Here is a 144,179-nt window from a genome sequence, read left to right on the forward strand (position 1 = left end):
ATTCCATTGTGTGAATGCACCACAATATCTTTACTCATTCCTCTGTCAGTGGGCATTTAGATTGCTTCATGTCCTGGTTACTGTAAATAGTGCTGAACTGAACGCTGGGATGCATGTGTTGTTTCAAATTATGTTTACTCTGGGTATATGTCCAGGAATGGAACTGTGGGGTCATCTGTCAGTTCAGTTCAGTTCAGTCGCTCAGTCATGTCCGACTCTTTGCGACCCCATGAATCGCAGCACGCCAGGCCTCCCTGTCCATCACCAACTCCTGGAGTTCACTCAGACTCACGTCCATTGAGTCAGTGATGCCATCCAGCCATCTCATCCTCTGTCGTCCCCTTCTCCTCCTGCCCTCAATCCCTCCCAGCATCAGAGTCTTTTCCAGTGAGTCAACCCTTCACATGAGGTGGCCAAAGGACTGGAGTTTCAGCTTTAGCATCATTCCTTCCAAAGAAATCCCAGGGCTATTCTCCTTCAGAATGGACTAGTTGGATCTCCTTGCAGTCCAAGGGACTCTCAAGAGTCTTCTCCAACACCACAGTTCAAAAGCATCAAAGGTCTATTTTTAGTTTTTTAAAGAAACTTCATACTGTGTTCTCCATAGTGGCTCTGTGTCAATATATGTTCCCACCAACATTGTAAGAGGGTTCCCTTTTCTTCACACCCTCTCTAGTATTTTTTGCTTGTAGATATTTTGATAATGGCTGTTCTGATCAGTGTGAGGTGATACCACATTGTAGTTTTTTATTTCATTTCTCTAATAATTAGTAATATCAAGCATCTTTTCATGTGCTTTTGACTATCTGTATGTCTTCTTTGGAGAAATGTCTATTTAGATCTTCCACCCACTTTTTATTGTTTTATGTTGAGCTGCATGAGATTTTGTATATTTTAGAGATTAATCCCTTGTCAGTTGCTTTGATTGCAGATATTTTCTCCCATTCTGTGGGTTATCAGGGCAATTTTTAATAATGATTTTTACTTTACTATTTATCCATCATTAACAATAATGGTAACTTAAGTTTGCATGGCGCTTCAAAGTGCTTTCATCTGCTTTGCTCCACTTGATCACTCAGACAAGCCTTTGAGGACACATTATTCTCTTCTTAGAGAAGGGTAACTGAGAGAGAGCTCAGGAGAGTTGCTCAGAACCATTTAGGTGAAAGTAGGAGAAGGAAATGGCAACCCACTCCAGTGTTCTTGCCTGGAGAATCCCAGGGACAAGGGAGCCTGGTGGGCTCCTGTCTATTGGGTCACACAGAGTCGGACACGACTGAAGTGACTTAGCAGCAGTAGCAGCAGGACTCAAATTAAGGTCTTCTGAGCAAAATAATCTTCTGGAAAGATCTTGTTTATACATGTGATGCTTAGTGATATTTGTCGAATTGGATTAAATGAGACTGAGTTGAATTGGCTGGAACTAAATTAAAAGGAGAAGATGTGTTGGGGTACCCTTTGAAAGGACCATGCCAGCAGAATCATCAGATTTTCATCCAGCTTCTCCTCCTCCCAGCCTTCCTCTGTCCCTCCTCTTATGTCTCTCCTAGCATTGTTAAGTGAGCCAAGCTGAAGGCAGGAGTGATCAACCCAGGGGATGGTAGTTGGCATGGTTGGCATGGTTTGGGAACTACAGACGAGTAGTTGTGAACAAATTCATTTGGTTCCATCATTTTCCCCACCAAAAAGTGTTGATTCCAACTCAAGAGATGATGTCCACCTTAGTCACAAGTTATGGCTCTCTCTCTGCTTGTTTTTCTCCCTGGGTCCACACCAGGCTGCCTGAATGTTCTTCAGCTGACAAGCACCCCATCGGCACCTGTGTCAGATCTCACAGAGCCTGAAGCCACTTGACTAAAAACAAATAAGAGCTGGAGAACCTAGAGTGGGGAAATCAGACATGAAAGAGTCATATAAGAAAGGTTGAAATGAAACGCTGCATTAACTAGACAAAATCAGAAGCCAGATTCCTTGGCCATCACCACCCCGGGTGACCCTTCCTGCCATTTCCCACCTTGAGAATTAGCACCTCATAGCTGCTGAAGAAATGACATAGTAACACCTGCTGTGAGCCTGGACCCTCTAAACCAGGGGTCCCCAACCTCTGGGATCTAATCCTGATGATCTGTGGTGGCACTGACGTGATAATAGAAATTAAAGTGCACAGTAGGTGTAATGCACCTGAATCATTCCAAAACCATCTCCTCCACTCCAGTCTGTGGAAAAATTGTCTTCTATGAAACCGGTTCCTGAGGCCAAAAAGGTTGGGGACTGCTGCTCTAGCCTCCTGGCAGTCTGCTGGAGGACCACTTGTTTACAATGTCAAGAGGGTATCACAGGGTTATGGAATGGTTCAGACTTGAGGGTGGATCCCTTTCTCCTCAGACCTGGGACTAAACAGTGACCATTCCTTCTAGTTACTCAAAGTACCCCCCGGCCCCCTTCAAAGAGCTACAGCTTGTCATGCTTTCTATACTGCCTTACAATGAGGTGAGCCTACGTTATCAGATAAAAGCCTTCATTTTGATAATGTCAGTACTTCTGTGATTTCTAATTTTTTGTTGCATTGATCTGGCATTGGTGGTAGGACTGAATTTTTTTTTTTTTTTTTTTACTTTCAGAACTTGGTTTTGATATTGTTAAATTATTTGGATGTAGATAAAGAAATGTATCAGTGGGATTCATCAAATGAATAACATAATTGACTTACCTGGAATCTCTCTGGGCTTTTCCAACTCTAACATTCAGTGTCTTCACGATTCTTTCAGTGTCTCCGTGACTCTACGTCCAGCAGTATTGCTCTGGGTTGAGGGCGGAGAGCAATGGAAATGTAAGAACGGAGGCAGAATCCTAAATTAAATCACATTATTGAATTTGCAAGGGACTGTTAGGAAATTCCACATGTCAATGTTAATGTATTTTACATCATAGTTAGGTATAAAAGACTCACTGCAATGGTCTTTGTAAAACTAGCAAATCAAACAGACAGACAAACAAAAAAGCAAACCTAAAAACATTCAAAATGCCCCAATCAGGAGAATTCATTTAGTTGGCAGGCTATACAACCATTAAAACTGATGGTTATGAATATGATATATTCTCATGTTATAAAAACATGAGGAAAAGTGAGATATACAAAGCTATATATACTGGTTATAATTATGGAAAGTATTGAGAAGAGAAACTGGTTATTTTAATATATGAATAGGAACATATAGAAAAAACACTTCTATTACAGAGTTGTAATATTTTTACAGTAAAGTCTAAATTTCTAAATAAAATAGGACAAAAGCAAATATACATTGAGAAATCAATATAAATCTCTTCATAAGCACCAGCATTTCTCAGTGCAGTGAGATTCCAAGTAATGATTTTGTGTGATTTATTCAGCATCTGTCATTTTAAGAATTGGATAATGTTTGGCTCCAAAGCAAAGAATAATTAGCAATATAATTAATCAAATTGGTGTTTATATTTCTATGTCAAAGTTAATCATTTTCATTTTCTTGTTTTATGGGAGGAGTTTGCCTTTTATTAAAGCTAATAGCATCCAAAGTATTGCAAATGCATTCCAAAGGTTTAAATTGTACAGACTTAGTATCACAGCTGAAATGTACAGTCAGTGCTCTCACTACTGACACCTGGAACAAAGGCAAAGCATTTTTACTTATACTAAGGAGACTGCACTCGGAACTCCCATTCATTCAGCCAGTTATTCCTCTGTGTTAGGGACAGGAATCACGGCATATATACCATCTGGACTAATGAGATAGTCATTAGATTTCATCCTTGTCTGTTGTTCCTTACTCTCCCCTGCTGTCTCCCTCCCACCAACACACACACAAGGATGAGAACTCTTAACATCCTCCAGGAAGTCACAGAAATACAAGATGCAGACTGACTCATCCATTGAACACGGAGTGTTGGATAGTCATTTGTCAGTTTTTTTCACCCAATGTGAAATCACATCAGGAATCTTGAGACAGACCATTATTTTAGGTTATTGTTGTGGCTGTTTTGTAGCTGACATAAAATATCACAGCAACCAGGGTGATAGGGAACTTTTCAATGATAAGTTTATTGAAACAGTTATAGATAGACCTTTCATCTGTCTATCAAACATATGTAAATAAATAATATATATGTTGACATTTCCGAGTGAGCAGACCCTCGCCAGCTCTGTCTTTTGCTATGGCAAATCTTGCGGGGGAGTTGAAATACTCAGTGTTTCCCTGTTGTGTGAAACCATTCTTGGCTGTAATGTCTCTCCAAGGAGCTGCTCTAATTAATGTAAAACACTCTAGATACTACTTCATAAATACTAAGCTTCCTCTAAGTGGCACAAAATTAAGATCCTCTATTGAACAGTTTCTCTATATGCTCCTGTGTGCTGGAATCATGGACCAATGCATTGCATTTCAGAAAGGAGGGGAGAGAAATCAGTAGTAAAAGCAGAGTTTGGAAACACTTATTTCTGCAAACCAACAGTTCTTTCTGCACTTACAGTGTACCTTAGTAAGCCCAGTCAACAGGGAATACTCTGGGGAAGAAATTATTTGAGTAAATAAAAATATACAGGCTGCAAAACATGAATCAGAATCACAGTGTCTCCAAACAACAGATATTTAAAGAATGCTTTTTATCTGTGAGCTTCAGCTGCTCTAATTAATGCTCTGAGTTCGTTCCTTCAAAAGCTTGCAACTGATTTGACATCGGTTATTTGCAGACACAGGAAAAAGGAGGCTGCCTCCAAAGAACCTTTTGTCCGTATATTCTTGAAAATTTCTGAGAGGAAAGTCTTCTAAGGAAGGCTTTATTTAACCAATTATAATTTTTTCATGGATGTTTCCTGATACCTTTCTTATTTTACCATTCTGATCAGCTTATTGCTTATTATCACTTATGGTGAGTTTGATAGCTTATGGTTATGAAATAGCCAGCTATTTCTTCAGTGTCTTTTATGTAGCTGTAGGTCTGGGCTACCTCCTGTCCCCTGCTCCAGACAGCAGTCCCACAAATTAAATGAAAAATAGTGTTGAATATGATCTAACAAATGTCTAAGCTAAAATGAAAAGCATTCAAGGTTTGGATGTATCTGGAAAAAGTGCCAGACACATTTTAAAAATCCAATAAAAACCCCTCCCTATACTTCCTCCTTCAAATCAGATCTCATTTAGGCTACAAATTTTAGGAAAACTGGTTCATTCCTCTGCAGTCACATCTCAAAAGCTGAGAAACCTGCTGCTTTATTTTTCCCTGCTCTGTCTCTGGAAGCAGCTCAAACAGCCACTGTAAGCTTTCTAAGGTGTTGACAACATAAAAATCTATAAAGTTCGTCAAAACAAAACTATCAGCCATTGAAGAAGCAGGACAGAAGTATCTCTACAAGAGTATCTCAGTTAACACAGACACATGTGGCTTTTTCCCACCCCACTCCACCTGGGAATGGGATATGAAAATGTAAGAAGATCTAACTTGAAAAATCTAACCAAAGACTATCTCATCTCTTGATTTTTACTTAACAAATTTACAGTCACTGTGCTCAGATAGGGTAGCTATCAGAAAGTGTGTATGTATGCACGTGCATATATGGGAGAGACAGAGAAAGAACAGTGCTGAGTGGGTGAGGTTGAAAGCTGGGCTTTCAAGTCTGTTGTGACACCATTGACCAGATATTAGTTGAAAGAAGAAAACTGGATGACCCAGATGTGATTCTGGTCTTTGAAAACAAGCTATTTATATAATTCGTGCCAAGCAGGGAGGTAAGAGGCTAGGAGATGTGTGTGATATACTGATGTTTATAACAGTGTAGATAAAGATTTGTTTAAATCAAAGTTATTATCTTAGACCCAAGTGTCAGTTGACCACCAGGAGCTCCTTGAGACTCCTGAGGCCCACATAGTGACCCCCCACTCACGGTCTTCCCCTCCCCCAGTTTTCAGAAGCCAGAGGATGCCTACTGCATCTTGCACTGTAGTGCAAACAGATCCCCGCAAAGAGAGAGGAAGATAAAATGAATTTAAATTCCAAAGGGGTTCCAGTGCTGGTTTCCTAGTCCCCGAGTCAGCAATGTGTTTGTGAAAATTCAGCCTTTTTGTCTCCCAGTAAAAAGGAGCTAAATCTACATCGGTGGCCCAGTCTCGGGTTGCTATTCTTTGCATTTTCTATTCGAGTGAATGAGAGTGAATGAAGTGGCCGGGACCCTTCATTTGATCTACTCAATTGCATAAAGTGACAGAATTCTAATATATTTGTTTAATGCTCTTCAATGGGCTTTCACTTTTTTGCTTGCAAATGAAGCAAAGTTTCATCCCCCTTTAACACCGGGACATATTTCATAACTCAGGCCGTGGTTTGAAGTGATCTTGAGAGGAGTTTTAGATTCAAAAAGTGGGAAATAAAGAAACAGATGTGAAGTTATTGTAAATTCCTAGAGTGGGCTCTGGGGCTATTGTGCCCCCACGGCGGGCGGTCCAAGGGCTGTGCCTTTCATGCTGTAATTGAAACATATTAATTAGATAATTTGTTGTTAGTTTAAACGAAACAAATGCATCCCTTTTGAGGCTTCACAGCTGGTGGGTTGGATTGTTTTTGTTTTGTTTTTGTTTGGGTGTCTCTGTGTATATGTGGCTTTAAGCGGAAAAAAATTAATTGACATTTATATTAAGAATTGGAGAACACATTCTGATCCTGTTGTTACTTAAATGGATACCTTTTTACAAAGGGAGTTTCTATTTGCAAAAGTATAAACCCTCCCTGAACCACCCCCTCAATCTGGCATAAACTAATGTAAAACCTTCTGTTAGAAGCACTCCCCTTGGATTCTTTCTCCCTCCCACCTACCACTTGAGCACCTGGCCAGATTTATGCTTCCAAGACACTCAATGTTCTCATCTATTTTAAAGGAATTAAGCTTGCTGCTGTAATATTTAAGCCATTCCAAGGATCATTTACTAGCACCGCTCCTGCTAGTCTTCAGGCTTCTCAAAATCCCTAGCCCAGGCAATAGAAACAGTGAGAACTTCAACAGCTTCTCTCTTTCATTCATTCTCTCTCTCTCTCTCTCTGTCTCTCTCGCACAAAACTCATGCATTGTGTAAGCATTTCCCTAAATCACAGAGAAAGCCACTGAAAAACACAGTTGAGCACAGAAGCATGCTAAACACCAAAAGTAACAGAAGAGTCCAATTTTCAAATCAAAAACCTAAATTTTAAAAAATCAATATTGTCCAAATTTACAAAATAGAAAATAATATAGCTTAACTCCATTCTCTGGGTGAGATCCCTAACATATACACCTTACTGCACGGGGTTGTCTCTTCCAGTTTTATTTTAAAGCTATGTGTATTGACTTTGGACTTGAGCCAGGTGAAAAGATTTAACATGACAAAGAGAGCCATTGAAGGTATGGAAGTTATAAACTTCCTTATTTGTGGGGTACTTCAGCTGGACTGGGTGCAAGTCTCAAAGCTAGAGTTGGAGTGGGATGGAGGCCTGTGTGTTTGGGCTGCCTTTGGATTCCTGATGAAGGTCAAAATATCATCAATGGATTTTTTACTTTACTCATTCAACTTCGTCTGAGAAAAGATGCCTGCAGTGGTGAAAGGAGGACTCACAATGCCGAAGTTATTTCATTCTTTGCAATACACCATGACGAACTTAACAGCTGAAAAGCACATTTTCAAATGCTGACTTGAAATCAGTCCTTTGCTAAAAATCAGAAATAGGACCTGCATCTTATTTGCCTCTGTTTATTAAATGTGTGTATGTACACATCACTTGCCTCTAAATTCTATTGCTGCTACTAGGAAAAGCATTTTACCTATGTAAGCTGAAAATATATAAAACGTTTGAGGCCCTTGTTAGCCCTTTATGCTCCCTTCATTCTCAGTTCAAATGCAGTGTTAGTGAATTCCAGGAGATTAGAATATTCCATAGATGGCTTTTAATTTTATTTTGCAGGAAGTAGTACAAATGGTGTTTCATTTTTTTTAACTGTAGATGATTTCTGCTTGGGAACAAAGTTTCAAGAGTTTCCTGGCCCAGGGTGGATAAGTTTTCCAGGCTTTCTTTAGCTGATCGTGTTGATATAATTGTGAATTGGGCTTGATGAATGAGTTTAGTTGTCCCCTGTCTGACGAGCTTTAGTGGCTTCATGCATTTTAATCAGTCCAATGATTCATTTATTTTCCACCTTTTTTTTTTTTGGCTGTGTGTGGGATCCTTCCTTTAAAAAAAAAAAAGTCACAACAGGATTTTTTTTTTTTTTTTTTCAGATAACCCTCTGAAGATATAAAGGTCGCAAGTGCTAAGGGTTCTCCTAGTGGAGTATAGACATGATGATTTCTGGGTGGGTTTCTCTGTTGCACAAGGTCTCTTGTTTAATCATTTTACACAGTGAAGTGTTAATCACCATTTAAGTTTGTCTTTGTCTTGTAACTTCATTAGTTGAATACACACCTCACTCTGGAAATATGGTGACCCCTTCAATAAAGTTTTAATTGGCCTTGAGCCATACATTCTTGGCAAACTTTAATTCTCTGCAAAAATCTGAAGAAAAGCAAATACTTACAGGCAGGTATTTAACTTCATTCATTTCTTTAAAATAAATGCACCAAGCATTATTTTCCCAGATGAAGGATTAAAGAGAAATCTATTCAGTTAAAAGTGAACAGGTTTCTTGACAAGCTATGTGGACTTTTAAGTAACTTCTGAAAAAGAAAATTTCAATGACTGCAATAATTTAAAGGACCAAGGAAATGAAGGGTCACTGCAAATAGGTGTATCAGAATATAAATATTGAGTAAGCAAGTTTGCTTTCAAATTCTTTATCTCCATATCGCCTCTACCTGGTTTCGATAGAAGCCTTATATTCATACAACTACTATTTTGTAAAATGTATGTTTTAAGATAGACAAAATAAATATAAAGTACTATTTTTTTTTTCATGAACAGTTTCTCTTTCAGCACTGCACATGTGCACCTGATCTATACTAGAGAATAGATTATTTCATCTCTCTCTCTGGGCAAATGTCTTCAAGAGTTCGTCTGAATAATTTCTCCCCTAGTCTGCAAGTGCGTAAGAGGAGGTTTGTTTTAAAAATAAGTTATGAAAATGACAAAGTACTCAGACAATGAATTGCAGAAAGCATGCTTAGAGAAGCACTACATCTATCTTTCATAGAGTTGTTTGTAGCAACTTTTCAAAAACACACACAACTAAAATTTGAATTTACATATTTTAATGAGAAAATATTATTTGGACTAGGTTCATAATTTAATGTAGACACCTTTTTAAAATTCTTTGTCTTAAAACAGGCATGCTGGGAACAAGAACATCAATATTTAAAACGCCATGCTAATTCTGTACAGGGAGGGAGAGAAAATGAAAGGTAAAAATGGTACAGCTCTGATAACACTACAATTTTTTTTTTTTAACTTAAGCAGGTCACACCAGAACAACAGTTTGTTTTCCAGCAAATTACCTAAGATTCTAAAGGAATATAGCAAACAAAAGTGCATTTTACACAGTGTATAATCATTCCTATTCACAATCATTTACATCTCTTTGCAGCCCTTGAGCTTCTTGAAAAAGTTCCTGTAGCAAACAGAAAGACTTGTCCATGGGAGACCTATCTGGTGACACCTCCTTCATGTTACCAGTCAGCTTATCTAAGTTCTTCTAGGGTTGCCCTTGATGGTTTCTTAGTTTGGACTTATTTCATTTTCTTTTTTCCTTCCAACAATAAAATAAATAGTTAAAAAGGTCTCTAAGTAATCGGAAAGTTAACATCCTAATTAACTTTCCCATACCCACCCCTTCCCTCCCCTAAACCTGGCCAGAAATGCAGAGTAAACATTCACATTACAACAGGTACTTGTAAAGTGGGCTTTGCCCGCTCGCCCGCCAAAGCAATACGGATTCAAGTTCACTGTTTACGTTTTACCGGGCGCTTTGTAAACATACAAGGTTACTTTTACTTTTATTTTGTTTGTGTTGAGGACAAACGTCTCCTTCCCAGCTTAGTAGCCTCTCCCCTAAACTCCCAGCGCGAGGAGCCTCTGGCAGAAAACAAAACCCAAAACAAAAAAACTCCGCAGAAGCCGTGGAGGCAGGGCCGCTTCTCAGGGAAGCTGTGGTCCGCCCAGCCCCTGCCGGATGGGCGGAGGCGAGTAGGGTAGGAAGTTAGTGGTCCCTTTTCGCGGCAGATTTCCAAGACGTAAACAGAGATCTGGCTCTCCGCTGGGTGGCTGCAGCCCACATGGGAGATGTGTTCCAGGAAACCTCGGAGACGGTTTCTCTGGGCTTGGAGCAACGGCGCCGTGTCCAGAGCCTCGCGGATCCGGGCCGAACGAAGACGCGCTCCTCTCCGAGGCGGCAGGAGGCAGGAACTCCCCTGCCTCTTCAGTGGGAGAGGGTTTCGGGGCCCCGGGCATGGGAAGACTTGGCTCAGGCGTTCCTTGCCTTTCCCTCTTGGGGGCGAGGACAACTCTCACGCGCGCCTCCTGGCCCATCTGCAAGTTTGTGTTTCGTTTCCTGGGTCCAAAACAAAAGTTCTCACGGGGAAGAGAGGGTTGGCCGAAGGTGAAATGGACAAATTAGGGTGTCCCAGGTCGAGGAGGGCAGGACTGGGAGCCGGGGGAGGCGAGTGAGCTGGCGGGGAGGGGAACAAGAGGGGGCGCCGGCCTCTGCGGGTCAGTGCACCGCCACTGAGTGCAAGGCGGAGGCCGGGCTGGTGAGCGTTTCGCTGGGAGTAGCGGGGCTGCTTTGGCTGGTGGCTGTTTGAGAGGACGTGGGGCTAAGCGAGGGCGGCGAGTTCGAGAGCAAGGTGGGGATGGGCGCAGGCAGCGCGGGTAGGGCAGGCACTGCGGCCGGTGTGGGCTTGATGGGCACCGGGATGGCGGGCAGTGTCTGGCCCGCTGCGTGACACAGAGGCTTCAGTGGCACGCCATAGGCGCTGTAATCGCCACTTGCCATGGAGATGGGGGTGGCTGAATCGATCATGCCCGCGGAACCGTACACGTGTGGCCAGCCGGTGCCCAGCGAGCTGCCCATCGTAGTCAACTGGTTGGGGAGCGGGTAGGCGGCGGGCACGGGCTGCATGGCGGAGAACGCCAGCCCCCCGGGCATCTTGTACTCGCGTGCGATGATATTCTCGATGGCAAAGGGATGCTTGAAGCCTGAGGGCTGCGCCACGCCGCCCAGGTTGTAGGCGGCCGTGGGCATCTGCGGCAGGTGCGTGCCCGAGGCGGCCAGCGCGCTCAGGCGCAGCTTGGCCTGCTGCTGCAGGTACTGCGCGGCGTCAGCGGGCTTGCTGGGCGCCAGGTGGTCCGACTTGAGCACCTTGAAGCGCTTGCGGCGCCTCAGGAAGCTGCCGTTCTCGAACATGTCCCCGCAGCTGGGGTGCAGCGCCCAGAAGCTGCCCTTGCCAGGCTGGTCTGGCCGCCGCGGGATCTTAATGAAGCAGTCGTTGAAGGAAAGGTTGTGGCGCAGGCTGTTCTGCCAGCGCTGCGTGTTCTCCCGATAGTAGGGGAAGCGGTCCATGATGAACTTGTAGATTTCGCTCAACGGCAGCATCTTCTCTGGCGAGCTCTGGATGGCCATGGCTGTTAGCGATATGTATGAGTAGGGCGGCTTCTGGTCGCTATACGTGTTGCGGCCCGGCCGAGGCATCTTCTTCTTTGCCCCCTCCTAGCTCTGGGTCCGCGCGGGCCTGCTCGGATCTGGGAAGGGGGAAAGATAAGCGGGGGAGGGAGGAGGACGTGGATGCACAGACGAGGTCAACCAGGCCAAGAACAGACTTCGGGGGTGGCGCAAGTAGGGGGCTTTGGCGCTGGATCAGCCAGCGTCTAAGCTCTTTAGCCACCAACTTTGTGTGTCGAGTGGGACGCAGCCAGGGGGCGCGGGAAGGGAAGCCGGCGAGCGGCGTGAGAGTAGCCTGGAAGTAAGCCCGGACCTGGAGCGGGAACTGGGGGTAGAGATGCAACCGTGAGCCGCTCACCTTAAAGTTGCCCCAAGTTGCGCGTCCGCATCCGGGATGGCGCTGCTGCTCGCCTTGTTCCTCCCGGCGCGCAGCCAGGGCGCAGTGTCCAGGTTCGGCTGGGCTCCGTACGTCTCTGAGCTCAGCAGCTCAGTCCCGCAGCGCCCCGCGCCGCCCGGTCCCTGGCGCTTCTGGCCGTGCGCTCCGCGGGTGGCCGAGCTCGGCTGTGGAGTTCCGGCGCGGACGCTGGCAGCAGCGGCCTCGGGGCTTCGGAGGGCGCTGCTCTGGGCTCCGTAGCTCCGCTGAGCTAGGTGGCTGCCTCCATGTCCTCCCTCGAACCATCTGATAGTTTTAAGCGGTGACAGGAGCAGAAAAGACCCCTGTAGCGGTGCTTCATTAATGTGCCACTTCTTAGCTATCATATGACAATCGCCTTGGGAGGAGGAGGAAGAGGAGGGGGAGCGGGGGATGCAGAGGGAGGGGACTGAGCGAGAGGGAAAGAGCCTGGCCAGCTCTGGTTTCTTTCACACCTATTTACATGGACACCTTGGCCAATAGGAATCACTTCCAGCTCAAGACTGGGCGAGGGGGAAGAGCCTCTGCCACCGGTGGGAGCAGGACGCGCCGGCCAGGGTGCGCGGTGTGAAGGTATGGGGTGGTAGCGGCGGGAGCAGGGATACAGGCTACAGGCGACCACTCACATTCAGAGACCGAGCTGCTGCGCAGATGGTATTTGACATGGAAATTGCTTGGCTATTGGGGTATTTTGTTTCCTTTGCAGTGTATCGGGTTTGTATTGTTGGCTAACTTAAGGCACAGCTTTCCCCTGAAGGAGACTCTTTCCTTGCGCGTGGCATTACCCGGGAATGGTTACACGGGTTAATTGTAATGAAAATACACCCTTCCCCTAGTCCTCCGAGAGGCAGGTCAAAGTTTGATTTGACCTTCCTAGGCTGCTTCCTTAACGCGGCACAGTGGGTGTGTAGCTTTAAGCGAGGGTTTTAAAAGACAAAAAAAAAAAAAAAACTATCGGACAGCCCCGTGTAAGAGCCTATTTTGAATCTAAGTGTATTGGCCAAATTAAAAGAATTAAAACAGTGTATCTGTGCAAATAAGCAAGGTCTTCACTTTAAAATTCCTCCAGGAATCTGGTTAGATACAGGATGGAGGCTCTGGGGCTGTTGGGGAAGACGGTGTGGGGACCTGGGGAGGGCCTGAGTTTGGTTTACACAGTTGTCTCTTGCTTTCCGCAGGTGGTTTAAAACAGGAGTAAGGGGTGGGCTGAAAGTTTGCATTTTACAGCTGAAACTTTCTCCCCATCCCCCCTTTATTACATAGAAAAAAGTTATGTAGGGTTTAGAGGGCCCAGCAAAAGCTGCCTGCGGCCCCACTAAAATTGCACTACCTTCTAGATTTGCCAAGAACCAGAGGATTTTCCTTTTTTGGAGAGAAGAGAGGATGGGGATGTGCTTAGGATCACCCTGCCTACTGTGGGTAACTGGTTTCCTTCAGTTTGGATTCATCTCTGGAGATTCAGTGAATTATTATTATCATTATCATCGTTGTCACCATCATCATCAAACTGCTATGAAATAGTGAGTTAACCCTGCCCGCTTGCACACCATCTACAAATGTAGATGCTAGGCATTCCCACTGGTTTCTGCACATTCTCTAACCTTTATGGTTTTCAAAAGAAATTTGTACTATCTCGTTTTTAAAAACTCAGTACCTGTAGCCCACAATAAATCATCTTCAGTCTGGAAATATGAGAACTTTTTTTTGGCAGGAGGAGGATGAAGTGGTGGTGGGAGATTTCTGGGTGTGATGTTTTGACACTTATTGATATTAGAGCATTATTAGTGTAGCTGTTTGGGGTTAGCATAAAAAAGGATCTTTAAACATGCATGCACGTGTGTGCACTGTACATGCGGACACACATACACACGCACACACCCTCCATTAACCATAGTTTCAGAGGTGGTCAATAACTCACCAAAACGTAACTTAAACACGGTGAATTTAGGAGATTAAACAATTTCATTAATATTGAAATGGCCCTCGCGTCTGGGCTGCCTTGCTTGAGATGCAAGCGCACGTTTTTCAATATTAACAGAAGTGCTTGAAGAAAAGAATAATGTCACCTTCTTAATTCAGAAAAAATAACCAAGAGGAGGAGGTGGGTGCTCAGGGGTGGGGGAGGGATGCTGACCTGTCTCTGGGGCACTACTGGAGAAAGGCTGACAAACCCTCTACAGGTAAACCAGTTGGACCCAAGAGGAACCTCTCGGAGCTTGGGCTGAAGGCAGTGGTACTTGCCGGAAAGGCAGTGGTACTTGCCGGAATTGCAGCACGCTTCAGCTCCTAAGGGGGTGCAGTGTTTGGGGGGTTTCTTGGCGCGGCCAGGATAGACTCCAGGGTCCTGAGATAGGAGCCTAGGAAGCTTAGGAGCTTGAGGGACCCGCTGATTACTAGTAGTGGGGGCTTATGTTTTCCAGACTGAAAGGCTTTGGTCCAGTTTTACTGCTTTAGAAGGCAACTGGAATCCGAGGTACAAGGAGGGCAAGGCAGAAGCCCTTCTGGGAGGGAGAGGTACTAGCATGGAAGCCCCCAAGAATTTTTAGGATCCTCTAAGAAAATACGTATACACACACACACACACACACTCCTAGTGTTTTAAGAAGGGTTGGATTCGGGATGTGAAAGATCTCTGTTCACCCTGCGACAGCCAGGAAGATTCTTTTTGATTCTTTTCTACCATTTGTGTGTGTGTGTGTGTGTGCGCACACACACACACACACACACACACACCCCCCCCAGTAGTTCCCGCGTATTAAGGGTGGGGGATGGGGAGAGGGAATGTTTTTGTTTTAACAATTGGCATTTTGTTGCCTTGCAAAGGGTCTTTGTATGGCTGTCGAAATCATTGCTCCAAGTAAACAGAAGATTAACTAAATTCTAAGAGTAAAAACGTTTGGGTGAAAAAAAAAATCCAAGTTGGAATAAATCTAGGTCTGTCTCCCTGGGAAAGTTGTCACCACCAAGCTGGGGACATGGGAGGATATAAGTAAGGACCCTCAAAGTTTGGCTCTGGTGAAAATGGGAAGTGAGGCACATTGCCCATGCTCAGGACTAATTAAAGAAATTGCACCTAATGGCACAAGTTTGTCTTCTGTGAGGAGTGTGGAGTTGTGAGATGCACATTTAAAAAGTATACTTTGCTGTAAAATTGTACCTTAATTTCCTCCTGAAGATCTACAAAGCCCAGGGGAAGGGACAGATTTGCATGCTCTTTAAAGAGCGTTTTAAGACTGGTATTATGAAGAAGAGGAGGGAAGGAGCACTTTCCAGAAATCTTGAAAAGTGCATCAGTCTATTGTATAGAACCCAAAGCAAACAGAAGCTTTGGGGAGGGAGTACATCCGACCTGGAGGCTTAGGGAGTTGTTGGGAAAACTGTATAAAATACACATAAGTCAATTATACCCATGTGCAAACCAACTGGAAATCTCTTTCGTGCAATAGCCATTCATCACCTCCGCAGAGCCCACCACCGACCACCTTTCTGCTTGGAGAGTTTGCAATAGCCTCTTTTCTCACAAGCTGGACCACACACGGCTACAGATTTTGTAATAATTTATGCTAATTTCCCTCCATAAATCCACAATTCGCTTCAGTGGCACCGGGGCTGCTGAGGGAGTAAAAAGGAGACAGAGGGGTGACAAATACAATATTGATTTTGATTCCTTCTGTTGTCAAGCAGGTGTGTGTGCGTGAACGGTGGGGCTGGGGTTTGGGGGCGGGGGTTCGAGGAGAGGAAAACTATCCAGAGCCCATGCCAGCCGCTCCATCCACACTCCAGAAAGTAACGCGCCCTGGTTTGTTAATATTTACCAAACACCAATGGGAGGTGGAGGAGAGTACCCGGCAGCTTCTGAGGGTTTCCTAGGCGCCAAAAACAATACCCGCCTTCCCAACTTGGAAAGTGAACTCCGTGCTGCCTGGAGCGCTTTGGCTAAGCCTTCCTGGGCCCCCTTCTCCTCCTCCTCCTTTCACTCTGGGAGTGCTCCCCTCCCTCTCCTCCATCCCCCCTCCTTCTTTCCTCTTTCTAATGCACTCTTGTCCTTCAGTTCTCTTCACTTTACTTTTTCTCCCTCTCTCCACTTTTCCCAGCATCTCTGTAAAATGGGCAGTAAAAGTGCTAGGAAGTGGGGGTGAAGGTCGAGGGCTTGTGCCTCCTCTGACCCGCCCCAACTTTTCAGGCTGCCTCCTGCAGGTGCCCAAGTCCTCTGGTCTCTCTGAGAACCCACGCTAAAGGCACTGTGCCTCTTTGTCAGTCTTCATCAGATCTGGACTTTGGTGGCATGAAATGACTTAGCTTTCCTTTAAAAAGGATTTTGTTCCTGGGGTATTCAGCACTAAAACAAACTCCCTCAGCTGGTCAGTGGTCGATTTTTGTAAAAAAAAAAAAAAAAAAAAGCATCCTCCTGAGTGTCCGGGAGACTGTCCTCAGAATATGTGCACCTGCAGCTCCAGCAGCCCGCATGGCACAGCCTGGCTCCAACCTTGGGGATCTGGGCACCGGAGGGACCCTGCTCAGGAAGTTCTCTCAGCCTGGCGCCACTGGACAGCAGGGTCTTGCAGGTCCTTGGGCCCCACCAGAGACCCACACCCAGGTGGGCGCTGCATCAGGGAAGCCTTTTGGCCATGGCTGCCCCATGCTCCTAGGAGTCTAGGCTCATACTGCCAGGCCAGTTGGATGACGTCTGGTGGGAAATCAGAGTATTAAAGGAAAGGGGTGGGGGAGGGGACACATGGTTGGCCAAGGGCCAACCGGCAGCAGAAGGACTTGGCACCCTCTTCACCAGGGCTCCCCAATGCCACCCCAAGCACCAGGCAGCCCGAGTAGCACAGTTATTTTTCAAACCAGAAGGAAGGAACATCTCACAGGGAACTTTGGATCCATGTATTTAATTGGTTGGTGATTGGGCTATATAGGGTTTGGAGAGATCCAGGAGAAACTTTGGATGAGGAGCATACTGCCTAAAATCAATACCCCCGCCCCCTCCAAATCTTGCTGGATTCTGAGGGAGGCAAGAGCCTCTACCTCCTGATCACGCTTTACTCCCATCCAAACCAGGAGGGTGTGGGTGAGTGTGTGTGGGGCGGGTGCGGGGGGCAGATGTTGATATTCAGAGGTGTCTCCTCCCCAGTCTCTGCTGCCTGGCTGTGGATATGGCCTCTGGCTATGGCTGGGGCACCTGAAGTTAAAATCTGTTTTCCTTGGGGTTGTGTGAAAGGGAATGGCAGCACCTCACACATTATAGATGTATTTCCCAAGCAGCTGCTCCAGCTTGGAGAGTGTGGAAGGCTCAGTTTTCCCTCCATCTCAAGCAGGAAAAAAAACAGCCAGAGATAGAGGCTGGTCTGCTTGACATCCATCCCCAAGAAGTGCCAACCCCACCCATAGTAAACAGGCAGTTTCAATGCCCCTGAAAACAACTCTTGCTGGCTCCCCATAATGCCCTCTCTTTGGATTCTGTTTGCTAAATACCATTTGGTCTTTGCTGGCAGTGGTTTGCTCTGAGATTTCAAGGCTTTAAAGCCTGACTTTCCAAATCCAGTCCCTCTTTGTACTAATAATTGCATCGCTTTAAATTGGGCATTACCAAACCTACATATGTACTTGTCCCAAAGTTATTTGCCAACGGTTGGTGGAAGGATTTTTGTTGTTACTAAACCCTCCCCAGAAGTTTTGCCCTGCACTGTGTGAAATAGAAGCAGCAATTCAAATCTATTATTATTATTATTGGAGGAAATATTGCTAAAACCACCTTGGTATTGAAGGGATTAACTTGCTTTTCTCCCAGCCCCTAACTCTGGGGTTAAGACAGCAGTAGATCAACTGTATAATGTGTGCACTGTTCGCTCATTTGTACAAGCAGAACAAAGGTTGGACTAAGCCAAATTGCATTGCACTTGTGAACCGAGGCCCGATGTGAAGTATCTTTTACAGCGGGGGGAATGAGAACAATTTCGTGTATGTCTAAAAGGGAATAACAAAGCCACTTTCTCGAGCATCTCAAAGTGAAGTAGCGAGGCGTGACATTCCCAGGGTGAGGAGGGACAAAAGCAGGGTCAGGGGGATGAAAAAGAGAATCAAACAGCCACTTTCACATGTCTGCCCTCAACTGCTGCACCTCTCCATAATAGGAAACAAATGTTGTAAAAGGGGGGATTGCTCCCATTCATTCAAAATAGCAAATGATAGCTAAACAACATTGTCAAAACTGAATCAACTTCTGTGCAGTACCACCCAGAAAAAGGTATTGTGTTTTGTTTAATAGCGGGGTGGAGCAAAGGGTCTTTTTTTTTAAGGGGGGAGGGGGGGGGAAATCACCCTATACTTTTCATATTAATTTTCTTTGTCAAGAATTACTTGTTTGCTCAGATTTGGGGGAGGAGGTCAGTATCTCTGGTTAGGCAGCCACTTTTTAAATGTTATTTTGGGAGAAGGATTTAGGGAACGCAGAATCGGGAAGGTTTTTAGCTTTATGAGGTGTTTCAAAGCTTCCAGTAAGTGAGAAGAGTGGTGCGTTTCCTTTGACTGCATTATCTGGAAAAATTAAGATAGTGATTGCAAGAGAATATTAAGTTAAATCCTGTACAGTAGGTTAAATGTCCTTTGCTCAGAAATTTGAATAAAATCAATTCTGTGGAGAGGGGTAACTGCAGAGCTCTGAAATGAAAAATATCTTGCATCCATAATAGTTGTTGGTGCATTCGCCCGTTTTAATTTGTTTTGAAACCGGATAACCTGTAGGTCTCCAGGCTTAAAACCCTGGGCTTCAGCTTTGTTTGTTCAGAGACGAGGAGGAGAGCTTAACCCGGTAGACATATGCAGTATGTGTTTTCTTAATGGCAGAAGCAGGTCTCGCTGAAGTCCACAACAGCCTTTAGATATAATAACTCACTGTGTTCCTGGGATGGTTAAAACTATTTGATTTCTTTCTCTCTCTCTTTCCCCACCCAAACCGCCACCCCCCCAACACACACACCTCGTTTGGGCTTTTTTTTCCTTTGGTCGCCATTCGTCCCCCGCTGAGCTGCCACCCACAAAGCGGGTTTGAAAAAGAAAGACACCAAAGAAAGAAAGCGGCTGATCCTTACTGGCCTCCCCCAACTAAGAATGGCTGGGAGGCGGGCCCTGGCGGGGCCAGCAGCGCGGCCAGGAGCTCGCCTCCGCTGGGCGGCGGGGTCCCTGGCAGCGGGGTCCTTCCGCTTAGGCGGGTCTCACCTGGGACCAAGACTTTGCTTCTCGAGTCCCGGCGCTGGGTGCCCACCCCCTACCGTGTGCCCTCCTCATCAGCACCGACTCTGCTCCGGGCTCGCACTTCGCTCACTCCTGATGGGTCGCTGTCAGACTAGCTGTAGGGGATACCCGGTTGCCTTGAGTTTACCAACGCCACAGAAACGGATGCACCGCCCTCGGCGTTCCTCTATCTCTTCATCTCTTTCCTTCCCTCTTCTCTCTCCCTCTCTACCCTCATCCCTTCTTTCTCAAACTCAGGTTTCAATTTTCACAGCAGTCGGGATATCAGATTGTAGGTTTGCAAAAAACCTAGCTGCCTTCCCAGCAATGCAGTGTCTGGGATCGGCAGCGCATTTCCTCCTGTACCCTGCCGGCACAACCAAAAGAAAGGAAGGAAGGGATAAGGGTTACAAAACATTCAAACACCCTCACCCTCACGCATGACCCGCACACTTCAGCGGTGAGTGGTGGGCCACCATAAGTGATGGACTGCGGAGAGGGGGATAAATCATTAACTTGACCGATCATAGCATCCGTGTAGCTTTTAGGAAACTTCCGCACTTACAACTGTGGTTGACAACATTCACCCGCCCCTCCCCAACCCATCCTCACAGCCAGCCTACTAAACAACCCCTCACTCCCCCTTATTCAATATTTTTATTAAGAAAAATATATTTAAAATAAGCAGTAAATCTGCACTACTATTTATCTCTTAAAGTACCTTCTCCTCTCCATCTTTTGGGTGAATCCTGAATCGGAAGGATTTAATTCCAAAAGGCTGATATGCAGGTGATTTTCTTTGGAGTGACAACCATTTGTTTATGGTGGCCATCGTGATTTGATTGGTGGAGTGGATGGATTCCTTTAACTAAAGTAGGCTGCCTTTTCTTCCCGTGCAGGCAGTTAAGAAAACCTCTCACTTCACCCACCCCCACCCCACCCCACCCCCAGCATTGGGGGTTCAAAGTCTTTAGTTCTCTCGAATACCCAAAGTTTGGGGAAGGTCGGTCTTTCAGTTCCGTCCGTTCATCCTCTTTTCATTTATTTTTCTTTAATTGCCAAAAAAAAAAAAAAAGCTGTACATAAATAGGGTAAAATAGAGAACCGTAGAGAGTGGATCAGATCTTTCTTTTTTCTCCACATTTGTTACCCTTTTCCAAAAGGACAGAGGGAGCCGCGGGCTTCCTAGGTTCCCCAGATCTTTAGTAACTATTAGCAACTTAGGTTTTCCTTCGCGTCCGGATCCCCGCGACCTGTTGATGACTGAGTCGCATAGCACAGAGCTCCGCGTCAAAGTTGGTTATGTAAACTGCTTGTGTATTTCACATTATCATCGCGCTGTCTGGAGGCAATGTAGATTTTCTAAAGATCTAATGAATAAACAACCAGCAACTGCTGGCGGTGTAATTTACATTGTTAATGCATACATGTGTATAATAAATATGCATTTGTATGTCTTCAAATAAACTCTTTTTAGTTTCTAACCTGTGGTGATTTTTTTTTCCCCCCAAGAAGACGGAGGGTGGAGGGACTCTCATCTTTCCAAGGAATTTCACTTGTGTGGCTCTGCCACACAAAAATGGCTCTGCCGTCCAGCTGAGAGTAGAGTCCCTCTTATCTGCCGAGGAAATCTTGGCTGTGTTGGGCCCTCGCACTGGACTCGACAAGGAAGGGACAATGTGCCCAGGAACTTAGCCGCAAGTTTGGGGACGGCGGCGCTTTCTGTGGGAATAGGAGCCGGGAGAAAGGACAGCATCCACAGGATTCGGTATTCTCCCCCGAGCTATCGCCCTCCCCCAAAGATAAGTGCCAAGGACTTCTCTTAGATCGCTATTTAGGTTGGGAGAGCTGTGTCTGCTGTGGTTTCGACAACCTCAAGGAAAAGTTTGCACCAGTTTCGCTACAGACAACCTTCCCCGACGCGCCTTTGTATACCGTTTTTCGGACAAGCCTGGGGACAGACAGTAAAGAGAAAAGAAAGGGCGCTGGTCCGGGTCGGGGTACTAGACTCTGCTGCATCAGCCTCTTCCTCTGGCAGGGCAGGAACACGGACGCTCCTGGGAGCCAGCGCCTCCGAGCCGCGGGGTTTGGACGCAGCATAGCTGCTGTTTTCAGAAGTCGAACTCCCTCCCAGCGCGTCCCACGCCGCTTATTTCAGGCTGGGCGCCGACGTTTGTTATCTCTCCCCTCCACCAACCAGGTGCCACTTTCTTAGCGCGCTCGAAGGCAAATGTCTCATCTTTTCCCGTCCTAGATCTGGAATACATTATTTTAATTAAGTCTATGGCGATTTACTTTCCTCTGAGATCTATTCCATGGTGCAATTAGGAACGTATTGGTGCTGGCTCGTATGAATATTCAGGAGCGTGTCAATTAATTAGCAGACAGAGGAATCTCATTATGGTGCTCAAAACCCTTTTAGTGTTAAGCAGAATTAAGGGGATATTTGGCAATGCGCTGGATTAGTGAATATTTTATTGTGCACTCATTTAACTTCATTATCATAGCACTTACACTACTCTCTGATTTTATTAATTAAATTGCTCGTTAATTTGTCCAAAAAGGATAAAAGTCTTAATGTGCCACCCAATAACTTGGACAGTAAACTTTCGCCCCGCTTAATCTTCGCTCCGGGCCAGAAGAGGACAGATAGCTGCTTGCACAGTCCGAGATGGAGGCGCGGTTCCTCTCTCCCTGCACCCGGCAGCTTCGGGGAGAGCAGGCTCTCCGGCTCCTCATACTCGGACAGCAGCCTGGATGTCTGGGAGGGATGGGCCGCCACCACAGAGCAACCTATTCGGTTTTTGCCTCCGGGACTGCCTTAGAAATAGGAGTCTTCCTTCCTTAAGCAAAAAAAAAAAAAAAAGCCTTTCACCGGCTCCGGGGAGTGCGGGTGACTGGCCACGGAGCCGATTGTCCAGGGACGCGGGAAGTGTCCTGGTGACCACTGTCAGCGCTCCCAGGCTTCTCAGCCTCCGGCCCCTAAGGCGCGCTGTTTCCCAAAGGCTTGAGCAAAATGCACATTGTGAGGTCAACACCCGCGACGCCCTCTAATGGCCTGCTGAGCACAACACCCACACCCGTGGCTGCCTGAGGCCTCTTCCTGAGCACCCTGCCCTCAACCCGGGCCACCCCTCAGGCTAGGCGTCATCTGGGCTCGCACCCACGTGCCGCTTATGCTCACCTGCACCTCCCCACCCATCTTGCCCCCAAAGGTTAGAAAGACAAATATTAAAATTACTTGCACAAAGGGAACTGCTAAAGAGATCTCAAATTAATATGCATGTAAAATTAATTAGTTGCATTTTATGACATCAAAATAAGTACCTGGGAAACAGAACACCTTCTGGGCATTGGGAACATATGCTAGAATTAGAGTTAATTGACTAATTACATAAATTAGGCATTAATTTTGCAACACATCAAGTATAAAAGATATCTCAATTAATTGTGCATAAATTACCAGGTGAAACCGGGCTGGGGTCCGGCCAGGATCCGGGTTCCCGACCTCTCTACTGTTTAGGGCAGTAAAGCTAGGCGGCGTGGCAGGCGCCCGGGTAGAGACTGGCCGGCCGTGGAGGAAAGACCGAGTCTGCGCCGGGAGACGCAGCCCGCGCAGGCTGATGACTCGGGGCAATCGTTAATGTGAAGGAAAATCCCCCACTCATTAAAATCAATTACATGCAGTTAGATTGATCAGCTTTTGTCAGAAAGGAGCGAGTCAAACCCTTTTACTAACTTCCCCTCCCCAGCAAGTCCCCATCCTGCCGCCGGTTTCTCCCCCATCAACCTTAGCTGGTTCTGTAGCAATCTCAGGCCCTCGCCCAGTGAGTCCCGCCATCCTGGTCCTGTTTCCCTCGCTGAGGAGGTCAATTTTTCTGGACTTAACTTCAGCTCTCGGCCACTTTCTATCGATCTGTTCTCTGGCTGGGCTGAACTGGACGCCAGGTTTCTCTTGGGGGTCCACATTCTCACAGGCTCACCACCACTCCTCACCCAGGAATACAACTTCAAGGAAAGATGCTAAGTGATTTGAATCTCTTCCACTTGGAGGTGAGTGCAAATTAATCTCCCAGTTGTAAAATGTAGGAAAATAACCCACTCATTCTCCCAGAGGACTGGTCTGTCGGAGTCCCTAGCTTCCTCCCTGTCCCTGCTGGCCCCCGACTCCAATGGTGTATGTGACTTCTCTCCTCTCTCATGGATGAAAGAACAGAATGGATACAGCATGAATGTTGACTTTAATTTTCCTGGGGCTCCTTTCTCCAAGGGGTGCTCCAGGGGACACACTATTAATTATCCCACAAAACCCACCAAATGGAATATTTGCCTTTAAAACAGGTTATTGTTGGAAAAATACTAATGATCTTGGCAGCAACTTTCCCCTATGTTCCCTACACATTTTAAGTAAACAAAAAAAGGTGTCCTAAGGTAAAAGAGTTATTTGCGAAGTGGATAAAGTCATGCCCCTTCCTAACCCCAGTGAAATTGCAGCAAAACTCATATGCCTTCTTTACGTAAATTACCACCAATTATAACACAGTTTGATTCTGTTGATCTAATGGGATATTACTAATGGAGGGACAGATTTTTCAGCAACTTCTGAGCTGTCGTCTTGTGCCTGGTGGTTCAGGACAGTATCCAAAGTCACAGACCCAGCTCTACGCCCGCCCCCCAAGATTCCCAAGTTGTAATCATTTTCTTCTTTTTGCCAAAGCAAACACAGTGAATGAAAGGAAATCCTGAGAAACCCTTTATTGCCTGATTATATATATCTTCATCAAGCTGCCTGTGTGACATTTGTTAGAATATAATCCTGACTGCTGACGGGCTAAAGAAACCAATGAATTCCTGAGTTTACAGAGACAAACATTCATCTTAATGTAGAGGTTTCCTGCGGTAGCCAGATGCTGAAGGTACTTGAGGGAGATGTTGACAAGTGGATAATTGTCAGCAGAACTAAAACAGACACTTTGTTTACAGTTGAGCATGATTAATTGAGAGTAAATAAAACAGCACTCTATAAAATCACTATCCAAGTTCAAAAAAAGCTGTATGTCTCTAGGAATAAAAGAAGTAGACTTATTGTACAAGAGCTAGTTTTGCCAGACCCTTGAAGCAGCAGCTGGCAGTGGTGTGGATCAGACATAGATATATGCTTTATTGCCTTCCAGCTGGTCTGTTTGCTTTTTTTTTTTTTTTTAATCTTTTTTTTTGCCAAATTTATAGAGCTGGATTAGAAACATTTTCTCCCTGATTAGCTGAGTTTTAATTTTCTCTTATTAGAAGATTATTCTTCCCTTTCCATTCTCACTTTAAAAGGCAGGTAATGCATTTAATGTGAAATAATTTTCAAAATGAGCCAGACATGATAAACTCTGATGCTGTCAAACAAGGCTGTTAAATGCCATTTTGATACTTCAGTTTGCAAGAGAGCATTTCTATTCCCCATGGCTCTAATAAATTGCAGAGGCCAGACTCTAGTAAACATCTTAGGATTGTCCAACATAATAAATTTTAATGAAACAGGAAATAGGTCTTTTTTTCAAGGCACAATGTGGCTTGTGTACACAAAGTATTTTGTTGACCTCTATCCTGCTAGACCACAGGATGACCAGGTCAACACCCTTCTAACAAACTTTCCTAATCATGTTTGTGCAGATTAGTGCTGCATACATACCTGTCATTGACCTTGGATAGATACCTTGGATGGATTGATTTATAATAATCTATAAGCAGACATTCTATACATTGTAATAAAATGCCCAATGAAGTTCAAAACAATAAGCCTAAGGCAGTTAGAAATTGTTTGGGATTACTGACAAGTCAGTGCTCTTGTCCTACTGTAAGGATGGATAAAGAAATACAAGACAGGTTAACAAGGTGCAAAACAGGACTCTGTTTGGACTGCTGGGAGAGAACTTTCTCTTGGGACTTCTTGCAGTTAGAAACTGTAGGAACTTCTGAGACAAAAACAGAAGCAGAATTTGTAGAATGAAAGGATAGACAAGAGAGAGATAGAGAGGGAGGGGAGAGGGAAAGAGAAGACAAGAAGGAGGAAGGGCTAGAGGAAAAGGAAAAGAAAAAGAGATGGAATCCTCTGTCTTCAAGTGAGCCTTCAACTTTTTGTGACTCAATACTTTTTCTTCTATCTTAGGCCTGTTTGAGCTAAGTTCGGAAGGGCTCATGACCAGTGTGTGTGTATGTGTGAGTCGCTCATTTGTGTTAGACTCTTTGGGACCCCATGGACTATAGGCAGCCAGGCTCCTCTGTTCATGGAATTTGCCAGGCAAGAATACTGGGATTCTCCAGGCAAGATCCCCTTCTCAAGAGATCTTCCCAACCCGGGGATCGAACTCAGGTCTCTTGCATTGCAGGCAGACTGACCAATATACTTTTTTTAAAAAGTCATATTAATTTGATTTTTTAAATTGAAGTATGTTCAATATCTTGTAATAACCTATAATGGAAAAGAATCTGAATGTACATTTCCTCTTGTCATGAGACCCACAGTAGCTTTCATGGTGAAAATCTTGCTTATTCCTTCTATTTCTCCTAAGAGTAGCAACTCACATTGGTCCTTTACTCATGAAGGGCCACTTGGGTAGCTCTTGGGCTTTGGGTCCTTAGGAATTTCAATTCTGTCCTTGGTGGACACTATAGCTTTGGTAGTTGCACACTTAGAATAGTTTTCAGGGCTTCTAGAGCCTACCAGTCTTAGGATGAGTACTTAAAGTAATGTTTCTATCAGCATATCCCTAAGCCTTTAAGAAATATTAGAGGTTCTTCCTTCCTTCCTTCTTTCCATCTTTCCATCCATTCATCCTTCTTTCCATGAGCATTTCTGAGGACTAATTCCATTGTAGGTCAGCTCTGATAAATTCACTTCACTAGAAATATTTCTTTTTTTTTTTTTTAATTTTTATTTATTTGGCTATACTGGGCCTTAGCTGTGGCACATGAGATCTGCCTTCATCAGGGCCATGGAGGGTCTTCAGTTGCAGCATGTGGGCTCTAGTTCCCTGACCAGGGCTCAAACATGGGCCCCCTGCATTGGGAGTGTGGAGTCTAAGCCACTGAACCAGCAGGGGAGTCCCTTCACTGTAAAAACTTCAGTTGATGAAAGAAGATATATACTTAAGATTAGGCACCAACTTCTGAGATTGGAATATTTTTCATGTTGTAAATTCTTCATGATTTTGAAGTCTTTTAAAAAACACAGCCTTTCATTTGTCCCTCACAATAACCTGTAGAGGAATGAAAACTATGAGAAAAACCATGAATGAAAACTGAATGCTTTGTATTAGGCCAGCAGTTCTGAAAGTGTAGTTCTGGGGCCCTAGAGTTCTCCGAGAGCCGTACATGGGTTTCATGAGGTTCAGACAATCTTCACAGTAAAGTGAGATGTTATTTACCTTTTCTACTCTTGTCTTTTCACTAGTGTACAGTGGAGTTTTTCAGAAGCACCATAACATGATTTTTGAAATGGATTGAATACAGAAACAGACATGAGAATCCTGTTGTCTTCTTTTAAGCTAGACATTAAGCAGATTTGCAAAACATGTAAAACACTAGCAATTTTTTCATTTGCGGGGGGGTGGGTTTAGAAAGAATGGCTATTTTAAAAATAAAATGCATTATTTATGCTGTCATGTAATGACTTTATTATTATTAAGTGAATTAATAAATAATGTAAAATTATTCCCAGTTTTAATTTTTTTAGTTTTTGCTAACATTTTTAAAATTTATTTTTATTAATAATTGGAGGATAAATGCTTTACAATATTGTGTTGGCTTCCCAAGTTTTAATTCTGTGTGTTTTCTTTAAAGATAATTTTATTTTTAAAAATTTTTGGCTATGCTGGATCTTCATTGCTGTGCGGGCTTTTCTCTAGTTGTGGAGGGCAGGGGCATTGCATTGTGAGAGCTTCTCACTGCAGTGACTTCTCTTGTGGAGCATGGACTCTAGGCACGTGGGCTTAAGTAGTTGTGGCACCTGGGCTCACCTAGTTGTGGCTCCCATGGTCTACAGCACAGGCTCAATAGTTATGGCACAGGGGCTTAGTTGCTCTGTGGCATGTGGGATCTTGCCTGATAAGGGGTTGAACCCATGTGTCCTGCATCGGAGGCGGATTCTTTACCACTGAGCTACCAGGAAAGCCCCTTTAATTTTGAATGAAGTCAATGTTGTTGTTGTTCACTTGCTAAGTCGTGTCTGACTCTTTGCAACCCCATGGACTGCTGGACTCCAGGGTTCCCTATCCCTCACTATCTCCTGGACTTTGCTCAAACTGAGGTCCATTGAGTCAGTGATGCTATCTAACATTTCATCCCGCGTTGCCCTCTTCTCCTCCTGCGCTCAATATCTCCTAGCATCAGGATCTTTTCCAATGAGTCGGCTGTTTGCATTAAATGGCCAAAGTATTGGAATTTCAGCTTTAGCATCAGTCCTTCTGATGAATATTCAGGGTTTATTTCTTATAAAATTGACTGGTTTGATCTCCTTGCTGTCCAAGGGACTCTCAAGAGTCTTATCCAACACCACAGTTCAAGAGCATCAATTCTTCAGTGCTCAGTCTTCTTTATGGTCCAACTCTCACATCCGTACATGACTAGCAGAAAGAAAACCCATAACTGTGACTAGATGGACCTTTGTCCACAAAGTGATATCTCTGCTTTTTAATGTGCTGCATAGGTTTGTCACAGCTTTTCTCCCAAGGAGCAAGCGTCTTTTAATTTTATAAAGTGAATATCTGTAGATAAGCTCTGACAGACAAATGCCTCAGGGGTAGGTTCTCCTTTCACCTTGTTGAAGAAATAAGGAAATAAAGGTTGGGAGAGACCTTAGGAAATCAAGAGGTTCCCCAAATGGTAGGTACAATGGGAGCTCAAGGCTCTCTGCTTCCAGAGTTTGAGATCTGACTTCTACTTTATAACTGAAATTGGAGTGTTCCTGTTCATTGTTGAAAATGCTAGGACCCAGAGAAGTTATATCATTTGCCTAAGCTCACCCAGTCAGAGACAGAGCTAGAGCTTTAACAGATTCTTGCCACTGTGGCCATTCAGTATACCTTTTATGGTCCATTCAGTGATGTGCTAAGAAGCTGACTCTTGGTGGGGAAAAATCTTCATTTGTAGTATTTGCCAATTTCTATAGTGCAAAGACTCCCACCATGACTGATATCAAGCCACGACTTGGTAATAGTTGGGAGGAGATGAGCATACCCAGCTTTGGTGAGCTGGTAAAAGCTGGCTCAGGTATACCACTACCTCCATCCTGTCTCCCATATCATTCTGCCCTTTTTCTTTGAAAGTATTTCCAGGTTACCTGGTGGCGACCATGATGTTGTAAGTAATTCCCTGATCTTGGGCTCAAAAGACTTGGATTAAAATCCCAATTCTGATACTTACCAGCAGAATAAGCTTCAGCAAGTGACTTCATCTCTCAGACTCAGTTTCTGCTTATAAAACAGGGACAATGATATTGGCCCCGTCTATTTCACTGTGTGTGTCTGTGTGAGTGAATGAGTGCACGTGCATGCATCCATGTGTCTTGTACAAGAAATGCATTCATGTGTATGAAATCACTTTGTGAACTGTAAAATGTTATATGCATGTAAGACATGGTGACTGACTTGACCTGTCCCTTGGTACCTGTGCCCAGTCTGCATTCCTCCTCTGGGACTTCATCACCAGCTTCTTTATCCCTGATCACAAACTGACGGTTTCATCTCGTACTCCTGTAATACTTTGTCCACACCTCTGTTTTGTCACCCATATATCAGCTTATTATTACTTTTAAGTCTGCCTGTCACTGAAAGAGTAGAATAGTTACATTTTCAGAATCTAGAGTAGTGCTGGTCAATAGAAATATAATGTAAACCACGTATGTAAGTTTGAATGTTCTAGTAGCCACATTTTAAAAAGCAAAAGGAAACAGGTAAACTCAATTCACTAATGTATTTTATTTTAACCTACTATAGCAAATGTAATTTCTGTGTGAAATTAATATGATGTAAAAATTATTAACGTAATATTCTACTTTTTTATACTAAGTCTTTGGAATCCAGGTTGTATTTTACACTTAACAACGTATCTCAGTTCAGACTAACCACATTCCTAGTGCTCAGGGACCACATGTGGCTAGTGGCTACTGTATTGGACAGCCCACCTTCGTGTTAGTCTCTTTGGGTTCAAATTCCAGTTTTGTGTTTACTAGCTGAGCAATTTACTTGACCTCTCTGTTCCTCAGTTTCCTTTTTGTGAAAAGGAATTAATAATGCAACCTACACCATAGGGTTGTTGAAAGAATTAAAAAGTTATTACGTACAAGTAGCATTTAGTGTAAAATATGTACACTATAAATGTTAAAAATGATAGCTTTATTTTAAGACTGCAAGATTCCTAAAGATAAAACTGCATTTTATTCGTATTCTCATTTTCCCAAACCTAAAATTGTAGCTGACATATGGTTGACTGTCTGTTTTGGGCAGCTGAATGATAACTGGATGTCATAACTGATATGACATCAAAACTTCAAATGAAATTCTCGACATTGTAAGCAATGGCAACAGAGCATTATCTGTTGATGGTGGTGGTATTTGGGGGGAATATCATTTGCAGAAGTATGTAATAATAATCAACTTCTATAGGATGTAATTATCATAAAATTCACCCATTTAAAAGTGTATAGTTCAGTGAACTTTGACAAATATGAGTCAATCAACATATAGAATATTTCCAGCACCCCAGAATTTCTTTGTGCTTCTTTGCAGCCAATTCTCTCTCCCAAGCCTTGGCAACCATTGATTTGCTTTCTGTTACTATAGCTTTGCCTTAAAAAAATTTTTTTTTTTTATTTTTGGCCGTGCTGGGTCTTCATTGCTGCACACAGTCTTTCTCTAGTTATGGAGAGCAGGGGCTACTCTCGAATTGCATTGCATGTTTGCGTGGGCTTTTCACTGCAGTGGTTTCTCTTGTTGCAGAGCACAGGCTCTATGGTGCCTGGGCTTCAGTAGTTGTAACACGCGGCCTCAGTATTTGTGGCTCCCAGGCTCTAGAGCATGGTCTCAGTAGTTGCGGTGCCAGGCTTAGTTGCCCCAAGGCATGAGGGATCTTCCAGGACCAGGGATCCAACCCATGTCTCCTGCATTGACAGGTGGATTCTTTACCACTGAGCCACCAGGGGAGCCACCCAGCTTTGCCTTTTTAGAATTTCATATAAATAAAATCAGAAAATGTGGGGTCTTTTGTGTCTGGCTTCATTTGCTTCATTTAATGGTTAAGGATCATCTGTGTTATTGCATGTATATGTAGTTCATTCATTTTTATTGCTGGGTCATATTTCATTGTATAGATATACTACAATTTTGTTATCCATTCTTCTGTTAGTGAATATTTGAGTTGGTTCCAGTTTTTTGCCTTTTTTAACAGGATCTTTCACAGAGCAGAAGTTTTTACTTTTAAAATCCATCTTACCAATTTTTCTTTCATGGATCATACTTTTGGTGTTGTATCTAAAAAAGTAATCTGCTAAACCTAAGCTCATCTAGATTTTCTCCTGTGTTATCTTCTGTAAGTTTTATAGCTTTTCATTTTACATAGGTTCATGATTCATTTTGAATTAATTTTTGTGAAAGATGTAGTGTCTGTATCTAGGCTGATTTTTTTTTTGCACGTGGATGTCCACTTGTTCTGGCATCGTGTGTTGTAGAGACTATCCTGTCTGCATTAAATTGCCTTTGGAGAAGGCTCCCTTGTCAGTGTTTATTTCTGGGCTTCCTTTTCCATTCCACATATCTAGGTCACAGACCTCCCACATTGTTTTGATTACTATAGTTTTACAATAATCTTGAGGTGTCAAGCCTTCAAATATTTTTCTTTTTAAAAATTGTTTTGGCTTTCCTCAATCCTTTATGTTTCCAAATAAATTTTTAGAATCAGTCTGTCAAAATCTACAAATAATCTGCTAGGATTTTGAATGAGATTTTCTTGAAATACCAGTTTGGGGGAGACTTAACATCTTAACAGTATTAAATTTTCCAATCCAGAAACATGGTATCTCACTGAATTTTTTACATCTTCTTTAATTTTACTCAACAATATTTGGTAGCTTTCATTGAACAGTGTCTTGCATATTTTAATAAATTTATTGCTAAGAAATTTTTGTTTTTTATTCTAAGTGATATTTAAATTTCCAATTGTTTGTTGATAGTATATAGATACACAATAATAGATCTATATTTACCATGTAATCTGCAATCTTGCTAAACTCATACATTATTTATGGTTGCTTTTATACAGATTTCTTAGATTTTTCTATGTATATCATCATGTCATCCATGAATTAAGGCAGTTTTATTTCCTCCTTTCCAATCACTATGATTTTTATTTCATTTTCTTTCCTTATTGCCCCAGATCACCTAGGACCTCCAATAAAATGTTGAAATGTGAGCGTGAACATCCTCATTTTGTTCCTAATCTTATGGGGAAAAGACTCAGTTTTTCACCATTAGGTATGATACTTGTTGTAGGTTTTTCAAAGATGCTTTTTATGAAATTAAAGAAGTTCACTTCTATTTCTAGTCTTCTGAGACTTTTAAAAAAATCATGAGTGGAGGGCTTCCCTGGTGGCTCAGTGGTAAAGAATCAGGCTGCCAATAAAGGCAACGTGGGTTTGATGCCTTCTCCGGGAGGATTCCATGTGCTTCAGAGCAAGTAAGCCTGTGTGGCTCAACTATCGAGCCTGTGCTCTCGAACCTGGGAGCTGCAGCTGCTGAGCCCATGTGCCCTAGAGCTGGTGCTCTGCAACAAGAGAAGCCACTGCAATGAGAAGACTGCACACTGCAACCAGAGAGTAGCCTCCACTTGCTGTAATTGGATAAAGCCCGTGTGCAGTAACAGACCCATTGCAACAAAATTAAATAAATAAATAAAAATTATTTTAAAAAATCATGAATGGATAACAAACTGTATCAAATTCTTTGCATCTATGAGATGATCATGCAGTTTTCCTATCAATATGGTGAATATACTCACTAGATTCAATTTGATGAAGGACTTTGTAGCTTTCTTACCTTTTTTTTTTTTTGGTTTGAGGATCAGAGTAATGATGGTCTCATAAGATGATCTGGAATACAGTCCCTTCTCTTATATTTTATGGAAGAGTCTGCATAGGATTAATATTATTTCTTCCTTAAATGCTTGGTAGAATTCACCAGTGAAGCCATCTGGGTCTGGAGGTTTTGTGTGTGTGTATGTGTGTGTGTGGAACAGTTGCTATCTAAAAGTGTCTTTATTGGGTACCATACTACTGAGGTTAATCTATAAGGGGGCTTTGATAGTTTGTGTCTTTAAAGAAATTTGTCATTTCACCTGAGTTGATTAATTTGTTACAATAAAGCTAGTCATACTATTTCTTCGAGCAAACTCCAGGAGATGGTGAAGGACAGGGAAGCCTGGCATGCTGCAGTCTATGGAGTCTCAAAGAATTGGACACAACTGAGTGACTGAATAACAGCAACAATATTTCCTTATTATTTTAGTCTTCTCTCACTTTTTTCTTGATCAGTCTGGTTAGAGGTTTATCAATTTTATTGATAGTTTCAAAGAATCAGCTTCTAGTTTCATTGATCTCTGTTGTTTCTCTGTTTTCTATTTCACTGATTTCTGCTCTGATTTCATTATTTCCTTCCTCCAGCGTCTAGTATATTTAATTCATTTAAAAATATTTTCTTTTTTTAATTGAAGGTGGAAACTTATATTATTGAATTAAGACCCTTTTTTCCCCTAATATAGGTGTTTAATGCTATCAATATACTTTAAAGATTGCTTTAGCTTCATCTGTAACCTTGGTATATTTTCATTTTCATTCAGTTCAAAATATTTTCACTTCCCTTGTGATTTCTTCTTTGATTCATGTGTTATTTAGAAGGGTGTTATTTAATTTTTAATTATTTGGGTATTTACAGGTTTAAAAACTGCTTTCTAGTTTAGTGGTCAGAAACAATACTTTATATGCTTTTAATCCTATTATATGTCTGAGACTTTTTTTTCTTTTTTTGTCCATGCCGCACTGCTTATGAGATCTTAGTTCCCTAATTAGGGATTGAATCTGAGCTCTCAGCAGAGGAAGCACCAAGTCCTAACTGCTGGACTGCCCCTGGAATTCCCCACATCTACTGAGACTTTTTAATAGCATGGTATATGATTTATTCTGGTGAATGTTCCAAGTACACTTGAAAAAAATGTTTATTTTGTTATTGAATGGAGTGTTCCATTAGTGTCCATTAGGTCAAACTGACAGAGAGTGTGCTTCAAGTCTTCTGTATTCTTACTGTGGTTTTCTGTTTATTCATTCTGTGAGCTATTGAGGGAGGAGTATTGAAGTCTCTAACTAAAATTGTGGATTTGTCTCTTTTTTCTTTTAGTATTTTTAGTCTTTGGTTTCATGTATTTTGAATTTCTGTTTTACTTGCAAATATTGATATATTAGTATCATTGTACCTTCTTAATCAGTTAATCCTTTCATCTATGAAATGTCCATTTTTATCCCTTGCTTATTCCTTGTTTGAAATCTATGTTATTTGATGTTAATATAGCCACATTAGCTTTATTCCGATTAGAATTTGTGTGGTATCTTTTCCCAAGCTTTTGTTTTTTAAGCTATTTGTGTCATTGATTTCTTGTAGACAATATATAATTGTCTTTCATTTTAATCTAATTTTACAATTGCTGCCTTTTAATTGGAGTACTTAGACCATTTATATTTATATTTATATGGCTGGGCGATGGCACCCCACTCCAGTACTCTTGCCTGGAAAACCCCATGGACGGAGGAGCCTGATTGGCTGCAGTCCATGGGGTCGCACAGAGTCGGACACGACTGAAGCGACTTAGCAGCAGCAGCAAGTTACTGTCTTGCTCTTTGCTTTTTTGTTTCTGTTTTGTTTTTCTTTGTTCCATGTGTTCATTATTCCCTTTCTCCCTCTTTACTGTCTGCTTTTTGAGTGTTTTTATGCCGTTCCCTTCTCCAGGGGATCTTCCCAAAGCAGGGCTTGAACCCAGGTCTCCCACGTTGCAGGCGGATTCTTTACCAGCGGAGCCACAAGAGAAGCCCAAGAATACTGGAGTGGGTAACCTGTTTCTTCGCCAGCAGAGCTTCCCAACCCAGGAATTGAACTGGGGTCTCCTGCATTGCAGGCAGATTCTTTACCAACTGAGCTATCAGGGAAGCCCTTTTATTATTTTCTTTTTGAATGCTTTTATGATTCCATCTTATCTATACTATTAGCTTACTGTCTATGCTGGTGCTGCTGTTAAGTCGCTTCAGTAGGGTCCGACTCTGTGGGACCCCATAGACGGCAACCCACCAGGCTCCCCTGTCCCTGGGATTCTCCAGGCAAGAACACTGGAGTGGGTTGCCATTTCCTTCTCCAATGCATGAAAGTGAAAAGTGAAAGTGAAGTGGCTCAGTCGTGTCCGACTCTTAGCGACCCCATGGACTGCAGCCTACCAGGCTCCTCCGTCTATGGGATTTTCCAGGCAAGAGTACTGGAGTGGGGTGCCGTTGCCTTCTCCGAGCTTACTGTCTATACTATTTCTTGATTTATATCTTTTTGTGTGTGTGTTTGGTTTTGAAATATAGGATTTCAATTTATCTAAGTATACTGGCAAGTATTATTTCACATGTAAAATGAACAATATACTTCTATTTTCCTCCTCTTGTATTTTGAACTAATGTTATAATACATTTTATTTCTGTATGTGCCCCGAATCCTGCAATCCATTGTTATTGTTTTTGCTTAAAACAGGCAATTATTGTTAAGGAGATTTAAAAATGGGAACAAACATCTTATGCTTACCTGAATATATACCTCATTACTTTTCATTACTTTGTGTCTATCTGGAATAATTTTCCTTCTTCTTGAAGAACTTCCTTTAACATTTGTTGTAGTGCAGGTCTGCTGGTGACAAATTCTCTCAATTCGTTTTTGCCCAAGAAAATACTTATTTTAACTTAAATTTTGAGTGATGTTTTCAGTAGGTATAGAATTCTAGAGTATCAAGTTTTTTTTCTTTCAGTGTATTAAAATTTTTGTTCCATTGTCTTCTAATTTGCATGATTTCTTATTAAAAATCTATGATAGTTCTTATTTTTGTTCCTCTACGGATTCTTTTGTTTTCTCTCTGGTTGCTTTTAAGATTTCATCACTGGTTTCAGTAATTGGATGTTTGTGTGCTGTTATGCTTTTGTATGTGTGTGTTTATTCTGATTGGACTTCACTGAGCTCGTTGAATTTATGAGCTTATATTTTAGTCACATTTAGAAAAATTTTCACCACTATTCAGTGAATGCTTTTTTTTCTGTTGTTCCTGCCCCTGCTTCCTTCTGGTACTCTAGTTTTATATTTGTTAAATTGTTTGATATTGTCTCACAGATCACTGATTTTTATCAGTCATTTTTCCCCCCTTAGCTTCATTTTGGATTAATATATTTAAGTTCCTGATTATTTTTTCTGTAGTGTCTTGTGTACCATTAATAATATATTAGTACCTTTTCATTTCTGATGTTATGTTTTTCATGTTTAGAAGTTTCATTTGAGGTGTTGTTTTTAGCTTTTATATTGTATACAAATATTGTAATTTGTATATTGTTTTTAGCTTTTATATTGTACTATAAAATTTACAATTTTATATTGTAATTGATTAAAATAATTAATCATTTATATCCTCCCTGGATCTGTTTTTATTGAATAATTTTTATTCTAATTATGGTTATTTTTTTAATGTAAGGTAATTTTTGATAGGATGCCAGTCATTGGAAATTTTAAGTTGTTGAGTGCTTAAAGACATTTGAAAGAGTATGGGACAGGATGAAGTTATTTGAATCAGTTTGGTCCTTCTCAGTCTTGATTTTAAACCTTATTATGACTGGTTCAGAGCAGCTTTCATTTACTCTAGGGCTCTTTTGAAGAAGGTAATGGCACCCCACTCCAGTACTCTTGCCTGGAAAATCCCATGGACCGAGGAGCCTGGTAGGCTGCAGTCCATGGGGTCGCTAAGAGTCGGACACGACTGAGCAACTTCACTTTCACTTTTCACTTTCATGCATTGGAGAAGGAAATGGCAACCCACTCCAGTGTTCTTGCCTGGAGAACCCCAGGGACGGGGGAGCATGGTGGGCTGCCGTCTATGGGGTCGCACAGAGTCGGACACGACTGAGAGACTTAGGAGCAGCAGCAGCAGCAGGGCTCTTTTAGTTCCACTACTAAGGTGTGACACTTCAGAGAGCTCAGCTTGATGCTCTCTATATTACAGGGTTTCTCCACTTTACTTAGTGAGAAAGGAAATAATTCCTAACTCTGAGTGAGCCCCAGTAATTGTTCTGCTTACTGTTTTCCAGTAATTCTTTTCCTGGCTTCCTAAATATACCTTTACTCAGCTAGAGTCTCCAGGAGACAGACTCCTTTGCAGATTTCCAGTAATCTAGCCTGTGAAATCTAGATATCTAAAATAACCTAGATGTTTTCCCAAACTCCCGTTTGTGTTACCCTAGTGCAGGAATGCTGCTGGACGTTGTTTAGATTCTTTCTCCTTGTGTCGTGGCCTAGAAACTGCTTCTAGACAGTAAGCTGGAAGGATACTCCTTATTTGTTTTCTGTTGCTCAAAGACTTCCTCTTCCTGAAACAATAATTTTTTGCAAGGATATCTAGTTGTTTACATTCGGAAGACAGTTCTCACAGCAGTAATTTTTTTCATGGGGATAATTGAAGTCTGTCTTTAGAATAAAGTTTACTGTGAAAGAGAGAATTTTGTTGAGTAGAATATCCCCTTTTCTACAGAGCTAATTAAAATATTTTGTTTTTCCATTTTGAAAAGTTACAAAGTCTCCTTAAGTTTGAGATCAACTGAGAGTCTCCAATTTTCAATATTCTTGGAGCAAGAAGAATATCAGTCTTTTATTTTTCTTATAGAATCTTATTTTTTGCAATACAAAATTGTTTTAAAAATCAAGATTTATAAAGTTATTGTAAGGAAATACATAGTATTGAGATGCTTAAAGAAAATGTCCTATCTTCCTACTCACTTAAACTTTCATTATATTTTTCTCTTTAGTTATCAGTTGGAGTTTAAGAATTACACATGTGACCATTTATAAGGCCATTGATAGTATTTGATCACTTAAAAATTTTTAAATGATAAACAGTGATTTCATAAAATGTTGATTAGTCTTTTATCAATATCAAATTTTAGCACACAATGAGAATAAGAAGATCTGTGTGTGACTGGTATCAGAATGTGTTCTTCCCACTTCAGTAGAGAACATTCAATACCTCTTAGGGGTAAAATTCTATTCTTGTAAACTCTCTCTAAATAGGCTGTAAACATTTGTGATTTTCTTTTCTTGAATTAGCCTAATCCTTTGTAATAAATTGAGGTTTTATGTTTTGCAGAGCTTTTGAAGACTAACTTTAGAGTCAAGAGTTTGAGGAATGAGAAACATATTAAATTAAATGTGTTCAGATATTTCCTTCCTTTTATGTGTTAAGTACTTGGCTGAAATAATTACTTTCATTCTCACTTAGCAGAGAGAAAAACTTTTCCATATATATTTCATTAGCCCTAAATAGGAGTAAGTTTTCCTAAAAGAGCTATTATATCTTATTGTCATATTATCTTTACCTTCAGACACATTTGTTGACATCATAACTTGGTAATTCCTCTATTGTATTATGTATTTCTCTATTATGTTGTATTCTTTTATATCCTGATAATTAATCATGGCATCATCAGCAGAGATAATGACCATGATTATGAAAGTGCAAAGCAGTTATAGCAAGGGCTGGTTAGATTCCTTATAATACTGTATTATTTAATAAGTACTCTTTATTCTTTTTTGAATTTTGCTGGTCACTACCGTGTTTTGGGCTGTTGAACGACCTATGCCTGCCTGGCCTGATTTTTGCTTCTAAACTGTCAAAATAATATAATTAAATATCTATACCAAGGGCTGAACTTTGAAAAATGTGTATATTTCTAGTTTCATTTTATTTACAGTGTATTTAGTTTATGCCATGTTATAAGTGCATATCAGGGTTTGTACATTACTTACAGGAATAACAGCAGAGTCTGCCCCTTTTATATAATTGTATACTTAACAATAAAAAGAAAATCATAATGTCATAATGCCTGTGATTCCTTTGGTGTTCTCCATTATCAATTAGAAAATAAACTAGATTTTCTAATTCCCCAGTTCCTTGGGGACTTATTTAAAAAGCAACCTGAATTTCTACCTTCATGCAAAAACATTGCATTGTTTACAAGAAGAATATTAAAATAATACAATTAGAATGAAAAGTGTTTTCCTTTGGGGTTCTCTCGAGAAAGAGAGTGACACAGACAGACACCTTGGGATATAGCAGGGAACATTAATATCTGCAAAGCTGATTGGTATTAATACATTCTGCTAATCAAGTTTATTTTCTTTACTGACTGAAATTAACATTGGTCCTTTAATTTGCAAATACTACAGTTCTAAAAATTATATTCCTGAGTTGATTGCTGGTGGTAATGCTACATGGTGTCATTGTAAACTCGCTGCAAAATAGATTATTTACACTCAGTCTAGAAGAGGAAATTATCCCCAGCATATCTTTCTTGCAAAATTAGTAGAAATGCTGGTTGTTATTAAACTTGATCAGCTGGTATCACAGCAGGGGTACTTGTGAAAAAATTACTTAATATCTCTTTGTTTACAGTCTTCACTGAGGTGAATATATTTAATGTAATTATTCAACTGCTAACCAGCTCCTGATGTTAACTATTGCTGTTTAAAGAAATTGCATTCTTAACAAAACCTGTACCACACCAAAGGTTTTATTTTCCTTTTCCTAAGAATTATATGTTGTGTATATATCTAGAAAAGAAGTCTTAATGAAGAGGTTTTGTGCTGATTAAGCCCAAAGGTGTTATCATACAGAGGAAATTTGATTTTTCTTGCATCTTCAGAAAGGGTAACATTGTGTAGAACTAAAAAAGGGGATTTCTTAATCAGCCATTGGTTTATAAGACAATATGGGAACAGTTCACTTTATGAGTGCCTCAATATCCCTTTTGAAGAAGCAATTAAACCCTAATAGGACCACTGTGGATTTAGTAAATAGATTGAAACAAACAGATAAAAATAGTGACTAATCTACAAAATTCTATTCTATTCTTGTTATAGAAAAAAATTACTCCAAATCAGAAATGGGCAAAATATGTAAATATAATGTGCTTAGATATTCATGTGGTGCCTGTTGATTTCAAGGGGGGTCATGCAAATGTATATGAGTGGACTTTCATTTTGAGTCTCTTCAGTTGGCTCAACAATTTGGTTTTTTAGTTATATTTATGTTTCACTGTATCCTTCAAACAGCTCCCAGAATGAATGTATTTCATGTCTTGAATCATTAGACCAGTCTTAAAACTGCATTCTTTTTCTCTACTTAAATATTCCTATGTAACTGGTTGGCTAACAAGATCACTTGGTCATCCAGGACACCTCTCATCCAAGGTCTGTTAATTTTTCTTAGCTCTGATATATGACTTCAAACTGGAAATGAATCTTTTAAAAAATACATTGCTCCCCAAGCATCACTCTAAGGAACAGAAAGTAGCTGGGTTGGCTATTATTTAGGGGTTTGGAAAAGCAGCTTAATGATATTCATATTAGAAATGATAAACCTGGAGAGTTAAAACTTCTTTCTCCAATATGTTATTAGGCTTAAGCTTCTTCAGCTCAACACTTTCTTTTTTTTTTTTTAATTTATTTAGCTGTGCTGGACCTTCATTGCAGCATGTGGGCTTCTTAGTTTCAGCACATGGGATCTAATTCCCTGACCAGGGATCAAATCTGGGCCGTCCTGCATTGGGAGCATGGAATCTTACCCACTGGACCACCAGGTAAGTCCCTCAACTCTTATTTCGATGGGAGAACATGTGCTGTTTTCAGTTGCCAGAATTCTTCAATTAAAAAAATATTAGAGCAACTCACTATTATATAATAATTTTTAAGTTACTCATATTATTATTCTTTGGGGATTGGAAGTGGTATATGTTTTTGTTCGCACCAAATTCCTATACCCAGCACAATTTCCAGCACACTGCGGGTGCTGACCAGGCAAATGTCAGCTTCCTCTACCTCCTGTTGTGGCCATCCCCTTGTTATACCTGTGTAATCACGTGAGCTCCAGGTGTCACACCTTTGTGCCCAACATTCTACCCTGAAAATATCATTTAAAGTCCAACTGGGAAATAGGAAGCACTCTATTTAAATCAGAGGGAATTTACTGCAGGAACCTTTTTCACAGGTGCCAGAAGAAGCTTAAAAGGAGGATGCAGAAGGTAACCAAAAGTTAGCAGCAGCAGGAATCCACGCACCTAGACTGAAGGGATGAAAGGAGGAAGCGGTAATGTCTCAGCTCAGGGCCTGATGGAACCAGAAACCACAAGAGATACTGACTGTAAGAGGGCAGAGCAACCATTGTTGGGGAGGCACCAGAGGCAGAGAAGGGAGAAATACTCTTGCTTCCCACTTCTTTGGGGCCTTTCATTTCTTAGTGGAAAACCCTGCAGAACACCAGCTGACCTGGGAGCAGAGGCTGCCTGTACTCCCTTCACCCCCATGACTCCAAAGCATAGCAGGGAAGGGTGAGGAATGAATATGAGAACAAAAAGGCCATGATGTGATCCACTCCCAAGGGGAGTTGCTGTAGGGATAATGCCAGTTTTGTGCATCCTATCTCCCACTTACATGTCCCTCTATGCTATGTACTCTTTCTAGTTAACTTCTACCCCAGAATAACTTCACAACACCTTTTCATCCTAAGAGACCCCTTTCTGGAGAAACTGACAACTCAAGATTGAGCAGCTAGCCTATGTTTTATACTCTGCTTGCCCAGCCCAGTAGAGATGAATCAAGTCCAGTTGACCTTGCCTCAGAGCACATCCACCCGCCTCCCAGATCATATTAAGAGCCAGAGGGAAATCTACCCAGGTTGAGGGTGGAGAGAGCAATATGACCTTGATGACACAGGCCAATGTCCAAGACTTTAGTGATGTGATTAGGGCAGCCTCTGCATCACCACAATTCTAGGCTTATACTTTTCACTGATGACTTTTTTCCTTTGGTCTCTCACAGTTATTTTATGATCCATAAGTGAGAATTTAACTTGTGTTGTAAAATAAGGACAAGATAAAATTAAGATATATTATTATTATTATCATCATTTATAACATCTGTCACTGAGCATCTGCTTCAATCTCTATGATAACTCCATGACACTAAAGCAGAATGTCTTGTCTTCAGCATTATTGACATTTTCACTTTAGTATTCTTGCCTTGAGAACCCCATGAACAGTATTAAAAGGCAAAAAGATATGAAACTGAAAGATGAACTCCCCAGGTCGGTAGGTGCCCAATAGGCTACTGGAGAAGAGTGGAGAAATAACTCCAGAAAGATTAAAGAGACAGAGCCAAAGCGAAAACAACACCCAGTTGTGGATGTGACTGGTGATGGAAGTAAAGTCCGATGCTGTGAAGATCAATATTGCATAGGAACCTGGAATGTTAGGTCCATGAATCAAGGTAAATAAGAAGTGATAAACAGGAGATGGCAAGAGTGAACATCAACATTTTAGGAATCAGTGAACTAAAATGGACTGAAATGGGTGTATTTAATTTAGATGACCATTATATCTACTACTGTGGGCCAGAATCCCTTAGAAGAAATGGAGTAGCCCTCATAGTCAACAAAAGAGTCCGAAATGCAGTATTTGCATGCAATCTCAGAAATGACACAATGATCTCTGTTCATTTCCAAGGCAAGCTATTCAATACCACAGTAATCCAAGTCTATGCCCCAACCAGTAATGCTGAAGAAGCTGAAGTTGAACAGTTCTATGAAGACCTACAAAACCTTCTAAGTGAAGTCACTCAGTCATGTCCGACTTTTTGCAACCCCATGGACAGTAGCCAACCAGGCTCCTCCATCCATGGAATTTTCCAGGCAAGAATACTGGAGTGGGTTGCCATTTCTTTCTCCTGGGGATCTTCCCAACCCAGGGATCGAACCCGGGTCTCCCGCATTGTAGGCAGACACTTTACCGTCTGAGCCACCAGGGAAGTTCAAACCTTCTAAAACTAACACCCCAAAAAGATGTCCTATTCATCACAGGGGACTGGAATGCAAAAGTAGGAAGTCAAGAGATACCTGGAGTAACAGGCAAGTTTCACCTTGGAGTACAAAATGAAGCAGGGCAAAGGTTAACAGAGTTTTGCCAAGAGAACACACTGGTCATAGCAAACACTCTCTTCCAACAACACAAGAGACAACTCTATACATTGACAACACCAGATGGTGAATACCGAAATCAAATTGATTATATTCTTTGCAGCCAAAGATGGAGAAGCTCTATACAGTCAGCAAAAACAAGACTGGGAGCTGACTGTGCTTGGATCATGAACTCCTTATTGCCAAATTCAGACTTCAATTAAAGAAAGTAGGGAAAACTACTAGACCATTTAGGTATGACCTGTATCAAATCCCTTACGATTGTACAGTGGAAGTGACAAATAGACTCAAGAGATTAGTTCTGACAGAGTGCCTGAAGAACTATGGACAGAGGTTCGTGACATTGTACAGGAGGCAGTGATCAAGACCATCCCTGAGAAAAAGAATGCAAAAAGGCAAAATGGTTATCTGAGGAGGCCTTACAAATATCTGGGAAAAGAAGATACAGGCAAAGGAGAAAAAGAAAAATATACCAATCTGAATGCGGAATTCCCAAGAATAGCAAGGAGAGATAAGAAAGCCTTCCTCAGTGATCAATGCAAAAAAACAGAGGAAAACAATAGAATGGAAAAGACTAGAAATCTCTCAAGAAAATTAGAGATACCAAGGGAACATTTCATGCGAAAATGGGCACAATAAAGGACAGAAATGGTATGGACCTAACAGAAGCAGAAGATATTAAGAAGAGGTGGCAAGAATACACAGAAGAACTATACAAAAAAGATCTTCACGACCCAGATAACCATGATGGTGTGATCACTCACCCAGAGCCAGACATCCTGGAATGTGAAGTCAAATGGGCCCCAGGAAGCATCACTACCAGCAAAGCTAGCAGAGATGATGGAATTTCAGCTGAGTTATTTCAAATCCTAAAAGATGATGCTGTTAAAGTGCTATACCCAATATGCCAACAAATTCGGAAAACTCAGCAGTGGCCACAGGACTGGAAAAGGTCAGTTTTCATTCCAATCCCAAAGAAAGGCAATGCCAAAGAATGCTCAAACTACCATACAATTACACTCATCTCACATGCTAGTAAAGTAATGCTCAAAATTCTCCAAGCCAGGCTTCAACAGTGCTTGAACTGTGAACTTCCACAAGTTCAAGAAAAGGATTTAGAAAAGGCAGAGGAACCAGAGATTAAATTGCTGACATCTGTTGGATCATTGAAAAAGCAAGAGAATACCAGAAAAACATCTACTTCTGCTCTATTTATTGTGCCAAAGCCTTTGACTGTGTACATCACAACAAGCTGTGGAAAATTCTTAAACAGATGGGAATACTAGACCATCTTACCTGCCTCTTGAGAAATCTGTATGTGGGTCAGGAAGCAACAGTTAGAACTGGACATGGAACAACAGACTTGTTCCAAATCAGAAAAGGAGTATGTCAAGGCTGTATATTGTCACCCTGCTTGTTAAACTTATATGCAGAGAACATCATGTGAAATGCCGGGCTGGATGAAGCACAAGCTGGAATCAAGATTACGAGAAGAAATATCAATAACCTCAGATATGCAGATGACACCACCCTTATGGCAGAAAGCAAAGAAGAACTAAAGAGCCTCTTGATGAAGTTGAAAGAGAAGAGTGAAAAAGCTGGCTTAAAACTCAACATTCAAAAAACAAAGATCATGGCATCTAGTCCCATCACTTCATGGCAAATAGATAGGGAAACAAAGGAAACAGTGACAGACTTTATTTTTTGGAGCTCCAAAATCACTGCAGATGGTGACTGCAGCCATGAAATTAAAAGACATTTGCTTCTAGGAAAAAAAGTTATGAAAGACCTAGACAGCATATTAAAAAGCAGAGACATAACTTTGCCAACAAAGGTCTGTCTAGTCAAAGCTATAATTTTTCCAGTAGTCACATATGGATGTAAGAGTTGGACTATAAAGAAAGCTGAGTGCCAAAGAATTGATGCTTTTGAACTGTGGTGTTGGAGAAGACTCTTGAGAGTCCCTTAGACTGCAAGGAGATCCAACCAGTCCATTCTGAAGGAGATCAGCCCTGGGATTTCTTTGGAGGGAATGATGCTGAAGCTGAAACTCCAGTACTTTGGCCACTTCATGCGAAGTGCTGACTCATTTGAAAAGACCCTGATGCTGGGAAAGATTGAAGGCAGGAGGAGAAGGGGACGACAAAGAATGAGATGGTTGGATGGCATCACCAGCTCGGTGGACAAGAGTTTGAGCAGGCTCTGGGAGCTGGACAAATGGACAGAGAAGCCTAGCGTGCTGCAGTCCATGGGGTTGCAAAGAGTGGAACACAACTGAGCAACTGAACCGACTGAATATTATCATCATTTATAACGTCTTTCACTTAGCATCTGCTTTGATCTCTATGATAACTCCATGACACTAAAGCAGAATGTCTTACCCTCAGCTTTATTGCCATTTTGGGCTGGACTCTTCTTTGTTGTGGGGGTTGCCTTGTACTTCATAAAATTCTTAAAATCCCTGCCTCTATCCACTAGAAACCATTAGCACTCCTTTCTCTCAAGTTGTGACAACTAAAAATGGCTCCTGATATTGCCACATGTCCCCTGGGATGTGGAAATCATTCCTGATTAAGAATCACTGTGTCAGGGTTGTACAATTGTTGTGATCCCATTTTACAGGTAAAGAAAATAAAAGTTAGAGATGTTAAGGGAGCATTCCAGGTTTTCTATCATCTTATATTTTAAATTAAAAAATATATTTGTTTTATTTATTTACTTATTTGCCTTACATGGGATCTTTAGTTGTGGCATGCAAACTCTTAGTTGCAGCACTTGGGATCTTGTTCCCTGTCCAGGGATGGAACCCAGGTGCCCAACATTGGGAGTGTGGAATCTTAGCCACTGGACCCCCATAGAAGTCCCTTAAATTTTTATATAAACTTTAAGTCAAATATTAGTGGGAACTCTGAGTGAGTGAGTGAGTGAGTGAAATCGCTTAGTTGTGTCCGACTCTTTGTGACCCCATGGACTGTAGCCCACCAGGCTCCTCCGTCCATGGGATTTTCCAGGCAAGAATACTGGAGTGAGTTGCCATTTCCTTCTCCAGGAGATCTTCCCGACCCAGAGATTGAACCCGGTCTCCCACATTGTAGGCAGACACTTTACCGTCTGAGCCACCAGGGAAGTTGCTGATCTGGGACAGAGTTAAACTGGGATTCAAAAAGAAAAGGCACTAAGTATATAATTTTGAAATCTACATCCAGGCCCTAGAAATTGAAGAGAGAATCTTGAATTTTGATAACTGAAAGGTTGTGGGATATTATCATAATAGTTATATGTTGTAACAAATTGAGAGTCAGGACTATTGGGGATAACCCTGGAATTTGCTTAGCAGGAAAAATAGCATGAGTGACTTTCCATCTGGCTTTGACTTAATGATTAAATTATTTAAATTTTTTCCTGCATTTAGAACCGTTGGTTTCTTCAAAATAAGAGCACCTTAATTTCCTTCGCCACATCTGTCTGCTCATTAATGTACATGTTTTCCTCTTAATCAGCATTTGGCTACCAGATGAAGTTTAGATAAATGGTTGTCAGCTTACCTTACAGTTGTTTTATGATAGGTTTTGGATGGAAGAGTTACAGCAGATACTCCTGATAAGAAGAGACTGCACTCCCTCTCTGTGGTTCATTGAACCCATATGGATCAGAACAGCTGGAAAGATGGATTTGCTACCTGAGGCCACCAGTTGTGTTGCCAACCATGACTCCCACTTGCTGACCCTTGTATAATGCATTGCAGTTGAAGGAATGTTGATCACTCCTTTCTAGTTTGTGATGGATGTGTTATTTAAAACTGATGGTCTTGTAAACCACTGGTGAGTTTCCATATCTCACAGATGTGAACAAGCCAGATAGTCAATAAATAATGCCATGTTCTAGAGGAACATGGCATGCAGGCTAAATTGTCCTGCAAACAAGCAGGTGGGAAGGTAACTTAGACCTGGTTTGGAAAGGCTTCTAGAAAAAAAAAATGGTTTCTGACTGTTATCGTTATAAACAGCATGCTTCCTTAGGGTCTGTGTTTTAAGATTACTTTATCTGAGTTGCTTGATCCCTAGGTCAGCTCCTGAGAGCACCTGCATTACCTAGAATGCTCACCTATGGCAAGCTGAGCTTGAGAGGACAAAGCTTTACTGATTTAGATATACCTACTCAGGCTGGGGTGGTGGGTCCAACTTCTTAAGAGGTGAATTTCTTTGATTGTGTAACATCCTTTGAGCCATCCATAGAGAGTTGTTTGGAAGCACTGTCATGGTTGACACCATTAAACTTTTATATATCATCCACATAATTCTTCTGCCACTGACTTTCTACTTCCCTAGCATCCTTCCTATTACAGCTTGACTTTCCAAGAAGCCCTGTCTCCAAGTAGAGTATAGGGCACACAAACCAATGGGAGTGCTTTAGTCATGTCCTAGTCAATATTTATGTCAGGCATATTTTGTATTATACAAATTCATAAATTGGCATCAAGCTGGAAAACTAATAAAATAAGGAGCTTCTATATCCAGAAAGAGGTTGGAGTTAGTCCTTGTATTCTAGCTATATTTATCTATGAAGTAAAATGACGCACCAGAGTGGTTTTAGCATTTCACCAGACATTCTTTATTTAAAATATTTATCTATTTATTTGGCTGTGTCGAGTCTTGGATGCAGGATCTTGGTTGCTTCACGCAGGATCTTTCGCTGCGGTGCATGAACTTCCTGGTTGTGGTGTGTGGGCTCCAGTGTATTTTTAGTGCTCAGGCTTAGTTGCTCCGTGGCATGTTGGAACTTAGTTCCCTGACCTGCCTTAGAAGGAGAATTCCTAAGCACTGAACCACTAGGGAAGTCCCATCAGACATCCTTTAACATATTTTTCTAATAGTTGTGTGGACTTTTTCTTTCCAAGCAGCTGCTGAATTTCCTCTGGGCAGTAACTTTTTTTTTTCTTTTTTACTATTTTTATATATACTGTAGTACATAGTACAGTGATGGAAACATGCTTAACCTTCACTTAAAACTTATTGCTTGTTTTCTGGCTCCCCTAACACTATTAATTCACCAAAGTAGAGAGATATTTGGTAAAGATGGGGAAGAGTCTGTTACAAGTACACTGAAGTGCCATGGAATGATGAGTTAGTTGATTGCCAGAATTATACAGTGGTGTCACCTGTGGTAAATCCATTACTATGTAAGTCATGATGCCTTTTTCTAAAGGAGCATTTATTGTGTGTTCTCTCTAGGTGTGTGCCTTAAAGAGCAAGGTAGACGCTACTAATATATTGGATTTATATAAAGAAAGGAAAATTCTAAATGTATCAGGAGGGATACATTGGAGGAATACACTGGAAATACATTTATGATCTGCACTTCTTTTGTGATACGTGACTACACTTCTTCACTAAACACAAAAACTAAAACAGTGAAGAGCTCTGCAAAAAGGATTTTTTGGAATAATTCTGACCTAGATGCTAGAGTGGATATCACATGGCTTTAAAATATGGGGGTAGAGAAGTTTGTTTTAAATAGGATATTCCCAATTAAAGAATAAATTACTGTTGGTTAAAATCTGTATCCATCCCCAGTTTTTCTGGTTATTAATATAGGTTAATGATATAATATTGAACTTGCTTTAAGTTGCTTTGAATCTGAGGGTGTTTATGTCCTTGCTTGACTTTGAAACACTGTTAGTCTTTCTGGTACCTCTGAGCTGTCTTAGACAAGGTGCTCACTTGTCTGTACTGCTGAAATTTCCAGGGTACTTCTTGGGTACACTCACTGTATCAGTCTCTTAGGGCTGCTCCAACAAGTTTTCACAAACTCTGTGGCTTAAAACAACAGAAATTGATTTCCTCACAGTTCTGGAGGCCAGAAGTCTGCAGTCTGCATCACTGGGCTGAAGTCACTGTCTCAGTGGGATAGCACTCCCTCCAGAGGCCCTAGAGGGGAATCTTTCCTTTGCCTGTCCCAGCTTCTTGTGGCTGCTGAATTTTTGGCTCATGAAACGTCTCCCTATTCTGCCTCCTTGGTCAAAGAGGCTCAAATCTCCCGCTGCTTCCCTCTTATAAGGATACATATAGCTGCATTTAGAGCCCACCTGTATCATCCAGGATAATCTCCTGGTGCCAAGATCTTTAATCACATCAACAAAGGTTTTGTTTTGTTTTTAATTTTTATTTTTGCCATATAAGGAAACATCCATAGGTTCCAGGGATTAGGATGTGGATATTGAGGGTGGGGGCATTATTCAGTCTACTTGAGTTATTTATTGATTAGTATATAGCGCTTTAGTTTAACAGTCATTTTCCCTTAGTATTTATAAGACGTTTTCCCCATTGTTGTCAAACATCCATGTTACATATAAGAAGTCCAATGCCAGTTTAACTACCATTCTTTAGTAAGTAATCTTGCCCCAAACACACTTGTATGTACTAGAAGCTTTAAGTGTTCTCCTTCTATTGTCAAATGTCACACATTTCTCCAGAATTTATTTATACTATGAGTCCTTCCCATATTTCTAGAAAATGTTTACCGTGTCCTTTCTATCTAAACACTTAAATCTTTCTTCACTTCAGGAAAATATTTTCTTTATTATTTGTTTCCCTTCATCTTTTCTATTATCTCTATTTAGGACTCTTATTAGATAGATTTTGGGTTGCTCAAACTATTATCTGAGACTCTTAATTTTTCTTTAAACTTTTTATCCCTTTATTTTTGCTTTGCATTTTGCAAAAAAAAAATCTTCAACTCAAGCTTCTAGCTTTGTATATTGAACTTTAGTCATGTCATTTCTGATATTCATCACTTCTATTTGGATTACATTTTATTTTGGTTCTTGTTTCGATTTCTAGGAACTTTGAATACTTAAAAAAAAATAGTAGCCTGTTACAGTTTTATGGCTGTCTTTTCTTGAATCTCGCTGAAGATTTTAACTATGCTTTTAAAAGTTCTCTACTTTTTCCTGCATGAGTCTGTTTCCTCCCACTGAAGTATTAACATAAGGATAGGTTGAGTTCATTCTGTATTGTTGTAAATTCATATGATGAGAACCTTTCTGTGTCTCCCATACTTAACTACATGAAGCTCAGCTCCTTTGGGAGGCGTGTTCAGCTTCAGGTGAACACAGTTGTTCAATTTCTGCAAAATACTATAAGTCTAAGATTACTCACAGATAGAGTGTATTGAAATGGGCAATTGCCAACTTACTGAGAGCTAATCTTTCCTGTTAGGTTGTTAGCCTTATGAAAAGTGATTGCATGTTATCCAATGCTGTATCTGCAGCACTTAGCCCTGTTCTGGCCATAACTGTTGCTTAATCAATATTTATTAAATAAAAGAATGAACAGATATATGATATTTCAAGTTTGGCATAGATTATCACTTGACTTGTATTGAAGGTAGAATCTAAAGAAAATGAGGTCTTTGGGGAAGAAGATTTTATTCCATATATCATCGTTTATTGCCTCGTATATAGTTGGATTGAAGTAAAAATATAGCCAGAACCCATCTTTTCTATTTTTTATTTTAAAAATGTTAAAAAGTTCATGTATAGTTGATTTATAATACTGTGTTAATTTCTGCTGTCCAGCAAAGTGATTCAGTTATATGTATATAGATTCTTTTTCATATTCTTTTCCATTATGATTTATCATAGGATATTGAATACAGTTTCCTGTTATAAAGTAGAACCTTGTTGTTTATCCATTCTATATATAATATTTTGCAGAACCTATCTATGAGACAGAACCCATCTTACAGAGGGTTTCCTGAACACTTGAGAATGGCCACAGTCAATAAAGAGTACTTTCCCTGACTATCCATTCTCCTCTCTGTAAGGAGGAGGACAGGTTACTTGAATGCCCCTCATGTTTCCATGACTTTGTTGGAGCAGTTCCTACTTCCACCAGGACCCTTTTCCTGCCCCATCCAGCCTTCCCTGACTACTTCAAACCACATTGCTGTCTCCATTTTGTGCTTCTATAGGACTTGTATATGTATCACACTATTTAGTACTTCAGTTTTATTAAACAAATATTTATTGTCTCTGAACTTGGCTTTGAGCTAGGTTCCAAAGATTATACAAAGATGAAAAAACTCATAGTTCTGTTTTCAAAGAACCTGCAGTCTGGTAGGGAATGTGGTGTATAATAAGAAGCTGTACGAAAACTCAGTAGGACCAGAAGCATGGGAGTAGTAAAACAATATACATACGAAGCTCAGGGTGAGGAGAAGTGATGCCTTCCTGGTGTGTGGCTTTGGCATTGGCCTTGGAAGTTGAATGGGTTTTTGTCAGAAGGTAATGAAGGAGGAAAAGAGAAGATAGAAAGAAGAGATATGTATAAAATGCTCAATTAAACCGACAGAAAAAGAGTGGAATACCAAAGTAAGAGCCAAGTGAAGGTGTCAGCCACTCAGTCACGTCCGACTCCTCTGTGACCCCATGGACTGTAGCCCACCTCTGTCCATGGGATTTTTCAGGCAAGAATACTGGAGTGGGTTGCATTCCCTTCTCCGGGGGATCTTCCCAACCCAGGGATCAAACCTGGGTCTCCTGCATTGCAGGCTAATTCTTTACCAGCTAATCCACCAGGGAAGCCAAGAGTGAGGATAACAAATATGATAGCTATTAATCCAAGCATACCAGTAATCACTTGGAACATCAGACATGTAAATGCACCAATTAAAACATAGGGAACATCAGAGTGAATCAAAAAGCAAGACCCAACTATATTTATCTATAAGAAACCCGCTTTCATCTAAGATTCTTAAAGACTTAAAAGTGAATGGATAGGGAAATATACATGCATAGGGAGACTCAATATGTCATTATGTCAGTTCTTCTGAACTTGATCTGTAGACTCAGTACAATCCAGATCAAAATCCCAACAAGTTATTTTGTGTATACTGACAAAGAGATTATAAAACTTATATGGATAGGCAAAAATACCCAGAATAGTTGACACTGCATTTAAAGGATAAGAGCAGTTAGAGAACCAATACACCTGACTTGTAGACTTAATATAAAGTTATAGTTATTAAGGCAGTGTGGTACTAGTGAAAGAAGGGACAAGGAGATCAACGGAATGGAATAAACAGCCCACAGAGAGACTCAGATGAATATAGTCAACTGTTCATTGACAAAGGAGCAAAGCCAATATAATGAAGAAAAGATAGGTTTTACAACAAATGGTGCTGAAACAATTAGACATCACGAGCAAAATAAAAAAAATCTAGACACAGACCTTACACCATTCAAAAGATTATATCAAAATTGATTATACATCTAAATGTGAAATTATAAAACACCTATAGGATAACATCCCTAGATGGGAGAAAATCTAGATGACCTTGAGGTTGGTGATGACTTTTTAGATTAAACACCAAAGGCATTATCCATGAAAGAAAAAAAAAATTATTAATAATCCTGAGACTTCCCATCCAGGAACATACTTTATCTCTCCTGTTATTTAGTTCTGTTTAAATTTCTGTCAGCAGTGTTTTGTGGTTTTTAACAAACAGGTCTCGTACATATTCGTTAAATTTACCTCTTAAGTATTTAATGAATGTTTTGGTACCAGAGTAAATGGCATATTTTTTAAAATGTCAATTTTCAATTGTTTATAGCTATTACATAGAATGCAAATAGTTTTTTTATATTGACCATGTATTCTGTGATCTTGATAAACTCAATTGTTAGTTCTACTAACATTTTGTACTTCTAGTATTAAGTGTGTAATGTTGCATAACAGCTACCCCTAAACTTAAATGGCTTGAAACAGCATTTATCGTCTTAAAAGTTTTTTGAGCCAGGAGTCTGGAGGTGGCTTAGCTGCATCCTCTGTCTCTGGGTCTCTCACAAGACTAAAACCAAGGTGTTGGCCAAGGTTGCCATCATCTCAAGGCTCAGATGGAGTAGAATCTGCCTGTACAATGTTGAACAGAAATGGTAAGAATAGACATCTTTGAGTTTTCACTGATCTTAAGGGTTAAGAATTCAGCTCATCACCATTAAGTGTAACATTAGCAGTAGAATTTTTTGAAGATCCCCTTTATCAGCTTAAGGTTTGATTAAACATGTTGGAAAGCTAAGTACTAAGAGTGAATTTTTTAAAAGTCATCTTTTATATGAAACTAAATAAAAGCTCAATCTTTTCTTCCTAAAACCTATGAGATCTGTTATGTTTAGGAACTGAAAAATTTCAGAGTTTAGAATGATAATTTAGTTCATGTACTATTTATTACTTAAAAACTCCTTGGGGACTGAGCAATACCTCATAATCAAAGGCATAATTATTTCCATAGAAAATCATGAATGCTCACTCTGTGTGGGATAAATAGAATCTTTAATAGTCTCCTGTTAGTTCAAGTCAGGTTTTCTCATTAAATGAGCTCCAATCACATCAAGTTTTGCTACCAAAGGAATACTGATAATACTGTTCATAGCTCTTTTTCTTGGATTTAGAATTTCAGAAAAGAGATTGAGTTCATATAATAGATGGCAATAATAAATAGACTTCCCTGGTGGCTCAGTGGCAAAAGAATCTGCCTGCCAATGCAGGAGATGCAGGTTCAATCCATGGGTCGAGAAGATTCCCCAGAGAAGGAAATGGCAACCCACTCTAGTATTCTTACCTGGAAATCCCATGGACAGAGGGGCCTGGTGGGCTACAGTCCATAGTGTTGCAAAGAGTTGGACATGACTTAACAACAACAACAATAATAAATAGAGATAAGAGGGAAAGTTTAAATGGAAGTCAAAGCATGCTAAAAGCCTTGCTTTAGGAGAAGACATTGGTAGAAAAGTATTTCTAAAGCACCCAACATGAGAGGCAGAGTGACAGAGAAGTCTCAGTTGAAATAGACATTTGTCTTAATTGACTGAAGTTGCATTACTTTAACTTTCTAAATTTTCAAAAGCATATGACTCTGTGAACACATTGCTAAGGCTCCTCCCTAAACCTTGGGAAAAGGTTTGTACAAGAGAGAGGCCCTGAAGCTTAGACTTCATGAACTTCTCATGGTAAATTTGACAAGGAAACAGCATTGCTAAAGTGACAGTTCGGAGTCTGATTCTGTCTCCTCCATCAACAATTACCTATATCTTTCAGTAAAAACTCCCCATGTGAACTTTATTTATTTATATAAAAATATGACCATACTGTACATTTGATTGTACACCTGCTTTTCTCCATTCAAACTGTATTGAGTGCAGTTTTCCCTCTATTTTATTTATAAGCTACCCAGAATTTCATCCTATGAAATATATTTGTAATTTAAACTAACTTGTTTATGATAGTTTATTCTTACTGCAGTGAACATTTTTATAAATATATCTGCACACATAATGTATTTCTGTAAGAGAAATACCTTCAAGAGATTGCTGTGTCAAAAAGAGCATGTGGTTAAAATTTTGATAGATTCCTCCAAATTGACTGTCCTAAAGGTTTGTATTCATACACTTTCTAGTAAGACTATGTGAATATGTCATTTGCCTTACTCCAAGCCCACACTGGGTACGATCATTCTACATCATCTTCAAATCTGATATGGTATCAGCTATCAGATACAATATCTATAATGCAGTATCATTGTTTTGATTTGCATTTATCATTGTCTAAAATTAATTTTTATTGGACCATAGTTGCTTTATAATGTTGTATTAGTTTCTGCTGTACAGCAAAGTGAATCAGTTGTATGTTTACATATATCCCTTTTTTGGATTTCTGTTCCCATTTAGGTTACCACAAAGCATTTAGTAGAGTTCCCTGTGCTTTACAGTAGATTCTCATTGGTTATCTGTTTTATTCATAGTGTCAATAGTGTATACACGTCAGTCCCAATCTCCCGATTCATCCCACCCACTTCCCTTCCCCCTTTGTATCCATGTTTGTTCTCTGTATCTGTGTCTGTTTCTGCTTTGCAAAATAAGATCATCTGTACCATTTTTCTAGATTCCACATATAAGCATTAATACATGATATTTGCTTTTCTCTTTCTGACTTACTTCACTTTGTATGACAGTCTCTAGGTCCAGCCACATCTCTGCAAATGGCACAATTCCATTGGTTTTTATAGTTGAATAGTATTCTGTTCGGAGAAGGCAATGGCACCCCACTCCAGTACTCTTGCCTGGAAAATCCCATGGATGGAGGAGCCTGGAAGGCTGCAGTCCATGGGGTCACTGAGGGTCGGACACGACTGAGCGACTTCACTTTCACTTTTCACTTTCATGCATTGGAGAAGGAAATGGCAACCCACTCCAGTGTTCTTGCCTGGAGAATCCCAGGGACGGGGGAGACTGGTGGGCTGCCATCTATGGGGTCGCACAGAGTCAGATACGACTGAAGTGACTTAGCATAGCATAGTATTCTGTTATATGTATGAACCACATCTTCTTTATTCACTCCTCTGTTCATGGCCATTTAGGTTGTTCCAATGTCCTGACGATCTTAAATAGTGCTACAGTGAACATTGGGGTGTGTGTATCTTTTTTAATTGAATTGTGGTTTTTCTCAGGGGTGGCATTTCTGGGTCATATGGTGCATTTAATCATTAGTGAGACTGAACATATATATTTGTATTAATAGTCTTTACTTCTGTCCTTGTCTGTTTTTTCTATATGTTTCATTTTGTTTGCCAAGCCTGATGTATTATTAGTTGATTTGTAAAATTAATTATTGTTAACTTATAAAAGACCTTGTTACTGCTCTTAGTATTTTTTCTTTGTCTTGTATTTTGCAGCATTTCCCTCAGTTTGTCAGTTCCCTTTTGGTTTCAGATAGAGCTGGTTACCATGTGTCTTTCAGGTGAAACAATTTAAGCCTTCATTTCCTCATGTGCTAAAAAGGAACAATATTGGTGTGACGTTCGTTTTGTGTGTCAACTTGACTGGTCATAGAGTCCAGGCATTTGGTCAAATATTATTCTGGGTGTGTTTGTGAGAGTGTTTTTAGACGAGGTTAACATTTGTACGGGTAAACCAAGTTAAGCAGACTGCCCTTCCTAATGTAGGTGAAAGTGAAAGTCGCTCAGTCGTGTCGGACTCTTTGTGACCCCATTGACTATACAGTATATGGAATTCTCCAGGCCAGAATACTGGAGTGGGTAGCAGTTCCTTTTCCAGAGGATCTTCCCAACCAAGGGATTCTCCTTCCCTCATAGCTCAGTTGGTAAAGAATCCACCTGCAATGCAGGAGACCCTGGTTTGATTCCTGGGTTGGGAAGATCCGGTGGAAAAGGGATAGGCTACCCACTCCAGTGTTCTTGAGCTTCCCTTGTGGCTCAGCTGGTAATGAATCTGCCTGCAATATGGGAGACCTGGGTTCGATCCCTGGGTTGGGAAGATCCCCTGAAGAAGGGAAAGGCTACCCACTCCAGTATTCTGGCCTGGAGAATTCCATGGACTAAGTTTATGGGGTTGCAAAGAGTCAACACGACTGAGCAACTTTCACCTTCACCTTCACTTCACCTCCCTCATCGCAGGCAGATTCTTTACCTGCTGAGCCACCAGGGAAGCCCAATGTAGTTGGGCCTCATCCAATTCATTGAAGACTTGTTTAGAACAAAAAGGCTGACAAAGAGGGAATCCTCCTACATGACTGATGTGCTGAAACATTGTTTTTTTTCCCCTGACCTTCAGACTTTGACTGACACATCAGCTTTTCTTGGATCTTAAACCTGCTAGCCTTTGGACTGGAACTTCCACCATTGGTGGTCTTGCTTCTCAGGCCTTTGGACTAGGACCAGAAAAGAAAAGTGAAAGTGAAATCACTCAGTCGTGTCTGACTCTTTGTGACCCTGTGGACTGTAGCCCACCAAGCTCCTCCGCCCATGGGATTCTCCAGGCAAGAATACTAGAACTCCCCATCAATTTTCCTGGGTCTGCAGCTTGCCTTCTGCAGATCTTGGAACTTCTTAGCCTCCATATTTACTTGAACCAGTTCCTTACAATAAATCCTTTTATTGTACATGCATATGTTCCTCCTCTCCAACCCTATTGGCTTAGTTTCTCTGGAGAACCCTAATACAGTCATCTACCTTACAGTGCTATTGGGAAGAGAGAAGGCAATATATGTGAAGAGTTAGCTTAATTTCTGTCACATAGTAAGTACTGAATAAATATTATGTGTAGTTAACTTTATTTGAATTATTTTTGCCATTCAGAAATTTTACAAAGTCACGTATATCAATCCTTTCCTTTATGACTTTATGAAATTTTTTTTCAAAAAAATTTTTTTTCCTCTGGTATTTGTCAAACACCTCTACTTTTTGTGTTTAAGAAATAATCCATTTGGAAATTTATTTTTATGTATGTTTAATTTGGAATTTAATATTTTCCTTCAAGTGGATAGCACACTATCTATTTATTATGATCTGTTCTTTCAGTGTTCTCTGAAAGCACCAATGTCAAAAAGTCCTTTAGGTTTTCAAGGGGAAAACATTTCTGTTATCAAGATTAGAGATTGTTTATTTTTATATAAACAAAAGCATACTCCAAATAAGCTCTTTCATGTTTCTTGTCCTGACAACCCACAGGGAAAGAAAACATATTTTTCTTGTTCACACAACTGCCTATGTAAAATGCAAGATGTTAAATCTGATTGGTGTCTTAAAAGCCATTTAGTAGTTAAACATAATCCAAGCAAACAAAGGCAGGGAAAAGATATTGATTTTGTGTCACACAAATGTAGGTGAAACATCTAAGCCTTGAATAATGCTCCCAGGGCACTTTTCGATGTGATCAGGCAAAGCTGGAGAACACGTCGTATTTAATGATGTGAGAACTCGTTTCTCTACAAGGTCAATGGTATGTGCTTAACCTTTAGGCGCTTGGATGGCCAGCTGCCCCACTGGTTTATGGAGCGGAGGCCGACATGATTGCGGATTTAGGGCAGTGATGACTTGATCTTGCCAGTGCTTGATACTCTTACTCAGACACGGTGAACAAATCCATCTCAGTGGCTGTAGCCTGTACTTTTCTGAGCTGTCCATGCCTATCTCTCATTTCTGACTTACCTCCTGAGATGAAAGGAACACAGCTGCCTTTGGAAAATAGAACTTCTCTCATCATCGTGAGAAAAAAAAAAAAAGCTTCGTTTTGATTCAGCCTCTAAGGTCTTAAACAGCCTCCAAAAGGCAAAAACAATATCCACATGACTCTAGATCAACACTGCTTTTTATTTCTCATTTTGGCATAAGTTTTCACTTTGTGCATTCGCTATTTTCCTAAGTTGTTCTGAAGAATGCCAGTCCTTTGAGACTCTGCTAGGAAGGAAGGAGGGAGGGAAATAAGGCAGGGAGATGTTAAGCTGGCCGAGGTTAGTCATGTTTGGGGCATAGGATACTCTCTTTTTGGAGACTCACAGTACACATCAGCAATTAAAGTTCAGCCCCATCAGTTAAGAAATGTGCTTGATTAAAAACCTAGGATTTTTTGATTCATATTTGAATCCACAACCTATGTTTTAAAAACATGTAACATCTCTTATTTGGTAAATGCTCCTATTTGGTATATCGCTTTAAAATTGTTTGTAAAACAGAACTTTATCACTGAACGTTCTTTTTTAAATATTTATTTATTTAGCTGTGCTGGTCTTAGCTGTGGCACTTGGGATCTTCAATCTTTGTTGTGGCAGGCGGGGTATTTAGTTGTGGCATGTGAACTCTTAGTTACGATGTATGGGATCTAGTTCCCTGACCATGAGTTAGACCCAGGCCCCCTTGCATTGGGAGCACAGAGTCTTAGCCACTGGACCATCAGAGAAGTCCCTGTTGAATATTATCATTAATTTCTATCATAAGCCAAGAGGTGACTTCTAATGGAAGGAACAAACCAACCATAAAACATCATAAAAATATCAAGGAGGATTTCTAGTCTTCATATTAAAGCTCAATGCCCACCTGTATCCTTATGCATTTAATGCTGTCCTGTGTATCTTTTGAAGAAGTTAGTCAGGCTAATGAAACATTCAACTCTGGAGCAGATGGGAACCCAGCCAAGGCATCTGAAGAGCTCTTTCCCAGACAAGCAGACTAAGATCTAGAAAAGCTCAGAAGATAGGCAAAAAAGAGGTTTGTGAGGACATCTGGACACTAAATCTGCTTTCCTTTAGTTCTCTCTGGTTTGTCCTTTTCTTTATGACAGCTTAATCCTCAAACTAGAGTCCTCTGCAGTTAGGGCCTATACCCATTCACAACAATGTTGGAGACATTTTTCCTGAAAATGTGGAAAAACCACTTCCCCACCTCCTGAGTGGTCTAGTCTGTCTGAGATGAGACCTTTAGATTTTCCCAGGCTGGTGTTCCCAACAGAGTGACTGATGCCCAGAGGAGAAATTCATGAGCCCAAATCATCCACCTCCGAGAAGTGCAACTGTTTCAGAGAACAAAAGTCTTTTTAGTATCTATTGATATGATCGTACTACTTTTCTTCTTTAATTTGTTGATGTCATGACTTGCACTGAAAGACTTCCTGATTCTAAATTATCCTTACATTTCCAGAGTAAACCCCATTTGGTCATAGAGCGTTGTTTTCATATACTGCCAATTTCCCTTTGCCAGTACTTAAGTCTTTGCATTTAAATTCCTGAGTGAGATCAGGCTATAGTTTCCTATTTTTATAACATTTCTGTCAGCTTTGGGAATTAAAGTTGTATTGGAATCAACATGAATTAGGGTACTTTCCAACTTTTTATTATGGTCTGAGTTATTTCGAATTATAAAGGAATTATCTGTGTTCCTTCAAAATGAGACAGAACTCAGCTGTGAAACTCTTTAGTTCTGGTTCTTTTAAAATAGATTCACAATCATTTTTACATCTTCTATAACTGGTGGCTTTCCAGGTTGCTCAAACAGTAAGAAAATCTGCCTGCCATGTAGAAAATCTGGGCTCAATCCCTGGCTGGGAAGAGCCCCTGGAGAAGGAAATGGCAACCCACTCCAGTATTCTTGCTTAGAGAATCCCATGGACAGAGGAGCCTAGTGGGCTACGGTCCATGGGGTTGCAAAGAGTTGGATACGACTGAACAACTAACATACACACACATGATGACTAGTCTATTCAAGTTTTGTCCTGTTTTGTAATTTCTTTTACAAACTTTAAAAAATAACTTTATTTACATGTCACAAAATTCAACTGCTTTTAGTAATGTGTAGTTTTAGAATGTACAATTCTGTAATGTTTAGTAATATAGATCAATTTAAATCACGTATATTTTTCTCAAAGATATCCATCTTCTCCAGGTTTTTACTTCCAGAGAATTGCTCATAATATTTTCTTATAATTATACACCTCCGGAAATGTTGGCTTTCAAATGAACATGCCCCTATGAGAGAAAAGAGAAGGAAATGGTGATGATGCCTGAGGGAGTCAATAAACTAGGGGGGACCATATTTACTGAAAGAGCTGAACAATTTTTAAGCCAGGACCTATAAAGTGCAATTTTTTAATATTCCTGATTGGAAGTGTTTTCTGGCTGGTAGGAGAGCTTAAGCACTCAAGTTTCTTGGATCAGAGCTGAGACAGAAGTTTCAGAACAGGAAGCCAAAGCCACAATATCTGGCACTTTCTGTTTCTTAGTGGTTTTTTTAATTGGCCACTTCCTTCAGTTTAAAATGTTTACAATAACACCAGTGTGTTTTACTACTTTATAGGGGAAAATTTCACTGTAGGTGTAACCATTTGTCAAACACTGTTTAACACCAAGGATCCACTAAATTGAAACTTCCACCTTAAAATCAAACTTGTATATAAAATGTGTAATACCACTAAATTGTAGAATAATTATTCATGTGGGTATGTTGCATACAATGTAGGATGAACCAAAGCAAATATGAATTTATGCTTTATTTTGAAAATCAATTTTATTGACATATAATGTACAGAGTAAAATTCATCCTTTCCAGTTATAGAGTTTAATGAGTTTTTGCAAATATGTTTAGTTTTGTTACCACCATCATAATCAAGATATAGAATATTTTTATCATCTCCAAATTTTTCCTCATACCTCTTTCTAGTCATTCCTCTTTCCCAACTCACAGTCCCTGGCAATCACTAATCTGATTTGTGTCTCTCGAGTTTGGCCTTTTCAAGATTGCTATATAAATAGAATCATATATTATTAAAATACAGATTTAAACACTTAATTTAGGTTTTCATTTGGAATTTGAAAACTTTATGTACACCTTAAACTTTGAGAGTCTAGAACTGGAGGCACTGAATCATAAATTTACTTTTTAAGATCACAATTGTTTTTTTTTTTTTGCTAAGTCGCTTCAGTCGTGTCCGACTCTGTGCGACCCTATAGACAGCAGCCCACCAGGCTCCCCCTGTCCCTGGGATTCTCTAGGCAAGAGTACCGGAGTGGGTTGCCATTTCCTTCTCCGTTTAAGATCATAATAGTACCTTCTAAATTATTGGTTATTAAAAGTATATTTTCTAAATTACTGGTTTTCAAAAATTTATTCTTAGAGTTGACTCATCTGTTATTCAGCCACATTATCTGAATTTAGAGAGATCGAATTTAGAGAGAATAATCTTAGAAAACCAGTGTGATTGATATCCTCAAGAAAAAAAAAAAAAACCTTGGAGGTCAGTCCTAAATAAAATCTTGATGGATTGCTTTATCTGATTTAGAAAAACAATTTTGGAAAGAAAATAAAAGATTTTGATGAAAAAACAAATAGAAGCATATAATATAATATCTTTTGTGCCCTGCATCAGCAGTATTTCTGAGATTCGTTTATGTCATTGCATGCATCAATTCTTTCCTTTTCATCACTGAATACTATGCTGTGGTTTGGAGGTACCACATTTTCTTATCCATTCACCGTTTAAAAGATATTTAAGGTGTTTCCAGCCTGTGGCAACTATGTATAAAGCTGCTTTAAACAGGGTTTTGTGTGCATATGTGTTTGCATTTCTCTTGGGCAAATACCTAGGAGTGGGATGCTGGGTTGTGTGCTAAATGTGTGTTTAACTTTATGAAAAACCACCAACCAATATTCCAAGTGATGACTTAGCATTTTGCATTTCCACCAGTTCTGTAAGAGAGTTGGAATTTCTCCATGTCTTCACCAACCCCTTATAGTTTCAGGCTTGTTAATGCTTGCCCATTCTGGCATGTATGTAGTAGTATCTCATTGTGTCTTAATTTGTATTTTCTAATGATTCATGTGTTTATTTGCCATCACATCTTATCTTTTGTGAAGTAACGGTTCAAATTTTTGCCCATTAAAAAACTGACTTGTTTTCTTATTATTGAGTTCTAAGTGTTCTTTATATAGTCTGGGTAAAATCTCTTATCAGACATTTGTTCTGCAAATATTTTTTCCCAGTCTGTAACTTGTCATTTTATCTTCATAACTGAGTCTTTAGAAGAACAAAGTTTTTAATTTTGATAAAGCATAATTTATCAATCTTTTACCCTATCTTTGGTTTGCCCTTCTTGTGTTCTAACTAAGAAATCTTTACCTAAACTAAGGCCATACTCTTCTTCTAGAAGTTTTATAGTTTTAGATTTTACGTACATGTGTATGAGTCACCTCAGGTTTATTTTATATACAGTAAGAAGAACAGATCAAGGTTCAGTTTATGTTATTCAGTTGCATTGTTTTAGCAGACCTTTGTTGGAAAACCTTTCACCATTGAATTACGGTGGCTTCTCTGTTGATTATCAATTACCATATTTCTTTTGGTCTCTTTCTAGAGTTTCTATTCTATTCCATTCATCTATGTGTCGATGCATGCATGCATGCTAAGTTGCTTCAGTTGTGTCCGGATTCATTGTGACCCTGTGGGCTGTAGACCTCCAGGCTCCGCTGTCCAAGGGATTCTATGGGCCAGAATACCAGAGTGGGTTGCCATTTCCTCCTCTCTGGGATCTTCTCGACCCAGGGATCGAACCTGCATCTCTTATGTCTCTTGCATTGGCAGGAGGGTTCTTTAACCACTAGTGCCACCTGGTAAGCCCCCCTTCGTATCTATACCTATGTCAATACTACATCACCTTCATCATTGTAGTTTTAGAGCAAGTTCTGAGATCAATTAATGCAAGTATTCCAATTTTGTTCTTTTCAAATTGTTTTTTCTCAATCCTCTATTTTTCCATATAAATTTTAGAATCAGCTTGTCAGTTTCTACCAAGAAGCCTGCTGATACTTTGACTTGCATTTTGTGGATTATAAAGATCAATCTGGAGAGAATTAAGAGCTTAGCAATATTGAGTCATCCAATTTATGAACACACTACAGCTGTATTTAGGCATTTTTTCATTTCTCTTATTGCTGTTTAGTAGTTTCCAACATGCAGCTCTTGCACTTATATTGTGAGATTTATCCCTGTTTATTTTTAATGCTACTATAAATAGCATTTAAAATTTTTTTTAAATGTCTAATTGTTCATTGTTAGTGTATAGAAATAGTTGATTTTTGAATGTTGACTTGTCTCCTCTGACCTTACTAAGCTTACTTATTCTAGTAGTTTTTTAAGTAGTATCCCAATGCTTTTTTGAACAAGCTTATATCAAAATACAATTGTGATCTTGGAAGTGGGGGCTATTTATTTTTTGTCTTATACATGTGGGCAACTGATTATAGAATGATAGAAGATTTTTGTAAGCCCTACAATGTGTGTATGGATTTTGAAGCTGACTATAAAATTCCTGGAGATCAAAAAGGGAGTGGACTTCAGTCAGTAGGCTGCAGAGAGGGATGGTGGGGGGAAGAATTTGGGGAACTTCCAGGAAAGATTTAAGACCCACTGGTATGTCCTGATTGTCAGTATGGGACCATATGCCTTATACTAGTGTTTTATAAATTGAGTTCTGGGATGGTCATGTTCTTTTCCTTCTCAGTAAAAATTCCACGATCAAATAAATTTGGGGAAAACTTCATACTGTATCCTCCTCTTGGAATTTTACAGTGTCTGTTAGCGTATTAAAGGCTGTGAGAAAACCTAGAATAAAGATCCATGTTTACACAGCTTTGTTTAATCCAGCATTCCCCAAACTCATTTGACCACGGTACCCTTGTTTAGTATAAACCCTCCTAATAATCCAAAAGCTCTTTAGCTCATGCTCTGCAATATACACTCAGGAAAATGCTGCCATGAATAATTCTATGATCTCTTTCTCACCTTCAGTATGAGAACAATATTCACGTAAGACTATTAAGGGAGAAGTAGCTGATTGCTACAAAATGCTCTGAGCAATAGAACGTACTTAGAATTCTGTAATGGAGAGAGGTTTATGTTTTTGATGTGTTCATTTCCTTCTGTTTTGACTTAGAAATGATGGGCAAATATTCTCCCAACATTTGGTATGGAATTAAGCCAAAAGAATGATTCTCCCCCGCGCTACAGTATTGTTTGGTCTTTTCTCATGTTCTCTCCTTTGCTTGTACTTCTGTCTTTCTTGTTTTGCTCTGATTTGTTGTAACACTGAGCCATCAAACTGTAAAAAAGGTTTTCTTCATGAAGCATTCTGCCACCTGCTTATGTGCTTTGTGTAGTGATCAGGGCAATAGGAGAAAAATAGATACTGTACATCTTTCAGAGAAAATTATTTTCTAATGATTGACAGCCTGCAATTAAACCAGCAATAAAATAAACAACATTTGAAGTTTTTAGTGTGAAGCAGCTTGTATTATAATTGATCATATTTGAGACAACAGCTGATATCAGGATTTACCTAGATCCTTGATGCGAAGTTGTAGTTTTTAAGGAAAGTGCAGCTGGAAACCTGCTCCAAATTGCCTGCTTCTGTAATTAAAAGTATAAATGTTTCAAGTCGAATTCATCCTATTAGTAAGATTTTAGGAAACAAAAAGTTAATTTATTCACATTCGATATGGTCTGTAAATGCCACCATTATATGCCTTCCACTGGCCTTTGATTAGCTATGGATTAATAAAACTTTTATACCTCCTTTGTCAGCCTCATTTTGAACTCTGTTTTTGCATACTGTTACTATTAAATAAATGAATTAGTGTCCAGAAATGTGTCATGCATATTACCTAGCAGCAGGAAGCATAATACAGTGGTCAGCTCCCCAGGAGCGTTATAAATCCTAATGCGCTCGGTAACCTGCTCACGAGGACCTATTAAAAGCATGGTGATTTAGTGGAGCTGTATTTGTGCTTAACAATGGAATTTTAGTTAATTCAAAACAATGTAAATCATCTCCAATTACAGTATTTGAATATTCACAGTTGCTTTACACGTACACCTACGGTTGCTATGTCAAAAAAAAACAAAACACAAAATCCCGTTTTTTAAAAAAGCATCGTTACTCCACTCTTGCCTGGAGTAACATTTAGGCAGGTTTTAGTAGCTTATGTTAGAAGTAGCCAACCCTGGAGAACAGTGTTTATCTGGCACAGCTTACTATCTCGCAGCCACAGCAGTTTAGGGCTTCCAAAAACGTGGCAAGCAAGGGAAGCAGCGGGAGCAGGGGGTGATGCTGTTGTACCTGAAAAGCTCAGGTGAGCGCTGTAATTGTGCTGGTGAGATGCTGTCGCTGCCTGTGTTCCCAGAGGCAGCTGAGGGCTTTTGTGTTGCTGCTGTTATCAAAGTCATTTCAGAGCCGTGTCAGTAGATTCTTGATACTAGAAGGGCTGCTGCGTCCCTGTGGGTACAGCACAGACCAGAGAGGATCCTCGGGTTTGAAACAGGCTCTTTTATGCTCAAGGTCTCAGAGAGCCTGTCTGTGAAATGATGATTAGCTGTCCAGCTGGCAGCAACCAGTTTCGGCGTTACAGGCCCTTGGCACTCTGTCAGAATCGGCTTGGACCTCTGCATCGGAGAGGGGACCAGCCCACTCGCCCTCCTTTCCACGGTCTTTCCCAAGAGGTGACAGGAGGGGAATTAATGAGGAACAGGGTGAACTTTATTGAAGGAGTTTATTCTGTGTCTTGTGGATCTAGCCATTTAGGGACAAAGCACAACTTTTCTGGACTTCCAAAGAAATCCGGGGTGAATGTAGCGCTTCTGTTTGGTGAAAAACAAAACCTGAAATGAATGCTGTTAGACACATTTGTTCATAGTTTGCCAGTGGGCACAGTCCATTTTGTATACTATTGTCATTGTTTGCAGTTTCACCATCAGTTGTAGTCAGTGATAGGGAGGATTAGTTTTGCCATCAGCAAGCCTGGATTCAAAACTTGGTTCTGTCTCATAAGCTGGATGCCCTTGGGTGAGTTGCATCCCCTCCCTGAACCTCAATTTATCCATCCCAGGATATAGGCTTCTGTGCAGGTATGTTGCTTCAGGTGTAGAGTGTAGATTAAAAGAAGAGATGTACATAAAATACTCACAGGATAGTTACTGCTGTTTTTATTGCTGATTCATAAGGTATATGATTGTGTTGTGGAAACATGGGCTGCATTAGAGGTATATGTCTGAGCAAGGTGTCTCTTGCCTTGATTTCATGTAACAATCATAATTTTCTCTTGACTTTGTTTATTCTCTCCCTCCATCCATTCAGCTGTCCATCTAGACATCCAAATATCCATCCCCCACCCATCCAATCAGCAATACATATGTAAGGCTAAAAAAACAAACAAAACTTGAAAGACTACCAAACAGGAAGTCTCTTCTTACCTCTGTTTCTCAGATCCTCTTCTCTTATCTGCAGAAATGACTACAGTTACTAACTTCCTCTTTGTCCTTCCAAAGGTATTGCCCATACAGGCACATAGAGCATACTCCAGAAGCTGCAACATTCAGAAAGTTAGCAATATATCTTGTGAGCTTTCCATATTAGTGCATCTCATCTGCCCCCATTTTCCATAATATTGGATGGTATTTTGTACTATGGGTGTATCTTTTATAAGCTTTTAAAATATATATATATTATTTATTTATTCATGGCTGCATTGGGTCTTTGTTGCTGTGCCCCAGCTTTCTCTAGTTGCTCCTCAGCATGTGGGATCTTCCTAGACCATGGATTGAACCCATGTCCCCTGCATTGGCAGGCGGATTCTTAACCACTGGACCACCAGAGAAGTCTTATAGATGTATCTTAATTTATTTAGACAGTCCTCTGTGATGGGTTCATCAGTTGCTTTTAATCCTTAGCATTTACATACAGTGCTGCAGAGAATTTCCTTCTGTGCACACCTCTGCAAACAGAAATGAATATGGCTGGATATCCTTACAGCAATAGGATCAATTCCTGGAGGTAGATTTTCTAAGTCTGATTTTTGTAGAAGTTGTGAAATTGCCCTAAAAAACTGTACAAATCTACCCACCCTCCAATAATATGAGAATACTAGTTTCCCCACACCCTTGCTGTTTTGTGTTGACTTTTAATGTAATTTAAAACCTCAATAATATTCTGAAGCTTTGTGCAATAGTCTGACCATGTTAATTTGCATCTTTATGAATTATTGACTCTGTCCAGAACCTATATATCTACACAATAAAGTGCAGGAGTCAAATGTTAAATTAGTAAAAACAAACAGAACCATATACTTTTAAAAATGGAGGAAGCTTTGAAGTGGTTTGATCCAGCAGAAGAAAACCGGGACTTTTGGTGCTCAAGTGACATCTTTAAAGTCACACATTAATGGCGTTTATGGCAGGTGGAGGTGGGGCTTGGTTCCCCTAATTCAGGCCCATTCCTCTTTTTTATCATGTCACACTGTTCCCAGTGTGTGAATATCCTTATGCTGCATGGACCAGACTGCTCCCCCACATGTGTAATACTAATCCTGGTCTCATTCAGAAGCAGTTGTGATGAAATGGGAAGAATGCTGAATTCAAAGTCCATGACCTATATTTTATGGCTGAGCAACATTCCCTTATATATATATATGTACCACATCTTTATCCATTCATCTGTTGATGGACATTTCCTTGCTTCCAAGTCCTGGCTATTGTAAATAGCCAATGAACATGTGCTGCAATGAACATTGGGGTACATGTGTCTTTTAGAATTGTGGTTTTCTCAGGGTATATGCCCAGTAGTGGGGTTGCTGGGTTATATGGCAGATGACCTCCTCATATAGAAGAGCAGAGGGAGGCTCAAGAGGGAGGGGATTTATGTATAATTATGCCTGATTTGGTCAAAGCTATGGTTTTTCCAGTAGTCATGTATGGATGTGAGAGCTGGACCATAAAGAAGGCTGAGTGTCAAAGAATTGATGCTTTCAAACTGTGGTGCTGGACAAGACTCTTAAGAGTCCCTTGGACAGCAAGGAGATCAAACCAGTCAATCCTAAAGGAAATTTACCCTGAATATTCATTGGAAGGTCTAATGCTGAAGCTGAAGTTCCATTTTTTGGCCACCTGATGTGAAGAGCTGACTCATTGGGAAAAGAACCTCATGCTAGGAAAGATTGAGGGCAAGGGGAGAAGGGGGTGACAGAGGATGGGATGGTTGGATGGCATCACTAACTCAATGACATGAGTTTGAGCAAACTCAGGGAGATAGTGAAGGACAGAAGCCTGGCATGCTGCAGTTCATAGTGTCTCAAAGAGTCGGACTCGACTAAGCGACTGGACAACAGATACGACAATGGCTGATTTGTGTTTCTGTACAGCAGAAACCAACACAGCATTGTAAAAATTAAGAAACAAAACAAAAAAGTCCATGACCTAGGTTCAGATCCAGCTTTGTCATGTATTGATTGTGTCTTTGGACAAGTTTCCTAACCTTTCAGGGTATCAGAATTCTCATCCATAGAACAGTGGCGGTGCTGTCTATTCCATGATACCTGTATGGAGTGTTTTGCTGAGTGTCCTGGCAAAAATAGATGTTCACTTTTTGTTTTCTAACTGTTCATTTGCATAAGTAATTAGTAACATTTTCATATTCCATTAGAATGATTGCCAAACTATTGCTTATACTTTTGGGTTTTTAAATTCTAAAATGATATTTCATTAGTTCAGTTCAGTTCAGTCGCTCAGTCGTGTCCAATTCTTTGCAACCCCATGAACTGCAGCACGCAAGGCCTCCCTGTCCCTCACCAACTCCCGGAATCCACCCAAACCCATGTCCATTGAGTCAATGATGCCATCCAACCATTTCACCTCTGTCGTCCCCTTCTCCACCTGCCCTCTATCTTTTCCAACATCAGGATCTTCTCAAATGAGTCAGCACTTCACATCAGGTGGCCAAAGTATTGGAGTTTCAGCTTCAACATCAGTCCTTCCAATGAACACCCAGGACTGATCTCCCTTAGGATGGACTGGTTGGATCTCCTTGCAGTCCAAGGAACTCTCAAGAGTCTTCTCCAACACCATGGTTCAAAAGCATCAATTCTTCGGTGCTCAGCTTTCTTTATAGTCCAACTCTCACATCCATACCTGACCACTGGAAAAACTATAGCCTTGACTAGACGGACCTTTGTTGGCAAAGTAATGTCTCTGGTTTTTAATATGCTGTCTAGGTTGGTCATAACTTTCCTTCCAAGGAGTAAGCAAGCGTCTTTTAATTTCATTGATGCAATCACCATCTGCAGTGATTTTGGAGTCCAAAAAAATAAAGTCTGACACTGTTTCCACTGTTTCCCCATCTATTTGCCATGAAGTGATGAGACCGGATCCTATGATCTTAGTTTTCTGAATCTTGAGCTTTAAGCCAACTTTTTCACTCTTCTTTCACTTTCATCAAGAGGCTCTTTAGTTCTTCTTCACTTTCTGCCATAAGGGTGGTGCCATCTGCATATCTGAGGTTATTCATATTTTTCCCGGCAGTCTTGATTCCAGCTTGGGCTTCTTCCAGTCCAGTGTTTCTCATGATGTACTCTGCACATGAGTTAAATAAGCAGGGTGACAGTATACAGCCTTTACATACTCCTTTTCCTATTTGGAACCAGTCTGTTGTTCCATGTCCAGTTCTAACTGTTGCTACCTGACCTGCATACAGGTTTCTCAAGAGACAGGTCAGGTGGTCTGGTGTTCCCATCTCTTTCAGAATTTTCCAGTTTATTGTGATCCACACAGTCAAAGGCTTTGGCCTAGTCAATAAAGCAGAAATAGATGTTTTTCTGGAACTCTCTTGCTTTTTCCATGATCCAGCAGATGTTGGCAATTTGATCTCTGGTTCTTCTGCCTTTTCTAAAACCAGCTTGAACATCTGGAAGTTCACGGTTCACGTACTGCTAAAGCCTGGCTTGGAGAATTTTGAGCATTACTTTCCTAGCATGTGAGATGAGTGCAATTGTGCGGTAGTTTGAGCATTCTTTGGCATTGCCTTTCTTTGGGACTAGAATGAAAACTGACCTTTTCCAGTCCTGTGGCCACTGCTGAGTTTTCCAAATTTGCTGGCATATTGAGTGCAGCACTTTCACAGCATCGTCCTTCAGGATTTGAAATAGCTCAACTGGAATTCAAGGCTATATCATATATTTAAAGCATATATTTTAAAAATTTTATTTCATTTTTAATTGGAGGATAATTACTGCACAATATTGCAATGGTTTCCTCCACACATCAACATGAATCAGCCATCTGTACACATATGTCCCCTCCCTCCCACCTCCCTCTCCATCCCACCCCTCTAGGTTGTCACAGAGGACCAGCTTTGGGTTCCCTGTGTCATACAGGAAATCTATTTTATATATGGTAGTGTATATGTTTCAGTGCTACTCATCCCACCTTCTCCCTCTCCTACTGTGTCCAAAAATCTGTTCTCTAATGCATGTGTATGGAATCTAAAGCATGTGCTTTTAATCAAACACTTGGAAATTTGGAAAATGAATCTAAAAATCATTCATAATCTGACCTTTCACTGATAACTGCTGTTTATGTTGGTTTATTTTTTCCAGTTTTTTTTCCAATGTATTGTGATCATCTCAACACTAGAAACTTGGTGAGGATTCAAAGAGAATGAATTGTATATCAAACGCCAAGTCTGGGGAAAATAAGGGATGGTCCTGGAAAGCGTTGACTGAGCCTTGCTGTTGTACATGAAATAGTAGGAAACCAAATGCATTAATAAAATCTACACACAGTCATTTTTCTGTAAGAATTTTTGGTTCTCGGAAACCTAGAACATTTCAGAATCCCCATGAAACCAGTAAATAATCAAGCATGACCTCTCTTCTGAGCTCCAAGATATCCCAACTTGTCATTTCACCTAACAATATGTCCACACTGAACCCTTGCTAACTGCCCCTACTCCTAACCCCAAGCAATCCCCCTAGTCTCCCATATCACTTACCGACACCTTCACCCTCCCACGTCTTAGACCAGAAATCTAGGAGTCGTCCTTTCATCCTTCCTCTTCTTCATTTCTACATCCAATCATTTTGTCATTTCTACACCCAGTTCCCTCTCAAATATGCCCACTAGCCACCATCTCCTTGGCCACAGCTCTAGTCCTAGCCAGGGTCATGTTTTGAGCCACAGAGACGCTCACTCACTGACCTCCCTGCTTCATCCTTAGCTCAACCTTCAAGCCATATACATTCTTTCTCAGATTCTTTTCCTAATATAATAGCTATTCCAAGACATTGAATATAGTTCCCTGTGCCATGCAGTAGGTCCTTGTTGTGTATCTGTTTTGTATATAGTGGTGTATATATGTTGATCCCAAACTCCTAATTTATCCTTCCCCCCCATTTCCCCTTTGGTAACCATGTGTTTGTTTTCTATGTCTGTGAGTCTGTTTCTGTTTTATAAATAAGTTCATTTATATCATTTTTTAAGATCCTACCTGTAAGTGATATCATATGATATTTGTCTTTTCTCTATCTGATTCACTTTGTATGATAATCTCTAGGTTCATCCATGTTGCTGCAAATGGCATTATTTCATCACTTTTTATGGCTGAGTAATATTCTATTATATATGTATATACCACATGTGCTTTATCCATTCATCTGTTGATGGACACTTAGGTTGCTTCCATGTCTTGGCTATTGTACATACTGATGCTATGAAGTGCATTGAGGTGCATGTATCTTTTCGAATTAGTTCTCATCTTTTCTGGATATAAGCCCCAGAGTGGGATTGCTGAATCCTGTGGTAACTCTATTTTTAGTGTCTTTAAACATTTTTTTATTGAAATATAGTTGATTTACAATATTGTGTTAATTTCTGCTGTATAGTACAATGACTCAGTTATACGTGTACTTTTTCATATTCTTTTCCATTATGGTTTATCACAGGATGTTGAATATAGTTCCCCATGATATACAGTAGGACTTTATTGTTTATCCATCCATAAATACTAGTTTGTATCTCCTGATCCAAATTCCGAATCCTTCCCTCCCCTCCCCTCTTCCCCCTTGGCAACAAGAAGTCTGTTCTCTATGTCTGTGAGTCTGTTTCTGTTTCATAGATATGTTAATTTGTGTCCTAGTTTAGATTCCACATATAAGTGATGTCATATGGTATTTCTCTTTCTCTTTCTAACTTGGTTCTCTTAGTATGATAATCTCTAGGTCCATCCATGTTGCTGCAAATGGCATTATTTCATTCTGTTTTATGACTGAGTAACATTCCTGTGTGTTTGTGTGTGTGTGTATACTACATCTTCTTTATCCACTCATCTGTTGATGTATACTAAGGTTGTTTCCTATATCTTGGCTTTTGTAAATAGTGCTGCTATGAACATTAGGGTGCATGTATCTTTTTGAATTCTCATCTTTTCTGGATACATGTCCTGAAGTGAGATTGCTGGATCATATGGTAACTCTATGTTTAGCTTTTGAAATAACTTCCATAATGTTTTCCATAGTGGCTCTACCTATTTTCTTTACCGGCAACAGTGTAAGAGGGTTTGTTCCCTCTTCTCTTCATGCTCTCCATTTATTTACAGAATTTTTGACAATGGCCATTCTGACAGGGGACTTCCCAAGTGGCACCAGTAGTAAAGAACCTGTCTGCTGATACAGGAGATGTAAGAAATGCAGGTTTGATCCCTGTGTTGGGAAGATCCCCTGGAGGAGAGCGTGACAGCTCTCTCCAGTATTCTTGCCTGGAGAATCTCATGGATAGAGGAGCCTGGTGGGCTACAGTCCATAGGGTCACAAAGAGTCAGACCTAACTGAAGCAACTTAGTATGTATTCTGACTGGGGTAAGGTGATACCTCATTGTAGTTTTGACTTTCATTTCTCTAGTAATTAGCAGTGTTGAGCATCTTTTCATGTGCCTATTGGTCATCTATATGTCTTCTTTGGAGAAATGTTTATTTATGCCTTCTGCTCATGTTGTGATGGGTTGTTTGCTTTTATGATACTGAGCTGTGTGAGCTGTCTATATATTTTGGAAATTAATCCCTTGTTGGTTGCATTGTTTGCAAATAGTTTCTCCCATTCTGCAGGCTGTTTTTTCATTTTATGGTTTCCTTTGCTGTGCAAAAGCTTTTAAGTTTAATTAGGTCCCATTTGTATATTTTTATTTTGTTTCCCATTACTCTAGATGTATCCAAAAACATATTGCTGTGATTTATGTCAGAGTGTTCTGCCTATGTTTTCCTTTGGGAACTTTATACTATTCTGTCTTACATTTAGGTCTTTAATGTATTTTGGGTTTATTTTTGTATATGATGTTATTAGAGAATGTTCTAATTTTTTCTACATCTCTAGTTCCCTCAGCACCACTTACTGAAGAAGCTATCTGTTCTCCATTGTGTATTCTTGCCTCCTTCACTGTAGGTTAATTAACCAAATGTATGGGTTCATTTCTGGGCTTTCTATCCTGTTGCAGTGATCTATGTGTCTGCTTTTGTGTCAGTACCATACTTGTCTGATTATTGTAGCTTTGTAGGATAGTCTCAAGTCAGAGAGTGTGATTCCTCTGGTTCCATTCTTCTTTCTCAATATTGTTTTGACTCTTTGGGGGTCTTTTGAGTTTCCATAAAAATTTTAAAATTATTTGTTTTAGTTCTGTGAAAATGCCATTGGTAATTTGATAGAGATGGCACTGAATCTGTAGAATGCCTTGGGTATATAATCATTTTAACAATATCAATTCTTCCAATCCAAGAACATGGTATATCTTTCTATCTGTTTGTGTCATTGTTTATTTCTTCCATCAGTGCCTAAGAGTTTCCCAAGTACACGTCTTTTGCCTCCTTCAGTTCAGTTCAGTCGCTCAGTCGTGTCCGACTCTTTGCGACCCCATTAATCGCAGCACACCAGGCCTCCCTGTCCATCACAAACTCCCGGAGTTCACTCAGACTCACGTCCATCGAGTCAGTGATGCCATCCAGCCATCTCACCCTCTGTTGTCCCCTTCTCCTCTTGCCCCCAATCCCTCCCAGCATCAGAGTCTTTCCATGAGTCAACTCTTTGCATGAGGTGACGAAAGTATTGGAGTTTCAGCTTCAGCATCATTCCCTCCAAAGAAATCCCAGGGCTGATCTCCTTCAGAATGGACTGGTTGGATCTCCTTGCAGTCCAAGGGACTCTCAAGAGTCTTCTCCAACACCACAGTTCAAAAGCATCAATTCTTCGGCACTCAGCCTTCTTCACAGTCCAACTCTTACATCCATACATGACCACAGGAAAAAACCATTGCCTTGACTAGACGAACCTATGTTGGCAAAGTAATGTCTCTGCTTTTGAATATGCTATCTAGGTTGGTCATAACTTTTTTTTTTAAGGAGTAAGCATCTTTTAATTTCATGGCTGCAGTCACCATCTGCCATGATTTTGGAGCTCCCAAAAATAAAGTCTGACACTGTTTCCACTGTTTCCCCATCTATTTCCCATGAAGTGATGGGACCGGATGCCATGATCTTCGTTTTCTGAATGGTGAGCTTTAAGCCAACTTTTTCACTCTCCACTTTCACTTTCATCAGGAGGCTTTTTAGTTCCTGTTCACTTTCTGCCATAAGGGTGGTGTCATCTGCATATCTGAGGTTATTGATATTTCTTCCGGCAATCTTGATTTCAGCTTGTGTTTCTTCCAGTCCAGTCTTTCTCATGATGTACTCTGCATATAAGTTAAATAAGCAGGGTGACAATATACAGCCTTGACGTACTCCTTTTCCTATTTGGAACCAGTCTGTTGTTCCACGTCCAGTTCTAACTGTTGCTTCCTGACCTGCATACAAATTTGCCTCCTTAGGTAGATCTATTCCTAGGTATTTTATTCTTTTTGATGCAATGGTAAATGGTATTGTTTCCTTAATTTCTGTTTCTTATACTTTGTTGTTTGTATATAGGAATGCAATAGGTTTCTGTATATTTGTATGCTGCAGCTTTACCAAATTCAGTGATGAGCTCTAGTAATTTTCTGGTGAGATATTTAGGATTATCTATTTATCATGTGTACATAGAAACCAATCTTAAACAATGACAGCTTTATATTTTCCTTTCCGTTGTAAATAAACTTTACTTCAATAAAAAAAACACAGTCCATGTCCATGACAGAAAAACAATCTGAAGTCTTCAGTATGGGCTCCAAGGCCACTCACTCACTCTCCTGGCCTCTACCCCTTCTTTGATTTTATTTTCCTCACTTTTTCATTCACTCGGTTCCAGACTTACTCGCCTTTCTTTGGTTCATTGAACTTGGCAAGTCCTCCTCTCCTCACGGTCTTTGCAGATGCTGCTTCTTAATACTAGAATCTCCTGCCCTGTGGCCCAGCTCATTCCTGATGATGTTTCGGATGTCACTGTCTATGTCTCTTGTTCAGAGACCTTCCCTGAACCTCCATTTAAAATGAAGATTCCCCTTATACCTTTTTTATAGACTCCTATAATAGCCTTTACAGCTGCCATGATAATTTATTATTATATACTTTTTACCCAACCTTTGTACCAGGCTGTAAGTCCCCTGAGGACAGGGATTGTGTCTATCTTACTCATTGCTTCATCCCCAGAAGCACACTGCCTGGTATGTAGTAGAACTCAAGTATTCACTGATCAGATAAATGAATGAATATTTTATTCCTTTGTTGCTTCTTTCTGGGATTAAAAAGGATTTTCACAAATATGGAAAGTAGAGGAAAGATGTTTCCAGCAATTTTTCTCCCAAATTTTCTTCTCCACTTTAAGATAAGTGGGCTCCACTTACTTTAAGAGAGACTTGCCACTGTGTGTTATCTCTGATTGACAAATGTCCTTTGAAAACTTCCATGTTCCCATCTACTTGTCTGCACCAGTGCTTTTTTTCAAGGCCCACCCAATCCTACTTTCCTGCTGCCTAGTAACTTATTATATTCTTTTTTTGAACTCTGTGGCACTTATGACCTAACTCAAATGGTGAATAGTGTTTATAAAGCTCACCCCAAGACAATGATGTAGAATAAAGGACCAGCTAACCCAAAGTCTCTTAGAGATAATACATAATCCCTAAGCAATACTCCTTTAAAAGATTTTATTATTGTTTAATATACTCAGCAGTATTTATTCAACATGTGGTATATACTAGGAATGCTCTACAGAGATACACCAGTGAGCCAAAACTGACAGAGTTCCTGCCTTCATGATGTTCATGGTCCAGCATTACTTGAACAATGGACAAAAAGGCAATTTTTGTTTTGCCATGGCCCGTTGACACCGCCCAAGACTTACTGTGGAACCTGTACCAGACCAGGAAGACATTACATATGATCTTTATAAGGCCATTAAATATTCTAACATGCTCTTGCAAGAATATCAGCAGTTATGCCATGTAGCTTTCCAGGCTTCCATGCTCCAAATGCTGTTAGGAATATTAACTGCCAGCAGCTGTTGCTTGTTCACCATCCCATGTCCCTTGGTCTGTCTGGTTTCAGCACAACTGTGACAGACTGTTTCATACACCACTGAAGGCACTCTAGAGTTTCTGCTCAGTGTTCTCAAATGCGCAGAAGGCCACTCAGTCACACCCAAGTGCAATCCAAAGTGTGTGTGTGTGTGTGTGTGTGTGCGCACCCGCGTGCACATGTGTGTTGGAGGATCAGAGGTTAGCACTCTGGAAGGTACCTCTCTGTTAGTGTGGGTCACCTGTCAGGGGGTAAATGTCTCAGCCTCCCAGTTCAGATGGTGCATCTCTGAGGTGTTCTTACATGTACCTCTGAGCCTCTCCAGGGGCATGGAGCCCAGTTGCCTCAGCAGTTCAGCACATGGACACACCCACTCTCTTCTCTCTTCCCTGTCTCTCCTCTCAGACTCCCTGCACTCAAGTCCTTTTCCCAGGGTTTCCTTTAGAGGACACATCCCCAAACTGGATTGCCCTCACATAGAGAAAACTCAGCAAAAATAACTAAATTTATGATAGTTAATTGCTTCATTATTATTTCTTCTGTTAGAAGTGAGGTAATATTTCTTCTGTTAGAAGTGAAAAAATCAACTCAGCCAGATTTTTTTGCACATCTTCTCGGTTCTGGGGAAACTAAGATATATAAGATAAATGTGATAATTATGATACTAAGTGAAGTGAGTCAGACCAACATATATGATATCACTTATATGCAGAATCTAAAAAAAAATGATACAGATGAACTCATTTAGAAAATAGACTCACAGAGTTAGACAATGAACTTATGGTTACCAGGAGGGAAGGGTGGGGAGGAGGGATAGATTGGGATCTTGGGGTTGACATGTACACACTGTTCTATATAGAATAAATAACCAACAAGCTACAGGGAACTCTGCTCAATATTCTGTAATAATACTAACAGGGAAAAGAACTTGAAAAAGAATAGATACATGTATAACTGAATCACTCTGCTGTACACTGGAAATTAACAAAACATTTGTTAGTCAACTATGTTCCAATATTAAGTAAAAATTAAGAAATAAGGTAAATGTAGTGCCTGCTCTCAAGGAGCATACCATCTATCAGAAGAATCATTTTACAGAACAAAAAATTTTGTTAAGGACCTTCATTATTCCCCTTCTCCAACCTACATGCACCTCTAGAGGAATATATGACCTTATATGTTGTTCAGTCACTCAGTCATGTCCAGCTCTTTGTGACCCCATGAACTGCAGCATGCCAGGCTTCCTTGTCCTTCACTATCTCCCAGAGCTTGCTCAAATTCATATCCATTCAGTCAGTGATACCATCCAACTATCTCATCTTCTGTCATCCCCTGTCTCCTCCTGCCCTCAGTCTTTCCCAGCATCAGGGTCTTTTCCAATGATTCTGCTTTTCGAATCAGGTGGCCAAAGTTTTGGAGCTTCAGGTTCAGCATAGTCCTTCAAATGAATATTCAAGGTTGATTTCCTTTAGGATTTGATCTTGCAGTTCACGGGACTCTCAGGAGACTTCTCCAACACCAAGTTCAAAAGCATCAATTCTTCAGCGCTCAGCCTTCTTTATGGTCCAGCTCTCACATCCATATATGACTACTGGAAAAACCATAGTTTTGACTATATAGGCCTTTATAGGCAAAGTGATGTCTCTGCTTTTTAATATGCTATCTAGGTTTGTCAGAGCTTTTCTTCCAAGGAGTAAGCATCTTTTAATTTCATGACAACAGTCACTGTCCACAGTTATTTTGGAGCCCAAGAAGATAAAGTCTGTCACTGTTTCCATTGTTTTCCCATCTATTTGCCATGAAGTGATGGGACTGGATGCCATGATCTTAGTTTTTTGAATGTTTAGTTTTAAGCTAGCTTTTTTGCTTATCTTTCACCTTCATCAAGAGGCTCTTTAGTTCCTCTTTGCTTTCTGCCATAAGGGTGGTATCATTTGCAAATCTGAGATTATTGATATTTCTCCTGGCAATCTTGATTCCAGCTTGAGCTTCATCCAGTATGGCATTTTCCATGATGTACTCTGCATGTAAGTTAAATAAGCAGGGTGAAAATATATAGCCCTTGACGTACTCCTTTCCCAATTTTGAACCAGTTCATTGTTCCATGTCCGGTTCTAACTGTTGCTTCTTGACCTGCATACAGGTTTCTTAGGAGGCAGGTACATATGACTCCATTACATGTACAACTGTACAGATTATATGTATAACTGTACAAATTGTACCTGATACAAAATTTGGCATGGCCCCCATTCTCCCTTTGCTGTAGCCTAGATTCTCAATGATACAAGTGACAGAAACTCAACCCAAAGTAGCTTGAGGCAAAAGGCAATGTATTGGCTGGAGTAGCTGGGAAGTAAAGAGGTGTACTGGCTTCAGGCCTGGGTGTATCTTGAATCTGATGCTCTCTTTTGATTCTTCTGGGTTGGCTTTACTATCAGGTCCCTTGGAATGAGAGAACAAAATGACTCCCTGCAGGTCTTAGCTTCTGTGTGTGTGTGCACAGTTGCTAAGTTGTGTCCAACTCCTTGTGACCTCATGGAGGATAACCTGCCAGGCTCCTCTGTCCATGGGATCTTTAAGACAAGAATACTGCAGCAGGTTGTCACGCCCTCCTCCAAGAGATCTTCCCAGCCCCAGATCGAACCCACATCTCTTACATCTCCTGCACTGGCAGATTCTTTACCACTGAGCCACCTGGGAAGCCCTAGATCTTGGCTTACCCAGTGCTTTTATCTCATAACCCAACAAAGAAGACCCATTCTCTTTCCCAAGGTCCATATTAAGAAGTCTCTTGGAGAATATCAGTTATTGCTTGGATTATGTACATAGCCCTGAAACAGTCATGGTGGCTGAAGGGGTGGGGAATCCTGGCAGGACTGGGTCACATGCCCATCACTGGCTGGGAACAGATGGTAAACCTCCCCCCAGAGAAACAGCAGCTCTATTACTAGGAGCAAAATAGCCACAGCAGGCTGGGACACTAAAGCTGAGCATAGTTCTTTAGAGATACCCAGGCTAGGATGAATATTCTCTTCTAGGAGTAGGGTAGTGGATATCCCTGAGCAAAGTGAGATTCTTGGCTGGAGAGCAGATGTTCATTTGGATTTACCAAAATCAAGAAGGAGACTGCCTCAATGACATAGTTTCTGGAGCTCTGGTTGTTGTTTCTATGGATGCCCAGCTTAGCTGGGTCCTGCACCCCATCTGACTGGTGGGCACTTCAAGGGTGAATGGGATGTCCAAGTTTTTCTTAATAAGGTCGTCAATGGCTGGAACCACTGGAGAAACTCTCCAGCTAAGGAGGGCAGAAGAGGGAGCAGTAAGACCTTCATTCTTGGGCTTGTTTTGGAGAACAGGAATGCCCTCTCCTATCTTCTATCAAGTCAGGGGCAAGAGTAGCTTTCCCAACCCTATAAAATATTGAGACATAGAGGGAAGAACTGGGAGTTCATGCCTTGTATCAGCTGCTAGAAGAGCAGCTGCCAGAAGCTTGTGCCAAGGCTGTCTGCACGTACTTTATGCATCTTCATTCTGGATGCTGCTGGTTGGGGAACTTCAGAGCTTTGACAGCCTAGCAGTGGGTTGGCTGCTGCAGGAGGCTGATTTCCCCATGGCCCATCTCATAGCAATACATGTGCATTCTCAACTCCAGATGGGCCAAGCTGACGTCTCTCTTTGATCCTTGCCATGTACATTTTTGGATTGGTGGCACCCATAACACCTGGTCCATATTCATTTTCAGACCAGAGCCTATTCTGTGGTTGGTAAGCAGTGATGTGTATTCTGTCAGTCTTGCACTGGCCTTTTTTCCTCATTCTGATTCTGTTGGTAGCTCTTCCAGCTGTATGTGATTACACATCCTCCTGGTGATCCCAGATTTCAAGGCATCACTAGTTGAATCCTGTAGTTTGAACTTCTTTTCTTTCTCCACCTTCCTCTCTCCCTTAGCTTATAATTAGCCATTTTTCTTTTTAATTTTGAAGTCCATTTATTTGAAATTCATCAGTGAGTTAGTCCTATGGGAGTTACTCTCATTACAAACTGAAGACTAATTGTCCCATGATCATTGTTGCTCTAAGATGCTCCCATCACAATTGCTTCCTAAATTAACTCTCACTTCTTATTTAACACTAAGTTAAGGACTTAACATGAGCCATGATTTATAGTAGGAAACGCAGAAGTTGGTGAACTGTGGTCACTATATATTTTTTAAATTCTTTTTTCTTTCCATTTGAATTCTGGGTTACTTTTAAAATCTAGAAGTAAAACTTGTTCAATAGAGACAGCATAGATTTTGCTTTTATTGTGAACAGTTTATCATACAAAATGAAAATTTTTCATTATTATTGCCAGTCTTATTCCAAAAAAGTTTCTGAAAAATTTAAATCACCCATCTCACCCCCTGCCAACACCATTTTTAATATTGTCTTAATGTATTTTCTTATTCAGTCAGTCTCTTTATTTGAGTAGAGTGTTGAGAAGGACAGGTTTGACTGTTGATCAGACTGGGTTGCATGATCTCTTGTATTTTGAGCTTGTGTCCAACCTCTAACTCTGACAATAAGGTGACAAGCAGTAAGATGGAGAGAGCTAATTGTGAACTAGCCTGGGGGCAGAGAGATATAAAGGTGGTGGCCACAAGAGCTGTAAGGCAGTGGCTGGAATGAAGAGGCCATGGTTAAACAAAGAGGAGCTGTTAACGCAAATGACATACCGAATGATGGGCCAAGGCTTGGTCCCCTTGCACACGTTATCTTCAGCATGCTTCCAACAAGGAGCTATAGAGGTGCTTCTACAAGTTTGACCCAAACTTGAGTTGAAATTTGAACTTTGAGTGAAGAATACACTTTCTTTCTTCTAGCAACATATGGGCATATGAATTTTAAGTGTAAATTAATAACCTAAAGCCTTTAGAATCTCGTGGACAGGGGAGCCTGGTGGGCTGCTATCCATAGGGTCGCTCAGAGTCGGACACGACTGAAGCGACTTAGCAGTAGCAGCAGCAAAGCCTTTTGAAAAAAGATTCTTTGGGGCCTTAGCCATGTGATGTAAAAAGCTTCCAGTTGGCATCCTCCAAAAGGATGGCTGGGACTAAGCTCACTTGGCTGCTGCAGGGACATACCCTCTGGTTACAGCACAGGCACCATCTCAAGACAGACTGGCCTTGAAAACAGTTAGCAGATGCCAAGGGAAAACCCAAAGCAAATGGACTAAAGAAATGCAGGAAACGTAAATGCATCTGAATTCTCAGGTACAGGTTTTAGGTTTGACAAAAGCTGCATCTTAGCCAAGCCCCCACCCCAGGTCCCTCCCTTGGGACCTCGCTGGCGCCAGGACAAGATAGGCATCATCTTGTCTTGTCATTGCAGGACCTCCTGGGGATTCTGGCCTCTTCTTTGCTGAACTCCAAAGACTTCACTTCAACATTTCAGCTCAATTGGTCCCAAATATTCCTCTGAAGGACTCTTCTCATCCACAGGCAATTGGAGCTCTGTAATGACAGGCAAATAAGGGTCTTATGTTCCCAGCTCAGATGCATACCTGTGGGTACCTCCCTGAGAATTTTGACTCAAGTTGGATTCCTTCCTTGGAGAAAATTAATTCAGAGGTAGAAATGGAAGCATGATTTTCCTGAGCTGCCAGCACACCCAGAGCCAATCCTATCCCTGAAACGGATATGACTAATATAACAAGTAATAAATAGAACTTCTCCCATCTGTCTGCTGACCACCTTCGGCACTACTGGAAAATGTGCTGCCCATTTAATTGCAAAACAAAACTTTATTTCTCTATTGTAATCACCACTCTTTGGGTATAGATTATTTGGAAAATATAGAAAAATAGAAAGAAGTGGGGGAAATTTTCACCTAGACAAATTTGACACCTAGAGAGAAATACTGTTAACATTTTGGTACATTGATTTGCAGTGTTTTTCCTCTAATAAAGTAGACATTGCATATCTTATGCAATTTTAATTTAACATTGTAGTATATATTTCCTCTTATTAATATAAATGTGTGAATATAACTATGTTATATTTATATAATATAATAATTAGCACACTAATGATTGATACTATATATAGCACTACTTATAATATATAAATCTATACTTATACATATATTTACAAATAGAAGTGTATCAATGTGTTTAATATATTTACAAATATATTTAATGAATGAATAATTCATTGGATAGACAATATTTACTTAACCAGAAAGAGTCAAAGTAAAGAAATCCATTTCCAGTTTTCCCTGTTATTACAAATGCTGTAACTAACACCTCTGTGCATAGACATTTTTACGTATTACATTTCTTTATGCTGTGTTCCCAGAAGGAGAATAACTGGGTCAAAGGTTATAAACCTTTTCAGAGCTTTTGTTGATCATTGCCAAAGTTTCCTTCCCTTTTTCAAGGGACATTGTTTTGTGACAGTCTCAAGGACTCTTATTGATTCAAGGGAAAGGATATACCCCTCAGCTGATTTAAAAAAAAAACAGAATTAAAGTTTTTTATATAATAGATGACCCTCATGCAAAAGTGCAGCCTGCTTCATTCATTCCTGAAGGCAAATTAACATCTAACCAGTCTACCAAGGACATGCTTGTATGATTTCAAGATTTCCCCAGTTATCTTCCAAATGTTAGAAACAGTGATTTTAAAAATTTCTCAGTGTACGTTAATAATACTTTTTTTTTGTTAACTGTCCTACATAATTGGAGAATAGGCCTTTTCTTAAACAATCCTTTAATATGTATATAAAACATATACACAACAGATTCAAACTCAGTGAAAATGCTTATCATTTGTCTTTTTTTTTATTGGAATATAATTGCTTTACAATGTTGTGTTAGTTTCTGGTTATACAACAGTTTGAATTATATATCTTGGATGAAGCAGTTTAATTTCTCCCTTTTCAATACATGCACAATTTTAATTTACATTTCCTTTAGACAGGATGGGTGATGTCACCTGCTATTACTACAGACATAAAGGTTCTTCTCCCCTTGCTAATGTTATACACTGATGACTGGAGGCATGGGAATTTGCTAACAAATGACTATACCTGCGCTTGGCACTCTTTCCCCCTCCTTCTGCCTCCCAGATGGACATTTCTTGCCTATCCAAAGCCATTTGAATTCCCAGTTCAAGAATCTTTGTTAGATGGCCAGTTTGTTCCCAAGAGCATTGAAACAGTTATAAAAAGAGACATATTTCATGTGTGGTGGCATCATGCCAGTCTGATACTGCAAACGTTGCTTTTGAGAACGCTTGCCAGTGTGGCATCCGAGGCACAGCAGGCTGCAGGAGTAGGGGACTGTGGTTTAATGCATATTCACAATGTGTCCTAATCTCCTGTGAGGAATACTGAGTGCCCACTGGATAGCGTGTGTCCCTGTTAATAGCAGGGTGGGAAACTCCAAGGGAAACAAACACACTCAAATACTGTAATCACATTCCTAGGGCATGGTTTTCCTAGCTCAGCAATTAGAGATTTCCCTTCAGAAATGTTATCCACACGAAAGTCTTCAAATCAAAAATACTGTACTAGATGAGGAAGTGGTTGCAGATAGATCTGTAGTCATTCCAGAAGTGTATCTATGTAGTGTGTGAGTCCATATTTTTGTGCACACTCGCATGCACCACACATTAAATGTAAAACCCCAGCATATGACTGAGACAGAGGAAAATAAAGCAATGCTGTGCCCACCCGTCTGTGCATGCAAGCAGAAGAAATGGTCCATTCCAAGGTTAGACTTCTCTGAAGGCTCTTTTAGCTTGGGTCCTGATCATATGCGTAAATAGGATTTTCACCAAGTGGATGACTAATTCATTCATCTTGATTGATAATTAGAACCGACAAAGAACAGATCAACACAAATCACAAGGGCAAAAACATCTGGGACTCAGTTTAATGAGAATTCCCCCAAACCTCTTTAGTGATAATTGCATTGCAAACACCAAATAGCTTTCACAGTTGTTTTTGCAAATGATACAAATTAGCACCCCAAATCTGAAAAGTATACTGACTGGAAAAACGTTGGGGAATTTAGCAGGGCCCTCAGTAACTTGGCCAAATATATGTATTAACCTGGATACACTCTGGCAAATAAATCTGAGGCTTCTTGCTGCAAAATGTTAAGACTCCCAAATCCTACTGCTATTTGCACTTGGAAATCCCAGGTGGGCAAGTTCATCTATGAGGCAGTTTTCTCCTTTCCCCACAGAAGCCTTTACCAATCTCACACAAATACCTTGAGAATTTTAAAATTTCTGAGATGCTCAAAATCTGCCAATTAAATCCTTTTCCTTGTTAGAAAATGTAGATACTACACAAACAATTTGAAGATTTTATGGGTACTTAGTTACCTTAGAAGTCAAGGAAATCTGTAATAAGATGTAACAATTATATATCTTATTAGGTCTAAACATACCTAGTGAAACAATGAGAAGAGATTTTTCAAATCTCTTGTTTTGGTTTATTTTCTTCTTTCAGCTCTTATTTTGGTTTATTTTCTTCTTCCAGCACCTCTGTGTGAACCCAGCAAAAATCCAAGAGTAGGTGCTCATCGTGCAAATTCTGCCAGGGGAAGTTTCAGACAAATTCATTATGCCAAGCTGGAGCAGGAAGGTTTCATTAAAAAAAAAAAGTTGTCATCAAATGTGGAGTGATGAAAGAACGATGCCTTTCTCACTGCATAAAATGTTCCATCTCCCCTTTTGCTTAGCCCTGTCCCCTTTTGCAAGACTTTTCTGGCAGCCACATACCAGGAAGGCTGGGTGTTCCAACATGAACCACGTTTGCTTATACTACTCTTTAGCGGTCAGCCCATTTTAACTCTACTTTTTCCTTTGTGCCTCCTATGCCTCAAATCTGATACCCTATGCTTAAAAGATGCTCAATACGTGTGTGTTAACGCAGCAGTCCCCAAGCTTTTTGGCACCAAGGACTGATTTTGTGAAAGACAGTTTTTCCGTGGAAGGAGGGGGCATGGTTTTGGGGTGATTCTCATAAGGCGCACACAGCCTAGATCCGTCATAGGCGCAATTCATCACAGTAGGGTTTGCACTCCTGTGAGAATCTAATGCTGCCCCTTATCTGACAGGAGGTGGAGCTGAGGTGGCAGCGCCAGGGACAGGGAGATGGGGAGTGGCTGTTTATACAGATGAAGCTCTACTCACTTGCCTGCCGCTCACCTCCTGCTGTGGTTCCTAACAAGCCATGACTGGTACTAGTCCATAGCCTGGGGGTTAGGGACCCCTGTGTTAACAGAACCCTACCTTTTTGAATCTCTATCCTTTGTACAAAGCATTTCTACATGCATTTTTCCCATGTAGAAAAGCTCCCAGGTCATCAAGGTGGGAGGATTTGATGGAGCAATGGAAACATTTACTTGCTGTGAACCCATTCAACAGAAAAAATTTGCAGTTCAGAGAGATTGAATGACCTCCCCCAAAGTCATGCACCCACTAAGATGCAGTTAGAACTTCCAAGGAAGTGTCCATGGCTACTGGAATGATACAGATTAATTCAGAATCATTTAAAAACAAAAACAAGGCTCTTCCTGTCTCTTGGAAGTTTCCAGCTGTATTAGTGGAAAGATTTGAGACAAATACATTTTAGGCTTCTCATCTTTTACCTCTGGGGAATTTGTAGAATATTAAGCTCCTATTGAAACATTGTAATCAAGCCCCACTGGTGATGATTCCAACCGCCTTGTCAGGAATAGTGAGAAATGAGTACTGAATACCCACAGTATATATCTGCAAAACCTTCCAAGAGACTTAGGGACTCAGAGTCATTTTACAGAAGAATAGGAGCAGACAAATCACGTTGTAATTTTCAATCAATCCCCTTTCCCACAATCATAGTAATTTGCTTCAAGTGAAACCAAGTTAAAGTAAAAATAACTTAGAACAATATTCAACAAGGAAAATTTAAAGGGAGTATGAATATTAAAGATAGCTGGAATGGGATGGAGGGTTTCCCTGGTGGCTCAGATGGTAAAGAATCCACCTGCAATGCGGGAGACCTGAGTTCAATCCCTGGGTTGGGAAGATCCCCTGGAGGAGGGCGTGGCAACCCACTTCAGTATTCTTGCCTGGAGAATCCCCATGGACAGAGGACCTGGCCATGTGCAGTCCATAGGGTCACAAAGAGTCAGACACAACTGAGCAACTAGTACAGTCCTGATTCTGCCCTAAAGACTCTTAAGAAGGCAGTTGCTAAAAAAGAAGGCAGTTGCTGCTGTTGCTGCTAAGTCACTTCAGTCGTGTCCGACTCTGTGTGACCCCATAGACGGCAGCCCACCAGGCTCCCCCGTCCCTGGGATTCTCCAGGCAAGAACACTGGAGTGGGTTGCCATTTCCTTCTCCAATGCATGAGAGTGAAAAGTGAAAGTGAAGTCGCTCAGTTGTGTCCAACTCTTCTCGACCCCATGGACTGCAGCCTACCAGGCTCCTCCATCCATGGGATTTTCCAGGCAAGAGTACTGGAGTGGGGTGCCATTGCCTTCTCCGAAGAAGGCAGTTAGGACCTCACATTTGTAGAGAAGTCTCTGGCTCTTTTTTCCTTCTTCTTCAATACCTACTGAACCCCATATCTAATTCCTTGTTGGCCTAATGTCTTTTGGATCTAGTATATGAAGTGACTTCTATAAGCAAGGAACAGCCATTTTGAAATTGATATGAAATTGTAAATGACAGGTTATGAAATGGATTTTAATGTGGCTTTGTTGGAAATAATATCTCTACCAACTCTCAGTAGCCACCTGTCCCATAATAACAGAATAGGGATAGAAAATCCCATGGACAGAGGAGCCTGGTAGGCTACAGTCCATGGGAGAGTCAGACACAATGGAGCTCCTCTGTCCATGGGATTTTCCAGGCAAGAGTACTGGAGTGGGGTGCCATTGCCTTCTCCGACAGTGTGTGCTACATCTTCAGAATTCCGTGTTGTGAATATAAGTAGACATGTTTGCTTTAAAGAGTCATTTACTGTATTAAAATTTGTTTCAGGAAAGGTTTAAAATATCCCTTAGTGGGCAAGGCTTGAAATATTAAAAATAACATGAAATTAAAATCTGGACAACTGTCAATATTAGGGTTATTTGAGCCAGCTCATTTAAAAAGGGAAATGACAAATAATTCCTTTTATAATCGTCTTCAAAACATACCACTGTATGGTGTTAGAAGTGGTTGAGAAGGAGCAGGGAAGCGGGGTGTCTCTTAGTTTGGTCAATTTTGTAATTACAACAGCACATTTCCAAAACATTCCCTAGAACCTTCACAGGCCTTTCTCTCGAAAATTAAAAACTGCTATATTTCATGACAAAATCCTGTATGTGTGGGTTTTTATTATTAACTCTAGGTTTGAATTAGAATTCCCTATCTTACAGCTTGGAGCTAAACTCTGTTTACAAAACAGTATTTACACTTGACTAATTTTGCAGATCAAACTAATTAAATCAATTAAACTGGTGATTAACCAAATGAAGGCTGATTGCAAAAATTAGTGGGTTTATTTTGGAGGACTGGAAGTAAGCTAATTACTGCAGTGATTACTTGAACCTGGAGTACTCTAAAATGTGGTATAAATTGAAACCTCATAGTGAATTAGACTGGGAATTCATTACAGTTTAAAGCACTGTTAATACTATTCAGTCTGTTCCTCCTTGGGGAAAATTTCCTCTTTCTGTGTTTCGTATATGATAAACAATCACTTGGGTTATGTGCTTTTTGTGGTGGAATCCAGTAAAATGGGGGACACTGAAGAAAAGGTATTTACTTTAAAATGATATTCAGCAGTGCCTTTCAAACTTGAATGGCCATTCGAATCATTTGAGGATATTCTGCAAGGAGGATTATGATTCAGTATGTTGGGGGTGCAGGTGGGGGTTGAAAAAGTAACATGGGGGCATGAAGTGGGAGATGTGAGTTTATGTGCCTGTATGTATATGTAGATAACACATGACAACTAAGGATTTGCCTATCAAGTTCCCAGGTGATGTTGATGCTGCAGCTTCTTGGACCACACTTTGAAACAATAAGTGCATACATTGAAATGGACATATGAACAGTCAGGCTTAGATTTGATGCTTCAGGATGCCATATGGACCAAGCTATCATTGTACTTATTCCTTGTTGATGGCAAATGTCCCACTCTTTCTGGAGATGCCTGAGCATCATCTGATTTCAGGAATGGCCACTCCTGATGGGTCCTCATCGAGTGGTTTTTCTCATGGTCTTCTTATGCCAGCTTGTTAGTAACAGTATTTATGTGCATGCATAACACACTCTACTAATTGTTTTTTAAAGCATATCATTAAAAAAAAAGTGAACACAGCTGAATGTGTGGTCTACATTTTGCTGATTTAAATAACACTGAGCTTTCAGTTCTCTGTTTTACCTTAGTTTTAGGTTTATGAGATGATATTTACAATAATAAAAGAAAGACTTGAGTTCTTTTAAAGAAGCAGTTATATCTAAGAGAGAGATGTTGGTTTTATGCAAAATTTAAAAGGAAGCAAGCAGCTTCCTTTTGCAGCCCAACTGGAGGATAGGCATGTCTTGGTTTTCAGTGTTGCATCTACTTTTGATACTGAGGGGAAAAGTTAATTTTCTCAGTTAATCAATGAACGTGTCTTGACATTTGGTTTTCTGCATGTTGTAAGTTCATAGCAAGAAACACCTTATCTCTATAGGAAACCGCACAACCTTTAGCGATGACTATTATTCATTGCCACTTGATAAGGAGTGTCCCCTGTGTGCCAGGAGCTAGAGAGTGCAAACTTGAATAAATTAAGACCACAAACTGTGTATTAATAAGGACAGAGCTCTCTGAAAGGGAAGGCACATCTGAAGAGTTTCCATCTGGTGAAAGAACAGTTAAATGACTATAAGAAACAGTTCTATGTTAGGAACAGATTGTTCAGGGCTTTGATAAATTGCCCCAGTGTTAATCAGAAACACTTCTGGTTGCAACTGTTGTTGAAATGCCTCTTAGATTATTTTTTTGTATTACAGTCTTGTGGAAATACTTGATATTTTTCCTGATGCTTGAGATATGTGCAACCTGCCTACTTCTTAGTCCCATTGTGAACTAGCATCTCATCTTGGAACCTGTAGGTGGAGATGAAGAAGGTGTAGGAGATTGAGCTGAATCTTTATAGATCCCAGGGAAAAAAGGAAAATGCAAGTGTTAGTCACTCAATTGTGTCCAATTCTTTACAACCCCATGGTCTGTAAGCCTCCAATCGCCTCTGTCCGTGGGATTCTCCAGGCAGGAATACTGGAGTGGGTAGCCATTCCCTTCTCCAGCGGATCTTCCTGACCCAGGGATCGAAGCAAGATCTTATGCATTGCAGGTAAAGATGGCTCTTTACCATCTGAGTCACTAGGGAAGCCTGTAGATCTCAGGGACATGGCTTTAAACACTAAACACTCACTTGATATAAGCTTATCTGAGTGGCCTCTTTCTTGTAAAACTTAAGTGTAGTTAACAAAAATTATAGGCCAGAATTTTTAGTTGAGTAAGGGTTTTATGATGGCAAACTTTGTAGGTTTTGTCAAATTGAATTAAAGATGTTAATTGAATTAATTGAAGATGTTTGGTATAAAAACAGAAGGGTTTTCTTGTCTAATTAAACAAAGATCGTCAGAATATTTCCATTAGTTACCAATTGATAGTCTAAAGAAATACTAATTATAGAAGATGGTAAAAGAAAATAATCAGTAGAGAGACTGTGTAGGTGACACTTGCCTCAGTGAACTTACCGAGTTCATGCGTGTTTGGATGTTATCTACTGACCTGGAGTGGATCTAGCTCTGGGTAAAGGATGGCAATAACTGAAACAATTCCATACACACTGGTATCCAGGTGTGTCTGTACATAGTTCCCTACATACACATGGGAATTCTCATATCTGTTAAAGGATTAGGAAATAAGTTCATTATTTTATAATAAATGTCAGTCTGTTTAGGCTGTTATAACAAAATACCAGAGACCGAGTGACTTACAAAAAATATGCCTTAGTTTCTCACAATTCTGGAAGCTGGAAAATCCAGATTTAAGCACCAGCAGACCCTATGTGTGGTGAGAGCCCCCTTGCTCTTTGATGGCTGCCTTTTTTTGCTGTAACTTCACATATTGGAAGGGGCAAGGATTTTCTCATCCCACTAATCCCATTTGTGAGGGCTCTGCTTTCCTGACATAGTGAGTGAAGTCACTCAGTCATGTCGAACTCTTTGCGACCACATGGACTGTAGCCTGCCAGGCTCCTCCATCCATGGGATTCTCTAGGCAAGAATAATAGAGTGGGTTGCCATTTTCTTCTCCAGGAGATCTTCCCAACCCAGGGATTGAACCAGGGTTTCCTACATTGTAGGCAGATGTTTTACCATCTGAGCCACCAGATCAGATCAGATCAGATCAGTCGCTCAGTCGTGTCCGACTTTTGCAACCCCATGAATTGCAGCACGCAAGGCCTCCCTGTCCATCACCAACTCCCGGAGTTCACTCAGATTCACGTCCATCGAGTCAGTGATGCCATCCAGCCATCTCACCCTCTGTCGTCCCCTTCTCCTCTTGCCCCCAGTCCCTCCCAGCATCAGAGTATTTTCCAATGAGTCAACTCTTCGCATGAGGTGGCCAAAGTACTAGAGTTTCAGCTTTAGCATCATTCCTTCCAAAGAAATCCCAGGGCTGATCTCCTTTAGAATGGACTGGTGGGATCTCCTTTCAGTCCAAGGGACTCTCAAGAGTCTTCTCCAACACCACACTTCAAAAGCATCAATTCTTCGGCACTCAGCCTTCTTCACAGTCCAACTCTCACATCCATACATGACCACAGGAAAAACCATAGCCTTGACTAGACGAACCTATGTTGGCAAAGGTTGACGACGAACCTATGTTGGCAAAGTAATGTCTCTGCTTTTGAATATGCTATCTAGATTGGTCATAACTTTCCTTCCAAGGAGTAAGCATCTTTTAATTTCATGGCTGCACTCACCATCTGCAGTGATTTTGGAGCCCCCCAAAATAAAGTCTGACACTGTTTCCACTGTTTCCCCATCTATTTCCCATGAAGTGATGGGACTGGATGCCATGATCTTCGTTTTCTGAATGTTGAGCTTTAAGCCAACTTTTTCACTCTCCACTTTCACCTTCATCAAGAGGCTTTTTAATTCCTGTTCACTTTCTGCCATAAGGGTGGTGTCATCTGCATATCTGAGGTTATTGCCACCAATCTCCTCCCAAAGGCCCCATCTCCTAATACCATCACCTTGAGGGTTTGGATTTCAACACATGAAATTGGAGGTGAGGACACAGCAAGAAGTCTAATTAGTTGCCTAGAGGTCAGACTACACACACACATCTGTCCGGTGCATCCATCCCCTGTAGGAAAAGCTAAGAGAGTCCCACTTATGAGGAGCTGCTGATGTCAAAGAGAACTTCTCAGCACTCTGAGTGCTGAGTAGGAGGTACTCTTACCTCACCAAAGAGGGCTTCCCTATGCCTTCCATGGATGGGCACTTCTTCTAGGATTCTTCTTTTTTAAATGTCCTATGGTTTTCCTAATCCCCTCTCTATATCCCTCTTCCTCCTAACAGAATGCTATGATATTGATTTGGTATGACTTATGGAATTATATGGAGTTGGAAATGGCAACCCATTCCAGTTTTCTTGCCTGGAGAATCCCACGGACAGAAGAGCCTGGAGGCCTACAGACCATGGAGTTGTGAAGAGTTGGGCACAACTGAGTGACTAACACTTTCACTTTCCTTTTTTTTTTTCTACTTTCCTATAGCCCATGGGGTCATGAAGAGTCAGATGGGACTGAGCGACTGAGCATATACAATTATAACCCCATCTGTGGTCCAGCTTTAAGAAATGCATCCCAGATACCTTGACTGAATTTTGGAACTTCCTAAACCCAGGCTCCTTGTTAGCTGCCACAGCTAGTCACACATTATGTATAGACTTTGCTTTCAAGCCCTCGGAGAAGCAGTTTCCTATTTGTTATCTCTGTGTGTGATCCCACAAGTAAAAGCACTTTTAATGATTCACATGTGAAGTCAGGGGGTGGAGAACTTTTCCCAGTGTAGTTTATTTATTTAAGTATTTTTTGGCTACGCTGGGTCTTCGTTGCTGCTCGGCTTTTCTCTAGTTGCAGGGAGCAGAGGCTGCTCTCTAGTTGCAGTGCACCAGCTTCTCACGGCGGTGGCTTCTCTTGTTGCAGAGCACAGGCTCTAGGTGTGCAGGCTTCTGTATTTGCAGCACGTGGGCTCAATAGTTGTGGCTCTCCAATTCCAGAGCGCAGGCTCAGTAGTTTTGATACTCAGTCCTAGTCACCTTGTGACATGTGGAATCTTCCTGGACCAGGGATCAAACAAATGTCCCCTGCATTAGCAGGTGGATTCTTAACCGCTGGACCACCAGGGAAGTCCCTCCTAGTGTAATTTCATCTCCCCTTTTCTATCTCTTATTAAAAGGGCATCCCTTAGGGTATTGGAATTACAGATTTCTCTGCATATGTCTAACAGATGTTGTGGCATGAGAAGTGTCCAGTTGTGGAGATGTGATTCCCATGTCATTTTACAGAGTGTGTGTTTGCTTTGTGGAGTTACTCACCAATGTCTATTCCTCTCGTCTTTCTTGCAGACATAAACACAAGTTTATTTAGGTGTCTGCTTCTCAGGGAATGTGACCACAGTTCAAGGATAAACCCTGTTTAAGCTAACCCAAGCTTTGTAATGTCATTTCCATTGCCAGTGATTAGTTGAGAGGAAGGCATGTAGCTGAGTTCTAGCCACTACAAACCTAGTGGAAATATGCTTTGGGCTTTCAGAAATGATGCCTTGTCTTACAAAGAGACATGAGGAAGAACTGGCCCACTTCTTCCTGCAGAAGTGATCCTGTATCTGCTGGCCCACGAAGGGAGCCAATATGAGGGCAAAGCTGACATGTTGCTATTAGCAGAGGGAAAAGATGGAGAGGAGCCGGGTTCTTCATTACAGCCCCGAGCTGCTGGTGGAGCTACACGACTCAGAACTTCCTCATCAGTAAAGCATTTCCTTTTTTATTGAGCCATTTGAGGTAGGATCTCTGTTGCTGCTGCTGCTATGTCGATTCAGTCGTGTCCGACTCTGTGCGACCCCATAGACAGCAGCCCACTAGGCTCCTCTGTCCCTGGGATTCTCCGGACAAGAACACTGGAGAAGGATCTCTGTTAGGTTTAGCTAAAAGCAACACAAAATTTTGTCTCTTTCTGTGTTTGTACTGGATGAGCATTGGGACTTTTATCTTTCCTACTGATTCCATTTCTCTTTCTCAGACAACTAAATGACTTCAGTCATTTTGTAGATACACAAAACCATACCAGAATTCTCTTAGAGTCAGCCAAGACGATCCTTACCCAAGATGAATGTGGGCATGCTCAGTCATGTCCTACTCTTTGAGACCCTAGGAACTGTAGCCCACTGGGCTCCTCTGTCCATGGGATTTTCCAGACAAGAATACTGGAGTGTTGAAAAACCTTTCCCCAAAGCTTCTTATTGACTCATTTCCTGGGAAAACTTTTCTCATGAAAGCTGAGTAGACTGAGCCACTGATCCCATGTCAGTCCTCTGCTGCAAAAATTTCAGGTGAAGGATAAATTTATCTCAGTTAGTTACAGACTGTCACCTTTACTGCCCCAGTTTGGAATTATTTAATAACAAGCCTACTTAAGATTTCAATCAAGTTACTTTTCCATACCTGTGAACTTTTGCTGGGGGCGGCATTCAAAATGTTAAGCCAACTTGCATTTGATTATATGATTATTTCAGAAAGTAAACACTCAGGTATTGAGTCACTAGTATAGGATGTTAACACAAAACAGATAAATAACACAATGTAAATTGGAGAGAAATGGGTGTAGCCATAGATTAAAATACAGGGAGACTTGTAATCTATTAATGAACTGTATAGTAACCTACAGTGGAAGTATTTAACATTAAAGAATTAAGTCACCTTTAACCTGGCAGTTGGAGGGATGCTCTTCTGAGTATTCTTTGGGGATCTGATTTACATAGGATAATCAGTGCATTGGCCCAACTTGCAGTAAAAGGGATTAATTTATATTTTAATATTGTATGGTTTCACATGTGAAAAGAAGCAAAGAGAAATCCTCTTTCTTTGGGACCTTGAGGAATTCTGACATGAGCTTTTGAAAGATTTCACGTAAGAGCTTTCCCACAGACATGTTCGTGAAACAGTCTTGCTGCTGCTGCTGCTGCTAAGTCACTTCAGTCATGTCTGACTCTGTGCGACCCCATAGACGGCAGCCCACCAGGCTCCCCCATCCCTGGGATTCTCCAGGCAAGAGTACTGGAGTGGGTTGCCATTTCCTTCTCTAATGCATGAAAGTGAAAAGTCAAAGTGAAGTTGCTCAGTTGTGTCTGACTCTTAGCGACCTCATGGACTGCAGCCTACCAGGCTCCTCCGTCCATGAGATTTTCCAGGCAAGAGTACTGGAGCGGGGTGCCATTGCCTTCTCCGGAGGCATCAGGCATCCTGTAAGATGCTGGGGAGTTTGTGAAAATGAGTCAGACTTAGATTCTGTTCTCAAGAGGAGTTTCAGTAAGACATTAACTTAAGACAGTGACAGAGAAAAAGAAAAGTGACTCCAAGATTTGGTATCTGGAAAACAGTGAGGAGAGTGATGCTGCAAGGAAAATGGAAAAACAAGGAGGGGATTCTCCTGTTAAATGAGCTTAGATTTCAGGGTATCTCAGCTGTTGCAGGAAAGATGTGTAGAGATGTTTCACATAACTGGATATTATCACTCCATTGGAATTCCCAATTCTATGCAGTACTTTGATTCCATTTACTTTAACACATTTTCTCTGCATTAATAACTGGGCCATCCTTAACAGGCGATGCCACCTCGACTCGATGGACATGAGTTTGAGTAAGTTCCGGGAGTTGGTGATGGACAGGGAAGCCTGGCATGCTGCAGTCGGTGGAGTCACAAGAGAGTCAGACATGACTGAGTGACTGAACTGAGCTGAACTGAACTGATCCTTAACAGGCAAGCCTTTTAGTTTGGAAAGTCCTTGTGATTACATACAACATCTTATAAGTGTGGAGGGGGTGCTTTTCAAATCAAAACTGGAAAGGAAACACCCAGCAGATCATTTTGCTTGACGTTTGTCAGGGCCAGTCCTGAACACAACATTGGGAAGTGCAGCCCAGAAGGAAGAGCACAGTCTAGGGAAGCAGAAGCAGTGAGTTCTGTTTCTGCCAGTGACCCCTGAACAGGTCATTTTCTTCACTCCATGTTTCTCCTCTGTAAAGGTAGATTTAGCGAGTTAACACCAAAGACTCTTTCCATGATTTCTGTAATATCTTAGGGCATTGTTCACACCATAGTTCTATATTGCCCTTCCCACTCACCTCCTCATATGTATTTAGTCACTCAGTCATGTCCAACTCTTTGCAATCCCATGGACTGTGGGCCACTAGGCTCCTCTGTCCATGGAATTCTCTAGGCAAGAATACTGGAGTGGGTTGCCATGCCCTCCTCCAGGGGATCTTCCCAACCCAGGGATAAAACCCAGGTATCCCACATTGTAGGTGGACTCTTCACTATCTGAGCCACCTGGAAAGCCTCCTCAGAGGTGTTTAATAAAAATCTGTACAACTGTTTAGTGTCCTAAACATAGTCATTATTTTCACATTTATTCCTTTCTGGACCCCTGTTGGTGGCACTGTTGATGAGGAAATTTGGGTACATAAAGACTTAGTGGCTTATACCCCAATTTCCTCATCAATAATGAGGTGTATATCAAAGCCAGGACATGCACCAGCAGAACCCAGGGCCCCTCTGTCTCCCATTACCTAGCTCCCTCACACACACGCACAAATTCCCCACCACAACCACCCCACAGGTTTAGACTCAGGCTGGCCCACTCTTGAGTGGACCTTTTGCGGAGGAGGGGAGGGCGAGTTGCTCACTGAGCAGCTTGCAGGATCTTAGTCCCCAGTCAGGGATTGAACCCAGGCCCACAACACTGGCAGCACTGAGTCCAAGCCACTGGACCGCCAGGAAATTCCCTTGAGTGGACTTTAATAGGGGGCACTTATAAAGATATTACTAGACTTTTAGATTACAAATAGAAAGCTTTTTTAAAAACTATTTATTTTGAAGTAATTTTCTGTTTACAGAAAAGTTGCAAAGATATACCCAGCTTTCCCTAATGTTAACATCTTACATAACCATGGTTCGTTTGTCAAAACTAAGAAAGTAACGTTGGCACAGTGTTATGAACTAGTCTACAGACTTGGTTTGGATTTTACTGATTCAAAATCTTAATGAGCAAATTATTCTGATAGTGAAGCATCCACAGGCTTGACAAGAGAGGGAGGTCTGGTGATGAGAAAATCAGTGGCCAATTCCAAATAGTGAGGTGTGTAAACTACACACCAAATAGCAGACCAAAGACACTTTTCAGATCCTGTCTTTTATGGACAAGATACAATCACCATCCATCATTTTTTTAAGTGCAACCCTTTCCTGGAAGATATTGCAGTATTATTCAAAATGTGCCAAAGTGGGCAGGAGATCCCAAGAGTAATTGTGAGTTATGAGGTCATGGGGACCTCATTGCAAACTATTTGCAAAACTTAATTGGGGTAATAAATAAACTAAGCATGTAAATTAGATTGAAGGCTACAGTGTGAATTAGATGGCGGCCATTAGCTTGTATAGTCAAAATGCCTTCTTCCTGTTCGGAATATTTGCTGAGTTGAACTATTAATCGAGGAAGCATTAAATTCAAATATCCTAAAATCTCACAATGAAAATAACTTGGAAATAAAACCATTTAATGAGGTCCTTTCTGGACAAGATACGAACTCTATTTTTTATAATTAGATATTTTGGCCCTTTTCAAATAGAAGATGGTCAGGCACTCATATTTGAGTCCACTTGCCTCTCTCCCCGCATCCCAGGGTGTGGATTCATCTTAATCAGGGTTCTTCAAAGCAAATGCAGAAGAAGAAAAAGAAAGCTCAAAAGGAATGAAATAAGGAAGCCACTTGACATCGATGGAAACAAACAGATCTGTAGGCTGAAATGGGACTGTCCCTCTCTTTTTTAAGCTAGGTGGTTAAAAATAACTTCACATCTGATATCCCTTTCTCACATATCTGAAGAATGAATAAAGGGGCCTTTTGCAGGTAAATATAAATATAAAAAAGAAGAGACACCAAGCGCCCAAACACTGCATCTAATCATCCAGCCCAAGTCAAGCCTTGCAGCAGCTTTTTTTTTTTCTTCAAGCAGTTGATTGAATGAATACAAATGCCTCTCTGTTGTCACTTGGGATGCCACTTGATATATCCCATTTTCTAGACTCTAATTATTCCATTTGTAGACATGAATGCCATTTAGATGTGAGCTAATTCAGCATGGTAACTCAATTAGATTTGTACCGACTTGGATTTATGAAACATCAATGGGTTCTTGGTGAGACCAATGGGACTGCAGGCGATTCATCCCGAAGTCTCACCGACACAGCCTCTCAGGAGCTCAATTAAACACGCCAGCCACGAGGATGTTTTTTAGCTGGAATGTCTCACAATTAAAATAAAAGAGATTTCTGTGTTCCTCGGCACGCATGGCCCAGCAGAACAGAAAGACCTGTGATAACACAGGCTGAAGTTTTCCTTTAGGTTGTATATTATCCACATGAAAGGAGGCTCTTTTGCTCTGCTGGGCTTCAGAGCACCTGCATGGCTGCACTCTGCATGTATGGCCTCAGTGGTTGACCCATGTGGCAAAGATCGTAGAGTTTCATCATGCCTCACATTCAAGGGCACTCGATAAATGTTGGTTGAACTAAATTGCTAGGTTCGTCTTAGAGCCTGTGTCTGCATCTTGGTTCTGAGAGAGAGGCAGACACTGAATACCAAATTAGATTTGGAAAAATATGTGAAATCGCAAAGTAATAAAAAATGATGCTGTCTATAGTTTTAACATGAGGTGTGGCCCATGGTCAGAAGATGGGGGTGAAGGTTGGAAACCAGGACTATCCCCTTGTAAAAAATACTCTTTTTAGTGAAATGATTGTACTGTATGATTCAGGTTTAGGAATTCTGGCAAGCCCCTGCATGTCACCTGCCTGTGCCTGGCAGAGATTTGCCGTGCAGTGTCCTCTTCACCAAGGAGATGTTTCATGATTAAAGGCTTTTACTAGTTCTAAACGCAGGGCCCAGCACAGAGGGCGACCTTGGAAATATTGTGTGAATTAATGAAATAATGTAATAGATGTGAACTCATTTCGTCAATGATGTAGAACTTCAGTAACGTCTGTTGTCATTTTCCTAAATCAAATCATGGATAAGAGAGACAATTTCATTTGTTTTTCCAAGACCTGGATGAAAGAAACATCATGGGGAAAGAATTTCCATTTCATTGTGTCTCCCCCTCTCAATTTAATACCCTGATGTTTATTTACATTGGGAGATTATTAGAATAGTAGTAGTAGTAACAGTAGTAGTATTACTTAGTTAAGTAGTGTAAGTCACGTTTGCCTTGCATGTCATACATTTCAAAATGCATATCCTATGATGTTTCATCCTGATAACACTCATGCAGAATAGGCATTATTACCCATTTTATAGCTGATGAAACTGTTCAAGAGAGGTTGTGTGAATTACCTAAGGCCACACAGCTCAATCCCAGTGAAACTGGTATTGCAACCTATCTTTTTCTGTTAAATCTTTCTCCTGTGGGATTGCAGAAAGAGCATGGGTTACATCAGAAAAATGTTACTGTTTTACTTTCTCGTTCTGTCATTTTGAATCTTCTAAGCAGTGATAGAAAGATACATTTTGCCTCATCACATGATGAATCTGAGTGGCATTCTTTGAATTTGATTTGGGGAAAGGTTCCAAAATTTGATCCTGAAAACCAATCCTTGAGCGTGTCTGATGGTACTGGCATAGCAAGGCATGTGGGATTGTAGCTCCTCGACCAGAGATCGAACCTGCACCGCCTGCGTGGGAAGGTGAAGTCTTAACCACTCTACCTGTGGGCAAGTCCTGGGGAAATTTATTGAAAATACTGATTTCAGGGCCTTTCCCTACCTGCAACATTCTGATTCCACATTCTCAGGTATTACTCAGAAATCTGTCTTTGTTGCAAGTACCAGGTACTGGTGGTCCTAATACCATATTTTGAAAAACAAGAGCAATGGGACAAAGACGTTGCCAGCAGTTCTCGACCTTTGCTAGTATCAAAATTGTCTACCAAATCAGCATTTTCAGGGATGAGGCTGGCAAAGTACATGTTGATATTGCTCCTTGGGTGTTTCTGATGTCCCCTGAAGCAGTGCTTCTCAGACTTTACTGTATACATGAATCAGGGATTTTCTTAAGGCCCAGGTTCTGATTTGGTAGGGTTAAGGTAGGGCCTGAAATTCTGCGTGTCCAACACAGTCTCCGCTGCTGCTGCTGCTTCTGGTCAGGGACCACACTTTCAGCAGCGAGACCCTGAAGGCTGAGAACCACCTGGGTATTCAGTTTGCATATTTTAAGACTGTGCCCTTCCGCATGCACAGCAAGCATAAAAGGACCTTCTGTTTCTAACAGGATTTGTGTGTGCTAATATTTCTCACTTTGTCCTGGGCTATGCAGAGTTCATCTTCAAAAGGCTCAGAGAGAACACAGTCTAGTTCCTACAGATTGGTACACACATCTTCACATTTTCCACTTAACTAAACATCCAGGCTTTCGGTCTTGTTTAGACTCTGGAAAAACAAAGGAAAGTGATCAGGATCCTTTAGAGAGCTCACCCTTAGGGTGACCAACTATCCTGATTTGCCTGGAACTGTCCTGGTTCAAGCACTGGAAGTGTGACCCTAGCAGCCATACTTTCTGGAGGAAAAAAGACTTGTAACACCAATAGCTTTAACAAAAGGTCGCAAGTACAGGTAGGAAACCAGCTAATGCAGCCTGAGGGCTCAGGAAAAGACAGTTTAGAGGGGGCCTCTTGGAGGCTTCACCGGGTTGGGGGCTGAAGATGAAAGAGGAGGGGACATTGAAGGCCCAGGGAAAAGGACTTGCGGAAGTACAGAGATATGCAGGGAGGCAAAAGACCCTAGCTTCTCAGAGCCCTCGTCTGTTCTGAATGCAATCTTGTCTCAATTTGATATGGTGATGAAAAAGTCTTCCTCCTGCATAAAGCTCTTTGGGGAGAGAAGAAAGCCCCATCCTGCAGCTATGAGAAACATTCTTCTTTTCTCATAGCCAATTCTTTTGTTATTTTAGAAATGAATAATTTTCATGATTTGTTCATGGATATATTTCTCTGGCCATATTTCTTGGCCTGGTTTTGGTTTATTCATCCATTCAGGAAGTATTTATCCTACACTTCCTGTGTACCAGAACAGTTCTAAGCACATCCAGTGTATCAGCAAGCAAACATGCCTGCCCTCAGGGAACATACATTCTAGAACAGAAAATAGATAATAAGCAGTAAGAATTTTAAAAGTAAATTATGTCTGCTGGCAGGTCAAAAGGATAGCAGCAGGTAGAAATAATTAAGAGTATAACTTTGTACAGGCGGTCAGGAAAAACCTTTCTGATTCAATGATATTGAGCAGAGGGCTGAAGGAACTGGGGTATGACCATGCAGGTGTCTGGGGGAGGATGTTTTGGGCTGAAGGAATTGCAGTGCAGAGGTCCTGCGGGCACTTGACATTTGCAAGGACCAGTAAGGAGACAAATGGATTCAGAGTGGAGTAGATGAGGCAGCTGAGTGCAGGAGGAAGAGAGGTTGAGAGGTGGATACATGGAGACTAGGGTAAGGAGTGACACTGAGTGAGATGGGAGCCCTTTTGGAGGTGATCTGGGCAGAGGAGGAACACAAACTAACATATTTTTAAAGCATCACTTTGCTTCTAGTGAGAAGTGACTGTGGGGTAAGGGTACAAGTAGGCAGATTGGGGATGAAGCTACCCCAGGCAAGAGATGATGATGACTCTGTCAAAAGTGGACTCAGGGCAGTGGTAAGACGGGGTTCTCTGTGTCCACTGATTCCCCTCACAGTCACTCCCTTCAATGGTCCAGGGAACTTCTCCAACTACTTATGTGGTCTAGGCGGATCTCTCCACCCACTTGGTTGCTCCCTTGCATCATTTATAAAATGATGCCAGACAGTAATATCTGCCCAACCACACTCACAAGGTACTTTTGAGAATTAAATGCTGTCACAGCATAGAACAGGACAGAAACACAGACAAGTCAGAACCCACCAGTGAGATGGCTCATCTGCCAGGGCAGAAAAGATGGGCTTCTGTCTTGTCACTACTCCAGATAATTCATGAAGTGGGGATGCTGAATGAATAGGTGAAACCTCAAATCACAGATCGAGAGGAGACACTTACGAACATCTGGTCAAACCCCATTTCTCCTAGATCAGGTCATAAGATGCAGAGATAAAGGTGGCTTTCGCAGACGACTCAGTAAGGTCAGAATACTAGTTCTGAGTCTTCGTCTCCCAAGCTGCCCATTCAAATGTGGTGACAAATGTTCCTACCTTGAAAGCAAATTAATGTACAATGACTCTCAAAGGAGAAGGAAGAGCAGGGCCTCAGCTACGAGTCTACAGCTGCTTTCAAATACATCATCCCATTAGATCCTCCCAATCTTTCCATGAGGTTTTGAATTCCCCTGTTTTACAAGTAAGGAAACAGAGACTCAGAAAGATAAGCCCAGTTACCCTAAGTCACATGGCCAGCAAGTGCCAGGAAAGAATTCCAGCTCTTCTAGTTCCTAAACCGGTACTCCTTCCCCTGCATTTGATGAAAACCTCTGGAGAGGGCAGGATTGGTTTAATTTAGGGAGGTGTTATCTCAATTTTTCTAATTACTCTTCCCGAATCCCTGCAGCAAAGGATTCAAAGAAACGCTTTTGATTTGTGAGTGTCGTCTAGTGCTTATTAAAATTTCTGAGCTTTTACATTGGAAGTTTCAACAGGCTTACTGGCAGACTTTTGAAGTGTTGAGTGTAAATTTTAAATCTAAAAAACACTGTCAAGCCAACTGTGCTGACATATTTTGAGATAGTGGTTGGAAGAGTTACGTAAGTGGGTGCTTTACAGAGAGACGCACGCTGAGGCTCACACACTACCGTTTTCTGAGCTTTAAGAGGAAAGAGCCAGAGAGCGTGAGATCAGGAAGGTGCTGAAACTGGTGCAGGATCATAGGCAGAGCTGCTGTTGATGAGCACCTAAGAGACTGGTATTGCTGTTCATGTGGGATATGTGACATGTTGCTTGGTGTTAACTTTTAATTGATGTATTTTTTTTAATGTATTCTTTTGAATCAAGAGCTAGAGGAAGGTTTTAAGAGGCAAAAGCTTCTATCTGAACACAAAACACAGGGTAAAGTCTCCAAAGCTTGGGATATCAGCGTATTCTCTGGAGCTCATTAATCATGGCTGAGTTTGATGGAGACTGAATGGGCCAGGTGAACAAAGGTTCCTTCCACTCCTGATTTCCCCTGGCAGCAGGCACGGAGGCCTGGGAGCTATTGGCTTTCCTATACCAAAGCCCGTGGCAGGATGTTGGTACCATGGATCCAGAGCTCTGGTCCTCTCCAGCCCCCACCATGGCCATGTCATCACCACTGAGCTTTCACACTGTTTCTGATTTGACCCCTGAGTCCGTGGGATGAAAATCCCATCATGACTAGAGCTGAAGTCTTCCCAACCCCCTCTCCCTAGAGACTGGGCCATCTCACCAACCCCATTTCTGGTCCCTCAGATCTCACCAGGTCCCTCCACGCTGCCACTTTCTGGTGGTACAGAGTCCACTCCGTACCTAGACTCTGTGGAGGAGTATAATGCCCTGCCTAGACTGTGCTAGCCCTTTGCAATGTGGGGGCTGACTACAACCTAAACAAGGTTATCCCCTTCACTCATGGCAAATAGATGGGGAAACAATGGAAACAGAGAGACTTTCCTCTTGGGCGCTCCAAAATCACTGCAGATGGTGACCGCAGCCATGAAATTAAAAGACACTTGCTCCTTGGAAGAAAAGCTATGACCAACCTAGACAGCATAGTAAGACATTACTTTTTCAACAAAGGACCCTCTAGTCAAGGCTATGGTTTTTCCAGTGGTCATGTATGGATATGAGAGTTGGACTATAAAGAAAGCTGAGCGCCAAAGAATTGATGCTTTTGAACTGTGGTGTTGGAGAAGACTCTTGAGAGTCCCTTAGACTGCAAGGAGATCCAACCAGTCCATCCTAAAGGAAATCAGTCCTGAATATTCATTGGAAGGACTGATGCTGAAGCCGAAACTCCAATACTTTGGCCACATGATGTGCAAAATTGACTCATTGGAAAAGACCCTGATGCTGGGAAAGATTGAAGGCAGGAGGAGACGGGGATGACAGAGGATGAGATGGTTAGATGGCATCCCAGACTCAGTGGACATGAGTTGGAGCAAGTTCCGGAGTTGGTGATGGACAGGGAAGCCTGGCGTGCTGGGGTTCATGGGGTTGCAAACAGTTGGACATGACTGAGCAACTGAACTGAACTGATCCCCTTCACTCACCCATCCTCCATTAAGTTCCATTACTGAGTTCCATCCTTCCATTACTGAGCTTTCATTAAGGCTCATGGCTTAAGCTATATTAATTAAGGCAGTCAAGAATATTGTTAGTAATTATGATAATTGCCATTTATTGGATGAAGATTTTATAGCTAGATCTGGATTTCAGTCCCTATTCTGATATTTACTAGGTCTGTGACCTTAGACAAGTTAAACTTTACCTTTCTGATTCTTATTTTCTCATGTATAAAATAGAGGTCATTAGGTGTGCTGTGCTTTAGTTGCTCAGTCATGTCCGACTCTTTGCGACCCTATGGAGTGTACCCTGACAGGCTCCTCTGTCCATGGGGATTCTCCAGGCAAGAGTACTGGAGTGGGTTGCCATGCCCTCCTCCAATGGATCTTCCCAACCCAGGGATCAAATCTGGATCTCTGGCATTGCTGGCAGATTCTTTATTGTCTGAGCCACCAGGGAAACCCAGAGGTCATAATAGTGCTTACCTTATTCTTAATGTATAGAGTGGCTACGTGCATGAGTTACAGCTTAGTTTTAAGTAAGACAGGGCACACAAAGTACTTTGCAAAATACCCAGTACCAAAGCACTCAGTTAATGCTGGCTGTGACTCTGTGTTCAGAGTATGTACAATCATTAACTACCCAATAGTAGTATGTGCTGAGTGCTCTTCCAGGGGCTTTATGTGCATTGTGTTATTAATTCTGAAAACAAGGAAAATGTGCAAGGAAAGCAACATCAGACCCATTTTACAGATGCAGAAGCTGAAACTTAGAGCTTCTGAGTAATGTCTCAAAGTTACACACTTGGGAAATAGGTAAATGGCTGGAATTTGAGCCCTGGTGAGTTGGATTCCAAGTCTGAGCTCTTGTGTCTTGAAGGTGTGAATGGCAATGAAGCTCTTGAATGACAGCTCATTGTGGCAACAGAAGGGTTGGTGGTCATGTCCTCATGATTAATTGCCTCATAAGTGGAACAGATTCTGAGTGTTGCAAACAATAAATACTTCAGGAGCACAGAGGGAGAGATGATTGTTGAGGCAGGCTTATTAACAAAAAGCTTTATGAGGAAAATTTTCATCTAGTTTCTTTAACCGTTTTTTCCTGCTTATCAAGCAATACATGTGCACTATATAAAACTTCAAAGACTTATTTCACTCCTAGCTTGATTTCACTGTCCTACTTTTTTCTTTATTTCTAACTCTTCTCACTACCCCATATATTGACAGCATAACTGAACAGTTACAAATTTTCAGTAAAATCATCTGGTGATATCTACTGGGATTACCACAGCACACACCCTTGACCCAGCAATACTGCTTCTGAGACTATTTTTAGAAATGAAACACCATTATGTGAAGATATATATGTAAGTATGCACATATTTCTTGTAGTGTTGCTTACAGTCACCAAACAAATTAGCAACTAGACAAATGTCTTTTAGTCTGTCAATAAGGGGATACTTGATAAACTATGACTCATTAATTCTAGAGACCTTAGTGTGGCTATTTTAAAGGCTGGATTTGATTTTTCTATAATGACTTGAATAAAACTGGCTTAGAATCTTAACAGTTTAGATTTGGGAGCCAAATCTACCTAAACAGATGATAAAGTAATATAAGAAGTAAAAGTTTATGTTTGCATTTGATCAGAAAAAGACATTTGCTGAATTGGGAAATTGGGACTGACATATATACACTACTATGTATAGAACAGAAACTAATGAGAACCTACTCTATACAACAGGGGACTCAGTGCTTTGTGGTAATAAATAGGAAGAAAATCTAAGAAAGATAGGATACATGCATATGTATAACTGATTCATTGTACTGTACAGCAGAAATTAATGCAACATTGTAAGGCAACTGTATTCTAATAAAAACTTTAAAAAAAAGGCATTTGCACAAGCACAGCACTGGCAACACATGACTTATCAGCATGTTTTCTGACACAGATCCAGGGGTTTTGTACATTATGAACTGAATATAACCTAACAGTATCAGGGCAAGAAAGCCTAGTGGTCTCTTGGGAAGATCTAGAGCATTTAGAAGAGAAGGAAATAATTCTATTCTTCTCTAGGCTGACTACATCTAGAGAATCACGTTCACTTTAAAACGAGTACATTCACCAAGGCTGCTACTGCTACTGCTAAGTCGCTTCAGTCGTGTCCAACTCTGTGTGACCCCATAGACGGCAGCCCACCAGGCTCCCCCATCCCTGCGATTCTCCAGGCAAGAACACTGGAGTGGGTTCCATTTCCTTCTCCAATGCATGAAAGTGAAAAGTGAAAGTGAAGTCGCTCAGTCGTGTCCGACTCTTAGCGATCCCATGGACTGCAGCCTACCAGGCTCCTCCGTCCATGGGGTTTTCTAGGCAAGAGTACTGGAGTGGGGTGCCATTGCCTTCTCCGTTCACCAAGGCAGTAAGGTTGAAATTATGTCATTGGAGAAATATCTGAAAAAACTAGTTTTTTATCCTAAAGGGGAGCAGACTCAGAGGACACACTGTAATTGTCTCCAAATTTCATGCTACGTGAACCATTAGACCTTTTCTCTGGAGCCTCAAAACTAAAACCAGGTTCTGTGGATGGAGTCCAGTAGGAGCTGGGGGTTAGCTCAATGTAAGGAAGACATTTTTCACTATCAGAGTTGGTCAAAAGTAGTAAAATTACTTGTCCTGAAGATTCCAGTCTGCGGTTTCATCTTTACAGGGGTTGAAGGAACCTGATGGGGATAGTGAGAAAGGAGTCAAGTGTTTGATGGGAGCAGTGTGGTGCCTACATCCCAACCCATCTACAACCCCAATCAGAGAATTTCCAAGCTTGTCACCTCATCCTTTAATCTGGTTTTCAGTTGTGAGAGATTTGGAGAGGCAGTGGAAAACCATGCTGTAAACTCCGGCTGTGGAGTTGAACAGACCCAGGTCAAGACCTGCCTCCCTTCCTTACCTCTGTCTCTGACTCAGGCAAATGACTAACCTCTCCCAATCTGTTTGTGGATCTGTAAACTGAGATAACTATTATCTCAACTACATCACTACATCAGCTTACATCACAGCTCTTTGGGGAAGAAAGCAATACTATTTCTATTTTACAGATCCACAAACAGATTTGGAGAGGTTAGTAATTTTTTATTGTATGTACACATGATTGCTGTTTCAGTCGCTAAGTCACGTCTAACTCTTTTTGAGACCCCTTGGACTGTAGCCTGCCAGGCTCCTCTGTCCATGGGATTTCCCAGGCAAGAATACTGGAGTGGGTTGCCATTTCCTTCTCTAGGGGATCTTTCCGACCCAGGGACTGAACTGCGGTCTCTTGCATCTCCTGCATTGGCAGGTGGATTCTTTACCACTGAGCCCTCTGGGAAGCCCATATACACATGGTAGCACACAGTGAATTTTCAGTAGGTATTTTAAGTTAAATTATGTGAATTATTCTTGTCTTTCTTGTTATTTAGAGTCATTTTAAAAGAATTTTTAAAAGAATTAAAAAAAAATTTTTTTTTTAATGTTTGGCCATGCTGAACAGTATGTGGGATCTTAGTTCCCTGACCAGGGATCAAACCCATGCCCCTGCTGTGGAAGCATGGAGTCTTAACCACAGGACCACCAGAAAAGTCCCCTGTAGATTCATTTTTAATAGAGGAAAGCAAGAGGATTTTCTGATTAATCTTTGAAAGAACTATACATTTCTGATTTAGAATATCATATTTCCTAAGATTTCTAAGGTTCATAAATACCATATTATTCAGTTCACTTAAGTACATTTGGTTGTTTTCCAGGTAAATCTATGCCAGAAAAAAAAAAAAAAAAAACACTGAATCTGGAGTCATCGAATCCAAATCCAAGAGGCCTGGCTGTCATGTCTTAAGCAGGTAACTCTATAGAGTCTCGGGCTTCTTCATAAAGTAAGAAGAAACACTTGTATACCACCTAATTCACGCGTACACTTGTATGGAAGAATAAATAGCAGAACACAGGTAGAAGTGCTTTTCTCATTATAAAATACTTGTCAATTAGAAACTGTTATTGTTGTCATGACTTATAAAATGGGCAAGGGGTATGATTTCCCTGGCCCCCAAATCTCAGACTACCAAAGGCAGGACCATTCTGAAAATGTAATCCTAAACCTTTTGGGGTACAGGAGTACGTTTGCAAAAGAAAAGGAGATACCGTTTCCTATAAAGGTCAGCCTTGTCAGCTCTCCAGAAAATCTTTTATAACAAAGATTACCTTTCCAGGTAGAAGTAGAAAAGGTAAAGAAGCAAGAAGTAGGAAATGCTTTGACAAAGCATTTGTCAAAGTGACAAAGTGTTTGCCCAACGCCTTTCTTAAGAGTACCTTTTCCTATTTATGTATTTGCTAGCTTAGTTAGTTCCAACAAATTGAACATTCTTAGTTGCTAATAATGAAAGCAGAGAGGGGTGCACTTGAAAAAGGAGGGCTGGGTCAAAGCAGACTAAAAACAGGCTTAAGGATTCAAAGACCTTTAGCAATGGATGGGATTGATGAGCTTCTCTGGTGGTGCTGGTGGGAAGGAAATCTGCCTGCAATGCAGGAGACCTGGGTTCAATCCCTGGGTCGATCCCCTGGAGAAGGAAATGGCAACCCACTCCAGTATTTTTGCCTGAAGGATTCCATGGACGGGGGTGCCTGCTTACACCAAAGGGAACGATCCAGTAAAGATGTAAAATAACTGGCCCATAACTGTATGATTGGAGGGACAGCACTGACAGTGCTCCCCTAGGGTTTGTGCTTTGGGGTTTTGTTTTGATTTTCTAATAAGAAAGTAAGGTAAAGAGGAGAAAGAAGGGGGAAAGAAAAGAATATATCATTTAACTGAAAGGAAAGCATTTCTGTTCCTCATCCCTTACAGAAGAACCTGGAACATTCATGAATATGTTTGAGAAATGATTGATTTTTAATAGAGGATAAAGCTTTTTTCCCAAGAAAATAAAACATCAACATCATCTTCACTTTTTAGACTCTGTTCTAAAGGGAGATAAATAGTAAACAATTTTTAAAGTTTCATGCTATAAAATATTTTTTACAATTCCATTCCCAACAGTGGGGAGTTGGAACAATGCACATGTTCAACCAATTAGAGGATATCTGAGTGAACCGTGACTTAGTCTATCAAACGTATAACCACTGCAAGTGGTATTACTGAGATGATGAATAAGATCAGCAAATGCTTTTGTCATAGTGAAGCAAGAAGGAAGACAACACTGTATGGATGGCATTGATCAAAGACAGGATTCAGAGTAGGAATCAACTGTATTGGAGGAAGGAAAGAGATCGAAGTAGATCAGTAGATATAAAATGAATTAAGTTAAGAAATTTATAAAAAGGTGTGAATTTCCATAGTACTTTATGGAGAGATAAACAAATCAAGGAGAGGTGGGCAAAGTTGGAATAATTTGTTCACTTTTGACTCCAGGAGTGAGGAGGCCAAGAACATCATGGGAGTTTGCAAAGTAGGGTTCTGGCTTCAATATCAGCTATACTGGGGCTGACGAATTGGGATTAAGATGTACACACTATAAAACAGGTAACTAATGAGAAGCTACTGTATAGCACAGGGAGGTCTACTCAGTGCTCTGTGGGACCTAAACAGGAAATCCAAAAATAAGGGGATATATGTATACATACAGCTGATTTGCTTTGCTATGCAGTAGATACTAACACAACATTATAAGGCAACTATACTCAATAAAAATTAATTAAAAAAAAAAAAACATCAGCTACACTGAGCACTCCCTTTGCCCAGTGGCTCTGACAATGAGGCACCTTCCTTATGATAAGAAATTCCATGTGTAAATGTGAGAGGAACGTGAGAGGCACAGGCGCCAATATCTTGACAGACAGTTTCTAACCGTGAAAAGAGGGTATCCACATGTGCCAGGAGACTGCAGATTTGTTGCTTCTCCCTTGGTTTTATTGCATTCAATCCGATATTTTTCCCTCCACACAGTCACTGGGACACACTGAGAGAACTGTTGCCTGGAAGGCATGTGCTATACAAGCTACCTCCCATGTTAGCTGGCTGGGATTGTAGCAAGCATGCCGAAAACCAGGAGTCAACAGTTACTGTGTATATTCACAGTATTATCATATGTTTATTTTTCCTGGAACCAGTCAAAAATCCTCTTTAGAAACAGAAGGGATATCAGTTCCTCAGTCTCCCATTCTTTTTCTTGTTATTTTATTGGATTTTTAAAATAATATCAAGGTAAATATAGAAAATATTAACAATTTTCCCCACTCACAGATATTCAGTGTTAACATATAATTTGTATCCTACCACTCTTTCTCTGTTCTCACACACAAGAATATAGGGTTTTTTCCAATTTGAAAATGATACTACACTAAAAGTATTATTCTCTTAGCAATGTCTATTCAAGAGATGACGCACAGAGATGAAGTAATGTGTTTATGGTCACACAGCTAATGATGGGAAGAGCTAGGATTTGAACTGAGAAAGGTGACTCTAGATCTGAGCTTTCTTTTTTTGGCAGCTCCGTGGCTTGCAGGATCTGAGTTCCCCAACCAGGGCTCAAAAAGGTGCTCCCTGCAATAGAAGTGTGAAGTCCTAACCACCAGGAAATTCCTGGATCTGAGCTCTTCACCTCTGCAAATGACTGTCTTTGACAGAAGAGAAGAAGGCAGAGAACTGATCTAAGGGAGCTGATCCATGTTTCAGGGACAAGAGGATGAAAAGGAGCATGCTAGCCTTTGGTGATTTTCCCTCTTCATTCTGAACTCCAGCATTTCTTCCTGACTTCAGACATCCTCTGTGAAGACTTGTCTCGCCGTGAAAAGGTGCAGCCAGTGGACTGTGGGCTCCGTATCTCCTATGTTGGCCATATCATAAATGCTCAGGAGATGGTGGTGGTTGGTCAGCTGCTTTGAGAGTGTATAATCTACCTGTCCATTCCTAGCAAGCATCCATGCATCTTGAGTTAAAATCATTACTTGTTGTTTGCTTTCACAATCAAGCAGCTTCTGGTTCTTAGATTAATGAGGAAAGATGTCAACATTGTAGCCTACAAACACTCTTGGATTCAAGCTCAACATCATGACATAATTTTATAACCATGGGAAAAAATGTACATTTGTGCCAACTGATTTGGGACATTTAGTGGTTCTTTTAATTAAAACTCAGACAGGAATTTTAAATTTGTTACTGCATAACCACTGATGATGTCAAGGAATGTTTCACTGACCCTAACTTGTAAGAAATTGCTGTTTATAATGTACACATCACTCTCTTCCTCACCTTTCCCACCTTCATTCCACTTTCACACATCTGCTTGTATCTTATTACCATGGCCTCTTAAAAAAAAGAAAAAGAAGAAAGAAACATTTTGTCTGTTAATTACTGTGTTACTATAAGATGTATATTGGAATTCTAATGTTCATGTTTATGAAATAATCATGGAATTGCTGTATGTCACATGAATTCAATTTTGAGTCCACAAATATCTGAGCAGTGACAAGCGTGCCCTGCAGTATACAAGGAACTGGGGATACAAATACTGTACATAGTCCTTCTCTTGTAGGAAGAGGGAAAATAGATCACCTATAGCCCAGAGGGCAAAATGTAACAGAAGGATGGGCACACCACAGAGGAAGCACAGAAAAAATAGTGACAAGAGAAGAAATGTTAAGGAAGCCTTTATGGAAGAAGTAGTTGTTTATTTGGGTTTTGAAGTATGAATAGGAGTTTGACAGGTGGTTGAGTAGAAAAAGAAAGTCACTCAAGTCAAAGGGAACCACATTTGCAAAAGCACAGAGGTAAGAAATTGTATATATGTCTGCCATTTATTGATCATGGACTATGTGGACAGATGAAGAAAGGGTACAAATAAGAATGGATTGGATTCATGGTTTTGAAATTTTAATTTATTTGCACCTACTTCAGTATTCTTGCCTGGAGAATCCCATGGACAGAGAAGCCTGACAGGCTATAGTCCACAGGGTTGCAAAGAGTTGGACATGACTAAAGCGACTTAGCACTACACTTGCTATGTGCCAGATACTGTTGTTTTACAAATACTTTTCTAATCCTCATGACAATTTAGACAAACCACTGGACTACAGAATTGAAATAAAGCCTCACCTTGAAAACCTAGATGATTGGTCAAGAAAAAAAATGGTAAATGTGGTATTATAGAAACAGACTCAAGAACGTTGAAATCCATATGTAAATCTCCTCCAGCAATAAGTCCTTACGCCTCACAAGGAGATCGGGCTTGATCCTGAGCTAGAGAAAAGGGATTGCCATGTACAATTACCTGGACCTTTTCACACGGATGTCCTGTAACCCTCAGCATCAGCCGGGAGGCACACGGTGGTCTCCCCATCTACACGTGAGGCTTGGAGAAGTCAAACAAGTTATCCAAGTCACACAGCAAGTAGAGTGAGGGGGCTGGAATTTATCCAACTCAGAATCTATTTCTCCATTGCATGTCTTCCTAGAAAAGGGCCTGAGAGAGCCAGACACCAGGAACTTGCCTCAAGCTACCCTGCCCTGGTATGGCTACAGGTAAAGTAGCTGTGTGTGGTGATCTCTTGGACAATCATTGCTAAGGAGTGTGGGGAAAACAGGTGGGAGAAAAGGCTTTCTCTTTGGGGTACTTGGCATTTAAAATAGGTATCTGATGATGCTCATTAAATACTTACTGAAGCCATGTGCCCTTCCTTCTTTGCCCATCACAACATGGGCCTGTCACTGGAGACAATTTATGACATACTACCTCTTCCCCCTTCCCCCAAACAAGTCCTGAGAGATACCAGAGTAACTGAAATTAAGCCATTCTAGAAAAATGGGGATGCATGGTCATCAGACTCTTAATAGTTGTCATTTTACAGGACTGAAGCTCAGGAACATTGGAATCCATATCCGCCAGGTAGGTTTTTGTTTTCGTTTTTTTTCTTAGAGTTCCTTTTATTGTACCTTTGTGATCAAACAGCTCAAACATACATAATATTCCCCCTCACAATTCCACCTCCCCTTTCCATATCCTCCTCTTCCACTTCAACCCTTTTCCTTCTACTAACTCACCTCTCAAGTACTGCCTTATCTGTCTTTGTTACAGAAAAAACGGAACTGGTACATTAACTCACACAAAGGTTTTGGTGACCAGAGCTGACTTGATATCTGCCAATCCCTTTCAAGGTATATAGTCTGCATTTTGAAAAAAGAAAAGAAAAAAGAAGTCCTTGAGACAGTGTTCTTTATCTCAAAGGAGTGACTCCAATGGCAAACTTTCTGACAGTCTTCCTTGGGAGGATGAAGGAAGGATAAGGATGATCCTTATGATAAGGATATGGTGTGATAAGGATCACTGGCATTTTGTGATAGTCTCTCATGAGCTTGGCACAGAGTTAAGTACTTGCCTATGTGACTAATTCTCACAGCAACCTGCTGAGGTGACATGAGCATCCCCATTCAGAAAAGGAAATCACAGTTCAGAGAGAGGTGATGTTATTAAAGCTGCTCACTAAGGCCAAGGGAGACTGGAACCTGGGTGTGTCTGGTTTCCAAGTCCTAACCCTCTCTGGCACTCTGGTCACATCCCTACAAGGATATAATGGGGTCTTTCTGGTCAGCAGGTCTCCTTGGTATTGGATGGTTCCCTCCATCTTCTAGACCTGGGACAGTTATAGCTTACACACAGCAACGAATTGAAAAACAGGCAGGATTCTGCATGTTCCTCCAGAACAGAACAAGTGCCCCAGATTTTAACCCATGAACCTGGTTGCTTCTGTGCCTTCACTTTGCCCAGTCTGGAGGTCTTACTGCCATTCAGGTGCATAGAAAGTTTCCTGAAATGAATGAATTAAAAAGCAAGACCAGTGACCCAGACCCTACATCTTTACACTGACCCGTGCCTGTAAATTATTTCACGGCGAGTGGTCTTTTCCAATTGCCTTCAGGTGTTAGTTTAAGCGAGTAGATTACAAAAGAAAATTTGAAAAGATTTTTAAGATTTAGTAAAACGGAGCAATTGATACACACCAGTCCAGTAATGATGCCCTACAAACCTGTCAGTTTGCACTAAAGTGACAAGAGTAGCTGAGGGAAATTCTTGCCCCACGGTTGACGGTCATAGACTTGGTCCACTTTGATGAATCACCTAGTTTGAATTATTAGACAAACAAAATGTTTGCCCTGGCCCAGAATTTCCAAAGGCCCCTGCAGGATAAAATGATCCCTTTCCTATGAGTATTTAATTTTATAATACGCATAATGGTCTCGTGAAGCTTCTTGTTCTGAATTTATCAGAGCTTTAAACGAATGTCATGATCTGTTTAAATTTAATGTTTAATGTTATCCAGTTAAATATTGTTGATCTTTTCTTGTCATTGCTAAACTTGCCTACAGATGGGGACTTTCTCGTTAGAAATGCAGATGCCTAAATACTGCTTTGAAAACAGAAGGGGAAAAAAGCATGTCTACAATAAATATTGCAGCCAATTAGGTCTCATCATAGTAATTTCTCTGGCTTTGTAATGTTTGTTTACTGAATTTTGTAGGGAAATTGTTGCCATTTCTGATCTCCAGACTCATAAAACCTCCATCCTTATGTTTTCTTGCAATGGGAAGTTATAACAATAATAAACATTTCTTCTTTATCAGATCACATCTCAGTTATGAGTTAGACATTTGCCGATCCAGACCCAAACAGTAAATCTGTACACATTCAAAGAAAACGCTCATACGTTTCCTAAAAACCCACACATTAATATTGCTTACTTTTCAGCGGGGGTAAATGGGGGTCTTAGAGACCTCCTCAGAACAGGCTGGAGTTAAATAATATTGCATGTTTTTCATTTTACTGTGATGAATGCAAAGCTATTAAATAACCTTTTAAAGAGTTGGTGTAATTATCTGTAAACAGTAATGTTACAAAAAAAAAAGGTCAAGTTGTCCTGCCATTAGATGTTTATGGATATAAACTGGATTTATGTTTCCATAAAACAGGCACCGACTAACTAGATTAATTCTCCACAAACTAAACCAACTGTAGTAATATTTAGACACAATAAAATGATACCAATTAAAACAATTTTATTTTTTGTGTCATATTGATTAATGGCGCACTAAAATTAACCAGAGACCTTAAACTCCGAATGGTTGGCAAAAGTCATCCACAGCTCAATATTATTACCAACAAGAAGAGCAGTTAAGTGAGATGGCTGTGCAATAGTATGAATATTTAATTAATAATTAGTCATGTAATTTCTCCTCAGGAATTATTATCCCTCAAACTGGTTTGTGAATTTAATTATTAGCAGCCTTTTTGTTTCCATGTCCCCTCATTACTGTCAGGATTGATGTAACATAAACTTCATTAAAAATTAAAGCAAGAGTCTTAATTACAAGGCTACCCTGACTGAAGTTAGAATTAGCCAAGTCAGTGATGTGCAAATGAGTGCATTATTTAAGAAACATGCTGGAAGTAGTTATGCTAATGTGGGAGGTTCGCAGTAGCAGACCTTTTCACTTGCAGTTGCATATTCATTAAATGCACTATGCAAATTTAATGTAGCAGTCTTAGTAATGCGTTGTTAATTTATTCAGATTTATTGAGTACGACTTGTAAAAAAAAAAGTACAAATTTAATTACTCTATCTAGTAGGGATGGTATTAGGAGATAGCAGAGGTTTAAAATGTGTTGGTCTGGATTACTGCAGTTTGATGGAAGACGTGGTATCAGAGGACACAGTTTTGATAACTGGGCTTGAAAGAATATTTGATTTACTTATGGAATGATCTAAGAAATCACTAAAATGGCACATGTTCCTTCCCAATAGGAAAGTAAAAAAGTCTCGGTTGTATTAACTTAAGAGCTAAAGCAGTGCTGAGTCCACAGCCTAATGGTCGTAATGACTCTACAGAGACCAGTAAAGGTTATGGATGGAGATCCGTGTGAAGCAAACTGTCTTTGTGGAAAGTTCACTGGTGGTTGGCGGCACCTCCGCGGTGCACCCGATGAAACCACAGGAATCCTGGCATCCTCTGCAGCAGAAATGCCCTGGCACCCAGCACGTCAGTACTACCTTTTCAGGTGGGTTGACACCTGGGCTCCACTTTCAAGAGATTCCAAGCCCAGGCCCCAGGGAAGAAAGCACGTCCTTTCAAAGAGATACGTAACTCCTGCTGGCACCAGTCATCATGGCGTCCACACTTAACTGATGGATGTGCTGGGACTCCTCTTCACGCATCTGTGCTCGCCTAATTCTCTGGAAAACCCTGCAGTGAAAGTTTTCTCATCCTCATTTTATAATTTCCAGTCTCAGCCTTGGTTTTCTTATCTGTAAAATGGTGGGGAGGAAGGTGGGAGGGGACACATGTATACCTATGGCTGATTCATATTGAGGTATAGCAAAAACCATCACAATATTGTAAAGTAATTATCCTCCAATTAAAATAAATTAATTTTTTAAAAATGGGGATGAGAAAACTTGCACTGGTTTGGCATCCCTTGAAGTGGAAGAGCTGGGATTCCAATCCCCTTTGCCTTCACTGTCCTCCTCTCCCTCCTAACTTCCTCCCTCTCTTCTCCCTTTGTCCCTCATCTTTGCTTCTCCTCCCACTCTTCTGTCCTCCCTAACATATTTCCTTTCACTCTTAGATAGATGGACAGATAGCCAATAGATACACAGATAGACATAGATACATGTAGGTGTGCAGATATAATTTAAAACCTGAAAATAACTGGACTATTTTTCTAAAATGCTACAAACATGTAAGTTAAATTGGAACATAACTGTTAAAGTTCAACAAAGCATCCCCTGACAACCGTGTTAAGAACAAGCTGAGAATCCTCTCATCGACTCAGATTTAGACTACTAGCAGCTTGGTTGGCTTAGAACTCCCCACCCGTCTTTTAACATTTTTAACAGTTTCTTGGCCTTTATAATAACAAAAATTGAGTCTGGTACCTTTTTAATGCTATTAATATTTTATCTTTGTTAGAGGGCTTCTGCTTCAGACTGGTAAATCTTTTGGAGAAAAATCAATACACACTTTACTGACCTCCAGTAATGAACAGGCCAAGTGATTCCTAACCATGGGGAGGGCGTAGTTTTCAGCACAAAGATGGAATACCATCTTTGGAGGCATTCCAAGCTTTCTGATATATTCAAACAGTCTGACCTGTACCTACTGATCTTCTCCTCACAGAGAAAGAAGCTAAACACATCACCTTAAGGTAAGTGCATGAATTGATCACAGGCTGAAAGTTAGTGTCTATAGAAAGATCTTTCTGAATAATTCATTAGTAAGGATCCAAAAAATTAGATAGCAAAGCAAATGTTCTGGGTCTCATCTATGAATCTTTACATCTTATGTCCCACATCTGAAGGCAAATCAGTCAGACCCCCGCCACCCACTTCCTGGCTGTTGTCCATTGCTCTGTTTAATACATTCCATTCTGCCTTGGTTCATGCTAAACTTGTATGTGTGTGTGTGTGTAGTGTTTCTACCGCTGAATTGCAAACTTCTGGGACTCAAGGACTGATCTCATTTGTCTTTGGTTAGTGGCAGTAGTGTGCTGGTAGATGCTAAAAGCAAGCTCCCTAAAATAAAAGAATAAGCCCTGATTGGTAGCATTTGTCAGTTTCCTTGGTAAATGCTCTCACCATGTTGATTTCAATCTATCTACGTGATGTCTCTAAATGCAAAGTCAGGAAGAGAGAAGCAGTTGCACACCATAATATAGGACATCTACCACCATACAGACATGATAGATGTCAATAAACTCAAGAGCGTGTTGTTGTTGCTCAGTCCCTAAGTCACATCTGACTCTTTGAGACCTCATGTACTGTAGCACACCAGGCTCCTCTGTCCTTCATTATCTCCTAGAGTTTGCTCATGTCATGCCCATTGAGTCAGTGATGCTATCTATGCCACCCCTTCTCCTTTTGCCTTCAATCTTTCCCTGCATTAGGGTCTTTTCCACTGAGTTGGCTCTTCATATTAGGTGGCCAAAGTATTGGAGATTCGGCTTCATCAGTCCTTCCAATGAATATTCAGGGTTGGTTTCCTCTAAGATTGACTGGTTTGATCTCCTTGCTGTCCAAGGGACTCTCAAGAGGTCTCCAGTACCACAGTTTATTTGATGCTCAGCCTTCTTATGGGCTTCTCTGGTAGTTCAGCTGATAAAGAATCCACCTGCAATGCAGGAGACCCCAGTTCAATTTCTGGGTCAGGAAGATCCCCTGGAGAAGGGAAACACCACCCACTCCAGTATTCTTGGGCTTCTCCTGTGGCTCAGATGGTAAAGAATCCACCTGCAGTGCAGGAGACCTAGGTTCGATCCCTGGGTTGGGGAGATCTCTTGGAGGAGGACATGGCAGCCCACTCCAGTATTCTTGCCTGGAGAATCCCATGGACAGAGGAGCTACAGTCCATGGGGTTACAAAGAGTCAGACACAACTGAGCAACTAAGCACAGCACAGCACGTCTTTGTGGATTAACTCTCACATCCATACGAGACTCCTGAAAAAATTATAGCTTTGACAGTATAGACCTTTGTTGGTCAAGTGGTGTCTCTGCTTTTTAATACAATGTCTAGGTTTGTCATAGCTTTCTTTCCAAGGAGCAAGTGTCTTAATTTCATGGCTGCAGTCACTGTCCTCAGTGATCTTGGAGTCCAAGAAAGAGAATCTGTCACTGCTTCTACTTCCCCCCCTTCTATTTGCAATAAAGTGATGGGACCAGATGCTATGATCTTAGTTTTTTGAATATTGAGTATCAGGCCAGCTTTTTCATTCTCCTCTTTCACCCTCATCAAGAAGCTCTTATAGTTCCTCTTTACTTTTTGCCATTAGAGTGATATCACCTGCGTATCTGAGGTTATTGATATTTCTCCTGGAAATCTTGATTCCAGCTTGTGACTCATCCATCCTGGCATTTTGCCTGATGTACACTGCATAGAAGTTAAATAAGCAGGGTGACAGTATACAGTCTTGTTTTATTCCTTTTGCAGTTTTGAACCAGTCAGTTGTTCCATGTTCAGTTCAAACTATTGCTTCTTGACCTAGATGTTCTTCTGGAATTCCTTTGCTTTCTCCATGATCCAATGGATGTTGGCAATTTGATCTCTTGTTCCTCTACGTCTTCAAACTCCAGCTTGTACATCTGGAAGTGCTCAGTTCAGGTACTGTTGAAGCCTAGCTTGAAGGATTTGGAGCATAACCTTACTAGCATGTGAGATGAGTAAGTTCTACAGCAGTTTGAACATTCTTTAGCATTGCCCTTTTTTTCGAATTAGAATGAAAGCTGACCTTTTCTGGTCCTGTGGCCACTGTTGAGTTTTCCAAATTTGCTAATATATTGAATGCAGAACTTTAACAGCATCATCTTTAAGGATTTTAAGTAGTTTAGCTGGAATTCTGTCACCTCTACTAGCTTTGTTCATAGTAATGCTTCCTAAAAACTATCAAGAGTGTAGATAACACAAACATACCATAGAATAAACAGGAAGTCATGTGTTTTGTACATTTATACTTTTGCTTTTGATCACTTTCTCAGTGATCAATGCAAAGAAATAGAAGATAACAGTAGAATGGGAAAGACTAGAGGAAAGACTAGAGAAAAGACTAGAGAAAGACTGTGAAAAGAAGAGAAGTGAAAAGCAAAGGAGAAAAGGAAAGATATAAGCATCTGAATGCAGAGTTCAAAAGAATACCAAGGAGAGATTAGAAAGCCTTCCTCAGCGATCAATGCAAAGAAATAGAGGAAAACAACAGAATGGGAAAGACTAGAGATCTCTTCAAGAAAATTGGAGATACCAAGGGAACATTTCATGCAAAGATGGGCTCGATAAAGGACAGAAATGGTATGGACCTAACAGAAGCAGAAGATATTAAGAAGAGGTGGCAAGAATACACAGAAGAACTGTACAAAAAAGAGCTTCATGACCAAGATCATCACAATGGTGTGATCACTGACCTAGAGCCAGATATCCTGGAATGTGAAGTCAAGTGGGCCTTAGAAAGCATCACTATGAACAAAGCTAGTGGGGGTGATGGAATTCCAGTTGAGCTATTTCAAATCCTGAAAGATGATGCACTCAATATGCCAGCAAATTTGGAAAACTCAGCAGTAGCCACAGGACTGGAAAAGGTCAGTTTTCATTCCAATCCCAAAGAAAGGCAATGCCAAAGAATGCTCAAACTACCACACAATTGCACTCATCTCACACGCTAGTAAAGTATTGCTCAAAATTCTCCAAGCCAGGTTTCAGCAGTATGCGAACCGCGAACTTCCAGATGTTTAAGCTGGTTTTAGAAAAGGCAGAGGAACCAGAGATCAAATTGCCAACATCCGCTGGATCATGGAAAAAGCAAGAGTTCCAGAAAAACATCTACTTCTGCTTTATTGACTATGCCAAAGCCTTTGATTGTGTGGATCACAACGAACTTCAGAAAATTCTTCAAGGGATGGTAATACCAGACCACCTGACCTGCCTTCTGAGAAATCTGTATGCAGGTCAAGAAGCAACAGTTAGAACTGGACATGGAAAAGCAAACTGGTTCCAAAACAGGAAAGGAGTATGTCAAGGCTGTATATTGTCACTCTGCTTATTTAACTTATATGCAGAGTACATCATAAGAAACACTGGGCTGGAAGAAGCACAAGCTGGCATCAAGATTGCTGGGAGAAATATCAATAACCTCAGATATGCAGATAACACCACCTTTATGGCAGAAAGTGAAGAAGAACTAAAGAGCCTCTTGATGAAAGTGAAGGAGGATAATGAAAAATTTGACTTAAAGCTCAACATTCAGAAAACTAAGATCATGGCATCTGGTCCCATCACTTCATGGCAAATAGATGGGGAAACAGTGGAAACAGTGACAGACTTTATTTTGAGGGGCTCTAAAATACTGCAGATAGTGACTGCAACCATGAAATTAAAACACGCTTACTCCTTGGAAGAAAAGTTATGACCCAACCAAGACAACTTGTTAAAAAGCAGAGATATTACTTTGCCAACATAGGTCCATCTAGTCATAGCTATGGTTTTTCCAGTAGTCATGTATGGATATGAGAGTTGGACTACAAAGAAAGCTAAGTGCTGAAGAACTGATGCTTTTGAACTGTGGTGTTGGAGAAGACTCTTGAGAGTCCCTTGGACTGCAAGGATATCCAACCAGTCCATCCTAAAGGAAATCAGTCCTGAACATTCATTGGAAGGACTGATGCTGAAGCTGAAACTCTGATACTTTGGCCACCTGATGTGAAAAATTGACTCATTTGAAAAGACCCTGATGCTGGGAAAGATTGAAGGCAGGAGGAGAAGGGGATGACAGAGGATGAGATGGTTGGATGGCATCACTGACGCAATGGACATGAGTTTGAGTAAGCTCTGGGGTTTGGTGATGGACAGGGAGGCCTGGCATGCTGCAGTCCATGGAGTCGCAAAGAGTCAGACACGACTGAGTGACTGAACTGAACCTTTGCTTTTAATGTAACTTATTTAATTGCACATTTATGGGATTTTTAATAATGTCTAGGCCCAACAATCAGCTCACAAAACTCTAAAATTCAGTTAATTGGCCCCAGGTCACCAAGTGGGTACTATGAAGAAAAACATTTGCTGTTAAAAGCACCACCACAACCAAAAGTGAAAGATCTGCTGGATCTGTTTCTCCTACTAAAGTGGTGCTTTTCTTCTATTTCTATGGAGGGAGGGAACCTCACCCCAAGAGAAGAATCCAAGATGGCTTCTGCTAAGAAAGCATCTGTAATTTTACAACATCTACAAGGATTTTGCTGCAAAAGGTTGGCACCTGTCAAGTTTCTTTTAATGATGGCAGAGATGTGGGCACATCTACGCTTGGATATATGGACAATCAAGTGGAGGGAATCCATGATAAGTTATTCAATATCCAGAAAAAAAGGTTGTTCTGACATCATGTACACCAGGTGCCATGCTCAGTGCTGGGACCCAGAGATAAAGCAGACTGGAGGTCCTCTGGTAAACGGATCAAGAGTAGATTCCCTTCAGAAGGCATAGTTAAGAAGTCCAGACAGGGACTTCCCTAGGGGTCCGGTGGTTACAAATCCACCTTCTAATGCAGGGGTGAAGGTTCCATCCCTGGTCAGGGAACTAAGATGCCACATGGCAGGGGAGGAAGGGCAACTAAGCCTGCATGCCACAACTAGAGAAGCCTGTGTACCACAATTACTGAGCTGTCATCACAATGAATACCTAGCACAGTCAAAAAAAAAAAAAAAGTCTCAACAAGAGAAGGGGAAGGGTTGATGTGAAGGCCTGGTTCTGAGCCTAAAAAGAACTTGGTTTGCTCACTGAACATAAAGAAGTCCAGTGGCTGATGTGCAGTTGCAGTGGGGTGGGAAAGGGGTGTGAGATGAAGCTGGTGGGTGTTGGCAGGAGCCACGAGATGCAGTACCTGTGGTCTGTGTTGAGGATTTGAAACAACTGGAAGTGACTTTCTGAGGTACTCTGAGGTTATCCTTCATGATAACTAACACTGTGTGATCTTGGCTGTTAGGCAGTAAACTTCTGAAGGACAGGACCAGGTGTCCAAAGGTCTAGTACAGGGTCCAGTCCATCTTAGAGACAAAAGGAAGTGAATGGATGGATACATGTCTGCCCTCACCCCCGTTACAGGTTAAGGTCTGGGGTTCAGGCTTAAACTGACTTAGAGGAGGTACTTCTGACTGAGCCAAACCTGAGAACTGCTGGGGAGGCTCATGCCCCAGAACTTCCTCAGTCTTGATGATGAGGGACCAACCCGGAACAGACACTTGCTCCTGGATCTTTGCTCTCCGGGACCTCTAGGAGCTCTTTAAGATCAGTGGATGTGACCCAAGTCCTCATAGGAACATGTCACTGTGCCAGGTTCACACGGGTCCTGGACTGCAACAGTGAGCCCTGCTGCTCAGGTGGAAGTGGGTGCCCCTGCAGCTTGGAGCTCAGGGTGCCCTTCTGTGCTTCATCTGTCCCCACAGGTGTGTGGTATAGTTTCAGGAGTGGCTTAGAGCTCCAGTGCCCTTCTCTACCACTTGGCTCTTGGACCTACTGCTGAAGGCTGAAACAGCACCTTTGAGAACTAAGCATGCTGAATGCTTTGGAAGGTAAATTCCCTAAGTAGGAGAAATAAGAAAGAAGGAATACTTCACATTTATTGATCCCTGCCTCTGTGACAGGCACTATGCTAGATGTTTTATATGTTTTATTTCATCTGTTCTTCAGAACAACACCATGAAACAGATGCTTTTGTTATTCCTATTGGACAGCAAAGAACCTTGAAGTATCAAAAGGTCAAATGAGTCATCTGAAAACTGTAAAGTTGGTAAGTGAGCAAGCAAGTGTTTTGGATGTAAAGCCCATGTATTCAAAGCCAGGTCTGTCTGACATTGTGCTGCCGTTTAATGTTGGCCCTGAAAGAGAGAACAAGAGGGCACTTTTATCCAGCATTCCCAAATTTCCCCGAGGAACCGAACCACCTGGGGGTGCTTGTTAGTCATGGTGCTTTCTAGGTCTATTGTGTGGGGTTTAGGAATGCTTGAGTCTGTGATGGGGTCCTGGAGTTTATATTTAACAAGGTGATTGTTTCCAAGGAAGTTTGGGAAACACCAGGGAGCAGAAATGACCTGTGTGCACTTTGCTCAAGACTGAAGCCTATAATGATATTGGCCCATATACCTCTCTCTCCACAAATGGAGAACTGGCTTTAATCTGCCTGGAAACATTAAGTAAACATGAATCCAGGAAATCAATTTATTTATTGAAGTCATGTTGTTGAGGTTGTGGTTTAGTCGCTAAGTCATGTCCAACTCTTTGTGACCCCATGGACTGCAGCACACCAGCCTTCTCTATCCTTCAGTATCTTCTAGAGTCTGCTCAAACTCATGTCCATTGAGTCATTAATGCCATCCAACCATCTCAACCTCTGTTGCCCACTTCTCCTCCCCTCAGTTTCCCAGCATCAGGGTCTTTTCCAATGAGTCAGCTCTTTGCATCAGGTGGCCAAAGTATTGAGCTTCAGCTTCAGCATCAGTCCTTCCAGTGAATATTTAGGGTTGATTTCCTTTAGGATTGACTGGCTTGATCTCCCTGCTGTCCAAGGGACTCTCAAGAGTCTTCTCCAGCACCACAGTTTGAAAGCCTTAATTCTTCAGCACTCAACCTTCTTTATGGTCCAACTCTCACATCCATATATGACTACTGGAAAAACCTTAGCTTTGATTATACGAATCTTTATCAGCAAAGTGATGTCTCTGATTTTTAATATGCTGTCTGGGTTTGTCATAGCTTTTCTTCCAAGGAGCAAGCATCTTTTATATTCAAGGCTGCAGTCACTGTCTACAATGATTTTGGAGCCCAAGAAAGTAAAATCTGTCACTGAAGGTGAAATCCATCACTGAGGAGGGCGAAAAGCTGGCTTAAAACTCAGCAGTCAAAAAACTAAGGTCATGACATCTGGTCCCGTCACTTCATGGCAAATAGCTGGGGAAAAAATGACAGTGAGACTTTATCTTCTTTACTGAAGTCATATGTGCACTCAGAATTTGGGAGAGAAAATGATCATTAGGAGACAAATCACTGGAAAGTTGTGTAGCAGGAATATCTGGGGGCAGATGGTCTACAAAGCAGCTAATACATTGGTCTCAGATGGGTTCTTCACAGTTTCTGAGCCTTGGCTTTCCCATCTGTAAAATGGTGAGAATAATATCACCACGATGAAAGTGTGAAGATTCAGTGAGAGCTGGCCTGGAACAACACATTCAGTTCAGTTTAGTTCAGTTCAGTCGCTCAGTCATGTCCGACTCTTTGCGACCCCGTGAATCGCAGCAGGCCAGGCCTCCCTGTCCATCACCAACTTGGTGAGTGTCAATTCTGGCCTCACATTGCCCAGGTTCATGTCTCAGTCATGCACTTCCTCTCTCTGTGTACCTTTGGGTAAGTTGCTTAACTTCTCTCTACCTCAATTTTCTCTTGTGTAAATGGAAATAGAAATAGGACCTACTCACAGAAGTGTTGTAAAGACTTATTGAAAGTACTTAGCGCAGTACTAGGTGAAGTGCAGGTATTCTGATAATATCCTCCAGATTGTGGTCAAGTCACTTGACACATGGTAGGTCTTAATGATATGGTTTTCCTTGAACCTCAGTGCCAGGTTGAGCACATGATCTTTCTACCCATTGACTCTATTCCAAAGTGAGAAGTGTACTTAGCTTTTCAGTAATGATTTTAGAGGGAAAAAAGCAGAGGCCACCCAGTGGCTCAGCAATAAAGACTCTGCCTACAGTGCAGAAGATGCAGGACACACGGCTTCAATCCCAGGGTCAGGAAGATCCCCTGGAAAAGGGAAGAAGTATTCTTGCCTGGAGAATCCCAACGCAAAGAGCTGGACATGACTGAAGTGACTGAGCACGCACCCAAAGAGAATTGTTTCAACTGTTGACTCATTTTACTCTTAAGGCTGAAGTAGAGGGAATGTCCACCCCTCCAGATGAAGTTGGTGAAACAGACACCCCTGGTTGTCATCATTGTGGAGCAAGTCATTCCTCTTCTCTGAGCTTACCTCCGCTTATAAAAGATTCTTTCCACCTCTGAATTCCGATGAGTCAATGAAAATAGTCCTTGAACCTAACCTTCAAATATCGGTTGCTTTGCTGGAAATTCAGGGACTGGGGAGAAATCACCAGTGAGAGTGGGTCATTGCAATTTTTACCTCCTGTCAAGTAATCTTTTTCTTTAAGATCCCTCAGTCATACAGATTTTCAGATATACAACTTTGCTTAGATTGTCATCCTGAAATGATGGTCTTAATCATAAATTCTAATTGGAATGGGATCCACCTCAATTTACTCCTAATGCTTCAGAAAAGCAGAACTGTTTCTAGGAATACATTGAGATGGATTCTATTCCAATTAACAGTTTGACTCGGTTAAAATGTTGTTAACCCACTGCTGTCCTCTGATAACCATCTAATTCATAGGTGGCAAGTTGCTGGCCATGCCAGAGCTAACCAGGAGATTATATCTACCTAAATGTGATCAGCGCTTTGAGTGCATGGACTCAGTTCTGGCTTCTCCACCCCAGTACTGCTCTCAACTTAGCAGTTCGAAGGCACTGTCAGCTTGCTTTAAGCTGTGATTGAATTGGGCTACTTTCTGAAAATCAGAAGTATAATGGTTTCATCTAATTTAGACAAATTCTCTACTATCAGTCAGGATTCTAGAGAAAGAGAACCAGTGGGATGTATATATACTTAGAGGGTGATTTATTTTAAAAAATTGACTCATGCAATTTGTAGACGCTGGCAAATCTAAAATGCGTAATTTAGGCCAGCAGGTTGGAAACGCAGACAGGAGTTCTATGTTATAATCTTGAGGCAGAATTCCTTCTTCTCCAGGAAACCTCAGTTTTTGCTTTTAGAGTCTTCATTTGATTGGATGAGGCCCACCCACATTATGGAGGGTAACCCCCTTTACTTAAAGCCAATTGTTTGTAAATGTTAATGATAACTACAAAATACCTTCATGGCAGCATCTAGACTAGTTTTTGAAGAACTGAGTACCGTAGCCAGTCAAGTTGTCACACAAAAATGAACCATCTTAGATTCCATGAATTACATTTACAATCCCCCAGAGTAATGTGGCTGCTGCTGCTGCTGCTGCTAAGTCGCTTCAGTCGTTTCCGACTCTGTGCAACCCCATAGACGGCAGCCCACCAGGCTCCCCCGTCCCTGGGATTCTCCAGGCAAGAATACTGGAGTGGGTTGCCATTTCCTTCTCCAATGCAGGAAAGTGAAAGTGAAGTCTCTCAGTCGTGTCTGACTCTTAGCGACCCCATGGACTGCAGCCTAACAGGCTCCTCCGTCCATGGGATTTTCCAGGCAAGAGTACTGGAGTGGGATGCCATTGCCTTCTCTGGAATAATGTGGAGATGGGTGTAAAGAAAGACAGCAGACACAAGGCGTTGTGTCTCAGGATAACCCACTGTGACCCAACACAGAGGGCTCAGTTTTTATGTTATTTAAACTTTCCACGCCACACACTTCACCTCATGTCTCCAGGTATGTTTTCCCAAGATGGGAGTCAGGATGCTTTGTTGGGCAAAAGCAGGGCCACTTCTCTTTGATGGTCCAGTAATGTAAGGTTCACAGTCATTCCTAAGCTCACAGATGCTACAGGAAGGAAGAGTAGACACCAGCTACACATTTCTATAAACTAGTAGGTAAATATTCATGATTGAATACCCAGCCTGACAGGCACACTTGGGACATTCCAACCAAAACAGAGCTTCAGAATTTTCATTTCCACTGGGCAAACAGGAAAATGAGATGATGCGAAATTGATGTGTGTGGAAAGCACAGTGATTGGGCATTTACATCTATTTAATTAAGGAACACGTTGTAACCTCTATTTACTTCTGTTTAATTAAGGGATTGCTCATTTCAGAGGAGATATCATGCTGGGCCTTCTACTACTTTTGTGATTCAAAGCTCAACTAAGAATATATGGGAATTAGTTTGGTGATCTTAGCTCAGTCCCTAATGGCAAGAGCTTCCTATTACAAAGCCAATAAACTACACTGCCAGACTTGCAAAAAGTGAGTCAGGGGGCTTATCAAGAAAATGATCTCTTCAAAACACAGGAGGTCATTCGTGAGAATGTATGTTATTCTAGAATAATTCTGATAAAAAATTATAACCACAGTGGATTTCAAATTTGAGTAGAAAAAGAAAGATCCAGAAAAATTACTAGAGCTATAAGGCTTCTAATTTATGAACTTTATTTAGTATATTTTAAAATTAGGGTGTTTTAAATAAATTCTCTGGATCATCTTATTAAATAAATTTGCTATATAATTAGTAAATTAGGGCATTTAAAATTTAGGGTGATTTATAATGTGTTAGTTTCAAATATACAGAGAAGTTTTTTTTTGTGTGTATATATATATATATGTATGTGTGTGTATATATATATATATATATATATATATATATATGTATGTATATATTCTTTCTCAGATTCTTTTCCCTGGTAACTTATTATAAAATATTGAGTATAGTTTTCTGTGTTATACAGTAGGTCTCTGTTGTTTATTTTCTATATATTAGTGTGTATATGTTGACACCAAACTCCTAATTTATCCTTTCCCACCTTTCCTCTTGGCTAACTATGTTTTCTATGTCTGTAACTCTATTTCTATTTTGCACATGTTTGTTTATATATTTTTTAGATTCTACATATAAGCAATATAATAATGATATTTGTCTTTCTCTGTTTGAGTTACTTCAGTTAGTATAACTAGTATAACTAGTATATCTAGTATAACTAGATAAACTCTAGATCCATCCATGTTGCTGTAAATGGTAATATTTCATTCTTTTTTATGACTGAGTAATATCCCACTGTGAGCACTTCCCCAATGGCTCAGTGGGTAAAGAATCCATCTGCAATGCAGAAGACACAGGAGATGCAGGTTCGATCCCTGGACTGGGAAGATACCCTGGAGAAGAAAATGGCAACCTACTCCAGTATTCTTGCCTGGAAAATCCCATTGGGTAAGTGTGTGTATATCTATCTATCTATCTATATACATATATATGTATATGTGCTTTGCTTAGTCGCTCAGTCATGTCCAACTCTTTGCGACCCCATGGACTGCAGCTCACCAGGCTCCTCTGTCCATGGGGATTCTCCAGGCCAGAATACTGGAATGGGTTGCCATGCCCTCCTTCAGGGGATCTTCCCAACCAGGGACTGAACCCAAGTCTTCCGCATTGTAGGTGGATTCTTTACTGTCTGAGCCACCATATATATATGGGCTTCCTATGTATATGCATCTATATAGATACATATACACACCACATTTTCTTCTGATGGACATTTATGTTGCTTCCATGTCTTGGCTTCCTATGTATATGCATCTATATAGATACATATACACACCACATTTTCTTCTGATGGACATTTATGTTGCTTCCATGTCTTGGCTAGTACTGCTGTGAACCTAGGGGTGCACATGTCTTTTCAAATCATGATTTTTCCTGGATATATATATGCCCAGTAGTGGGATTGCTGGATTATATGGTAACTCTATTTTGAGTTTTTGAAGGAACATCCACACTGTTCTCCATAGTGGCTGCACCAATTTACATTCCCATCAATGTGTAGAATGGTTCCTTTTTCTCCACACATTCTCCAGCATTTATTATTTGTAAACAGAAATTTATTTAGTATATTGACAAAACAGTTGTTCCTGCCTGGGCAGACTGGAAAGAGTAAGAAGGAGAACAGAAAGTGAGGAGATATGTTTTTCTATATACATGATATTTCACATCTTACTCAGGTGTTGATTATATTTTTCTCCTTGAAGGAGATATTTCAAAACTAAGGTGATTCATTCTTTCATCTGACATATTATTATCCTTTTTCCTTTGCTACAGGAAATGCCCCTAGAGTAACTCTATTCTTTTTAAGTTCTGTGAGTCACAGTTAATTTTAAGCACAAGAGGAGAATGGAAGAAGAGCTATTCTAGAAAGAATTAGAAGAAATGGCCAGTAATTCTAACAGTGTGGAATGGGGAGAGAAATGTTTGAAATCTACACCCAAATTTCCAGCCCCTGATCATCCAGCTAGATCCTCTGTCCCTATTGACATCAACGTTTAATGTATACCTGCATGTGCTGTATACTTAGTTGCTCAGTCATGTCTGACTCTTTGCAAACCCATGGACTGTAGCCCACTAGGCTCCTCGGTTCATGAGGATTCTCCAGGCAAGAATACTGGAGTGGGCTGCCATGCCCTCCTCCAAGGGATCTTCCCAACCCAGGGATCAAACCCAGGTCTCCCTCATTTCAGGTGGATTCTTTACTGTCTGAGCCACCAGGGAAGCCCAAGAATACTAGAATGTATAACATATCCCTTCTCCAGGGGAACTTCCTGACCCAGGAATCGAACCAGGATCTCCTGCATTGCAGGTGGATTCTTTGCCGGCTGAGGTAGCAGGGAAGCCCTTATACCTGCATACTAGCTGGCTAATGAGTCAAAATACCAGCTATGTACCAGCCTCCTGATTGTCCTCCCTCCATCACCAGGAAGAAAAGGGACTCTTAGAGACAATGCTCTGCACTCTTAAGTGAAAGCAGAGAATGGAATGACACCAGGAGATGAAATTCTGCCTTGACTTCTCTACAGCAAGGGCCACACTCTGTACCCATGTGACAACCACCCAACACCTCTCCAGTGCATTATAATATCATGCGTGCTGAATTAATATAGGAAGGATGAGTGGAGGCTCTGCTCCTGTAAAGTTGCTTTGTTTTTTCTTGAATTCACTATGCATTCCTCTGACACTCCCTGGAATGCCCTCCTTTTCTCTTATATCCCTGTAACCAAGCCTAGTATTTTGTCAAGGCCTGGAACAAGTCCCTCCAATTCCATGACATTTTTCAGACTTACTTGGCCTTAGCAAGAAATCCTGCCTCTAAAGACCTGCCTCCCCTGATGAATGATTTCCTGGTTGGTAAGGAGCATATGGTACTTAGCAGTTTTTTTGTTTTTATCTATGTCCTGTCTTCTCAACCAGATTCTGACTTTGTATGTGACCTGTTTCCAGATACTCCACTCTGCACACCCTAACCAGTGCACAACACCCCACCGCCCCTGGCATGATGCCTCCGTATATCATGGGCTCTCAGTTAGTATCTGTAGTTGGTAATGGATCTGATGGCTCTCTGACAAGTTGCACCATAAGCTCCTCAAGGAAAAGGGCCAAACCTGTCTGTTCAATATTGGATTCCTCATACCTACCTATTATGGGAGCTGTTCAAAGGAAATATTTTTTTATTAATCCAGATATTTTACAAAGAATGTTACATGAATAGTTGAATAAATTTATGTTTGGAATGCAGTGCTAAATCTAAAATCATATCTCGAATGCACATTAATTACTGGTTACCTTGGCATTTGAGGAAATACTTTCTCTTCCCTAAAGAAGGACTGAATTTAAGTGAATACTTAGTGTCTCAAAACTTCTGACTGAAGTCGTAATTCAACAAACTTTTTGGGGGCGGATTCCCTCATGGTTCGGTGGTTAGGACTCTGTGTTTCTACTGCCAGAGGCCTGGGTTTGATCCCTGGTTGGAAACTAATATCCCAGAAGACCTCAGTGGGGCACCCCACCCGCCACACCCCCCACCAAAGGAGGAGCTTTTTGATGTGTACCTACTACCTCAGGATACTAGGCTAGACATGGCAGGAAGGAAGAGGTGACTGAGACTTGTCCTTACCCTAGAAGAAGTTCCTTTCTCTAGCCACAGAGTTTGTCAAGGAAACCAGCAAATGTTATGAGATAGAATTGTAACACATTGTAAGGAACAAGCAAAGAAATGTGAGAGTGAAGAAAACACACAAAGTTAGATCAGGGAAGATTTGACAGATGTGGTGACCATTAGGAAGGTGGAGTTCCAATGCACAGAGATAAAGGGGGAAAACACAGTATGTGCATGAGGGTAAAAAGGTTATGACATGCTCAGAAAGGAGCATGTGGTTCAGGGAGCATGGCGGAAAGAAATGTTGGAATTGAATTGGGAAATTTAGGCTGTGGTCAGGTTATAAAGAGTCTTGCTTGCCACGGTAGGGTAACTGGAGAATATCTTGCAGGCAGGGGAGACACTTACGGATACCAAAATATTCTGCTCCCATCAAAACTTTTAGCTCTCCTATCCTCAGCTGAAAAAAAAGCTAGTGCTATTCTGTTTGCAGAAGCTCATGAATCTAAATCACAGAGTGAATTCTTTTTCTTTTAAAAACTTGAAACTACTTGTTTACATTTTACTTTATCTTTCAATTTGACCATGCCACTTAGCCTGTGGGATCTCAGTTCCTTAACCAGGGGTCGAACCCATGGCCACTGCATCAGAAACTCAGTCTTAACCACTGGACCACCAGGAAATTTCAAGGGTGAATTCTTAATGAGCATTCAACCCTGTCCTATCCGTAGCTTTAAGCGTTTCAAACTGTATTCAGTGGAATCTTGGAGTTCTACAGAAGTTTGCCCGGATTCCATGGGAGTATTTTTTCGAATGGTATAAATCTCAGCTCTTTTTTTGAAGGCACAGATTTCTTTCTTGGTTATAGTTTAGGGTAGTGAGAGACTGTTGTTTTTAATTTTAACTCCTTTCTAATCAGCTGCCATGGACAGTGGTGTACAGTCAGTCACTGGTTACTGTATGCTGCTATAGTAAGGTTATAGTCATGAGGAAAACAAAGAGGTTTAAGTCTGTTATGGACTTTCTAGAGCCTCGTAAGAAATTACAGTGGGAAAGAGTCCACCAATTAGACCTTTTAGTCTTAGGCAGTGTTGCAGAAACTGTCAGCTATTCACCTAAATCCATTCTTCCCTTCTTCCATGATATCATAATTGTAGTCAATCTTAGCTACACCACATTTCCCAGCCTCCCTTGCACTTAGGTTGGTCATGTGACATTCTTCTTGCCAATAAGATGCAAACTGGATGCCATTTCTCTATCTAGGCTTTAGGTAAGTATCCTCCAAGTTCTCTTTCCCTACCCCTCTAGCTGAAACCTGGACATGGTTTAGACCCATTTTCATGCAGATAATGACAGCCCTTGACTTTGCTTAATGGCTAAACTATTAATATTTGGTCCTGTTTGATTGTTTTCCTTTCTTTCTGCATCTTCTCACTTCTCTGATTGAATATATTCTATAATTAAAGTTTTTCTATGGACAAAAGGCCATCAGAGGACAAGTTGTGGGGGGTGGGGAGTGCTGTTCTGGGAAGGCCTCATAGGGTCCTGCTTGGTTTCATTTCTTCAGACTATCTGGATGTTATCATACCACCTTATCTTTACTCAAACTCGTCTCTCCGCCTGATATGCCCTTCCAGTTCCCCTCTCTTTTCCATATGATATTCTGCTCATCTCTAAAGCCCAGCTCAAGGGTGACCACTTATGAGAAGATGCCCCTGGTCCTCTCCCCTTTCCTGCTCCCCTCTATCCCCCTCACACTAGGTATGAAGTGCTGGGGGATCATCTTTCACAGCATATGTTGGTTAGTTGTTGTTCCATGATACTTGTCTCCATCCTTGGTTTTTGCTCCACACCTGACATGGAGCAAGCTGCCCATAAATAGTTGTTGAATTAAGTGAATGCCTTTTCCCAGGTCTGACATCCTCCCTGTCCCCAAGGGAATGGAGCCTGTTGGGTGAGGGGAGGGGTGGCCCTGATGGCAGCCCCCTCTGTGTAATTATCCCCTTACAGTGAATAATGGGGCTTCAGCTCTGAGTCTGATTGTTTGATGAAGATGAAACTATTTAATCAGGTTTGGTTGCTCATCTCATCATCTTGCTGCATCACACCCCTTCTGACGAGTTCATTAACTGGAAGAAAAATTGATGACCTCGTTAGTTCTGCACATTGGTTCACTTAGGACAAATTGGAGCTTTAGAATGTCGCTCAACTCTGACCCATGGCAGGACAAGGTGTCATGCTCAGGAATGTTTGGATACACTGTGCCCTTGGTGCCTTTGTGTCGTGGGTTTCCCAGGAAACTTCTGTTTGAAATAGTGTCTTTTCTGATGTAAACTTAGGTTTCCTCTCATACTGCTCAGTGAGAAAGTTACCACTAGCTCACAGTACCCAGGGTAAGCTCACCTTCTCTCCATCCCCACCTTGAATTTTTTCCTCTCTGCCACCCAGGGACATCTTACCATCCTCCAAGCCTAGTTTACTTCCTTCCCCACCCCCACCCCAATGCAGGGAACATTCACTGTATCTCAAGGCCCTAACTTGGGTGAATCTGGAAGCAGAACATGTTGGGATCTCAGGTAAAGTGTTATTGACCAGGGTTCTTGGCCTCCTTGATCAATAGAAATTGACTAGAGGTCAGACAAGAAATCTAGGCAAGGCTTCACTGGGGCCCCTGCTGCAGCAGGGGGAGCAAGAACAAACTACATGTTGCCTTGCTTGCTCACTCTCTGAGGGGTGGTGGTTTAGTCACTAAATTGTGTCCCACTCTTGCGACCCATGGACTATAGCGCACCAGGATCCTTCTGTCCATAAGATTTTCCAGGCAAGAAATCTTGAGTGGGTTGCCATTTCATTCTCCAGGGGATCTTCTCCAACTCAGGGATCGAACCCAGGTCTCTTGCACTGCAGGCAGATTCTTTATGAGGGGGCAGTGAGCTTATTTCTTCTATGGGGTGACAGTAGGGATGTGTTCAGGGGTTGGGCCGGAAGGGTGGGAAGGACGGCTTAGGTGTTTTGACTACCCCTCTGGTGGTGTTGAGTGCAGGGAGTATGCTCAGTACTCTGCTTTAGCTCCCAGCACCCAGTTTTGCTCTCAGCTCTTCAGAAGCAACAGTTGGGTTTTTTGATCTCTGTATAGCTTTTGGGTCCAGAGTTTGCCCCAAGTACCCAGGCACTCATTTATTTTTAGTCCCCTATTGTTTCTTTGCATTTTGTTGCTGAAGGAGAGATCGGTCCAGATACAAACATTGCAGCAGTGCAACAACGGATCCCAGGTCCCAGCCTGTCTCAGAAGGACCAGGAGAGGAGGAATAAATCAGGACCACAGGCAAGACCTGGAGAAACGCACACGGGAAGGGCGTCTGCTGGTGGCTGCAGACCTAGATGAGGATGTGAAACACTGAGTCTGCAAGGCGGAAGGTGCGGCCGGTTCTCATGCTGTCTAGGGCGCCCATTCTGGCAAGTAGAGCAGAGTGGCTAGAGTAACTAGAGCGGGGGTGTTCCTGAGAGTCAGGGGAGGTTAAAGCGTTGAGGTGCAAGTGGGTGCTGTTCTTTATCATCCTCAAATTTCCCCTCTCCCCCCTCTAACTTCACCCAATTTGCCTGACAAACTCCTATTCAGTTTTCAAAAGCCCGCTTTTTCTAGAAAGCCTTTCCTGTCGTCCTGTCTGATGTTGTTGGTCACTCCTGTCTCTGTTAGCTCCCCACCTGGAACACATTTTTAAAGCTGTATTTGTCATGGTGTTGTGATTATGTATTGAAAGTAGGTTTCTTTTACTTTGCAAGACCTCTTGAGAGAACAGATTTTCTCCTATATTCTGGAGCCTGGCATGGGCCCAGTGAAGCCTCAAAGCTCCTGTGGAAGCTCACTTTTCTGATGGAATCATTCCAATGAAGGAAGCTGAAGCTGAAGGTCCAGCCTGGACCGGTGCTGTATTTTTTAAATTAACTTATTTATTTGGGTGTGCTGGGTCCTAGCTGCAGCACGTGGGGTCCAGTTCCTTGACCAGAGATTGAATCCGGGCCCCCTGAATTGGGAGCACGGAGACTTAGCCACTGGACCACTGGGGAAGTCCCCCTGTATCTTTTTAAAATGTTGACTGGGGTTAAATATTTTTTTCCTCTGGTGGTTGATACTTTTTCAGCTGTGTCTTTCCACTGAGTGACTGTTTATACTGGGTGAGCTATTCAGTAGCTGATTCTTTTTCATGTTTTTCATTTAAAATCATGGCTATACCTTCATGTACTGCAGCACACAGACATACGGTTTGTTGCTAGGCTAAACTCAGACATCTGTTCAAGACCAGGCTAGCGTGGGTGTCCTAGGGTCCTGCTTGTCTGGGGCAGAATGTCAGATAGATCATTTGTTCATAAGAAGGAAAACCCCACTCCTTCTAAAGGAAATAAAGCAGACAGTGCAGGGAGGTCTCCCAAACAGTCTCTGGGACAGCTCTGGGGACACATCTGTTGAAAGGAGTTATTCACATGCCACCCCTGCGTGTGGCTGCTTGTTTCTATCCCTTTCAGTGTCCCAATGTCTGAATGCCTGGATGGAAGCTACATCTGTATATTGGCGCATCTTGGTTTGAGAATCTCTCCTGGATCCAAAAGGAGAGTCTCACAGTAGAAGAGTTACCTCTTCTGGAGATTGTGTTCAATAAAGATTAACCTGTAAGAAAAACTGGAAACTTCTCTACTTGCAAAGGGAAGCTCATTTAGAAGCCACAACTTTAGAAGTAAATAAAAAGAAAGGAGCTGGGACCAAGAGGAAGTAGACTAAGACCATCTACGAGGACAGGGGCTTGGCAAAATCTAGGATGAGTCTAGAGGACATAACAGGAAACAGAAATGGTTTCCCTTTGCAAAGTGCTCTTTGCAGACGCAGTCCTGGACATCAGCTGTCCCGTGAGTTCCCAAGGGTGGAGCTGAATCTAGTTCAAACTGTATTCCTTCCTATTCCTCATTACACTCAGTACAAATCAGGTGCCTGGCAGACATCCGGCAGATGAATACATTTGGTCCTTCTTGCTGCTGAAGGAAACAGAGGCTTGTTGTAGATAACCGATGTGCCCAGGATGCAACACATTGCAAGTGATGAAAGTAGAACTCAAATCTAGGACTTTGGTCTCCTGGCAAAGTGATCTTTCCATGATTCCATAAAGAAAAGTGAAGTATCCTTAAAGATCAAGGAGTGGAGGAGAGTGTAATGGTGCTGGGAAGGGGGAGCAATTGAGATGGATACTGTTTTGACAAGATGTCCTTTAACTTCATGTCACCCCTTACATGGTCCACTTAGAACTTGGATTGTAAACTTTTACAGTAAGTACCTTGTTGTCTTTTTGTGGGGAGGGGCCTCCTAAAATATATGTAAAGTGAAGGTGGGAGCTTAGATTCATTGAAAGAAATCTGCCATCCACCCTCCTCTGGGCTTGTTACAAAGATGCCTCTTCAACACTTACTGCCAAAGAGTGACATCTGGTTGCATAGCTTTCCAGGGATTTCAAGGACTTTGTTCAGAGCCAATTAAACCCACCTGTTCTATCTCCCCCACAGGAACTGGAACAGACAAAAAGGTTAAGGTGCTTTTCCAAAGCAGCGCTCCCCCAGCACTTATCCAATGCTCCCCCTCACCTCTTCCCTGACTCCCTCTATTAATGTTAACTAGGCAGCAATGGCTTGATGTTGACTGAGAGGACTCAGGATTCCATTTTTGACAAGCTGACAAGTGGAGGAAATTCATATATTATATGCCTGGAAGCAAGAGCTTTTTCTCTAATTTGTTATACTGGTTCTTATCCATAGCTTTGTCTTTTTTGTTCTTTTTTTCTGAAGCATACCTATGTTCCAGGACAAAGGTAAGCGGCCTGAAGCACCTTTCCATCTTGCTTGGGCAGCAGTGTTTTTAATGAGCCACTCTCTTGGAGTAAGGACTGTGCGTTGCTGGGTGTCCTGACCTCATTTCCCTTCTGCCCTCTCGAATGTTCATTCTCATGGCCTGAAGAGAGTCTGCACGGTGGACAGGTGCTTTCGATAGAGCGCAAACCCCCTGCTGTGATGCACCGTGTTGTCTGCCGCCCTGAGCATCCGTTTCCTGAAAGCAACCTTGAGAATTTAGCTGTCGTGGTGTCTCCCTCTAGGCTGTTTTGTGACCTAGCCTGTCACCAGAGAGGATTTGGCACCATAAAAGCTGTTGCTCCTAGAGTGTAGTGAGTTGTTGCCCTGCAGTAGAGGTTTAAACTGAACTGTCAAAACTTCCTGAGACCCTCTTAAGGAAAAACAGAGTGGTGGTTACTGTGAGGAGTTATGTGGACTAAACTAGTACTGGAGGCAGAAAGCCACTGAGATCAGAGGCTGCCGCGGGAACCAGGTGCTTTCCCAGAGCCCCAGTCTGATTGGTTTGGTTAATTGCGCTTGTCTCCATGACATCTCATGGAGGTGCCCACAGATGGACCACTCTTGTATCCCGTCCCCATCTCTTCTCCAGTCAGTGGCTACCACTGGGCATGGAAGAGCCCAGCACTGCCTCTCTGTTCAGGGAGCTGAGGACCGGGCATTCTTTCAGCACATGATGATAAGCAGTAAAGACACCCTGAATGTCATGATGAGAACAGACAGTGAGGAGAGGGGTGGGGCCGATAAAGATGGCAACTTTGTTCGCCAGTGGAAACCATATAAGATCTGAAACTTGAGTGAACACAGCTGGCTCATAATTTAATTCTTTCTGCTGCCACCAAATAGCTATGGAATGCCCCCTCTCTCTTTCACATGTCCATTTTTGATGCTTCCTGACCCCTTCAAGGCTGACTTTTCTGATCATTTAAACTAAATCTTATATGAGTACTAATTGGGTGAGGAATCACCCCTCCCCACCCCAACTTTCAGTCCATGTGTTGAAATAGAGTTGGTTCCATTCTCATTTCCAACTGGATAGTTTCATCCTCTTAGATATGGTGATTGGTTCAAAACTGGTCACATGGCCCAAGCCTGACCATTAAGAAGCTGCTTTGCTACTTTTGCCTTCCTTACATTTAGAGAAAGAGAGTCTGTCTCTGAAACTGTGGACTCTAAGGTCCACAAAGAGACTTCCTTGTGGTCCAGTGGTTAAGACTTCCCCTTCCAATGCAGGGGGTGGAGGTTTGATCCCTGGTTAAGTGATTAAGATCCCACATGCCACTTGGTCAAAAAAAATAAAACATTAAAAAAAACCCATAAACAGAAGCAATATTGCAACAAATTAAAAAAAGACTTTAAAAATGGTCCACGACAAGAAAAATCTACCTCACCAATTTTGTGCCTAAAGTCAGTTTCAATGAGTTTCTGCCATTTGCAACAATAAGGGTTCTGATGGATGCAACAGTGTTACCAGGGGCAGGACTGGGGGCCAGAAGGAAGAGATATGTCTTCTGCTCAGTCCCTTCTTGGGAGAAGGCAATGGCACCCCACTCCAGTACTCTTGCCTGGAAAATCCCATGGATGGAGGAGCCTGGTAGGCTGCAGTCCATGGGGTCGCTAAGAGTCGGACATGACTGAGCAACTTCACTTTCACTTTTCACTTTCATGCACTGGAGAAAGAAATGGCACCCCACTCCAGTGTTCTTGCCTGGAGAATCCCAGGGATAGGGGAGCCTGGTGGGCTGCTGTCTATGGGGTCTCAGAGTCGGACGTGACTGAGCGGCTTAGCAGCAGCAGCAGCAGCAGCAGCAGCAGTCTCTTCTTAGAAGAGGAATCTGTGAGTCTTGGAGAATGAGTTCTAGGATTAGCATCTGGGAAGCAGGGGCTCAGGAAACTCTTCTCCCTGCCAGGTTCGGGGGTTAAGTCCGAGGCACTGTCCAGTCTCCTGGAGATGATTCCACTCTTCAAATGCACCACTTTGGCTTCTCTGTGTTGAAGGCTCTGAAAGCCCTGGCCCCACTGTCTCATACTGGACTGTGCCTACCCTGTAACTGGCGTGATGAGGTGGCTCTGGGCTGTGCTCCACGCAGGAGTCTTTGTCCTCAGTGTGGACTGCAGGCAGTTAGTATTAAGTGAGGGAGAAACACTGCCTCTTCTCTCCTTTTCCTTGGACATCTCAGTTTTCCTGGTCTTAGGAATGGTGAGATCTAGTGAAGGTGGGAGGCAAGGGATAAAGCCAAAGGGACTCCTAGGCCAGCTCGACCTCCAGCTTATGATTCTGCTGTGTTCTTCCGTCCTCATAAGTCCTTCTTACCTGCCCTACTCTGCTCCTCAATATGTCACCAGTGCAGCTGCCTTCATGCCCAGGATGCTGCCAGCATCTGGGCCAGGACACCACTTTCTGATGCTCCCAAGACAGGGGATAAGGTTGCTTCTCTCCCAATAGAGCCTCTAACCTGCCAGGGAGGAGCACCCTCCACATCTGGCCCTGCCTCTCCACTGTAGGGCTGAAAGCCAGACCCAGGGGAGTGGGGATGGGTAGCACACCATTGCCTTAAAAGTCCCATCTTTCTCCTTGATGTATACTAACCCATGTATACAAACAGCTCGTGTAAATAAACAGCCAAAGTCCAACTCTCAGGCTGAAATCAGGTAGCCCAGCCTGCTCCATCTTTCCAAGAAAACCCTAACCCCAGGAAGCCTAGGAGCTCCAAGAAAGTACTTACTTTTTAGTAAGTATAGAATCTGCTTTCCAGATATTCAAGTTCCTTCATAAGAAAGTTGCTTATTGTTCACTTATTAGCAAAGAGGTCTTTTCTACATTGAGGCAAATTTTCTTTTAGAGTGGTGAGCTAATTTCTGTCTCCACTAAACAATGATTCCCTGCTTGTGCTCTCGCTATTGCTTACAGACACTATTAACATCCCACAGGAAGTGGTGTTTGCACAGTGCTCCTTGATTAACGAATCCCCGGGGATGAACCTTCTTTACAGGATGTTAGGGCTGTGCTGGAAAACCCTCCATAAATCATGCAGCTGGGCTACCCGTGCTGGCAGCCACGTGCCAGCATCCCTTGGCACTGTGTGCTCTGTTTGGCTCTGTTTGGCACCGCTGTGCTGAAGGTAAGGGCACAAGAGTTGTTAGTCTGTGCAGGTGTTCCCCATTTCATTTCTGCATCATTCCATCTCCCCTTGGTTGGAAGGATGCTCACTCTCATTCCTCTTTCTTTCTTCCTCTTCTCTCTTCCCATTCCTCCCTCTTTCCCATAATCATTTGATCCCCATTGCATTCCTTACAAACAGTGAAAAATAAACCTATTTACACTGAAGATTTAATTAAACCAAACATTTGCATTTTAAACTGTACCGTACAAAAACAGGATTCTCTTACTTCTGTTAAAGGAATCCCAGACACCAGGTCAGTTTCAGCAGGGAGATAGAAAGGTGTGGAAGGAATTGAGTCCCTTGAATAAACACAAAGTCTAGTCAGCTGGCTATGAATGCAGATCATAAAAATGTAAACCTTTGCCACAGTCACTAGGGGGCTGGCTCAAGGCCTCTTCACTTCTGAACTTTGTTCCTTGTCCAGTGGAGGAAATTCAACCCCAGCAACAGGTTTTGTGGGGCTTGGTGCTTATACAATCTGAGGTATAGGGTGGGAGGTCTTACCAAAAATACAAAATTACAGATACAAAACTGGATATGATTCAGTGCAATCCCTATCAAGCTACCAACGGTATTCTTCACAGAGCTAGAACAAATAATTTCACAATTTGTATGGAAATACAAAAGACCTCGAATAGCCAAAGCAATCTTGAGAAAGAAGAATGGAACTGGAAGAATCAACCTGCCTGACTTCAGGCTCTACTACAAAGCCACAGTCATCAAGACAGTATGGTACTGGCACAAAGACAGAAATATAGATCAATGGAACAAAATAGAAAGCCCAGAGATAAGTCCACGCACATATGGATACCTTATCTTTGACAAAGGAGGCAAGAATATACAATAGATTAAAGACAATCTCTTTAACAAGTGGTGCTGGGAAATCTGGTCAACCACTTGTAAAAGAATGAAACTAGAACACTTTCTAACACCATACACAAAAATAAACTCAAAATGGATTAAAGATCTAAACATAAGACCAGAATCTATAAAACTCCTAGAGGAGAACATAGGCAAAACACTCTCCGACATACATCACAGCAGGATCCTCTATGACCCACCTCCCAGAATATTGGAAATAAAAGCAAAAATAAACAAATGGGACCTAATAAAACTTAAAAGCTTCTGCACAACAAAAGAAACTATAAGCAAGGTGAAAAGACAGCCTTCAGAATGGGAGAAAATAATAGCAAATTAAGCAACTGACAAACAACTAATCTCAAAAATATACAAGCAACTCCTACAGCTCAATTCCAGAAAAATAAATGACCCAATCAAAAAATGGGCCAAAGAACTAAATAGACAATTCTCCAAAGAAGACATACAGATGGCTAACAAACACATGAAAAGATGCTCAACATCACTCATTATCAGAGAAATGCAAATCAAAACCACTGTGAGGCACCATTTCACGCCAGTCAGAATGGCTGCGATCCAAAGTCTACAAGCAATAAATGCTGGAGAGGGTGTGGATAAAAGGGAACCCTCTTACACTGTTGGTGGGAATGCCAACTAGTACAGCCACTATGGAGAACAGTGTGGAGATTCCTTAAAAAACTGGAAATAGAACTGCCTTATGATCCAGCAATCCCACTGCTGGGCATACACACTGAGGAAACCAGAAGGGAAAGAGACACGTGTACCCCAGTGTTCATCGCAGCACTGTTTATAATAGCCAGGACATGGAAGCAACCTAGATGTCCATCAGCAGATGAATGGATAACAAAGCAGTGGTACATATACACAATGGAGTATTACTCAGCCATTAAAAAGAATACATTTGAATCAGTTCTAATGAGGTGGATGAAACTGGAGCCTATTATACAGAGTGAAGTAAGACAGAAAGAAAAACACCAATACAGTATACCAATGCATATATATGGAATTTAGAAAAATGGTAACAATAACCCTGTATACGAGACAGCAAAAGAGATACTGATGTATAGAACAGTCTTTTGGACTCTGTGGGAGAGGGAGAGGGTGGGATGATTTGGGAGAATGGCATTGAAACATGTATAATATCATATATGAAACGAGTCGCCAGTCCAGGTTCGATGCACGATACTGGATGCTTGGGGCTGGTGCACTGGGACGACCCAGAGGGATGGTATAGGGAGGGAGGAGGGAGGAGGGTTCAGGATGGGGAACACAGGTATACCTGTGGTGGATTCATTTTGATATATGGCAAAACCAATACAATATTGTAAAGTTAAAAAAAAAAAAAAACTGGATATGAATGTGTGTATTTATTTAGAATGATAATAGAAAGCAGAATAAATGATAAAATGCTATATAAGCATCACAAAATGATATACAGAAAAATAACATTAATTAGGCCCAATATTATTCGCTTGGCATATTTCTATAACATTTTAAAAATATTTCCCCCCAATATTTTCTAGCTACAAATACTTCGATTGTCTTCTCAAATGACAGTTTTCTAATATTTTCTATAGAGAAAATCAAAGATTTCCTTTAATATGGTGGATCAAAAAAAAAAAAAAAAAAGTCACTTGTTGACCAGTTGGGAAATCTTTTTTTTTTTTTAAGCTTCATGAATTGGTGTTAATCATGTCAAATGCATTTTTAGGATTGTTTTTAAATTAGGGGAAAACCTCACTCAGTTTCTTTCATTTGAGACATGTAAACCTTTAGAACATTTCAAGTTTTCTTGTGCAAGGACTAATCTTAAATACTTTTTGAAATGATCAGTTTATCATGCATTAACCATTTCATTGTCAAAGTGCTCAGTGTGGGCACATGATATAAGAATTTTGTGTTATCTTCATTCATGTTGTATTTTGTAGAGAGGCATAAAATATTTAACTTGATTCAATAGTTTCTGTGAAAATGCATAAAGTGTATAACTTAGAAGCACTGGCTTTGTGATATTGCCAGAGGTTTCTGCCTTTAACACAAGAACCCTTATATATGCCAAGTCAGGAAATTCTTACCAAAATTTTAGAACATATTTAGTGATTATGTCCCCACAATTAACTGAGTTTATTGTTGACAGGAAATGCAGCCCCTGTTCTGATGAGGTGATGATGAGGACTAGATCCTAGTCTTAGAATTTTTCACATAAGATGATTGATTTGAAGAATGATCCAGAGGACTGCTTTCTGGCTGTATAGATTTCAGAATGCATTCTCCTCCCTTACCCATATATGCCTGATTCAGGTGGCAGAGGACACAGTCACATGGCTCTAGCATCTCTTGTCCTGCATCTTGTAAGCCAGCAGGGTATAGGTGTATCCCTGGAGGACATAACTGTAGCAGGACTATAAGCAATACTGGTATAGCTGTACGTGGAAGAGACCTTGAACTGCCTAAAAATAATCCACCAAACCCAATCAAAATGGGTCCTCAATTCAACTTCCCCTTAGCTAGAGCCCCAAGATGTTCATGACCACTTGATGCCATGTGACAATGAAGGTCAGTAAGAAAGAGGAGAAATCAGGTTAGAAAGAGTGTCTTAAAGCACTTGTTAATCAATTGTGGCCAAGTTAGCTTACTTGTGCAAATTTTACAAACACATATGACCAAGTGAACAAATTTCAAGAGCCCCTCACAGGATCTTAGAAGGGCTTTTGCAAGACAGGGGTTTGCTGTGCTGTGCTTAATCACTCAGTCATGTCCAACTCTTTGCGACCCCATGGACTGTAGCCCACCAGGCTCCTCTGTCCATGGGATTCTCCAGGCAAGAATACTGGAGTGGGTTGCTATGCCCTCCTCCAGGGGATCTTCCCAACCTAGGGATCAAACCCAGGTCTCCCACATTACAGGCGGATTCTTTACTGTCTGAACCAGCAAGGTAAGACAGGGTACTGACACCTAATTACTGTGAACTTCACAGATAATCTGTTCTGCTTATGAATTGCAAGATATGAGTAAACCAGTGAGTCTCCTTCACCACCCACTTTTCTTGATGTGGAAAGACCTGCACTAACGTAAGTCTGACAGCTGCTTG

At 41.2% G+C, this 144,179-nt stretch overlaps 1 protein-coding gene and 2 long non-coding RNA genes across 5 annotated transcripts; 1 reads left to right on the forward strand and 2 right to left on the reverse strand.

Moving 5' to 3' along the window:
* Positions 1–9,225: 9,225 nt before the first annotated feature.
* Positions 9,226–12,534, reverse strand: FOXB1 (forkhead box B1). The gene is made up of 2 exons (XM_070797482.1): positions 12,003–12,534; positions 9,226–11,724 (listed from the first exon to the last, which is right to left on the reverse strand). Exon 2 carries the CDS (start codon positions 11,672–11,674, stop codon positions 10,697–10,699), a length of 978 nt encoding a protein of 325 aa, XP_070653583.1. The 5' UTR covers positions 11,675–11,724; positions 12,003–12,534; the 3' UTR covers positions 9,226–10,696.
* LOC139185249 (uncharacterized) lies at positions 12,464–115,116 on the forward strand. Of its 3 annotated transcripts, XR_011568843.1 has the most exons (5): positions 12,464–12,629; positions 40,108–40,236; positions 110,395–112,424; positions 112,751–112,788; positions 112,978–115,116. It is a non-coding gene; the product is annotated as an uncharacterized lncRNA (long non-coding RNA). The 3 variants fall into 3 exon arrangements; XR_011568842.1 differs by having other exon boundaries at positions 110,395–112,788; XR_011568844.1 differs by lacking the exons at positions 12,464–12,629; positions 40,108–40,236; positions 112,978–115,116 and adding an exon at positions 107,578–107,751 and having other exon boundaries at positions 110,395–112,788.
* On the reverse strand, positions 59,745–65,245 carry LOC139185155 (uncharacterized). The gene is made up of 3 exons (XR_011568683.1): positions 65,081–65,245; positions 64,301–64,371; positions 59,745–59,938 (listed from the first exon to the last, which is right to left on the reverse strand). It is a non-coding gene; the product is annotated as an uncharacterized lncRNA (long non-coding RNA).
* Positions 115,117–144,179: the final 29,063 nt, after the last annotated feature.

The sequence above is a fragment of the Bos indicus genome, chromosome 10 (assembly GCF_029378745.1).
Source record: "Bos indicus isolate NIAB-ARS_2022 breed Sahiwal x Tharparkar chromosome 10, NIAB-ARS_B.indTharparkar_mat_pri_1.0, whole genome shotgun sequence".
NCBI lineage: Eukaryota > Metazoa > Chordata > Mammalia > Artiodactyla > Bovidae > Bos > Bos indicus.

What these genes read in the sequence shown, in the direction of transcription:
- FOXB1 (XM_070797482.1), bottom strand. Translation starts at nt 11,674, where the DNA reads ATGCCTCGGCCGGGCCGCAACACGTATAGCGACCAGAAGCCGCCCTAC.